At 45.7% G+C, this 121,896-nt stretch overlaps 7 protein-coding genes and 1 long non-coding RNA gene across 21 annotated transcripts in view; 1 reads left to right on the forward strand and 7 right to left on the reverse strand.

Moving 5' to 3' along the window:
* The window catches only part of LOC135243477 (uncharacterized), a 116,825-nt gene extending 116,677 nt beyond the window's left edge, over positions 1-148 (reverse strand). The window contains exon 1 of the long non-coding RNA XR_010326648.1: positions 1-148. This exon is cut by the window's left edge and continues 489 nt beyond it. This is a non-coding gene — a long non-coding RNA (uncharacterized LOC135243477).
* Positions 149-1,068: 920 nt separating this feature from the next.
* LOC135243209 (transmembrane protein 98-like) lies at positions 1,069-9,310 on the forward strand. Of its 3 annotated transcripts, none has more exons than XM_064314858.1 (8): positions 1,069-1,303; positions 4,172-4,373; positions 5,021-5,266; positions 5,570-5,701; positions 5,988-6,021; positions 6,118-6,233; positions 6,402-6,461; positions 6,837-9,310. In XM_064314858.1, exons 3-8 carry the CDS (start codon positions 5,139-5,141, stop codon positions 7,039-7,041), a joined length of 675 nt encoding a protein of 224 aa, XP_064170928.1. In that variant the 5' UTR covers positions 1,069-1,303; positions 4,172-4,373; positions 5,021-5,138; the 3' UTR covers positions 7,042-9,310. The 3 variants fall into 3 exon arrangements, with proteins under 3 accessions (XP_064170928.1, XP_064170926.1, XP_064170927.1); XM_064314856.1 differs by having other exon boundaries at positions 1,071-1,303; positions 5,046-5,266; XM_064314857.1 differs by lacking the exon at positions 1,069-1,303 and adding an exon at positions 1,336-1,821 and having other exon boundaries at positions 5,046-5,266.
* A 113-nt stretch (positions 9,311-9,423) lies between these two features.
* Positions 9,424-37,287, reverse strand: LOC135244071 (supervillin-like). Its single transcript, XM_064316270.1, has 32 exons — positions 36,891-37,287; positions 35,474-35,629; positions 33,565-33,735; positions 33,005-33,039; positions 31,615-31,676; positions 28,484-28,623; positions 26,524-26,824; positions 25,776-26,215; positions 24,931-25,060; positions 23,892-23,939; positions 23,147-23,215; positions 21,894-21,968; positions 21,601-21,748; positions 21,074-21,139; positions 20,715-20,889; positions 20,212-20,366; positions 19,905-20,033; positions 19,183-19,319; positions 18,804-18,951; positions 18,068-18,213; positions 17,554-17,729; positions 17,289-17,427; positions 16,572-16,878; positions 15,714-15,862; positions 15,371-15,470; positions 14,103-14,313; positions 13,740-13,873; positions 13,023-13,178; positions 12,152-12,295; positions 11,301-11,413; positions 10,986-11,144; positions 9,424-10,569 (listed from the first exon to the last, which is right to left on the reverse strand). Exons 1-32 carry the CDS (start codon positions 37,241-37,243, stop codon positions 10,483-10,485), a joined length of 4,959 nt encoding a protein of 1,652 aa, XP_064172340.1. The 5' UTR covers positions 37,244-37,287; the 3' UTR covers positions 9,424-10,482.
* Positions 37,288-53,473: 16,186 nt separating this feature from the next.
* cdk21 (cyclin-dependent kinase 21) lies at positions 53,474-59,273 on the reverse strand. 5 transcript variants are annotated; one of them, XM_064314278.1, is made up of 8 exons: positions 56,988-59,273; positions 56,553-56,795; positions 56,217-56,349; positions 55,776-55,943; positions 55,365-55,474; positions 54,848-54,898; positions 54,630-54,762; positions 53,474-54,433 (listed from the first exon to the last, which is right to left on the reverse strand). In XM_064314278.1, exons 2-8 carry the CDS (start codon positions 56,783-56,785, stop codon positions 54,359-54,361), a joined length of 903 nt encoding a protein of 300 aa, XP_064170348.1. In that variant the 5' UTR covers positions 56,786-56,795; positions 56,988-59,273; the 3' UTR covers positions 53,474-54,358. The 5 variants fall into 5 exon arrangements, with proteins under 5 accessions (XP_064170348.1, XP_064170349.1, XP_064170351.1 ...); XM_064314277.1 differs by having other exon boundaries at positions 53,475-54,436; XM_064314279.1 differs by lacking the exon at positions 54,848-54,898 and having other exon boundaries at positions 53,474-54,436.
* A 134-nt stretch (positions 59,274-59,407) lies between these two features.
* Positions 59,408-70,618, reverse strand: LOC135242935 (all-trans-retinol 13,14-reductase-like). 2 transcript variants are annotated; one of them, XM_064314275.1, is made up of 11 exons: positions 70,267-70,618; positions 69,421-69,603; positions 68,584-68,825; positions 65,735-65,936; positions 65,043-65,240; positions 64,321-64,440; positions 63,660-63,798; positions 60,900-61,009; positions 60,369-60,535; positions 59,877-60,036; positions 59,408-59,608 (listed from the first exon to the last, which is right to left on the reverse strand). In XM_064314275.1, exons 1-11 carry the CDS (start codon positions 70,424-70,426, stop codon positions 59,463-59,465), a joined length of 1,827 nt encoding a protein of 608 aa, XP_064170345.1. In that variant the 5' UTR covers positions 70,427-70,618; the 3' UTR covers positions 59,408-59,462. The 2 variants fall into 2 exon arrangements, with proteins under 2 accessions (XP_064170345.1, XP_064170346.1); XM_064314276.1 differs by lacking the exon at positions 70,267-70,618 and adding an exon at positions 69,790-69,960.
* A 469-nt stretch (positions 70,619-71,087) lies between these two features.
* On the reverse strand, positions 71,088-80,575 carry LOC135242934 (uncharacterized). 3 transcript variants are annotated; one of them, XM_064314274.1, is made up of 9 exons: positions 80,369-80,575; positions 78,827-79,473; positions 78,073-78,272; positions 76,769-76,968; positions 76,092-76,191; positions 74,994-75,347; positions 73,773-73,929; positions 73,181-73,308; positions 71,088-72,784 (listed from the first exon to the last, which is right to left on the reverse strand). In XM_064314274.1, the coding sequence occupies exons 2-9, from the start codon at positions 79,377-79,379 to the stop codon at positions 72,425-72,427; spliced, it is 2,052 nt and encodes a 683-aa protein (XP_064170344.1). In that variant the 5' UTR covers positions 79,380-79,473; positions 80,369-80,575; the 3' UTR covers positions 71,088-72,424. The 3 variants fall into 3 exon arrangements, with proteins under 3 accessions (XP_064170344.1, XP_064170342.1, XP_064170343.1); XM_064314272.1 differs by having other exon boundaries at positions 80,357-80,574; XM_064314273.1 differs by lacking the exon at positions 80,369-80,575 and adding an exon at positions 80,023-80,268.
* Positions 80,576-81,765: 1,190 nt separating this feature from the next.
* Positions 81,766-101,039, reverse strand: LOC135244189 (glycylpeptide N-tetradecanoyltransferase 1-like). The gene is made up of 12 exons (XM_064316459.1): positions 100,842-101,039; positions 97,382-97,490; positions 96,980-97,124; positions 96,439-96,557; positions 96,252-96,343; positions 90,468-90,584; positions 89,264-89,434; positions 88,569-88,677; positions 87,246-87,416; positions 86,655-86,822; positions 84,077-84,214; positions 81,766-83,242 (listed from the first exon to the last, which is right to left on the reverse strand). Exons 1-12 carry the CDS (start codon positions 100,991-100,993, stop codon positions 83,222-83,224), a joined length of 1,512 nt encoding a protein of 503 aa, XP_064172529.1. The 5' UTR covers positions 100,994-101,039; the 3' UTR covers positions 81,766-83,221.
* Positions 101,040-101,673: 634 nt separating this feature from the next.
* On the reverse strand, positions 101,674-121,194 carry LOC135244188 (band 3 anion exchange protein-like). 5 transcript variants are annotated; one of them, XM_064316454.1, is made up of 23 exons: positions 121,040-121,129; positions 120,000-120,131; positions 118,893-118,979; positions 118,628-118,686; positions 117,945-118,004; positions 117,698-117,810; positions 115,947-115,993; positions 115,163-115,343; positions 113,668-113,803; positions 113,082-113,154; positions 112,540-112,582; positions 112,219-112,403; positions 111,448-111,655; positions 110,594-110,788; positions 109,744-109,892; positions 108,562-108,756; positions 107,026-107,271; positions 106,506-106,595; positions 106,037-106,203; positions 104,625-104,866; positions 103,803-103,972; positions 103,107-103,280; positions 101,674-102,699 (listed from the first exon to the last, which is right to left on the reverse strand). In XM_064316454.1, exons 3-23 carry the CDS (start codon positions 118,917-118,919, stop codon positions 102,622-102,624), a joined length of 2,838 nt encoding a protein of 945 aa, XP_064172524.1. In that variant the 5' UTR covers positions 118,920-118,979; positions 120,000-120,131; positions 121,040-121,129; the 3' UTR covers positions 101,674-102,621. The 5 variants fall into 5 exon arrangements, with proteins under 5 accessions (XP_064172524.1, XP_064172525.1, XP_064172523.1 ...); XM_064316455.1 differs by lacking the exon at positions 120,000-120,131 and having other exon boundaries at positions 117,710-117,810; positions 121,040-121,194; XM_064316453.1 differs by lacking the exon at positions 120,000-120,131 and having other exon boundaries at positions 121,040-121,194.
* Between the last annotated feature and the right edge of the window lie 702 nt (positions 121,195-121,896).

Here is a 121,896-nt window from a genome sequence, read left to right on the forward strand (position 1 = left end):
GAGGCAGATTATATTTCTCTCTTTTTCAATAGCACAGTTGTGTTCACAGTTCCATTAGACTGGAGTGGGATTGCTAATTGTGGCCTGCAGGCTAGTACTGGCTGACTAATTTCGGCAAACTTCACTTGTTCAAACCATGCCTTTTGCCACGCCATTGTGGGTGTGGCTTAATAAAACACCAGTTTCACTGAATTTCTGCCTCTGCAGTTAGGATAATAATAATAATAAGAATAATAATAATAATAATAATAATAATAATAATAATAATAATAATAATAATCCTCCACATGAGTCCAGTATTGCAAATCCCTTCAATGCAATCTGAAAGCTGCACTTCACTTGATTCTTTTCAGAATTATTTAAGTATTAACTAATATAGCCTACTTAGTTTCCTGTTGGGTTACCATAAACATAGCCTATTTTATTCAGGCATGCTGTTGATCAAGCCCACCACCTAGCGGACAAGGTGAACCGTATCACGCTCGAGAAATCAACAGAGTAGCGACATTCTACAGTAATCAGGGCTGCCAGTTTTAAGCAAGTTCCCTCGCAATGAGTAAAAACAAAAATATCGTGTGTGTGAGCTGATGATAGATGTTTGACTTTAAAAGTAGGCTAGGTCCGGGGGATCTTGTGTCTGAAAGTCAACTAAATTAAATATGGCTTCCAGAATAACTTTAGGCAACAATGGTTTGATCTCATAACAGGTGGAGGCAGCAATAACAGCAAAAAGGTCAGCTATTACATTCAGAGCAAGTCATCCTGTATTTATAAGGCGTTTTTTTAAAAGTCGGGGTTAGTCAACCAAAAAAACTAAGGATTTGGCAAACCCGGGCCCCAGAAATTATACGTCGAATAATATGAATATGTAGCATTAATAAATCTTATTGTTTCTTTGATCAGAATTTGTGGTGGTCAAGGTGTTCAGTAGCTCATGTTGTTTTGGACTTCTGGCGTGGAAGTCAAATCGTTGATAGTTTCAACGGCAATTGGATAATTCAACTTTGGTGCGTGCGAAAGTGAAAATACATTATTCATGTAGGCTAGCCTATGATAGCCTATTCCTCCGGTGTTTATCCACGCCTTCAGGAACTTCGCGGAGAAACACTGTGCACAGCCGAGTGCATAATCTGTAAGCAAACTCCCCCAGACTGAGGCCAACGAATTGTATCCACTTCCATAACTGCCAGTATGCGCCATACAGCAATACAGCTCCGTGCCGTTCTGGGTCCGTGAACTCCCGGGGATATATTATGAACTTTCTGGGCTAAGGCAAGAGAGCGATGTGAATAATCGTCAACAGGTGAGATAGTTTCAGTTTCTTCATGGATTTATTGAAACTTCTATGGAGTAGCTGAATTCATCATTGCAACCATGGAATATCTACAATAGGCTATGCGTAAATTAACAATTGGCTTATATTCAGCGGAACAAAACTGGCATACATTCTATATTAAACTTAAGTCAATATCAGCCTAATCTTGTCAATGCTTATGAAAGACAATCCATTCCCATGCCACACATGCGGTTTTTTTAAATTCTTATTTAAAACTCAATGCACTCCACCCTTTCGGCTGTATTTTGACACAATTGCGCAATTGAGAAAATGGGGTGATTTGTAGCCTAGGCCTACTTTCTAAAGCGCAGGTGGGTCAAATGTGGCCGTGAGGACGTTGTTTGCCCACAATCTATGTGAGTTCATTTTACGCTGGAAATTATACTGATTGTGGTGCAGACTATTGGTCCAGGCAATTTTTGTCCCAGCATGTTTCCATTTGTAAAATAATTTTGCTGAATGTTGGTGGAAGTTTTCTTGGCCATGTAAGCAAGCATTTCTGCTTTTCCTATTTATTGAATGCAGGTCTGTCCTTAGGATATATTTATTATTATAGCCACTATTCTCTGTCTCACCCTAGGGAAGTCATACAGAATTTACTTGCAATGTGAAGAGTAGTGCTAATTTGACTGACGTTAGAAAATTAAGGAAGATATAAAATGTGTTTGGAAATTTAGAAACCCTAGCATTTAGAATAGCATTGATTGTACATGTGCCACAAAAGATTAATGTTTCTGTATAAAGGCTTCTGTCGTGCATGATAAACAGTTGAATGCATGTTGAACACTTGTGTGCATCTTTCCTTTTTTGGTGCAAAGCTGTGAAAAGTGAAGGCCTGTGTTAGGTAAAGAGCTAGACTGGGCACCACTCCAATGTAGTCACTTGATTCAGTGAGTTCGGGAACTTTGGAGGAGAGTTGCTCACTTGTGAAATGGGCTTTAATTCTTAAAGCAGCTTTCACAAGATGGTATTTATTAAGGTTGTATATTAAGGTTTCCTTTTTCTTTGCTGAACACAATATCTCAAATGGACCTTTAATGTTTTCGGTCATGAGCGGTCTATTTTCAATTTTAGGCAAGACTGGAGTTTCCAGATTATCATAGCGGTCGTAAGAAGATGAAATGTGAAGAGCTTATGGATCAAGTAATGTGCATATGTCCGATTATATATGCATAGGCCAGTTTTTGGTTTTTTTTTGCAAAGTTGTTCATATTATAACTTCAGTATAAAGGTTTGTTTAAACTTTTGCTAACTAGACAAAGCTGTGACCGTCTAAATATTGTGAATTTCGCGATCTCTCTCGCTAATCCTGCCATTCTGTAATTGCTAGCTGAAAAGAGTGCTCTTGTTGGGGATACACCCAATTTTTATTTATTTTTATTTTTAAACATAACCTTAGTGGCCTTATCATCAGAATGGAGTTGGCCACCTGTTCTATTACAGGACAAGCTGCTTGTCATCCACACCGTTTCACTGTAGATAGCCTATTACACTGATGCTAAATCTAACACTGCAGCGGATGGCGCCGAGTGGACCCTCACAACATTCAGACCCGCAGATTCTCATTGCAGCAGCCGGAATCGAAACCGTTAACTTTCCAGAGAACATTATGCTACGATTAGTGGGCCGCGGATTAATCCTATTAAAGAATTATGACATTCCAGACTTTTCAGATGACGGCTGCTCAAGGCTAACGTGCACAGCTGAAATTTTTAGACAGTGTCCTTTTCGTCAGATGGTGGCTATCTGTCTGGCACCTGCCGTAGTGGCCAGCATTCTGAATAGTTTCATAGTCCATTGTCTGATGAAGGGCTTTTAATATGACACAGCTCCTGGCTTACTGAAAGGTTAGCTACTTCACATCACAGTCTATGCTTCACATCTCCCAAGTTGGCAGTAAATTTAGAGCCTGAATAGACCAAGGCCAAAATCACAATTATAATACTGAAATAAGAAAATACTGTATGGAGAAGTTAATGTACCAGACATGCATATTTAAAATGACAATTTCAAACTAATAATATAATAATGCTGTATGGAGAGATGTGGGTTGGACTTCACAATGCTGGATAAATGTGTAAAGGCTGTGTTGTAGTTGCAATAATGGGAACTGCCCCCATCACCCAGAAACAGGACAAAATAAAAATAAGACTGAAATAAAGCTCTCAATTGTTCTTTCAATATGTCTTACTTTGCAAAAATTGAGTTCTATAGCCACAAGAATGGATATCTGCTTTGCACATGATGCTTTCATTTTGTCAAACAGTGGATAAGCTTATACCTATTTTGTGTCAATTCTTTTGTCATTCTGTACCCTTTGTAACATTACTCTCAATACAAATACAAAGCTCTCTTTTAATTACACTGTTTCATTTTTTCTTTTTTGGGGGAAAGGTGAACTTTTCTCTCAATTCTTAAGGTCACCGTTGCTTAAATTAATTTGATGTCTTTTCCAGACCTCTTGGTTGAAGAGATGCAAAAATGTTTTTGGCTTTCAAAAGGTATGAAGGTATTGAGCATTGTATTTACTCTGATCAGATTTGGGTTGAATACAGTTGATTTTATGGGGTTTAAAAAAAAAAAAAAATTCCAATGTTAATGTATGCTTTATAGTTTGGGCTGTATAGACCCGTCCCAGCCTTTAGACTTTGATGAAGGGCTTTTAAATATTCATCTAAAATATCCAATGACCTGCTGGCTTTACATTGGCTGGAAGAAGAGGGGCGTATTCTCATTTTCACCTGTGCCGCGTCGTTCAGCTGGCCAAACCCATGCCAGTTACTCTGTGCCCGGCAGAAGGGGGGATTTCTCACAGGAAGTTGTTTGATTTAACAGGCTTGGCGGAGTGACAGCGGCTCTATTGCAGGCCTCTCTGGGGCGCCGCGCTGGGCTTGGCTAAACAGTAACTCGGCGGCGCAGAGGTCGGGTGGGCGCGGCCCTGTTTGTTTTCAGCGAAACTTCACCGCGAGGAGGCCGCGCGACCAGGGGCTCCGACTCAAACGCCGAACCCGCTCGGAACCCCGCGCTCCGAAAAACGGTAAGGGGCTGTTTTGGTTCTCGCCGAGCGTCTGATTCGTCTGTATTTTTTTATGCCAAATGGATGCGGGCCCCACAGCTGTTCAAGCTGCCCTGCATAGAATGGGTTGAAAAGGTTGGGCCTTTTCCTGTAATACACACTGTGTGATAGTTTATGGTACTGTTTTTCAGAGTACAGCAGGAAGCGATTTTTGGTAATATGGGAACCAGTCATGTCCCACCGTGGAGTCCAAATGATCTGCTGTTTATTTCTTTGTGCTAAATCACTCACACATTGGAGTAAACTTCTAAGTTTAAATTTTAAAGAAGACAACAACAACAGAAGAGATTTTTTTTACGACTCTCAGTCTGATAAGTACAGAACGTGTCCAGGAAACAGAGGTGGCATTGTTCCAGAAACGTTTTGGGGTTTTAACTTTACCGACATCCAGCCAGGCTGTGTACGCTGTACAGGTGTGCCTCGGCAAACATGTCCATGTGCCAGAGATTAATTGCAGCACTCATTCTCGCGCTGAAACCTTTGATCGATAGCATTGAAAATGGCTTTTTTTGTTCCCTGTTTGCTGTGACCGTAGTTAGCCTAGTCTACTCATAAGGCAGACTGGGCCATGATGTGGCAGCACTCTTTCTCACAAAACTCACTTACAGGAAGAGACGGAACTACTTTTTTCAGATGAGTGCAGGCCCGTAGGTGTACAGATCCCCACTCGCTGTTCCGTGCCCTGGGCTTCCGAAAGCGCCTGTCGCCGTGGGAGCAGGCGTCGGCATGGAGACCGTGGTGATCGTGGCGATCGGGGTGCTGGCCACCATCTTCCTGGCGTCCTTCATCGCCCTGGTGGTGGTCTGCTGCCACCGATACTGCCATCCTGCACACCTGCTGCAGTCTGAAAGCAAGTCAGTATCCAATCGCGGGAGGGGAGCGGAGCTGGGGAAAAGGGGGGAGGGGGGTGAAAGTAGCAGAACAGCATCACCTGGATTTAGTCAGCATTCTTCCCAAAAATCTGATTTACAGTTAAATGCTTTCTTTTAACTCTGTGGTGGCATGTGTGTGTGTGTGTGAGAGAGAGAGAGATGCATATGAGACAGGGTGTGGTCAGAGCTTTGTGGAAGTAGAGAGGGTTTGGTCGGTTCTGAATTCAAATCTAGAGCGTACGTTCAGACTGCGGTCTCGTTCTGCGATGTCCCATCCCTCCTCAGACCCAATGTCGATCTGATCGGCGCCATGGAAACGCAGAGCGAGGCCTCGGAGGTGGAGCTGGACAACGTGGTCATCACCAACCCCCACATCGAGGCCATCCTGGAGAACGAGGAGTGGATCGAGGACGCCTCGTATGTTTCTTACTGTCATAGTCATCTTCTTCATCCTAATCTTCACTATATGATCAGTGTCATCATCGTATTCATAATCATCCGTACCCTCATAACCTTAATCACTATATAATGAGCAGCATCAAAGCTGCTACCAAAAACTCACATTAATGTTATTACTTAAGGATTTATTGGCCTTCTTCACTTAGTCAAATCTACATTAACAAGCGTGCAGTTATACTTGTTTTGGTTGTTGTAAAACGTTTGCATTCATAAATGTTCTTATCATTTCTTCCTCTTCTTACAGTGGTTTAGTGTCACATTGCATCTCCATCTTAAAGGTAACAGTTGCCCCCCCTGCTTAACACAGGCTTAAGAACTTTGAAGAGTGGAACTTTATCCTCTTAGATTGGCCCATATCTGTACCTCTCCCGCAGATTTGCCATACCCTGACCGAGAAGCTCGTAGCCATGACGATGGGTTCGGGGGCAAAGGTCAAGGCCCCCGCCAGCCTCAGTGACATCATCACCGTGGCCAAACGCATCAGCCCCAGGTGTGTCTGCAATTAGTAAGATTAATAATAAACGGAAACACACGAGCTCATTGCCAGCTGGATCAGTTCTGCACTGTTTAGTTCTTTAAATACGATGCTGTGCTGTGGGTCTGCCTCTCTGAACTGTTTAGGCCTTTAATTCAGACTCTGTGTCCCGTGTCTCTGCAGGGTGGACGATGTTGTGAGATCGATGTACCCGCCTCTGGACCCAGTACTCCTCGATGCCAGGCAAGACGGTTATTTTAAGCTATCAGAGGACTCTAGCTCTGCTTGCAGGATAGCCGTACCCTGCTGATGTGTGAACATGCACAATTGCACAGTGATACATTTATCACTAAGACAGCATGCTGAAGAGGGTGGCAACATGATTTTACCAACAGTTGAGAATTCTCTATTTTCTTATTTGTAAAATAATACAAATGAAATTCTTACTATTATTAGTAGCAGTAGTATGATGAGTATTGTTGTTGTTGTTATTATTATTATTTTGAGAAATTAATAATATAGAATACATTTTATGTTATACATTAGGAATGAATATGCATAACAAAAGATTATATTGTCTGTTATTCATGGGCATGTGATTGAATTTTGTCCCTGCAGGGCCACCGCCCTCCTGCTGTCAGTCAGCCACCTGGTCCTGGTGACCCGTAATGCCTGTCACATGGCCGGCAGCACCGACTGGATCGACATGTCGCTGCACGCCGCCCAGGACCACATGGTGGCGCTGCGGGAGGCGGCGCTGGCGTCCGAGCCCGACCACGCCCCTCCTGCGCCTGAGGTCGTCCAGAGGGAGCAGGCCATCTAGGCCTCCTCTGAACAGGGCCTAGACCTGCTGCGAACGTCTCCTGGATCTCCTCTGAACAGTATCTGTATCTGCTCCGGAGAGGGTATAGATCCGCCAACGGCACCTAGATCTGCTCTGAAAAAACAGTCCTGCAAGGCTTCAGGAGCACTCACACACACACTGTACATACACACTCCAGCTATACCCAGGGATGGCCAATAACACAGCAAAATACACCATGTCTTTCAGTTAAAAAATAAATACCTCCCAAGTAATGAATCTATAAACAACTATTAAAATGGTGGAGGCAATGGCTGCTTCATAGGTGGCTCAGAGGAGTAAACCAAAACAAAGAGGCAAACAACTTGTGTTACATACATGTAAATGCATATTATTTTAACACGCGTATCACGTACTGTCCATCCCTGGCTACAGCCTTAATTCTGACAGACGAAAAACGATGAAAACTCTAAAACTTCAACCATAGAAATACTACTTTAAAACCCCCAGAATGCACCTCGGAAGGGGGGGGCGGGATTCTTGACCCCTCCAATTGCATGAGAAAGGAACCTTGCTCCTCTGGAAGATTTGAAATCCTACATTTCATGCCTTGAACCGCCTGAGCAGTCAGGAAACACAGGTGTGTCCAATTAACAGGGGAAATCGCACCAAACGCCAAATCGGTTCCTGCTAATGCTTAGTCAGCCCTTATGCAACTGCCAAAATAACTGCTCTTTCTCAGCTCTTACTGTTGCCAGTGGAACTGCAAACCTGGATGCCAGACCGATATTTTCACACTGCAGGAATCCATCCCACAGGGACTTAAGTATCTTTTTGAGCCAAAAATTGTACCGATAGATTAAAGCACAAAAACGCCACTGTGTTAAAGGAAGTCTGCGCATTGATGGGTTCCAGTTTGACTAAACCTCTCTGACATCAAACAGTGGGGCATTTACACACTCGGTGGGAACTTTCAGGCATTTCACTGAAATCCTTTATGAAGGATCAGTCCTTAATCCATACACAGTGCCTTTTCTGATCATGGGAATGGACTACATTCACAGGGGTCCTGCCTCTTAAAACAATGACATATATGTGCAAACTGCCCTCATGGAAATTATATATACTGCAGTATATTGTTACTATTCTAGCTTCTTGAGAAAATAATATTGTATTTAACAGCAGTTTCCTAATACAGCAACAATGATTTTTATATTTGCCGATATATTGTCATGTGGTGCAATGTATTGATAATATACTGTACTTGTTCCACTGTTTCCGTAAAGGTCACCCATGTGCAGAAGTGCAGTAAACAGGTTGTTGTCTCATATCAAAAAGAAAGAGGAAAAACAATGCGGGGATCTGAGAGAGCTCTTATGTAGATACTATTGGTGTGGGAACGTGCTTCTCTTAGCACTGTGGGCTAGGAGTGACCCGTAGGCTAATCTCGCCGTAATCCCCAGTCAACACACTGTTGAGGAATGCACCCGCCCCCCCCGGTTCAGACCAGGGCGGGACCGTGACCGCACGGTCGGCAGAAAGCAGGAAGGATTTGCGCCTGGTTTTCGGGAGAGGGGTGGGGGCCGGTTTAAGTCACCCCAGCATAGGACCAGTGTCTCTGGGCCTGTTTATCAGTTTACAGCATCTCAAGGCATCGGACATGTGATAAAAAGAACACAGTGCATCCTGCCGATTAGCTTAGCAAGTGAACAGCAGCGACTATGTACAGTAAACCACGCTTCAGTGATAAATGTATGTGCTGTAGGATTTACGTGTCATAAAATTCAGACATAGAGCAACACTGGAGTTCTAAAATTTTGAATGTCGGTGACACTGGGTGTTCAAGGGCACCAGCTGATTCTGTGTCATTTTGGTTGTTTTTTCCAGCTGTGATTTAAACAGAATTCCACAGCAGAAAAGAGATTGTGTTTCCACAGACATACAGAGCTCTACTCAAGCAATAGTCATGACACACATCCAGAAAAATGGTTTTAATTTTCCTAGTGCTTACAACCAATGTGTCGAGCCTTTGTACTCTTTACTGTTTACCATGTGACTGGTGTTCTGTTTTGTGTTCTTTCACTCAGTTGATATGAAATCACTAAATTAGTTTCTGTAAAATACACTTACTGTATGGGTTTGTTACTTTTTTAAAGTTTTTTTTCCCTCAGATTCTTTTTTATAATATAGCCATACATTTCACTTTCAGTCTTTTCAAATGAAAAGCACAAATTAATGTAAAAAAAAAAAGAACCAATTTAAAGTCATAAACAAATGTTAAAAGCTTGAACACGCATGTACTGTGCTTTTTTATGACGGTCTGGGTCTACGGCTATACGGTTTACCTTTTTTTAAATGGTAAAGTTATTCCTTAGACAGCTGTGCCGACATATCATAAAAGAGTTCATATCGCACCATGTTACTTATTTATTTAAAAACAGAACTGAATCAAATTTTTTTTACAGAGTTTTTTTTTTTTGCACAGGAGCAATATTTGTTTTACAAATTCATAGCTTTGAAGGTAGTTCAACATCCAGGTGCTAATCCAGCACAGAGCCATGAACAGCGTGAGAAGTAAGTACTCTCTCGGTTAAAGGAGTACCCTGTATGCATAGACTAGTGTGGAGTAACCGCTCCCTCCGAGTACACACAGACCAGAGTGAAGTAGAGTCTTTTAACACTCTGAGTATGTCCTAACTAGTGAAGAGTAAGTACTCTCTCTGTTAGAGGAGTACCCTGTATGCATAGACTAGTGTGGAGTAACTGCTCTCTCTGAGTATGGTCTTTTAACACTCCTGAGTATGTACTAACCAGTGAGGAGTAACTACTCTCTTTGAGTATGGTGTTTTAACACTCTTGAGTATGTTCCAACCAGTGAGGAGTGAGTACTCTCGATACTTAGTATGTACAGACTGGTATACAGACCAGTTGGTCTGAGTATGTAAAACCAAAATTTGGAATAACTATTGTGCGCACTTAAGAGTACAGGAGTATCTACTCTTCATACTCAGAGTCGAGTAACTGCTCTGAACACTCTTGAGTATGCATAGACCAGTTTGTGCACTTAACCATAAGCACCATGTTAGTGAATAATAGGTTTTTTTTTACCCTATTGTCATATCTTGCATGATTTTAGATACAGGAAAACATTACATTTACAATATACAACATGTATATTTTTAGATTTGTCTTCAATGTCTATAGCTTAATTGAGCGTCATTTAGAAAATATTTTTTTCTGAAGTTAAAGGCATCTTTTCTCCCAGAAAGAAGTCACTGAGAGAAGACTGTTTAAAATGAGATAAGAGAAAAACATGGCTAATCCAGAATGTACAGTCTGAGCATTGTCACTTTACAAGAAAAAAAATGCTTTTCTTAAAAATTCAACATACAAAAAAGTGCAGAGTGTTTCTCCCATTATTTGCAGACAGAAAAGAGTCAAATATAATTTCTTCTTTTTGTTTCAAATCAGTCCTTTGCTTTTTTTCAAGCTGAGTTGTTTGCAGTCTGGAAGGGAGTTGAACTCTTCCCTCTTCATCTCCAAAACCCTCTGAAAGATTCAGACAGGAAATGACTCAACTGAGCAAAAAGAAACCTAGCTGGCTTGAAGATCCTAGAGAAATATCGGTGGATCTTGCTTTAGTTTAATTAGCACAGCAGCCTCCCTTAAATTTTCTAAATCCATTCTCTGCAATGGGGGAAGGGGGAGACATATACTTTGGTGACATCATTTGGGGTGGGGGTCTGCACATTTTCTTCATATTGGTTTGCAGGCTGAAGTAATATATATGTCACACAAATAAATTAGATATGTAAAATATTTTTAATGTGAAGACCAACGTATTAAATCAAAGGAGGTTATGGCCAGAAATAGAATTTTTGGGAGATTGTGGGGGTGTGGCCTAAAATGGGTAGATGAGTGTGTGGGGGCTTGGCCTAAAATGGAGATTAAGGGGCGTGTCTTACTTGGAAATCCAGGTCAGAGAGGTAGGTCTCCAGCCGCAGGGGGTCCACCCCCTCGGGCAGCGGCCTGCCCAGCAGCTCCTCCACCGAGTACTGGGCTTTAGTGAGACGAGCCAGGGCATCCCGCACCAGCGTCACCTTGCTCCGCACCGGCTCCCCCTGCTGGCACATACAGTCATTACCGCGCAGCACACAGTACGCTCAGCTGTGGATAGGCTCTACTACTGGAAGCCTGGTTCTGGGGCCCCTTTCTTACATACAACCTGGTTTTGGGGTCCCTTTCTTACATATAGCCTGGTTTTGGGGTCCCTTTCTTACATGCAGCCTGGTTTTGGGGTCCCTCTCCCAGCGGGGGAAGACGTTGGTGAAGGTGAGGGGCTCCGTGCCGGCGTGTATCAGGTAGGCCTGGGGAGGCCGTCTCGAGTTCTTCTCTGGAAGACCAGGAAAGAGCTCTCAGCAGGTCCACAGACAGACACTTCGCATTACTGCTCTTACCGTACATACAGACAGTCACCTAAAAGAACTAGAAACCCACCAGCGAATGGTTCTGATGCTTCCAAAATATTGTGGATGCATCTTCTTGGCTTAGTTTGGGTGTATTCATCCCCTTAGAAGGCAAGGTCAATGTAAAACCCTACTTAATGCTTCTGAGTGGCCCTTTTCACTCCACAAAAAAGCATTTATTTCCTACAGAGGGGTGTCCTTCAAGATGACAATGTCACTGTCCACAAAGCACAAGTGGTTTAAGGAGCATGGCACTGACGTTATGCTTGCGTTAAGGCCTTCTCAGTCACCAGGTCTGAATACAAACGAGAATTTATGGAATGTTCTGGAATGACAGCTGAGACGACGGTTTTCATTCACTAAGAGCGAGGTGTTTCACCATAGAAGAATGCCATGATATTCCTCCTGCAGAATTCCAGATGCTGGTGGACTCAGTGCCACAGTGCGTACACAAATGGTGTCCCATGACCCTGTCAACTGACTACATTGGTGTGCCCTTTTTTGTTCACTCTGTAAAACCGAAATCCTCAGTCTGCCTGGACCACTGCTGGGCCTGATCTCTCTCCACTGCTGGACTGACCCTGCAGCTGCACACTTTCAGTACTGACCCTGCAGCCCCACCTCTGCAGTACTGACACACAGACAGTAGCCCCCCCGAGCCCCACCTTTGCAGTACTGAAGCACGGTCTCCATGGCGCACTTCCTCTCGCTGTCCCAGCGAGACCGAGCCGCGCCCAGGGACTCTGAGTCACCAGGAACCTCTCCCTGCCACAGGTACACCTCCAGGTGGTTATCCAACAGGAACTGGGCTACAGACACACAGACAGGCAGACACAATACAGTATTAGAGTATCTGCATTGCTATTTATGGCAAATGGGCATGGATTCATGATGCAGCGTTCATATCATGGTAATTCTTTTTTATTTTTTATTAAATGACATCCTGTCATTAACACATGAATCTTTACAGATATGATTTTTCTTCTGGTGATTTTGATTTTCATCACAGGGAATTATATGAGTGTTCATTCAACAAGAGAGGCAATGGAGACACAACCTGTCTTTGAACTAAACTGTAGGCTACAAAATCCTACTGGAAGTGCAGAGCCTTACTGACATAAAGCAAAGAGACATTATCCACAGGTCAAAGCCAAATCGTGAAACTGAGTCTGAATCCTGAGACTGAATCACCCCTATCCAATCAGCTAAGCAGCTCAGTTACCTGGCTTACTCTAAATCCATGGTGCTACAGTATGTACAGCAGACCTGGGTCAAATACGTATTTGTTACGGATTCAAATACTTTTCTGTGCTCTATTGATCTTGCCTGGTGTAACTGAGCCTGCCAATATGACCAGAAGGCAGGCTTTGCACTTTTTGAGAGTATGTCATTGGTTCTAATACACCAGACAAGATCAGTAAACCGTAGAGAGGTATCTGAATCCAAAACAAATACGTATTTGACCCAGGTCTGATGTACAGCATTTAGTGCTGTGGTGTCTCAACCTGGCTGTGTGGGCGTGGCTTTGGTGCCCACCTGGCTGTGGGACAGAGTACAGGTTCTCCTGTAGGAAGGGCATAGGCGTAACCGTGCCAACCACCCGAGCGGGGCCCACAATCTCCTCCCCCTCGAAGACTCCGGCACTGGCACTGAGGCGGAACAGGCGCGGGGTGAAGTTGTACTTCCCAGGGTCTGTGGAGAGACGACAAACCGGCCAATCAAAACAGCCGCGGTAGCCACCTGACAGTATTCAATACTTTCATCATCCTGTTTGCGCAACGCTTCTATGCTTCAACCCAGGAATGGGCCGTGTATACCTGCGTAAATTAAATTAACTTGTCTTGATTCAGATGCACAACAAGTAATGTTAACTTAACAGCCATGGTGAAGTAAATGTGTTTTACGAAAATCTATGATTGAGCACGATTCAAACACGTTTCCTTCAAGGATACACACATTTGAAATATGCGTTCAAGTGTACGTATTTTATATGTAATACACATTCGTCATACTTTTCTTGTACGGTTTATACCTCTGTGGTGGCAGCATAACAACTTACGCCTCCACCGTTTTATAGAAGTTTACATATTTATTTGGGAGGTATGCAAATTTTTCACATCCCTACTTGTGTAGCCCTTTAGCCCTTACAGTCTGTGTGGTTCATTGCCCTTTGGAGCTCTCTCACACAGACTGTGAGAGAGGTATAGGCAGTTCCACGTAATTTCAGGTGCAGGTGTGGTTAGTGGCCAGTACCTTGCAGCATGCAGTCATAGGCCTTCCTGTCCAGTTTCCCCACGGCGTTCCAAAACTCAACAGGCTCCGCCCCTTCCTCCACCTCCTGCACCTTCAAATTGCTGCTACTGCTCAGCCCCAGCTCTGGAGGACACCTAACACACACACACAAGCATGTGCAGACACATACACATACACACATACACACACGACACAACCAACACACACACGTGACCACACGTAGACATGCACACACACACACAAACGTGCACACACACACACACACACACACACATGGACACACACATGTTAATATCCTATTTTACACATATTTATATTGTGCATATCTGTATGTGGCATGGGTTTTGCACGCAGCTCACGTACGTCTGTGTCATTCTCTCAGCAGCCCTCCTGCCCACGTCGCGGGTGCTGGAGTGGGCCTTGCAGCCGAACCACAGGAAGAGCGCCCCCTGCTGGGCGTGGAGCAGGACGAGGGAGCCGCGGGATCGCAGGCTGGCACAGCTGCAGTCCACCTCCAGCAGGGACCCCTCATCCGCCAACTCCCCCCGCACGCAGAACAACCGCCAGCCTCCTGCTGAAAACACACAGCACAGGCATAGGAAAATCACCCTCAGTGCAGACACAGGGGAATCGCCCTCAGTACAAACACAGGGGAATCACCCTCAGAACAGACACAGGAGCTTCACCCTCACATAAAAAATGGTGGAATGACCTCGCAAGTTACACAAACACTTCCTGTAGGAATGGACTAAGATGTCAACGTTCTAGCCAGGCTGCACATCACCATGCACATTAAGTGCCAGTCAGAGAGTCTTCAGATCTCTAGTGATCTGACTGTGTTCCCTAACTACAAAGGAAAGGATCTGGCAATGGCATTCATATCAGTGCCGTTTCAAACATACAGCATAGAGGACGTGACAGTCAGTACAGTATCATGTAAAGCACACAGAACAAGCAGCACAGTGAAGCACATCGCTAGGAAACGAGACTGTGAGCCAGCTACCAGCATGATTCTGAATACTTCTTTTCAACCAGAGGCTGAGGCCAGACCATAGACCGTATAAAGGGCCAGACACACACCGTCTGTGCTAGGGCTGTCAAAAAATATTCAGATATATATATATATATATATATATATGTATGTGTGTGTGTGCGTGTAAGTTTCAAATGCCAAATCAGATTCATGAATGCAACGCGACTTTCAATGCTGCCGTGGGTACCTAGCGTAATGTCCCCTGTCACATCACAGTGAAGCATTTTCTTCTGCTGAGAACACTGTGAACCAAAAGCGTTCCGCCCTTGAACCACAACAAGCTGCATGTCCAGCACAATGGACAGCTATCATATCTCTCAACCAGCAAGAATGTTGCTAATTTTTCCATGAAAAATGTTTCTTTTGTCAGTGTCAGTTCTGTCTGTACCCGTGTCGGTGCTGTTTCTACCGGCGATGGTGCTGTTTATAATGGTGTCAGTGCTGTCTGTTGCAGTGTCAGTGTTGTTTGTACCTGTGTTGGTGTTGTTTGTATCAGCACTGGTGCTGTTTATAATGGTGTCAGTGCTGTCTGTACCGGTGGTGGTGCCGTCTGTACCTGTGTCAGCTCTGTCTGTACAGGTGTCAGTGCTGTCTGTACCTGCATGGTTGGTGTCTTCTCGGCTGCCCTTGTGGATGACCAGGCCTCCCTGGAACAGCTGCAGGAAACAGGGAGGTTCTCTCCCCTGAGGCACCAGCACCTGAACACCGTGCACATACACACACACACACACACACACACACACACATACACACATATACACACACATACACACACACATACACACAGATACACACAAAGTATTTTCAGTTTTAATAGCCATACAATCCTGACAGACAGTTTATGATACTGATTTTTAAACACTATTGTAAACATATTTTGAATGAGAGCAGACTTGAGGCCATGTTGTAGGTACGTGCTGACTACACATTTAAGTGCTCACCTGTGCCCCCGTGTGGTCGCCTGGCTCCATGAGCGTGGACGTGTCCTTCCTGCTGACGCTGGAGCTGCGGCCCTGCCAGAGGAAGCAGGCGCAGTGCTCCTGCCCTGGAGCTGCGCTGACCCCCTGACCCTGAGACTGCTCCGCCCCCACTGCGCAGAGAGACAGGCAGACAGGGGGACAGACAGACAGAGAGACAGAGAGACAGACAGGCAGAAAGACAGACAGACAGAGAGACAGACAGACATGCAGGCAGACAGACAGACAGACAGAGAGACAGACAGGCAGAAAGACGGATAGACACACATGCACATAAACACACGCACACACGCGCAGGAACATACAAATGCACACATACACACACACATGCACACACATACGCACACACACACACAGGTGGCTATTTAGATGCAGATATTCAGGTGAAGTAACTGTACTAAAGCATGAAATGCACCCCACCTAGGAAAAAAACCAGCAACCAAGATGCAACCACTGACCCTCACCCACTACGCACGTTATCAGCACTGACACAAATGCTACAGTACCACTCTGATACTATGGAGTATACTTACGATGAGATGCATATATAAGCCCTGCCTATGCTACATCTAACCCCCTCTTGCACCTACTTTAGCACTTAATGGAAATTAATCGTTTCTTTGAAAAATGTGAATGTAATGCTTTAGGTTTAGGTTTAATGAAAACCACTGGCTGTAACAATGATGGCTTAATGAGCTCTGCTCATTTCCCAAAGCCTCATGTGTGTTTTTAAAGTAAATAATGTGACTAAGAGAGACACACCCAAACTGGTCGCCGTGGCAACAGATAAGCACGCAGCGGTAACCGTGGTGACAGACTCACCGGCGCCGGTGACGGAGTACTTCCAGCGGACGGCGTAGGTGTTCCCCTCGTGAAGCTGAGCGGTGCTCTCCCGCGGGAGTGGACGCTCGTCGAGCTCCCCGACGTCCCAGACGTCCATGGCGACGGTGCTCAGCTCCGCCTGCCGCCCGTCCTCCCCCCGCACCGGGCCCCGCCCCCTCTGCACGTCCATGCCGTCCAGGATGGTGCCCACCGGCCCGGTCGCCCCCCCGGCCAGCAGGGCCCTGGCGTCGCACGGGCGCAGCTCCGACTGGGCGGGGGCGGGGGCGGGGTCGGGGGTCGCGGGACCCTGCGGAGAACGAGACGCACAGAACGACATCACGCAACGCACTCGCGCTGACTCAGAATCCGGTCATCACTGACTTTAGGGCTGCGCAATATCAATGTCAAATATCAAATTGTGGTTTTTTAAAGTGTAATAACAATATCTACCTCCAGAGGGCGTATAGGTGATCTTTCGTCTTTTTTATTCTTTAATTATACCTGATGCGGTAGTAAACAATCAAACATCTGAGGCCATGTGAAATGCTTCTGGGGAAAAAAAACAGGACTTATATCTACTGGGTCCTGATAAGACAGCCAATCGGGCGCTGACAACATCACCTGTACATTCCATGGCGGCAGTTATTGTTATATTGCTTTAAAAAACCACAATTTCATATACCGTATGACCGTACTCGACAACACTCTCCTCCTCACCTTCAGTTCCTCCGCAGGCGCCTCCTCCTTGGCTCCGCCCCTCCCGGCCCAGTCCAGAAACTTCTCTCTGAAGAGAGCGGTCTCGCTGCGCTCTGACAGACAGCCGAACAGCGCCCAGCTGGGCCGCCCCTCCCCCATCCTGTAGAGACACGCCCCAGTCACCAATTTTACCCAACGCAGGGGTGCAGCTCACAATCTGACTGAGCAGCCACAAGTACAGTACTGTTTGGGACATTGTGTGTGTGTGTGTATGTGTGGGACTCACCTCTGTATCTCTGTGCTAGTGGCTGATGGGTTGAGAGGGTTCACTCTGCAGTTGCTGTAGTCGTAGGGCCCGCCCCACACCTGTCTGCCCAGCTGCAGCGCCACCTGTCTGTGGCCCAGAGGAACACCCTCCCCCTGCCACACATACACCTCACTGCCAAAGTCAAAGACCAGCACCTGGAGATGGACACAGAACACACACACACTTTACTGCCAAAGTCAAAGACCAGCACCAGCAGATCAACACAGAACACACACACACCTCACTGCCAAAGTCAAAGACCAGCACCTGGAGATCAACACATAACACACATGACAAACATAGACCAGACCACACATGCATGCACACACACAAGCGTGCAGGCACTAACAGACACAGACACACACACACACACAGACAGTTCTGATTCAGTGTTATAACCAGGTAAAGGGGCATCCAGGCACATTCGTACATGGGAAAGACATGGACAGACACAGCGAGCTCTGTCCCTGGGTGCAGTGGTGGGGATTCTGACCTCGGAGGACTTGAGCAGGGCGACGCTGGGGATGGCGGCCCAGGCGTCGTCATGGGGAACCAGCCTGTCGTCCGCCAGCCGGTACACGCAGTTAGACTCCACCACCCCACTCTCAAACTGCTCGTCCTCCTCTGGACCTCCAGCTCCTGCAAACACATACACAGACATGCACATGAGCACACACATGTACACACACAAAGGGCCTGTGACTTTTACACACTGACAAATTAACACCTGACAGGCCACATACCATTACAGGAGACTGCAGAGCTGGTATTAGCAAGCAAGCAAACATTAAAGATTTAGAAAAACTGTCATTAGCTACTTCTAGCTAGCTCCCCCAGCCTCACTTGCAGTTGTCCGGTTGTGAAAAATTCTAGACCTGGCAAACCTAGTAACAAGCTACAGTAGAGGAACTTGTATTGCAGGTAACAACAACGTGGAAAATCTCACAGCCTGGTAGACCGTGTTCTGGAAAGACTTTTTCCAACCAGAGAGTAATTTTCAAAAGAATATAACACATGCAAGTTATTATTGGCAAATGATTCTCAGCGCAAAAAAAATATTTTCCCTAAGTGTGCATCATGGGATAGAGCTTGAAACACTGCATCCTCTACACTAGCGAGCAGAAAGAAAATATACTTGCAGTACACACTTCAAGTAAGCAGTATGTAGCAACCCGTTTCGGACGTGGCCTGTGTCTAGTGTGTCCGTGTGTCTGTCTCTGCTCACGCACCTCTGTACTCAGCCTTCCCCCCCAGCAGGTCCCAGAACTCCTGGACCAGGGTGCTCTCGCTCTCTCTGCCCTCCTCCAGGACGCTCACCTGAGGAGCAGTGCATCCCAAATCCCCCTGAGCCTGCACCGAGGAAGCCAGCTGCCAGGCCTGGGGGGTAAAGGGGGGGGATAGAACAAGCAGAAACACAATAACATGCATTGGTTATAAAATACTATTAATTCCTCCCAAATACATGTGTATAAATCATACAAGGAGGTTAGGTACCTGGATTACATATAAAAGTACAAACGCGCAAATGCATATTTCAGACATGTATGTGAAACACTGCCATTAGCAGAGACAGAGAGCGCACTGCGCTCTACCCAAACGGTGTGGTACCTTGGCTTTCTCCATGGCGTTGGCAAACTCGCCGTTCCACAGGAAGCAGCGAGCGGGCGTGACCAGCAGGAAGCAGTCACCGCTGTTTAAGGAGTGGGCCGTCGGCTCCACCAGACGCACCTGGACATGCCTCCGACCTGCCAAATAGAACCATGAATAAGCTCAGCGATGTCGTCCGAACACAGATAATCACCTCACCTACATGCGGTCAATAACCCCACCTGAACGCAGTCAATCACCTTATCTGTACACGGCCAATAAATTTACCCGCAAACAGTCAATAAACTCACCTGCACACAGTCAATCACCGGACCTGTACACCAGTCCGTCACCTCAAATGCCACCGGTCTTTAACCTCACTTACAAGCAGTAACTGACTTTGCCTATACAGAATACTGTCCTTAAAGTAATGACAAGAATGATGTGAAACATGTGGACCAACAGTTAGCTGAAATTGTGTTATAAGACTCACTTAGCTAAAGTAGGGCTTTTATGTAAGTAAACGAGATCAGTGATTAGAACAAATTTATTTGGAGCAACATGCTGGGTGAGTGCATTTCGGCAATACATCTGGCATCTGACGCCTCGACTGAAGTTCAATGATCAATTCATTAATTGCTTGCAATGAGAAAAAGAAATCCATTGAGAAACTACATATTCCAGCATCCTCAGTTATCAGGCTTCTCACCACTTCCTGAAAGAGAGGAAGCCAGAAAACTGACCTTTGACGTGGAGAAGCATGAGCGTGCTGTATGGCAGGTAGCTGTTTTTAATCTTATCTCCGTTGGGCTTGGTGTCGCACAGGTTGGCATCACAGTTCTCCTTATTGGCCAGGCCTGTCGGGGACTCATCTGATGGAGGGACATAACGCATTAACAGTACAGAAGTGCAAGAGATTAACATTGCTTCAGTGTAACTCAACAAGGGCTTTTAAAAGTACTCAAATGTAAGAAACGCCCCAGAAACACATGCTGTTTTTACCGCGGCCATTTTCTCTCAGAATGACGCGAGCATGTCACATGACTCAACTGTTCTCCGTGGGTGAGGTCACGCTGGAGCGCTGTTCCGTGTACTCCTGGCGGATGTCCGCGCGGGCAGCCAGAACACGCAGGGGGTTCCGCGAGCCCTGGGTCTTACGGGCCGGACGCACAGCCCGCTTGTGATCCGCTACAGAGGAGGTCAACCTGTAAACACACACATACACATTACATGCATTAATTATATATACACAATCACATATGTAGACACACAAGCACAAACATACATACGCACACGCATGCACGCCACACACATAAACACATATAAATGGGCATGGTGGACTGGACCATGTAGCTGAAAGTGGGCGTGGCCTACTTGGGTGTGGTGTATTTGAGGATGCAGCTCAAAGGGTAGTGCCTTGGCTGAAAGGAGCGGTGCCTGACTATGACATGATGGATTGGTGGATAAAAATGAAAGGTGCTGCTTACGTGAGTGTCGGATCGGAGGAATCAAGTGAAAGGGGGTGCGGCTTAGCCGAAAGGGGTGTGGCTTACTTGGGTGAGGCAGATTCGAGGATGCAGCCGAAGTCTTGCTCCACGTGGGTGGGGCTGCTGGAGTCGAGGATGGAGGCGGGAGAGCTGTGGGAGGGGCCCCGGGCATCCACACCATCCACCGTCGTCACCTCCATCACCGCCTCGGCTGCCACCTCGATCGAGGTCTCGCCCTGGCCTGGGGAGGGAAGTCCCATTAGACCACACAGGACCATTTTAATGGACCATTTTACTGGGGCATTCAAGACAAGCCAAAGGAAAATGCGATTGGCTCCATAATGGCCAGTTGCTTTGGTGTTTACTGAAGCCCAGCTCCGTTGAAGGCTAAGACCTATGGAGTGTTCTAGAAAGTGTGTGCTCACCTTTGCTCTGAGGCTTGTCCAACCTCTTATCCTCTTCAGGTTCTAGTTGGGCGTGAGCGCAAGTCTCTGTTAAAGTCAGAGGACTCTGTCAGAGATAGGACAGGACACCCCAACCAGAAACTCAAACGACAGAGCTTAGCTGTCATCTTACACTTTTTCCCCATGAACACGGAACAGCAGCGTTTTAGGAGAGGATGTGACCTCCCAAAAACCAGAGAGGGTCCTCTCGGGGAGTCTTGCCTGTCAGATGCAGGAGACTGCAGGCCTACCAGGGGACATAATTTGGGGTCTCCTTACCTCAACCACCCGCTAACCATACTGCTGTTCAGCCATTTTAAGCTGCTTAACTTTGAAGCACCACCAGGCACTGACTGTGGAAGTCGTGTTCTTGCAGATTCATAAACTATATCCTTTTAGTGTATCCTACTTGAATGTGTTTTTCTGACTGACTGTTACTCGATATTATGTGACATATGCTGTCAGATGTCCTCCACATGGATTAGACAGGATAATGGAGGCGCGCTAACCTCTGCTGGCCGTAGGTGCAGCAACAGTGAGCTGGGTGGAGTCTTTGGAGGCGCCTTCACCCTGGACCTTCCGCTGCTCCTCCTCCCCCGGCTGAAGGCACGCGTGTTCCGCCAAAGGCACACTGGTCTCCAAATCAGCTGAGGCACTCTGTACAGACACATAGGGTTTGTGTGAATATTGCAGTTCTGTGCAGACACACAGAGTTTGTGTGACTACCACAGCTCTCCTGTGTGTGTGTGTGTGTGTGTACAGTATGCGTGTATAAGTGTATGTGTGTGTGATTGTGCGTTACCTTCTGTGTCCAGGGGGATGGAGAGCTCCCCTCAGTGGCAGATGAGAGCTCTTGGGCCTCATAGGCCTGAGTGGTCTGGATAAGAGAGAGGGGGAGAGGACACTGAGAGAGTGAGTGAGTGAGAGAGAGAGAGAGAGAGAGAGAGAGAGAGCCAGAGAGAGAGAGGAAACACTCCACACACAAAGCACACAGCCCTCCAGTACCAAACATTTACATTACTGACATATTACTAACATCGTCATATATTAATGGCATAGGCATGGGTCATAAACCATGTATTAGATAAATTAAACACTATTGCATACAGCCTTGATGTGTCTTTATTCGAAGCAGAATTTGTGTACCTTGATAGCACGAAACATTATCCGACTTCAGCAGGTAAGTCTGCCCCAAAAAGTTAGCGTATGCGCCACATCACGCCATCCTAGTTAAACTGAAACTACTTTGAAAATTCTCTGAGATGTCTATTATATAGCAAGCAAACCAAGCAGCCAAACAGGGAAAGACCTTAGTGATCTCCCAGAACAGTGACTAGCCACACTCTGCCCCCAGGGGGCGCCAAAGATCAGGCACAAGGAATGCTCCACACAGGTTGACATCTGGCATTTACAGCTCCCACAGGTGCTGCTGCCGGCTCGTATGTTCCCGGCTCGACAGTCTGACAGGCTGCAGAGCCTCGGGCCTCATTGGAGACCAGGGTCGCTATAGTTACGTAAAACACGATGAAGGCTCACACAGTTCACACAGGCCTACTGACTCTGATAACCAAGCCCTGAATCCAAAAGAAAGCACAGCAGCCAGGGGAAGGAGAATTAGTGTGCAATAAGCGGACACGATCGGAACCCAGAAACACCAAACGGGCACACACACGTGCACTCACAGACACACGCATGCACACGCCAATCCACACGATGCACAAGCACTGCACACAAACACAACTACACAAGCACACACAGACACAGAAATGTACAAATTCACATGCACCTGCACCCATACACATGACACACACACAACAAACATATACTCACACATGCATGCAAACACACAGACACGCATGTACACAAACACAAATAGACATGCACAAAACACAATACACGGACACACACAAAACACACACAGACAGCACACTAACACACACCCGTATGCGCACGTGCACGCATCCACATACACGCGCACCCACGTGACATACATGCACGTGCATACACACGCGCTTATGCACGCACACGCAAGCACGTGCACGTGTGCACACTCACCTGGTTGTAACACAGTACGTACTGGGAGGTGGGGCTAGCGGGTACAAAGAGGGAGGAGAACACGGGCTCCTGGGACAGGAAGGCGGGGCAGAGCAGGGTGAAACTGAGCAGCCTGAACACACTGCCAAGAGCATCACAGCTCTACAGCTCACTGCACATTACCGCTCTCTATGGATCACACAGCGGCCAATGGAATTAAGTATTACTGCTCTATGGATCACACAGCAGCCAACGGGATTAGGTATTACTGCTCTCTATGGATCACACGGCAGCCAATGGAATTAGGTATTACTGCCCTCTATGGATCACACAGCAGCCAATGGAATTATGTATTACTGCTCCATAGATCACACAGCACACAATGGAATTATGTATTACTGCTCCATGGATCACACAGCAGCCAATGAAATAGCACATCTCCGCTCACTATGGATTACACAGCAGCCAATGGAATTATATGTGATGACAGATGAATAATGGAAGGAAATTATATAACCCTGGGGGGAACAAAAGTTTTCTATTCCTGTAAAGATTTCTAGCTATCGCTATCTAGTTATAGCTGTAGCTAACTTAGCCAACCAGTCAACACTCTTGACCTAAACTGCATCTGTACTGCTGCATTTATGTACCAAGAGCAAGAATGGGAACCCCGGACTCCCTGGTAGGTTCGTTTTAAATCTATTCACTTCTGATTGGCTCACTTTGATAACAAATTTAACAGGACAGCATGGAGACCTAAGCTTACCCAGCACACAGTGTGGTCAGCAGCATCATGGGAAATCTTATTCTCAACCTAAAGGGGGAAGCGATGAGGAGAGAGGGAAGGAGGAACAGGAATAAGGATGCGAAAGCAGAGGAGGAAGGGAAAGAAATTCCCAAATAAAGGAATAGAAGAGGACAATAAAAATAAACGGCCATCAAACTGTGAAGCGGAGCAAACAAAGTCACACACAGCCAGCTCAGAAAAAGCACACTGGCCCTTCAGAGCTGCTGCTGCAGATTCCCAAAGACACTTCCACACACAGCTCTATTACCAGGACAATGACAAGCTTATACGTTTCTCATATTGCATCTGGCCCACAACCTCTCCTGACTGTGGCCTTGAGCAGGGCACTGACTCTCTCACTCCTAAAGCAAGCTGAGCCCTGCCAGCGCTGTCCTCCGTGTTAACGCAGACAAATTCACTCACGAGTGTGTGAACGTTCTGCCTCATCCAATCCACTCTTTGGGATGAGAAAAAGAACGTGAGATGAAATCTCATGCAGTTAGCGGCGCTAAGATGCAGTGCAGGGGCTGCGTATAAGCTTATGCAGAGCACAGTGTGTGACAGCTGGGGAGATGCAGTATAGTATGTGTAATACTGTATTAGTTGCACTGAGGACATGTAGTGTGTGTAGTACTGTATTAGTGGTACTGGGGACATGTAATTTGTGTAAAACTGTATTTGTTCTACTGGGAATATGTATAGTAGTGTGTGTAATACTGTATTAGTGGTACTGGGGACATGTAGTGTGTATAATACGGTATTAGTGTGCACTGGGTACATGTCGTTTGTGTAATACTGTATTAGTGGTACTGCGGACATGTAGTCTGTAAAATACTGTATTAGTGGTACTAGGGACATGTAGTCTGTATAATCCTGTATTAATGGTACCGGGGGCATGCATTGCAGTATGTGTAATAGCAGATTAATGGTACTGGGGACATGTAGTGTGTATAATACTGTATTAGTGCTACAGGGAACATGTATAGTAGTGTGTGTAATAGTGTATTAGGGATCTTACCTTCTCCCTGCAAGAGTCCTGCAGTTGAGTACTGTGTTCAGGGAAGGACACCTGGGCCAGGTGACTGCCCTCACTGTGTTTAACACTACTCAGCTGCTCTGTGTCAGCACTGCAGGGCTCAGCCAACCTGCTAAAGAACAAAAACCACAGTCACACACATACAGTACACACATATACACATACAGGCACACATGCACATGTACACACACACGCACACGCACACACACATACGCACACTCCTTTTAGTTGGGAAGTGTTAGCACTGGTTGTTCACGACTTGTGTCTCAGACTGCAGCATGGGCTGTATTAGCTCTGGGTGTTTGTTCAGTACCTGGCTCTCAGAGCATTAGACTACGTGCTAGTGCTGGGTTTTCAGTGCAGCATGGCTGTAGCGTTACTGCTAGGTTTTCTGAGTGTAGCATGGGTGTAGTGTCAGGGCTGGGTTTTTAGAGTGTGGTATGGGTGTAGCATTAGTGCTGGGTGTTCAGAGTGTAGCATGGATGTAGCGTTAGTGCTAGGTTATCAGAGTGCAGCATGGGTGTGGCGTCAGTGCTGGGTTTTTAGAGTGTGGTATGGGTGTAGCATTAGTGCTGGGTGTTCAGAGTGTAGCATGGATGTAGCGTTAGCGCTGGGTGTTTAGCGTGTAGCATGGATGTAGCGTTAGTGCTGGGTGTTCAGAGTGTAGCATGGATGTAGCGTTAGCGCTGGGTGTTTAGCGTGTAGCATGGATGTAGCGTTAGTGCTGGGTGTTCAGAGTGTAGCATGGATGTAGCGTTAGCGCTGGGTGTTTAGAGTGTAGCATGGATGTAGCGTTAGCGCCGGGTGTCGGGGAGTCATTTTAGTACCCGTGCGGCTCCTGGCCGTGTTCGGCTGGGGCGCTGGGGGCAGGCGGCTTCCCGCGGGACCTGCGGGGCGGAGGGCGGGGCGTTTCGCCGAAGACGGGAGTGGTGGTCCTGCTTCTGGCCCTCCTCCTCCAGGGGGCCACAGGGGAGACGCCCTCGTAGCCGACCAAGCCCTCGCCGTTCCGATCCTGGCCCGTCAGCGCCTCCTGCAGGCTCATGGGGCGGGCGGGCCTCTCCCCGCCCTCGGTCCGGCCCTTCTTCAGGATGCCCCTGATCTCCCGCGGCTCGGAGCCGGGCGGGGCCGGGCGGGCCGGCGCCGGCTGGGCCTCGGGCGGCGGGCGGCAAAACTCGCTGGGCTTCAGGTTGGCGGAGTCGGTCTGCGACCGGTCACACAGGTGGGCGGGGAGGCAGAGGACGGGCAGCTGCACAGCTCCCTGCTGTAGCTGAGGGGGTGGTGGGGGTGGTGGGGGTAGAGGGGGTTAAGGTGTAGTTAGCGAACTCTAAGCATCAGAAGCCACGACTGTATCTCTGCTACAAGCCTGGCAGAATCTGTAAAGCTCAGAGCAATAATGGCCAACTTCTCAGGACACAGCCAGCATTTTCTAACCGGTTACATCAACTCAGTGAACGTGTGTCTAATTGAAACATAAGCTAAATATACAATACCTAAAAATACACAATACCTCCCAAAAGATGCATGTATACTATACAAATAGAAGGAGGAGGTGTGAGTGGGTGTGGCCAGGCTCACCAGTTTGACCTCGTCCATGGTGATTGGCTGGGTGCGGTAGCGCGCCCCCTTCTGCCGGCGCCTCTCTGAGGCCTCCGTGGAGATGGGCGGGGCCTTACTCTCGGGCTCCGGCCGCTTGTTGAAGAGGGCCAGTTTCTCGCTCATGCTCAGTTTGGAGCTCTCATCCTCCATCTCCGGCTTCTCTCCCTCCAGCCCGTTCCCATCGGCCTGGGCCCCGCTCTGGTTCACACCCTGGGCCCCGCCCTGGTTCACGCCCAGGTTCACGCCCTGATCCCCGGCAGGTCCAGCTGGCGTGGGGAGTCTGCAGAGACAGAAAAGGAGCAAAGCAGAGGGAGACAATGAGCATAACGGATTACTTCTGCCACGTCTGCAAGTGCTTGGCAAAGACTATTAATGCTTATTGAACTTTCAAGATGCTTCCATGACGTGCATGTTATCATACTCCAGGACAACAGGTGGCAGTATACGCTATTTGTCAAATATCTCTGAGTTCTACCAACTCAGTTCAGAGCAGAGAAAGACACAGAATGAAGACTGTTTACCAGCTGTCTAGTTTCAGTAGCGAGGTCATCAACAGTGAACCTCCCATTTATTTTCAGCTAGCCAATCATATCTCACAAAAATCTGTGCCTTTTGTGGAGTTTCAAAAATCTGAAAGCTCATGACACAGATTATGACCTTGGAGAGTGGGAACCACTCTTTTTTCACCCCATTTACCGCAATATTGTCTTGTGGCCCTTCGCACTTGGGTTGGTGCGGAAAGCATTACAGCACATTTAATGGTAAACGGTTCAGGAAACTCATGCTGGGTCCGCTGCTGCTCGAAATACAGCACTGGGCATTCCGACGCACAGGAGTGAACCGACGCTCAGCGGAACAGCCCAAATTCCGCGCAGGTCAGCCGGGGCGGGGGGGGGCGGGAGGGGCCGGAGGCTGATATAGCGCCGCTGGGCACGCAGATCTGTGAACGGGAACGCCGCACGCAAGCGTGGCCCGCCGCTGATTTACAGCGTTCCCGCGAGTCGCTGCTCCGCTCCCTGTCCTTCACAGCCAGGCCAGAGCCCAAGGAAGGGCACAGCCGGGGACACGCTGTATAAAGTCCAAGTCTGTATAAAGCGCACTGTCCCTGCAGTTTAAAGCACTCTGTCCCTGCAGTTTAAAGCACTCTGTCCCTGCAGTTTAAAGCACTCTGTCCCTGCAGTTAAAAGCACTCTGTCCCTGTAGTTAAAAGAACTCTGTCCCTGCAGTTTAAATCACTGTCCCTGTAGTTTAAAGCACTCTGTCCCTGCAGTTAAAAGCACTCTGTCCCTGCAGTTAAAAGCACTCTGTCCCTGCAGTTAAAAGCACTCTATCCCTGCAGTTTAAAGCACTCTGTCCCTGCAGTTTAAAGCACTCTGTCCCTGCAGTTAAAACACACACTGAGGCTGTCCAAAAAAACACACTTGTCACAGTTGCATACTTGGGCACTGGTCGTTTTCATGTGCTTAGCAGTTTAAAGCACACTGTCCCTCTTCCCTGTAGCACAGTGGAAGTGCAGTTTGGGGGGGGGGTGCAGCATACACGTCTCCAACAAATAAAATTTCATTATGACAGCAAGTCACCCTAACAGGAATTGAATATATTGAAAATATACTGGAATAACATGTCTAACTTGTGTTTCTTGCTGCTGAAAAAGAGGTCTGTCATTCAGTCACCTGCCTTCTCTGGCCCTGTAATCTAAGCTGTGAGGTAAAAGAAGAAGAAGAAAGTTTCAACACGCCGCTATTATGCTCCCAAGTGATTTATCAGACGTAACCTTTGACCCCGCAAAGGCCAAACGGCGAAAACTCTGTAACGTTTCACGGGTTACTTTCAATATCACTTTACAGGGATGAGGAGCAGTGTGCTGGTGCTTAATTTCCGCCGAAATGATGGACGTGCACACGGCTGATTGGTTCACGGCTCTGAGGCCGACGCCCACCTGATGGCCTCCACAACCTCCTCGGTGGTCACCGGCTGCGTGAGCGCCCTGTGATCGTTGGCATGGCGACTCCGCCAATCGGACGTGCAGCTCCGAGGGCGGGGCCTCAGGAGGGAGGGGCCAGAAGTCTTCTCCAGCTCCTGGAGACAGAACAAGCCATTCTCACTGCAAAGATCCCGGTAAAATCACAGCGCTAACATATCAGCACAAGCCATTCTCACTGCAAAAATGCCAGCAAAATGACAGAACTGAGATACCAGCACTCCCCTGGGTCTCCTGGTTTACGTTCACAGGGGAATTCCACAGTAAAATGAACTGCGTCTTCAATAAGTCGACTCTGTCAGAGGTATCTCAAAATTCAAATTACCTGCCTGTTGTAGTTCTTCAAAAATGATGAAGGGTAAATCTGTACATCAATTTGACATATACCCCTACCAGAATTTGCACATTTAACTGCCGATAGTCCAGAGTGACTGTAAAAAGTTGTGTAAGTCGCTCTGGATAAAAGCGTCTGCTAAATGCCTGTAATGTAATGTAATGATACCTCTGTACAGAAATAGCTTTGGCCACACAGAGAGAATTAATCATAAGTTATGCCTTGATTAGTTAAATGAGCTGAATGTTGTTTTGCTTTGAAATTCCTCTTTAAATTGACCTATAACTTATAGCAGAGAGGTATAGGCCTGTGCTTGGGTAGGGCTAAAGTTTACGTCTGCGCCAACAAGCAGCAATAAATGCCTGAAGATAAACAGTGAAAGCCTGAGGGGGCACTCTAAATTTGGGAACGAGGGGCGGAAGAGGGGCAGCCTGAGTCAGGGGTGGGGGGCACCCGAGGGGCAGCCTGAGGCTGGGGTGAGGGGCATCCGAGGGTCACTCTAAATCTGGGAGTCAGGGGCACCAGAAGGGCAGTTCCTCCTCCGGCTCCAGAGTTCCAGAGGAGGGGGGCAGAACCACTGGCCGTGCCTGGAGCCGTTCCTTCTCTCGACAGGGAGGGCCAGCAGGGGAGAAACGGGCTGGAGTCTGCTGAAGCAAGCCCCGCCCACCCGGAGGGCCCAGAGCAGCGGCGTGACGAATGGAAACCTTGTTGCCGTGCGGGTCACACGGTAACCGGACTCCCCAGTGTTCCGTTACTCTCCGCCTCCAAAGGGGAATCTAATAATAGGCTCTTAATTACTCCTAACGGTAACACCTCCCCCTCCCAGGGCATTTTCACCTGGCCTCTACGAGCCATTCAATCATGTCTGGGGTACAGAGGCTCGTGTTTTTCGACCGCAACCCCGAGGCAACCCCGCGTTTCGAGCGAGACGCGCGGAAATGTGATCTCAACCCAGACGTGTTTTAGCTTAGCATGAGCAGAAACTGGAGTGGGTCTACATGGTTTCTACATGCACATAAACACTGTGCCACACATTTACTGATGTACACAGCTTTACAGCAGTCAGGGAGACCATTAATCAAATCTGTAATCACTACAGACAAGCAGGAACTACAATGAGACTTTAAATGCATCATGAAAAATTCTATTTTGCCAAATCACTGCTAATTTTGTGATAAACTGCATATAATATGTATTTAAAACTATAAGGCCAACATATCTAATGCATTACTACCCCTTAACTTCAGCTGTCGATGAAATATAAGTTGAGATGCTACAAAGCCACTTTTAAAATATTAATTTTGGTACATAATATGCTTTCTCATGAATATACTTTTTTGCTGTGACAGCACTCATTGCATGAACAAAACCAGCCTGCTGACTCCTAACCTTGCTTCGCTCTGTAGTTCTCTTTCACCCTCACTGGCTTAAGGACTGTCAGTGTGTCTACAGTATTGTACCTCCAACTCAGAGAAAAGGGTGTTGAGTACATACTAAAACATACTTACGGAATACTATGTTTCTATACCGCGAGGTCAGCATTATGCACCTGGTAAACACCCATTAGAGACGTTGTGTTTTTTTACACGACGGTTTCGTGCACAACAACGGGGTTTTTTTTCGACCGATCCGGTAATCGTACCCGGATCTGTTACAGTGTTCAATTTTTATTTCTGATGACTCGACAGCAGGGGGATTACTGACTCTGGCTCTGCGCCAGGGCAGTTCTGGCATTCTTCCAGGTCCCAGCGCACGAACAGCATTCCTGTTTACCCTCCACAATTAAAACTGCAGCAGAGGTAACTAGGCATGGGGATATACGTGGGGGCGACATAGCTCAGGAGGTAAGAGCGGTTGTCTGGCAGTTGGAGGGTTGCCGGTTCGATCCCCCGCCACCAATTAGGGGTCAGGTGTCGAGCAAGACACCTAACCCCTAATTGCTCCCAACGAGCTGACTGGTACCTTGCATGGCAGCCTTGTGCGGGAGTGTGTGTGTGAGAGGCATCAATTGTAAAGCGCTTTGGATAAAAGCGCTATATAAATGCAGTCCATTTACCATATACTCACAGGAACGCTCTGCAGTACCAGGGGGAGTCAGCAGGGGGCGCTGAAGGAGACAGCAGCCCGGGTATGGGAGAAAACAGTGCTGTCCTTCAGATGAGAGCTTAAACTGTACGCGCCGTGGTCGTTAAAGACCCAACAGCACTTTTTTAAAGAGGGAGGCCGTTAACCTCATACGCTGGTCAGATTACCACAAAGGGTGGGTCTCTACATCTGGCCACCGTACAATATCTACCCCGCAGTCCAGCCGGCTACACAAGCCCTCGCATGGTCATCCCTCCACCGCTGAGTTAGCCACTGGGCAGCGTTAGCCATGAGAACTGTTGGGCTGCCCTTTCAGCGAACATCACCTTGCTCTGGATTCCGCATTCCTCCGGTTTCAGTGTTCACAACAAGCCTGAGGAAAACTGATCAAGACGCTTCGACATTTACGATCAAGGGGGGGAGCAAACGGCATCAGCCGGTGAGCCAGTGACATCGACGCACAAACCACGAGTCTGCCTTTAGCCTCCTACCGTCCTCCTGAGAGAAACGAAAGGCCTGCGGGTTTATCAGGGTCACCCACGCTCAGGGCCACGTCCCTGCGTCGTCAGAGGAAGCGACCTTTCCGTACAATGCTAAGGTCGTGCGGCGCAGGCCCCCAGGGAACGGCCGGGGATCGGGTTTCAGAGGCAGCGGGGAAGGCGGTACTCACTTTAAAGAGAGTCATCTTGGCAGCGACGCTCATGTTGGCCCTCTCGTCCGTTTTCACGTCAGCTGGAAAGGAACGCGGACACAAGGTGAACACCGTCAGACTCGCAACCAGGTCAGGGCCCAGTGAAGGTAGAAGACTGTGAGAAATGCACATGCCAATTTTTGAAACGCAGCTCATGATGATCACGAGTCTGGATTGTTTTTTTTTTGGTGCCCAACGTTGGGCCGTACATATATGGAGTTGGAGAAAGACCTTTCATATGCGGCTTTAGCATGCAGCCCACGGGCGCCCGACTGACCAGCAGGGGTTGCCAGACAGAGATAAAATGCTGACCCCTGGGTGAAACAATCACTAAACGACAAGTCACCTTATGAAGCTACTGGCCACGGTCGGCACTGACACGGTCTGAATTCTATCCAAGACTACGAAGCTCATCCATGCACCACAGCATGGTCGTTTAGCCGAATGAGCCACCCAGCAACCCCCATTATTGTATCTCATTAGGTCAGATTTCCGCAAAGACACTGTTGGGAAATGTCTGGTGGAAGTGTTTCACTGCTCAGCCAGGGAACCCTGCAGCCCAGAACCATCAGATCTCTGACTAATCTTCTCAAATTAGGGTAACGGCAGCCGTCTGACAGGATGCACAGGAAACTAATCCTCCGCTCGCTGAGCACAGAGCAGGAGACATGTGGAAAGCAGGAGATGCCCATCTCCATGGCGATACCACACCAGCGTTGCATTTTATAGGATCCCGGCTGCAAGACCTTTTAGTAATGTATGAGAAACACCATATGAATAAATGACCAAGAGTGCGTGTGTGTCTTATGCCAATGCATGCGCACCATATTGTTGCAATGTGATATGTTATGAGATGCTATTTATGCCACAGTGTTGATGTCACACAGTGACGTCGTCGCAGCAATGGTAGGATACAATGCTCAGGCTTGCGGAGAACGTGTGAACCGTGGGCCAAACAAAACCAAATGAGGCAAAATACAGGCAAGCAAAGCTTAAATTATCAAATGAATCAACAAAATAAAATCAATGACTTAATTTAATGAGTCATGCTGAAAGACACAGACACTAGAAGATACTGCAGCTTTTCAGTTTGACACCCTGGGTGTCAACATCTGATAATCGGCCAGAATAAGCAAGCTTGACACTGAGTACAAAATGGGTACGTAAAAAGCCAGGTGGTTATATCAGCACTCCTCAAACACATTGCCTATCATCTGCTTCCATTTGTAATTCTGTTGTGCTATTTTTAAGCTTAGCCTCCTATTAAAATAATCTGTGCACCAATAATTTTAAGGATATAAATCCTTGACATAACTAAGAGGGGAAAATGTTCTACGGAAAGCTTTAGAAAGAAAGAGGGTTACTTTACCTTTCTGTGTGTCCCCTTCTTCAGGTTCAACGAAGCTGTGAGAAAAATCAGAAGACAAATGAGGTCAAACACTGAAAAACAGACAAGAGATGAGATCACTCCTTGCTTCTTGCCCTACGGCAGGAAAAGGGTTATGCCCCGTAGAACAGTGGTTCCCAAACTGAGAACTGAGACCCCCTGCGGGTCTTGAAATTGACCAAGGAGATCAAATGAAGAACCGTGCAAGTTATGCATAAGCGCTACGCCTGTTACAGTGTGCATGCGGTTGTTCCGCAAAAACATTCAAATTTGTTATGCCAGTTGTATTTCTTAAATGCTTTCCCCCCTTTTTCTCAAAAATTCCTCATACAGTATCAAAAATGAATGAATACCGTATGAGGAATAATCATAAATATATAATATTAAAGTTCATTTTTGTGTAATCCACCCTAAATGGATGATACATTCTTGTGTGCACGGTTCCATGTTAAACCATGCCCGTCCCCAGCTGGGCCAGCTGTACTCAGGCGAGCTCCAGGCTTCACGGCGCACACCAGGCCCGAGCGCGCTGCGGCCCCTACCCGCCGCTCTCCTGCACCTCCGTGGCGGTTATCGGCTGGGTCCGGAAGCGCTCGCTGGTCTTGCGGCTCTCGGCCGCCCCCCCGGGCAGGTAGCGGCGAGTTCGGCGCCGCCCCTCGGGCGCAGGGCTTCCCGCCAAGTCCAGAGACGAGGTCACAGACCCGCCGTCGCTGCTGATGTGACGTCGGGGAAGGAGAGACAGAAACGGGGAAGCCGTGAGGAAACCGTAGCAGAAGAGGATGAGCCAGACAAACCCACTCCTGCACTCACACAAACACACATTCACATAAGCATATTGCATATTCCATATTGCACATGATAGGCAGCCTGCAGCATTCACTATCTAAGCAAAGGCATGAGTGCCTTTCAAGAGGGCTGGAAAAGCATGGGTTACAGAGAGTGCCAATCAGAGATCCCAGTCTCTGTATCGGAGTGCCATGTGCTGTGTCCAGAATGCTGGAGCCATGCAAAAGCAGCCGAGCTATCCTGCTAACTGCTGAAAAGTCTGGAATTCTCCTGACTTCCCCGTAACTATGGAAAAGCCTGGAATTCTCCTGACTTCCCCGTAACTATGGAAAAGCCTGGAATTCTCCTGACTTCCCCGTAACTATGGAAAAGCCTGGAATTCTCCTGATTTCCCCGTAACTACGGAAAAGCCTGGAATTCTCCTGATTTCCCCCGAACAGTGGAAATGCATGGCACACGCAGACAGACAGACAGACACACACATACTGGAGGCTCTACCACTGGAAAACTGGGGATTCCACATCCAGTGGCCAGTCCTCCTCATAGTGGTGCGAAAGCAATTTCCAGTGTTAAGAGCTCAACAGGGCAGTGTCAATACTGTAAGCTGATGACCATGTTAACGTCTAAAAGCACAACGAGTCCGCGTGGAGGTGAAGATGTCCACCCTCATTTTTAAAGGCTCTGTGATAACCTCCTGCGTAAATCCCGCATTTTCGCATTTTTGAACAAGAGCGCCACCTGTGCCACGGGAGGTATCAATCAAAACAAAGAGCGCATTCCGATATTTAGCAAAGCCCTCCCTTGAAATTCTGGACAAGGTTAAAGAGCAACGACGCTACATGAGTACACTGCTTGCACGGTGAAGAAAAGAGCGGAGGAAGGCAGAAAGGCAGAGAGGACAGGAGAACAGCACAGCAGAGACGAATCTCCTGGCCTTGATTCAGGTCCCCTTTGAATCCCCCATTGATAAATGAACGAGTCTCACACCAGAGCCCTTGACACAGGCCCAGCCGGGAGGAAACGGCGGTGGCTGATAAAGGTCGAGTGCTTTCGACAGGCCTGCGCTCGACCCAGACAAAGAGGACAGCGCTCAAGGCCTTAGCTTCCATTCACCAACGCGGCCCGAGTGTCTCTGCGTGCTGTCAAACGTACCCTGGGGCACTGCCTGGTAAACGTACCGTTCCCAGAGAACTGAGTCGAACGCTTAAGGACACGCTCACAGACAGGCGAGCAGAGCAGGAGTGTAGGTGGGAGGCTTCTTAGAGCAGCGTTACACAACGGGCCCCTACAGGAAGAGGACTGATGACAAACCGACCTCTGTAAAGCGCTAGCGGTTAGTAGCTTTACAGCAGGGATGGCCAATCCAGGTCCTTCAGACGCATATAAACCAATGCGTTAGCGTCGGCTAGACTGAAATTACACGAGCCGACATGAGAACAACTTCAGTTATGACCTTAAGAAAGGGCGTTCAAGTTATGTTGTTTCAATTGGTCTTTAACCAAAGGAACCATTACTAAGCCAAACAGAAGAAAACATCAGGGGTGGCTCCTGATGCAGGGTTGACTGTGAGTGACTTTGCTGACGCGCCTGGTTGGTGGACCTCGGTCTGGCGCCCCCTGGAGTAGGCCGGGGGTAATGCCACGCATGCCCGCGCATGGGACCTACGCTCTTTCGGGCTGCGGCCCGCTCGCGCTCTGCTGCAGCAGGGCGCTCCTCAGCTGGCCCACCGACACCCGCGTGCGCAGCTGCAAGGCATCGTGGGAGGGGGCGTCCGCGTCTCCGCCCCCGTCGCACGGCCCCGCAGCGGCCTGGGACCACTGCCTGGAGGGGGCGGGGCGAGGGCAGGAGAGAGGATAGGGTGAGGGAGGGATGGAAGGACAAGGGGTCAGGGAGAAAACACTACAAAAAACTTCTACAAGACCTCTATTTCCCTCTATTTCCGCAGTCTGTAAGTATTTATAGAGTTTTGGGTCTATACTCCAGAAAATTGGATTTTAAACTATTAATATGAGGATAAAGTGCAGACGGTCAGCTTTAATTTGTGGGAATGTCCATCCATATTGGGTAAACTCTATAGGAACTGCAGCCTAAACACCAGAAATTGTGTCACTGTCCAAATACTTGTGGACTGGCAGACTGCACTGAGTATGTACTAATATCACAATGCAAGAGATCTAAAACCTGTTCCTGAGTGTCGAAGGTAAAGTCACAAAGCAGAAAGACAGGGATCAATGGATTATTACCAATAACTTGACACTGGACTTCACCTTAACCCGGCATCACCTGAGGTAAACCTGACCATCGCCAAAACATAACCTCATGTGAGGTAACCCTGACCATCACCAAAACAACCTCATCTGAGGTAAACCTGACTGACACCACAACAAAACCTTGCTTGCAGTGAATCTGACATGGAGTGTGAAGTGATTTTATTTTATTAGTCAGAGCTCAGTCACACTCAACCCTGCGGTCTTACAGCTTCAGACACAACGACACCAAATCACCAAACTGGAAAGAGAACATTAATTTATTTCTATCAAACAGAGCAATATTCAATCAAGCGTTTCCTTCTGTTATTTCCTCTTTCTTCTTTAAAAAAAAAGGTGTGACTGTAGGGGAGAGTTCATAAAGAGGTAACAGTAAAAACAGAAGTGCAGACACGATATTACCAGAAACGCCAACTTAAGTATGGAGCTAGAGAGGCTAAAATACTGTGGAGAGAGGGGCGAAAATCCTTGCTGTGTTTTTGGGAGTGACATCACAAGCACTGGGGCAGTTTTGGTTTTGGACCAACCTAACTGCCCTGAAGCTAAAAAAAAATCAGATGAGGGCCTGTTTTACTAAGACCATTAGCATGTGCAAAACCTTTTAGCACATGTAAAACCAATGACATGAAAAATGATTGGCCCAATAAATGATTGCACCAATCGTTGGTTGTATTATTACTTCTGTGTACGCTAAAGGTTTTTCAGGGGGAATAAATGTCTTAGTAAATCAGGCTCTAGGATCTCCAAAAGTCTGCTGAGGGGCCTGGACATGTCCCTCCCCATTCCCCTCACCAGCAGGAGAGGAGCAGGCTCACCTGTTTGTGTGGGGGTCGGGTTCCGTGCCGTTGGAGATTTTCGGAGGGGGGGGCTGGCTCGCCGTATCCGAGGCGGTTCTCCACCGAGGCCGCCGGAACTCCGACGCCTGCCCGTTAGCGTTAGCGTTAGCATCCCCGTCTGCAGTGGCGCTCGCCCTGGTGGGGGCGCCCTCGTTCTCCGGGCAGCCGAGGGGCGGGGTGCTGCGGACCTCCCTCCGCTCCCTCCGCACGTATTTGGACGGGAGCTCCTCCACGCTCCCGAAGCGCTCCGCCAGCTCCCTCCTCCTCTCCGCCTTGTAGCGGGCGATCCGCTCCGCCTTCGACTCCAGAACCGGGTTTTCCATGGTGTCCATGCCAACCTCTCTCTCTCTTTCCCTTAGTTCAGCAGCCTGTAATGTCTACTCCTCTTGCGGTGGTTTAGCATTTAAAAATGGCCGCCTGACTGCCCCTTCCCTTTCGGTGCTACACCAGAGTGGCTCTGCAGAAGAGGGGATCCCGAAGCTCGGACTGCAGAAGGCTGGATTCCTGTGTCTCTCCCCCAGTAGGCTGGCTGTTCACTCCACTGAGCTCATCCCCCTGCTGGAAGAGGACAAAGAGAAGGAGAGAGGCATTAATGGAGTGAAGCAAGGTCGAGCGGCTCTCTGTATGACTGCACAGGCCCACATCCCCACTCTGCCTCCACACGCCAAGGCCGTTCTACAGGGCTCTCATCTGTGGGTTAACAACACACAAAGAATGAGACGCACATGCACACTCTCACTCAAACGCACCCACACACACAACATGCACATACACCTATACATATGCTCATACACAAACACACACATCTATACATACACACACACACCTATACATACACTCAAACACACACACACACACACACAACCAACACACACCTACACATACACTCAAACACACACACACACACAGTGTGTTTAGTGAGATAGGCTGGGAGAATGCTGCTGTAGCATTTATTCCTTTGTTCAGGTTCAGCCTAGATTCCCCCCGTGCTAACCCCAGAGCTCAGAATGCAGCTCAGAGCCACTGTACTGAGTAACTCAATCCAGCTTCACTGCACTCATACATGACCCCATGACCCCAGGCTCTAATCCATCACCTCCTCACTCCATACTCACTCTCACTCATACTCACACACACGCTCACACGCACGCACACACAACACACACGCGCACACACGCACACACACACTCATACTCACACACACGCACGCACACACGCACGCACACACACACACGCACACACGCACACACGCACGCACGCACACACACACACGCACACACGCACACACGCACACACGCACACACACACTCACACACGCACGCACACACGCACACACGCACACACGCACACACACACTCATACTCACACACACGCACGCACACACGCACGCACACACACACACGCACACACGCACACACGCACACACGCACACACACACTCATACTACACACACACGCACGCACACACGCACACACACGCACACACGCACACACGCACACACGCACACACGCACACACACACTCATACTCACACACACGCACACACGCACGCACACACACACACACACACACACCTCACACACACACACACACGCACGCACACACACACACACACACACACACGCACGCACGCACGCACACACACACACACTCACGCACACACACACACACACACACACGCACGCACACACACACACACACACACGCACGCACACACGCACGCACACACACACACACTCACACACGCACGCACACACACACACACGCACACACGCACGCACACACACACACACACACACACATATTGTGGACACATAGGATTACTTGATACAATTATTTAATCATTTAATAATTCAATGTGAGCTTCCAAGCACCAGGAAGTGTCACAGTCAACAACATGTAATGTTTTTTATATGTCTTAAGACAATAGAAAAAGCAGAATTACAAGTTCTGTTATGTGCATATGCTTCTTGTAATGTTTGGAGTAAGTATGTACTTTATGGAGTGTGTATTTCATGTATGTATTGTGTGTTTAATGTACGGACTGTGTACGTAATGTATAAAGTACAGCATGAGCATGTAATGTTCACACTTTAATGTAGCAAAGCCACAGGACCAGCGGACATGCACGAAAGTAAACTATATATTACTGTTAATGTTTCGAAAATGGGCCAGATAGCATTACAATGCTAAAGCAGCTAAAGCTTTGAACCCCTGCAGCGCCGCACAGGTTAACAGGCCCAATTAACCAGAGACAGTTCCGGAAGCCTCCTAAAGCAGCGGTTCCCACATCTGGGCTCATCCCGCCACCCGCCGAGGCGCTAACGACGCCCGCCATGTTGGATTCTTCTTCCTCCTTCTCCCACCCTCCTGTTCCTCACCGCTAAAAAAAGCGCGACAGGGCGAGGATCCCTTACGCCGCGGGGGAGGCTGCCGCCACGCGCCCGGCCAGCCCGGTCCTCCGAAACGGCGAACCGGGGGAAGCCGCGAAAATAACTCGCCCTTTCTACGGAGGTGTGCGAAACGAGAGAGCGGGAGGAGAATGCGCACACGCCGCGAGGGAAACGCTTCTCCAGATTAGACAACGCGCGAAATACACCAAGGCTGCACATCCTCTCTACTGATGCTCACATTTAGAAAATACACGTTGTGGAGACTAACCTGTGCTTATAGGGAGAAGCGAAGGTCTTGCTTTGCTTGAGAATGTGGCAGAAAAATAGCCACTGGGATATCTGGGATATCTGGACACCAGTGTACTGGGACTGCTAAATATACAAGTGTTCTGGGATCTCAGCTAAATCCCCAGCAAGGACCGCTTTTACATTTCCCTTTGGTTCATTCCAGAAATTATACCACCGCCACATGCTACTATGGGAGTAAACTACACATTTGCACTTATTTATTTCACAGACACTCTAACCTAGGGTGGATTATGGAATGGTACATACCGTACCAGGAAAGCTCCACAAAACAACTACATTAACCAGGGTCAAATAAATATTTGAAATACATTAACCCTTAATTGGCACCAGACCGATTTCTACAGATTGCTGAAACAATAAAAAGAAACATTTTCACCAACATCCTGGACAAAATTCTTCTTCTGTAGCATTTTATTTGATGGCACCAGGCTGTTAAAACAGACATGCATATATTGTTCAGCGATGATTTGTTTAATTCTGTGAGCACAGAAAAAGTCACAGCATCTCCAGTTAGATTTCTCACATTCACACAGTCAGCCGGAGCTCACGTTTGACACACTGAGAATGCAGGGAGGGGACTGAAACTTGCTCTGGGGTGGGGCGTTTGCTGTGGTCGGATTTGGCTCTTTTGTGCTGCCGGTTTCAAGCTGTGAAACTGGCCACATCAGCAGAGCCAGTGCAAGACCAGTCCTGTGGCGCTAATGCTCTCTATATTCATACGCACTGCCTGAGCCTGTTAGCATCGCTAACCTACACCTACGTTACCATTTCAGTGAGCGTGGTTCCTCAAAGCAAATCATGTGCTGTATTCCAGCAGTTGTAGAAGCCACAGACAGGCTCCAGAATGGTGTCACCGGTACCTTATTTCCCCTGGAGAAAGGATATCAGGCTGGCTCAGGCCATTTTCAAGTTCCAGATGATTTTGCATTAACTTGAACAGAGTCACCTTAGCCCACTGCTATTACTGTAAGCCAACCCGCAGGAGAGGCGTAGGGAGGAGGTCACAAGTTGTGTGACAGCTCCAGGTGACACCTGTTACTGCGTGACAGTGTGACATAACAGAACACACCGTACCACCAAGACAGAGCGCAGAACCTGAGGCACACACGTGTACTGCAATATGGAGGGTATTTTCCTGGTAAATGTGCTGCTGTGGAGAGCAAAATCACGGCTGACTAAGTCCAGCTAATCATGTCAGTTTGGACATACGCTAGCATTAGCTGTTCTGTGGCCCCGGCTACAGCTACAGGAAGAAGAGTGGGAAGGCCTGCTCTCACTGTGTTGGCTGCAGCTTCTGCTTCCTTACTTCCTGCCTCTACAGTAGAAAAGCGATACAGACGTCAATAACTGAGTGATAGATACAGTGATACCCATCAGTGCTAGCCAACTGTGTAAACAAAAACGGCCTGTAGCTAAATCTACCGGCGGTGTTTATATTAGAGTCATCCCTGCCCTTGGAGGGCGAGCCATTTCATGGAAATTTCTAAGAAAATCTCTAATTAGAGTAAAGGGGATGCGCACTCCAAATAAACTGGGGCAGCAGAAAAACGTTTGGTTTGGTAAACGATGTCCGTAAAATGGGATGTGCCATATTTTAAAACCTTAGAATAGGGCATCTGTCATTACATTACAGGCATTTAGCAGACGCTCTTATCCAGAGCGTCTTGCTCAACTTTTTGCATAGCATTTACATTGCATTCATTTGTACAGCTGGGTATACTGTATACTGAAGCAATGCAGGTTACGTACTTTGCTCAAGGGTACAACGGCTGTACCCTGCCTGGGAATCAAACCTGTATCAACTTTGTGCTCTTTCGCCCAAGCTGGCAGGTTCTGAAGAGGGGACCACCAACAGAACCGGGCCAACTAGCAGCCAAACCACCAACAGAACCAGGCCAACTAGCAGCCAAACCACCAAAAGAAACAGGCCAACTAGCAGCCAAACCACCAGCAGAACTAGGCCAACTTGCAGCCAAACCACCAAAAGAAACAGGCCAACTAGCAGCCAAACCATCAGCAGAACTGGGTCAACTAGCAGCCAAACCACCAACAGAACTGGGCCAACCAGCAGCCAAACCACCAGCAGAACTGGGCCAACCAGCAGCCAAACCACCAACAGAACTGGGCCAACCAGCAGCCAAACCACCAGCAGAACTGGGCCAACCAGCAGCCAAACCACCAACAGAACTGGGCCAACCAGCAGCCAAACCACCAACAGAACTGGGCCAACCAGCAGCCAAACCACCAACAGAACTGGGCCAACCAGCAGCCAAACCACCAACAGAACTGGGCCAACCAGCAGCCAAACCACCACGAACCCTTCCTTGATTTTAATAACCTGATAAAAATACTTCACCACATCATATGTTGTCACCGCGTCACTCAACAAGTGCCCGGGCAGAGGACAGACGTGGCTGGTGTTAGGGTTTTTCTCTGCTGGTTTAATTACCTATTAATAGGTAATGTTGTCATAACTACAGGCGGTACCACATTCCAGAGCCTAGCTCACACTGGAGAAGGTGCTGTTAAAATCTATTTCTAAATTGACACTTTCACGCATGCGTTATATTGAAAGTCTATTTTCTATACCGCAAAGTCTGAACACATGAGAATAGGTCCAGGTCCACAACACAAATACAGCATCTGTTCCATCGACTATAAATAAAGAAACCATATCTGTGGATCAGCACATTGACCAGAAATGGACCACAAATAGACCAGGGCACTGGGACAGCCTGAGGAAAGTACCAGCGCAACTGAGCCAACACAGCCAACACAGCCAAAACCAACTAAACTACAACAAAACCAATACTGTCCAAATCAACAGACCCAACACTGTTAACACTGTTCAAATTAGTTGACCCACAATAGGGCAAATGCTGTCTAAATCAATTCATCCAATACCACCAACACTGCCCAAATCAACTGACCAAACACACAGCCAAAATAAAATGACTGCAAACAGACAATACTGCACAAATTGACAGACCCCAAACAGCCAACATTGCCAAAATCAACAGACCTCAACACTACCCCACACTGGTGTACATATGTTCTGGAAAGCCCTGTAATGTGTATTCCTGATTACTGTGTGTGGTATTCCAGTGTGCAAAATGCTGCCCCTTTCACCATTCACCATTCATTAAGCAGATGCTCTTATCCATACTTAAAAATGAGCTCCTACCATGGTAAGATCACAGGTTTAGTGACAACAAATCCTGACACAGCATATAGGCTAGATTAGGACATCACCAACTGCACACAGGAAGCAGGGGGTGACAGCTAGCACACACACACTGCAGACCAGCTGTCTCCTCCAATAGTGAGAACAGGAGCTGACAGCCTCATTGTTGGACTCCACCCAAAAATCATCATTTGGTACATTCTGCCTTACCCTCAGAATAATGGTGTGACTAATAATGGTGTGACTAATAACACCAATTCTATCATCTGTATCAATTTGAAACAATGATGTCATTGGGTTAAAAGTCCACTTCTCTCTATAATTAACATGAACAGAGGTGTCTTTACAATGAGACAACATTGCGTAATGGTGGCAAATCTTCAATTTTCTTGACATTTCTGAACTTAAGCCTGAATTTCCTGAATCTTTTCTCTACAGCGAGGGAAAGGGAAGACCTTGTTCCCGGGTGATGTCATCGTTTGAGGCATGGTTTTGTAAATTCTTTGTTGTGGGCTAAGCATTACGTGACACATTAGATGTGACACAGATAAATTATTCTTAAGGTAAGGACCAGCATGGTAAATAATGAATGCAGACTGGAGCTCTACTTTAATTCAGGATCTGCGGTGGCCAGACCTTCTACACTCTTTTCCTCTCAGTGATCCAGGATCAGAGGTCACCGGGCAACACAAAAGGGACTTAGCAAGAGCCAATACATCGGCTTCTCAGCCCTCCAGCATCAGTCCTTCTCGGGGCCCAGGATGCATTAGCCACGGAGCTACCACCAGTCTGCAAACAGGACATTACATTACATTACATTACAGGCATTTAGCAGACGCTCTTATCCAGAGCGACGTACAACAAACCCATTAAACCCATTAAGGACCAAGCCCATTAAAACAGAGAACACAAATGGTCTCTGACACATTGTGTACATAGCCCTCAGGTTAACTAGCTATGCAAAGAGATGAAGCAGCAGCTCCGTTGTCTAGCGATGGAAGACTGGGGCTTGACGATCAACAAAACACATAGGCTAGTTTTCAGACATTGCTAGTGGCTTACTGATGTGAACCTGTTATGCTTAGGGTTGGGAGAACCAAGCTTTAAACTGATGTAAACGTGTCAGTGATTGATAGCTCCACCCATCATGGGGCTAAAGAAGCCTCACTCTGCCGTTGCTATCGCTGTCTATAGTAAGCTGGTGCCCCTCATCATGCCAATTATATCAATTACAGAGAGAACGGCACGCCCTCAGTAACAATGTGCATACCGTCCATAGGAAGGGATACACACTAAGAGTAGAAATGTTTGAACGTGCTTATTAACTCTAAGAATACAGTTGTTAGTTAATGTTTTGGCATTCTCAGCGCCTGTGTCAGTCAGCCACATCTCGTCAGCACAAAAACACGGAGCAGCCAGGAAGGCAGAGGCAAAAGAATGTTTCTTAGAAAGCCATTATAAACCGTTTTAAACTGGAACGAAATGCAAAAAAAGCATTACGGCATCACTTCACAAACATCCACCCTAATGTCAAATTATAACATTGACACAAGCAGAAAATATTACCGGCGGGTCACCCTCAACAAAAACAGGGCTCGGCCAATGATGTCATTATAGGCTTTGCTAACACCGAGGACACTCAACACCGCCATCGCTAACGTCACACCCCAACGCCTACGACACCTTGAGGCGGTGAGGTGTGTTCGGACCTATACCTCGATCAACGTTTGAGGCCTGTCAGGTCGGGAGAACGAGTTCACCAAAACTGCCCCAAGCCGCGTTCCTGTTTACTGCACAGCGGTGCTCAGCACTGCAGAGTAGGGCTGGGCGATGTGGACAAAATCAAATATCAGGATATTGTTGACCAAATACCTCGATATCGATATTGTGATGACAATGTGGGGATGACTATTGGTACCTTCACAAAATGACACAAAGAGATTTTTGATAAATAATAATCAGTAATGGCTATGTAATAACTAAGTGGGTAAAGGCAAGTAATAGAACAGCTAGGTCAGGTAAGTTCAGAAAATGACATCACTTTACTGTAATGCTGCCTTTAAAACCAGGAAAAGACAGCACTTATGCCATATCACGATGTTACGATATACAAAAAATCCCAGGCGATATGTAGTCTCATATCACGATATGGATATAGTATTGATGTATTGCCCAGCCCTGCTGCAGTGCTAAGGACTGCGGTGCTCAGGGTGTTCTGCACACGGGCGGCCAAAAGGAGACGTGTCAGCCAGCGCGGGTGAAATTACACACCCAGCGTCACGCAGGACCCATACACCCCCATCAGGGAAAAGCATGTCTGCCAGTCACAGATCCTGTTCAACTGTGCCTGACTTTCATCGGACACAAAAGCATACGGACGTAACACTACAAATCTGACCTGGTACCTTCTCAAAACATCACATCAGCCCTAAATGCTTCACATAAACACAGAAAAGGACGAAGAACAAAAATAAAGTAGCACACTGCAATAATAATCAAAAGATTTTGCTAAACTCAGGGCCCATAATAAACATCAAAAGCAGGGCTTTTAAAAGTCAAGACATAATGCATGGATAATATAAGCATGGACATTAAAAACAGAATGGGTTAAAATACATAAATAAATAAAAACAGAATAATAATAAAAGATTACAGTACAAAGCCAACCAAAAAATGCGTTTCCAGCTTGCTTTTAAAATATTTGACTGTTCCCACCACCCTAACATCCAATGACAGGGTGTTCCAAAGTAGTTCATAGATAAAAATCTAAAAGCTGTCTCCCTAGTTTGCCCCCGTGTGTAGCCATAACAGATGATAAACACACATGAACGTGTCTCTTAAATGGCACAGCTGAAGCTCAGAAAGCAAGCAAAGCTCATAGACCCGCTGACCTCCACATGCCCATTCATGGGTAAGCTGGAGTCTGGTTCAGCATGGCAAAACAGGGTTTATCTTTTCAATAATGCAGCATCATTCATCCATTCAATATCTATACCCGCTTTTCCTGGGCGGGGTCGCAAGCATGCATTGGGCGAGAGGCAGGAAAACACCCTGGACATGCTGCACCATTGAAAAGCTTTAAAGCGCATTCAACATAAATCATAGAAATCATTCTGTCTCATAGCAAACAAAAGTTCTGATACCAGCAAGTCTCCAACATGAGACTAAGTGGCATTTTACAGCATCACATTCATTCAGCAGGCATGGTACTCAGAGAGCAAAGCTCCCAGTAGTCACGAGGGGTCCGTCCCCCAGGCAGTTTTGACAAGCTGGCTGACCACACACCTCAGACCTCAGTTTCGCCCAACACGGAGTTGGGCGAAACGGGGTGGGGCAAACAAGAGGCGATTTTCTGACTAATTTCCGTCCTACCTCCTCTCAACGAAGAGTGTGAGGGAAAGACGGCCCCGAGGCGTCCCGGCCGGGCTCGTTAGAAGATGGGAAAGAACCGCCGGCGCGCTGCAGCGCGTATCCCGGGGCGACGGCGAGAGAGGCCGGCTCGGTGATCCCTGGAGGTCATGTGACGGGCCCGGGGGGAGCGGGGGGTGGGGGGGGGGAATCATCGCGCATCGTCGCCTCGTAAGCCAATAATGCTATCTGTCACATACGCCCGCTGGCGGACACGCTGAACAGGAGTGATTAATTTGCTACTAACGCGGGCAAACCCACAGCTCCGCGACCCGCATTACCGACCGCGACGTGCCAGTAAAGGCTCGGGCGGGGGGTGGGGGGCTTGGGGGGAACGCGGTTTTGCCGTTAAGAGCCGCGTCTCGCCAGGCGAAGTTCCCTCCGCGGCCGCGAGCAGAGCAAACACCCGACTGAAAACACACAGGGGCTTTGCGGTGGGGCCCCGTGGCTGATTCGCCGTCCTCACACAGGTATTAGGGGCTTAGGGGGGTGGGGGGGGGGGGGGGGATCTGGCAGAGCCGCCGGGACCGCCGACGGAACAGGGCGTTAAAAATCGCTGGAAGTTTAGCGGGGGCTGACGCCCGGTCTTTTTGCTGCGATTTACGGGGCTTTGGCGTCGGGACACGCCGGCCCCATTTTTTTCAGGCTTCTGTCACTGGGGCAAAGGGAACACCCTTCCGCCCCTCGCCCCCCACTTACCCACCCACCCTACTGTCAAAACAGCCGTGGGTTGGGGGTTTTTTTGGCCCCGATGGCTCACTGGTGTAAAAAAACACGATATCCCCCTGCCACAAACCAAAAGCAAGCAAACACATGGGACACGTGAAGGCTATATGAAGGCCTCGAACAGACCTGGGTCAAATACTTTAAACCTTAAGACACCAGAAATATTCCTGTAAATCACTGGCAGTTCTTAGAAGAAAATCCTAATTTCTCTGAAAGATCTGAATGAATCTCTTCTTTTATACGTGTTTGCTCTTTTTTTTTTACTTTCATCTGTAGGAGTGTTTTCAAATTTTACCTACTTCTAAAAGTTTAACGAATTCAAATCTGAATTCCAGGTTTCCCAGGTTTGACCTCAAAACAGGACTCCAACCAAATCCCCTGCAAACAAGCCAATTCACACCTTAACACAGCACCAATCAACAGAACATCCCCACACCCAAAACGGCAGAACACAAATCCAGCTCAACCCAATGCGGCACCACCTACAGTGACCCAAAACGAGCCAAGCCAATATAAACAAACACAAACTCAAAACAACCTAAACCATCACCATCCAAGTGAAAATAGCCAAAAGCAACCCAACACCTCCAGCAACTCAGCACACCCTGACTTGGACAAAATCCAACAAGAGCCATCACAACCCAAAACAATGCCATCATAAAACTACGGGACCGACTGAAAACAAACATTACTGTGAAGTGAATCCAGCTGGCTGTTAGGCATGATGCCATGTCTTATCTTTACTTTGGTGTTCGGCAGGGTATACAGTAATGAAAATCTAACCACAGGAAACTGCAGGCCCAGACTCCAGGCCAGCTGTTCTGGCCACAGACCAGAGATTCTGAGAGATAATTGGTCCAAAGAATGTCAAACGCACAAATGAAAAGTCTTGGCCAAAAATAGAGCCCAATTTGAGTCACATGGCACCGATGGGAAAGTGGTTGAGGAGTGATTGAAAAGCAGAGGAACCTGAACATAACTGTGGAAAATATGCAACTATTCCCACCACCAGTCACTGCAGTGCTTGTGTTTGCCGTTTTTCTGTAGAATCTTTTTGAACCTTCCTTTCTCACAAAAACCAAAGCATTTCACAAGCAGATACACTGTGAGAAATGGCCAGTTCCAATTCTGTGGTATAAACTCCATACCAATTCATGATCCATATTTTGGTATAAACAGCACTGCCAGTTAGTGATCCACACTGTGGTATCACAGCACTGCCAGTTAGTGATCCACACTGTGGTTTAACATGTAAAGCAGATGAGACTTCTACAAACCCAGGAACCAGGCAGCTGTGGAGTGTAACCTTTTACAGGTCATTAAAAGCTAACACCTGTTCAAGAAATCACTTCACACACTGTTTTTGGGTAACTTGCCGAGCGTCAAAAATAAAAAAAAAAATTTAAAAACAGGTTAAGATCTCCTCTCTCCTCTTACTGTGGGCCAGGATTAATGATTATTTAGGATTTTTTCTGCATTTCTGCTAAAATCCCATATTAGCACTTATTAAGCATCATCTTATTGATCATCAGAAAACCCTCATGTAGTATTCTCACCAAGCCACCTGTTCATGACGCACCCCACAGTGAGTCTCTGCTTTCAGCTGCCCCGTCAGTGCTCACACACCCACCACAGGGCCCCCACAGGCCCCCTACAGACCCCCCAATAGACCCCCCACAGACCAGTGTCCTGCGCTCCCATGAGACGGCCAGTCACCGCAGAGTGACATCACAGCTATCCCCCTCCTCTCCTAAACAAACAGAATGGCCTTCTCTTCCTCTCCGGCAGGAATGCAATTTCAGCAGCCAATAAGCCTTTGTGATGCCGAAGACCAGGGCAAAGAGGGCGGAGCCAATACGCCACTGGGAAAATATTTGCAGGGGCGGAGTCTGTCCCACGGATTACCAGCCGGTCGCCTCTCTGACAGGGTTTGGCTGCATTAACCCAAATCCACTGTCTCCACCGCTGCATCATGGGAGGACCAAACAGTCCCGGAATAACATGCCGTAATCCCTGCTACGGCACTGTGATCCCGGAGCGATGTGCACCAGACGGGGGGCTCTCCCAACTCCCCACCCTGCCAAAGCCCACCAATTAGCCCTTTGAAGAGCAGAGTTGTTGGGATGTTTTTTCTGAATTCCGAGTCAGTGCTCTAGAACTCCACTGCATTCTCATTGTTACACCAGCATTAGAATGCTCAGTGAAGAACATGCCAATCTCATAATTGTGACCTTACACCTTAAAGGGGTTGATGACAGATTAATGTGTGTATGTGAGGGGGGGGGGGTTGTAGAGGCTAGGGGTAGGGGTTGGGATTAGAGGATAGGGACAGGGGCTGGTTTTGCGAGTAGGGTCTTTGGTTAAGGGTACTGGTATGGAGTAAGGGGTCGGGGCTGGGGTAGAAGATGAGATTCTTGTGGTTGTTTATCAGCTCAATGTACAAGCAAAGCCCCCTGGGCAGAACACAAGGCTATCACAGGGGAATTATGACAATATATCATTTTTAAATATCATATGCCAAGCAGGGAGACAGTGGGCACTATTTATATCATCGTTGGAAATGCCAGACTGAGGAGGAAATCCAAACCCTTCGGCTGTCATGGTACTTGAAACCCCAAACGCACCTATCTGGTGTTTCTAAACAGGAATATCTTGCCTGCAACCAAAAATGACATCCTTTCCCCTTGCTTAAAGCCAAGAAGTTCAGTATAAGCATTGTCCCAAGTCTCCAAATGGTAGCTCTGTGCTGGACACTCAAATGTCTCAGGATGTCTTCAGGTGTCCTGTTGCCTAGCAACCGACTGTAAACACATGCGAACTGGAACTGCACAGGCCACAGGGCCTGAAAGTTGATAACAGACCAGGTCACCTGCGCTCAGATACCGGAGGTACACCTGGAGCACCTTCATTTGGATTAAAACATGATATCCTCCCTGAAGACCATGCAAAGAACAGAAACCCATTTGTGTATGCCAAAGCTATGCAAGACTGACACTGTTGAACAAGGCCGTGGATAAAAACAGAAACTGTGAGCTTATGCAAATTGGGTTCAATTCACTTGCACTATCAGCCCCTAACTGCTTTCCAGGTAAATGGGTATTCAGTATTTCTCTCTGTGCTGTGCATTTTACTATGCAAATTAATCACCGAGGAAGGACAATTGGACTCGTCACGTGCTACATGCGGTCTTGCTGAAGTGAAAGTGACCAATGTTGAGCTGCATGCCAGAAGAGTGTACAAACACTAACTGACACGGGAAGGGAGTTTTATTGGTCCAGACAGCGAAAAATTTTCAGCAATGTTAAATCTGGTAATCGGAGCTCGCCTGCTCTCAACACTAACCGCCTGCTCTCCAAAGCTGCCAAGCTACCTGGCGCTCAAAGCACCTCAATCTCCCACACGAAGAAGCCCTAACACACTTCAACCAACACTTTTCTAGGGCTGACAACAAACTGAAAGAATCAGAACCGACTGATAGAGTGACTGTTTGGAAGCGTGCAGGAGATGGTGCATTCTCAAACTTAACTACAGTTGGTACCTGTCAGTCCCTGTTTACAGTGGCTTGTATACAGTATGTCAAAATCCGTTATGCTGTATTCAGTGCAATTTAGATAATTGGGATAAAACCTTAAAACATTCAGTAAACCAAAATACCAGCCACTATGCAACAACAACACCATATTAGGCCTCTTTAATTTTTGCTATTATGTAGACAGCTGAATACTTATTTTAGCAGGTGAGTTTATATTACTTGGTATATTACAGAAAGAAGGAGAAGGAAGAGGCTGTAGTTACACATCCAATATGCCCACCACCACATCTTGCAGCTGCTTATCGCTTGTCAAAACTATAAGTTAGGAAATATATAACCTGTCTCATTTAGGCTATTCTGCAGGAAATTTTTTATAATCTATGACTGTGTTTTTAAGGCAGATGTATGAGGTTTCTTTTTTTTTTTTAAACTCCTACTCAAACCACGTTCGATAATCATCTAAACGCAAGTAATTCAATAGTGCGTCATTAAGTTAGTAAACAGACCTATAAGGGTGACAGGCAACAACCCACCAGTGAAAACACAAACAACATTGCGTTCAGAAGTGTTTTGTTTTCCCTTCTGAATTGGTTAGTCGCATTCATGCAAATATTCAACAGTGCCACAAAGGCAGTGTGATTAACAAAAACGTTTCTGCCTTGCTGTACAGTCTAAGGTGTTGTAGCACAAGGTGATGAAGAATATTAATTTACTTGACAACACCTGGAAAAGGTGAACTATCCTTGGTCAATACTTCACAGTCAAACCAGCCAAGGGAAAAATGCGCAATTGCACATTCGTCGAGTATAAAGAATGTGTAGGTTATCAGAGGAACATATACCACTCCCATCGTTAACCTGGCCTAGTAGCGGCGTCAGCGCCTTCGAACAGGCTAAGGCTTTTCTTGGAAACCTAAGACAGTTTATAAGGCTACTCGGAACTACACTTCAAATGCTGGAGCAAAATTTGGCTACTCACAGAATCCGTCGCAAACGCCGGAGCCTCATGCAACCAGTAACAGGCTATATTAGCGGTTCAGAGAGACGGTCGGTTCAACAAGAGAGAATCCCATTTCCATTACAGCGTAATTATCCTCTCAGGAAAGCAGTCATTACTTATTCTTGGATAGTTAGTCTACTGTTCCCATTTAAAAGTCGCTGCACGCGGCAACACGTCACCTAGACATGAGCTCTTCAGTAGACTGAGTATCCGCCCCTATTTGCTCATGCATAAATTGATCGCTTTCTCAAAGTTTTAAATCGTTATTTTTAAACAAAACCTGATTTACTTTATGTATTCTATTTACAGATCTCTCACACTTTCTATTGATGAAAATAAATGAAAAATAAAAGCACACATAGGCTAATATAAACCAGATTTAAGACAAATTGTAGGCTTAGTATGGCCTTATTATTATTATTATTGTTATTATTAATGATAGCATCAAGAACAACATCAATAATAACAATAATAATAATAATATTTACAGACCATCTTTCACAGTTAATGGAATATCGAAGGCAATATCCTAATAGTTATTGTAAAACTCGCATACCTGAATAAACATGAATGTTATAAATTAATGTTCAGGGGGTCCTGTTGCATTTTAAACTATTCAATTTATCATTAGCACTTGATGACAGGGGTGCTGTGGCATCAATATTAGGCTACATCCCCTTATTTGACAGTCATGTTACAAATCATATTGGGCAGTATCAATACAGTATCTATTAAGTGACATAAATGTAAAAAATAGTCTTGCTTTTCACAAGACCTGAAAACAACTAAATATATCGCCTACGACAACAAAAAATAAATAAACAAATAAATAGCCTAAATGGAGGGCAGTTCCACATGAAACATTGATTCTCATTCTATGTCTACCGGAATAGAAAAGGCAACGGGTGTATAATGGCTAAAATCCCGCGTGAGGCCTGACAGAAAAAAGTTTGCAGAGGTACTTACACGAGTTGCTTCAGCTGTGGGATTGGGATCGATAGGCGATTGGTGGCGGTGGGACCTGGGCAGGCCATCTGTGCGCCTGCATGTGAGTGCAGGACAGTCCATATAGGGAATGCGAGCCTCACCCCGATAAAAATACCCCCTGCGCCTCAGCATTCCTCCATCCGGGCCGCAGCCAAGGGCGCAAGGCACGCCAATCACTCATACACGCGCACACACGCGCGCGCAGGGACTTAAACACGTTCACCATTAATCACACCTATCGGCGGCTGTACATTTACAACCCATTCTTTCCCAAAAGGATAATTATATTCTGGGCGTTGAGAATTTCAACTATAAAATAAGATTTATTGACTCGGGTACCTTGGGCTTATAGAGGCGAAGGAAAGGCACATTAGAACCGAGCGAGTGCCATTTCCCTGTGTCCTTAATGCGCTGTTGAGAGCAACCTTCTGAAATGCCAACTATTACCCAAGATTACCTCTAAATGATTGACCAGCTTATATTTTATTCCTGGTAATTATCTTACCAGGAATAAAATATAATAATATATAAATATATAATTATTTTTTCATTTACCTAAAATTATAGGCTTATAATTACAGGCTTAGGCATACAACCTACATAAACACGAGAATATTCAACTTGGCAACGTGGTATTAACAGAGGAATTATTCCATCCACACTAACACGAATTAGCACGCAACAGCGCCACTTGTTGCTTATAGCGCGTATAATAGCGCAGCAAATGACTGCGTTTCCTTCGGTTCACAGAGGCCGACCTTAATAACGTGCCAAACGCTCTGAGTTTTTGTTTTGATTTGCAAATATGTTTAGTTCACGGGACGTCTCTGTACTTCCTTTTCGGTATCCTACCTCATGCGAAAACCAAGAGAATCGTAACAGATGGAAATCCAACACTCCAATGGCTTGCTCTGTGCATCCTTGCGTGAACTGCATAGGTCACGGTGCAAGCCAATCAAACCATCCAGGTACACAAACAGAACACGAAGCGATACGTGAACAAACATGCAAAACGCATCCTTTATTTTATTCAAAAACACTGTTGAGTGCCCCGTGCAACAGCCTTTAAAACCAACTCTCCAACAAACCAGAGCTGCTCGCGCAATTGTGTAAAATGTAAATAAAAAAGGTATTTCAAAATATTTTCACACATACGCGTTTACATAACCGTATATGAAAATAGGTATAAAGACGATTTATATTAGTAGCCGAATTACACAACAAAAAGTGCTTCATTGTAAAAACGCATTTTTTGTTTTGTTTCTTTTATTAAAAGCCCATCCAACAACAATACAAGACAGATATGAACAGTACAAACCCCTTAGCAGTCACCACAAACACACACCATGCACTCAAAACACAATGTGCTGGTGAATAAAAAACATTAATTTCATGAATATTTTGTAATGGTCACAACCTGCAGCAGCGTGGAATTTGATGTCATTATTACAATGTCCGTCGTCTGGTTAATAATACCTGAGGTGATATCTTAAAGCAGCGCATCGTTACTGTATGAATATCTGCAAGTGGGGGTGGGGGGAGCTTGGTGCAATTTGAATAATTTTCTTTCAGATGTCAAGAACTACAAAGAACTACAAATTCTACAAATGAGAAGGAAATGAACACTGAGCATTTGTTATGCATGATGGCTCAGACTCAGTCAGCTGTTCCTCTCCCAGGATACCGCTATTTTCGCTGTGCAGTTCCGGGCTCTCTCATTTCACATTATAAGATGCACCTTACGACACAAGGAATCCAAAGGAACTGGGAAAATCAGCACCTGCTCAATAATGGGTATTCAGTCAGCTGGGAAATCAAAGTTCAATTTCAGCAGAAAAACTTATTCTGTAGAGCTTGGCCCAGACCGGGGCACCGCACCCCCAGATTTCCGCCTCAGGCTCCGCCCCCCTTCAGGGTCCAGTCAGGAAAGAGTGGGCCAGCGCCCTGGAGGCCGAGATCCGCTTGGCGGGGTTGAACGCCAGACACTGCTGCGGGAAACACAAAAGGAGAACGTCAACTCGCCCTTCCTCCCAGACCGGTCGAAACCGGTCAAAACGCAAGCCGACAAGAAAAAGCGAAATTTACAAAAGTACACTTCGCTGCAAACCGCGATATATATGGATCACACATACGTACATGCGGCGAGTCAGAAATGTTTAAAGTGTAACTATCTCAGCCTACGGTCAGTAGGTCGTTCTCCTGCAGGCTCAGGTTTGGGAGCAGCTGGGTGGACCGCGCGCCTGTTCCCCAGGATGAGGAGTACGGCAGGGGGCTCTCTGCTGGCCAGTCCTCCTCCTCGGGCAGGCCGATGACCCTGAAAGACACGAGATAAGGAGATTACGGGGACCTGCAGCGGCCGAGCGTCGCGGGGTGGGGGGCGGGCACGGGCCGATACTCACTCAAAGATATTCTGCAGCAGCCGCGCCTCGGAGAACTCGCGGAACAAGGGCCTGCGTGGGAGCGGGAGAAAACGCTATCTCACAAAAACACAGCTATTATCTCTCATGTTAGTCTTTAACAAGGGCATGTTGGACTCATGCCGCTTACAGGTGCTACTGTATAATCAACAGATGTGTCCATGTATGTTATTATTTTACCATGCAAGCCAGTCTCATGACACTTTCCATTTCATGTAAATTTAATTCACAACAAAGTTTTTCTATTTCTATTCTATTCTATTCAGCTACTAAACACATGGCAGGGGCCAGTTCAGGTACCACAATGTCCTGATACCGTTCCTGTATTGTTGTGAACCACACAAGGCCATGGTAAGGAATGCTAGTCTGCTAAAGAGCTTTTAACAGTTGTCTGACTGCAGTTCCTGGTGCTTTCACTAGATGGCGCCCTTTGCCCTACAGTGATCATGGGCCAGCGTGCCTCAGCAGTGCTGGTGTGTGTGCGGTGGCCCGTCCCTACCTGAGGAGGAAGAGCTCAGCGAAGACGCAGCCTGCGCTCCACATGTCCACAGAGGGCATGTACACAGAGTGCAGGAGCACCTCTGGGGCCCTGTACCACAGCGTCGCCACCTGCGTGCACGCACACACACACACGCACGCATGCACACATGCACACGCACACACATACAGCATTTAGACCCACCTGGGTATACATGCAATGCACACACAAACACCCACTAAACTTAAGCTCCACTAATTTTTGTTGTAAGCAAGACCATACCAAACTAAAAACAAGCAAGCCCTTCCCTTAGCTTTGTAACTGTTAATAAAATAAGCACTTACATGGTGAAAGTGAACAGAATGCATGGGATTACTAATGACACGTGAAAGCTTGGTATAATACTACAGTTAGAAACAGTTGTGAACTTACACAGGGCGTGAGAGCTATCTGATGGCTGTAGATTCGGGCCAGCCCAAAATCGGCGATCTTCACCTCCCCTCGGCTGCTGACCAGCACGTTGTCCGGCTTCAGGTCGCGGTGCACCAGCATGTTGGTGTGGAGAAAATCCAGCCCGGTCAACAGCTGACGCATCATATCCTGCAGGAAGCAGCACACGGTCACTGATTGAATATCTATACAGGTAATATATAATTAGATGATTCAAAGCAACATCCACTGGCCCACAAAGCATAGGAAACCCTGGTCAAGTTAAAATTTTGTCAAAATACAGGTTATATACTGTACTGTAGGGTCTAAAATGTTCTAAATGGGGACTGCCAGCTCATGAATTAGTAAGGTTCTATTCAGCGTTGAGTAGACAGCTGCAGTACATTCGAGCCAAGCTGGGTTTAGATTAGAGGGAAGACTCACTTTAATTTTTTCCAGACTCAATCCGCTCGGTGGGGCTGACGCAAGGAACGTTGTCAAGTCTTGATCGATGTACTCAAAAACCAACGTTAAGTCCAAGGTTCGATTCCGTAGTCCGGCCGATACGTTTAGTAACCTACCGAAAGCGAACAACAGAGTTCTTGCATGATATATTTGCATGGCCTATTAGCACAGTTAGCGTTTGCATATAAATAGCGTTACACCTCACTGAATACTTCATGGGGTCATGAAAGCATAATCAATTAACTTAGTAGTGAGTATCAGATCAGCAGATGCTGTAGTCTACACAGGACTAGACAGGGGTAGACAGCGGCTTACTTCACAATATTTGGGTGGTTGAAGCACTCAGTTTTTCGCAACAGCGCCACCTCCCGGATCATGAACGCAGGTATGCCGCTCTCCGGGTCGTTTGGTATATTCAGCTTCTTCAGTGCGACGAGGCGTTGCTTGTCCTTCGTCTCTCTGGCTTTGTACACTTTGCCATAGGCGCCCTCTCCGATTTCAACCAATATTTCATAATCACCGATACCAGTGCAGCTGTGGACGTCCATATTTTCCCAACTGCATCGAAAAATGGCACAAGGCATGGAACAGGGCTCAGTGCTTGTCTAGGTACCCGCCAAAGCGATTTTCCATTTCAACCACAATTTGCACAGGACACTTTAACAATGTATGGCAACTAGGAATCTGGCAGCTGTTAAACAGCACCGATCTATCAAAATACGGCATTTCAGTCTCAAAATTAAAACTTACATTTCTTGCTTGCTTCAGAAAAACTGTTTCAGGACGGAGAAGTTAACGTTATCATGGGTAGCTGGCCAACGCCCAGTCTCTATGCAGTCATCAAGCTTATTTTTGGTAGGCCAACTACTTAATGGAACACAAGATAGGCTTTTGTTAGCTGAACAAGCTAAATAATATTTGCAGGCAGTATGCTACTAGCTAGTTAATGCCGTACTAAAATTGTGTGGTAAACAAGTCTATATTTTGACTGAACAAGTTTTAGGTTTAACATTGTCAGTAATGTAAAGTACATTATCTGAAACATATTACAGTTACTATTGTTCTAATTGCAGACCAAGATCCACTTAAACTAGATAACTTCGCCTATCCATACATTTCCGAATCATAATTAGCTATATTTCAGCAACAGTAGCTAAACTGGCCTGCAGGGACCAGATTTGCTACTGTAGGCAAAACCTATTGTAACAAGGCACTTATTTATAGCCTACTAATATGCGGAATTGTGTAACAAGATCATATTGTGTATATTCACATTGCCAATAATTGAAATGAAATGAAAATTAATCCCTGGGTAGAAAGCGCTGTCATTAATCTCAAGCTGGGTCTTGCTCGCCATTTACATGTGAAATGTGAAGCTCAAACTTCTTATTTTAAGCAAGATGAGAGTTCCTCAAGATGGTTGTACCGTTGCCATACCGTTGCAAAGGGCTCAGCTAATCAAATTTATCTGACAGGGGGGTTGCATGAGTCAGGACGTCACTTTCACGTGCTATATGCGTGCAAACCGTTCTGTTCCCACGCTCTTTTTTTTCTTTCTTGAGTCACCTCATTAAAAATGTGACACTTCAATTGCTTGATATTGTTTTGATACCTATCTAACTGTAGGCTCAAGCTGGGAAAATATAATGCAATGGTAAATTTAAAATTGAGAATCCATTTTAGCCATCACTGTATTTAACAGTCTCTGTATTTAACACCCAACTATGCACGGGAAAACCATTCTCTAAACAGAAGTCTGATTTAAATGGGGATGAGATGGTGGAGTAGCTATGGTATTGCACACTTACAGAAAACATTCTTATCTAGCCAATAACAATAAAGAAAATAATTTTTAAAAATAGAAAGTTATATAGGTCTACACCACACCGCATTACTATCCAAAATTACACATAATGCAGCCATTTACACAAACCTCTTTCTTGCGATTCATGAAACACACCATTTTGACTGCATGAATGAATAAAAACAGAATGCTAGTGGCACATTTACCAGGAAATCTAAGGAAGAGGAGAGGCATTGAAAGGACTATCCAGTGTTGCACCAGTGTAAAATGGACTGCATTTATATAGCGCTTTTATCCAAAGCGCTTTACAATTGATGCCTCTCATTCACCCATTCACACACACACACTCACACACCAACAGTGGAAGGCTGCCATGCAAGGTACCAATCAGCTGGTTTGGAGCAGTTAGGGGTTAGGTGTCTTGCTCAGGGACACTTCGACATGCCCAGGCGGGGGATCGAAACAGCAACCCTCCGACTGCCAGACAAACGCTCTTACCTCCTGAGCTATGTCGCCCCACCAAAACCTCCACTAAAGTTTTTACATTGATTAAAAAACCCACAGCCTACTTTTTATTTTTCCAGTTGTATCTGTTCTAATAGCTTGCATGTTGTTGGAATATATACAGCAATGCTCAGAATGACTCTGCCCATTGAACAGGAAATGAGGTGGTCCGAGGTAAAATATTTATATTTAAGATACAAATGAACCATCTAATTTGTCTAATTTGTAATGCCTTTATCCATTATAGACTGGACATCCTCCTGACTTTAATAGAGCGTTGTTTGATGTATATAGTGACCATTACCAAACAGAATTTATAAAAATTGCAAAAACAATTTTAGGCTGTATTTCCAGGCCCTATGCATAAGGGAAACACAAAAAGTATCCACATGCATTACCTGTGCCATTACCTACAAATAACATTTATGGTTCTTTTTAAAAAATGTATACAAAATATATAGATATAAATTTGAATCCAATTTATAACTTGTTTGCTCTCTTGTTATAGATTAAAAAATAAGTGCTGAATGTAACTGCCATTAGTGCAGACCTGCCAACCTTAGGAAAATATTTTGAGTACCACAATAGTCAGTGTAACGCTTAGTTCACATGCTTTCGCAGCACTTCGCTTTGCACGCACACACAAGCCTTTCTTCATAATTCTAGTTTTGACTGTTAAAGTGATCAGGCAAAATTGTATAATTTGACCTGATTCTAAAATATCACTTACACTGCACTGGGCTATATTATGATATACTTTCAAGTCAAAAGTTTGAGCACACCTGCTTAAAACAATTTTTTTCATGATTAATATTTCATTATATGGTATGTGTGCTTATACAAACCGATAACCATAAGTGAATTGCATTCACTTATTTAATAAAAATGGAAATAATTAATTTTTAAATTATTTCAGACTACAGCTTCTTCTTGTCATGAATGCTGTGGAGGCTCTTGGCCAGGGCGATGGCGTCGAGGTGCAGGTTCCGATGGAGGAGAACCGAGCCGCAGGTGAGGGCTCCAGCCAGCGCCCCCGCGAAACCGCACGCGAAGACGTCCTGACCTGCGCCAGGCACACGCACATGTGCACACACACACCCAGGAACACGCACAACACACACACACAAGGATGGGAGCATGTGTGACTAATTGCTCACGCGAAGGTGAGCTTTCAAACAATTCAAACGCACATCGGAAGGGACAACCTGGTATTTTCAATAACTGTCTTCCGAAATTAACCTTGCTGCTAAGAAGCTGACTGTTAGTTCTAGTGATCACTAGCTAGGAGACACACCTCACACTCACCTGACAGTTAGAGAACGCACACTCACCTGTAAGGTAGAGGTTCTTCAGCGGAGTCTGGGGCCGGATGGTGGCGCTGACAGCGGGGCTGAAGCGAACCGTGCTGTGGTCGCAGCCGTAGATTTCCCCGCGCGGAGCGCCGATGTAGTGCTGGTTCGTTATGGGAGTCCCGGCGTCGATGTACTCAATCTGGAAAAGAGCAGGAGGGGCATGGCATCGAGACTGGCTGGATTCATAGTGTCATTGAGTTACATTCAGTCTGGTCATATTCATAGTGCTATAAGGTTATATACAGTCCAGTCATATTCATAGTGCCATAAGGTTATATTCAGTCTGGTCAGATTCAGTGTCATATGGTTAGATTCAGTCTGGTCAGATTCATAGTGCCATTAGGTTATATTCAGTCTGGTCATATTCATAGTGCCATAAAGTTATATTCAGTCTGGTAGGATTCATAGTGTCATTAGGTTATATTCAGTCTGGTCAGACTCAGTACTGTAAGGTATTGGGGAATTTCTAACCCTGTCCTTTATGCAGGGGAAGATTTGGACCACCATGTCGACGACAGTGTTGATGAAGGCCTCCTTCAGCTGTTTGTAGTCCATGCCCCGGTTGGTCACCTTCCCGTCCTTCCACTCCTCAAACCACTCATAACTGGCGAAGGTGACCAGGCTCAGAGTGGACTTCCCTAGAGAAGAGAACAGCTTGTCACACTGTGGCTCATTCTACCCACCGTATCTCCGGTCTCGAACCGAAGGGTGAAAACACTGGCAGGGTCCGCAGCTTGCTTCTAAAATACTATTGGCACAGCTCAGGAAACACAAGAGAAAAAAATTGGGCCAAGTCTTGCAGGGCCACAGTGTCTGCTGGTTTCAGCCCATCTGTTCTGTTTAGGTGTCTGATTGGGTAAAGGACACGCCTTGTATCCAAGACCTAATTGCTTTTCGAATTGAAAGTCTATTGCAGAGAACCGGCACACTGACCGTCCAGGACTTGTGTTTCACAGCCCTGTATTGGATGTAGTCATGGAGACATGGGTCTCATAGGTTCACCTGGCTGTCTTTCCTCCCACGTCGGGTCTTTGGCTGAGGCCGAAGCGACGAATAGCAAGGGTATCTTCTTGGCCGACTCCTCCCTGTTTCCATTCATATAGGCCTCTACCCTGTAATGGAGGAAGGCCTTAATGCTGTCAGCTCTGTGGGCGGGGCAGCCTCGCTGCTCAGGCCTGAAAATGCTTTTTTATATGAGCGCTCTGACATTATAGGGTTAAACAGCCTGCCAATCTGCAGGCCTGACTCCGCCCACCGGCTAGGCTGCCCGCTTGCTTTCCGATTACAATACTCTAATATTATACCGCCAGTCAGAAACCAAGGGCTGGTTGGCAGGTAGCAGGATTGGCATTACAATGAATGTAAAAAAAGAAGCATAAATATTAATGGTGCACAAGTTATAAAAATAAAACTTAGCTCATAAAACTGCAGTGCATCATACTGTATCTTAACAATATACTATAATAGTCCTACCTATATATTTTTCTAACGAATGTGTCTATACAATTTTACAGCTCAACTAAACAGTAAAAAGTACTTCCTGCCAGTTCACAAGGCCTTTTGAAGGTAAGCAACTGAAACTTTTCTTTGGCGAATAGCATACAACCACATAATCAATACTTTCTCCAGGTTGGACTGCTTTGGGAGATATTTATTATCTTAAGAACCATAAAAATTAAGCCACTCTGTCATATATAGAATCACTAGGAAACCTTGTTAGATATTGTTAGACGCAACAACGCATATTTGTTTTCTGCAGGTGATGGGTTGTGCATGTTTGCGATTCGCCACTTTCCCTAGATTTATTTTTGTGGCAGACTGAGGAGGTTTTAAATCAGGGGTGGGCAATTCCGGTGTGCATGCAGGTTTTTGTTTCCGCCAATTGCCCTTGGTAAATGAGCTGATTGACTGTGTAGACCAACATTGGTTCACTTGTAAATTAGATCACAGAAAAATGTTCCAGATAGGGACACAAGAACAGTCTTCGGCTGTCATTCACGTGCTTATCGAGGAATGAAGCAAAAATTTCAGATGGCATAAATGTTAGGGCATAATTGCATAATTAAGGCCAGAAGCTGGCATTGTAGGTTATTCAAGATATTACCAAAAACAGGTAAAATGACCGTTATCCCAGGAAGAAGCAGATCAGAAGTTCGTAGTAAAAACAGGAAGATTTATTACGCAGCCAGCTACGGGAACAACTCAGCGAGAAAGTTCAAAAAGGTATTGGTGGGTAATTCGTTTTATACAGTTTTCAGTACATTGATATTTGAATATAGTGGAATTCTATTGTTGAAAGGGAGCACTGCCTCTGATTGGTGATAAGGGGCCGTGCTTCCTTCTGATTGGACCATTCAAATCCATAATGGTCATGGGGGTGGAATACACAAAACTGTCTGTTTCCCAGCAGCATGAAAACCAGAAACAGGTACGGCCCTGGTTGCCCACCTCTGTTTTAAATGATGCGTTTGTGTACGTTACAGAAAGCTGGCTGATGGCCGACCTCGGGGGCTGACTCTAAGGGTGCGCACCATACGTAACAGCAGGCATTACGAGGTGAATGGCATATTATCACTGACGGTAACGATAGGATGGGTACACTGCTTACGTCATGTAGCTGATAAAACAGTTTGACACAGCATGCGATTAGGTACTGAGTAACGCTTCACGTGTATTCTTTTTCCACGTGGAACATTACTCAATACCAGGGAACTGGAACTGGAATGGATACGTGCTGTCTGTGCAGCACTAACGCTGCATAAGGCTCTAGTAGGCCTGCACACCTTCCAGACTGCTGTTTCAGCAAGGTTTCGGACAACGATTGGACCCATCTCCTTATATCTGAATTGCTTTAATAAAATGCAACATGGTAAATGGCTTTCAGAATATACACTCACCGGCCACTTTTTTAGGTATACGTATGCTCTTTGAGGTACCGTTGCCTTTCTATCAGCTCAAACCAGTCTGGCCATTCTCCTCTGACCTCTGCCATCAACAAGGCATTTTTGCCCAGAGAACTGCCGCTCACTGGATATTTTCTCTTTTTCTTTGTAAACCCTAGATATGTTTGTGCGTGAAAATCCCAGTAGATGAGCAGTTTCTGAAATACTCAAACCAGCCCGTCTGGCACCAACAACCATGCCACATTCAAAGTCACTTAAATCACCTTTCTTCCCCTCTCTGATGCTTGGTTTGAACTTCAGCAGATTGTCCTGACCATTTCTACATGCCCAAATGCATTGAGTTGCTACCACGTGATTGGCTGATTAGAAATTTGCGTTAACAAGCAGTTGAACCAGTGTACCTAATACAAGCATTGTAAGTTGCGTTCTCCCATGCCTTCATTCTGTTTGTCTAATAGAAGGGAAGGCATTACTAATCCTGGAGTGTCAGAGATGTTTTTGTTCCATCTGAGCTTGATTTCAGAGAACGATGGATCATTAAGGGTGTGATTCTTGATATTCAGAGCCTGAATGGTGTGAGTTCCTCCAGAACATGGTCATCTGCATTCATTAAGCCTGATAATGAACAGTTATGTGGTTATAGTTTTGGATGGAGCACAAATAAAGAATCTCTCTTCAGCTCCAAAACCAGGGTTGCCTACCCCTGTTTTAATGAATGAGTGTAAGGACAGGATTAATTCAAATAGACAAGGTAAATCACAAGATTTATGGGCTTTTCCAGATCAGGCCTGCAGTATTACAGAGCTGTGATGTAATGAGGGTGCGTTTCTGCTTTGGAGAGCTGAGAGGGTGTGCTTACGGTTCGTCCAGGTTGTTCTCGGAGAAGATCCAGTAGTTGTCAGCTTTCAGGTCCAGCTCCTCCTTGGTGCCATTCAGCCCGAGGAACATGCTCAGCCCCCCCAGTCCATTCTTCATCATACTCAACTGCGTCTGCACGGCTGCAAGGCCACAACAAGGCATAGCGTTACGCACTGCAGCTTTACACAGCACAGCATTACACAGCACAGCGTTACACAGCTTAGTGTTACACACCACAGTGTTACACATTGCAGTGTTACACACCATAGGCTTACACAGCACAGCATTACACATGGCAATGTTGCACACCTTAGTGTTACACACCACAGCGTTACACACCGCAACGTTACACAGCACAGTGTTACACACTACAGCGCTACACACGGCAGTGTTACACACCATAACATTACACACCACAGCGTTACACACTGCAGTGTTACTCATTGCAGCATTACACACCGCAGCATTATTCACTGCAGTGTTACACACCATAGCGTTACACACTGCAGTGTTACTCATTGCAGCATTACACACCGCAGCATTATTCACTGCAGTGTTACACACCATGGCGTTACACACCCCATAGACATGGCAAGGCCATAACTGCTGTCCGTGGGCGTGGCGCTAGCTGCTGCCAGTTAGAATGCCGGGGGCGCACTTACCAGGAAGAGCCTGTAGCTCCTTAGGTAGCAGCTGCTGGTACGTGTTGAAGAACCCAGCGTTGGAGATGACCTTGGGGGCATGTACGTGCACTTCCTCCTGACCCTTCATCACACTTACGCCTGAAACCCAAGAGGAAAAAACAAAGTAAAACGTCATCTCCACAGCTACTTCCCCCATTTTAAGGGCTGAAGTCGCACCCTTTGTCCCATTTTTAAGGGAAAGTGCTCGCATATTGCATTATGGTATACACAACACTTACCCAAAGAACACAAAAAGTGTGTGTGTTTATACGCACGGTGTATGTGTGTGTGTGAGAGAGAGAGGGAGAGAGAGTGAGCCTGATATGTGGCATGGCAGACACCTAGAACTACCTCACCAGGCACCGAGGCTACAAGGCTAATTAATATATCCTCTCTGTCCCTCTGTGTGTGTGTGAGTGAGTGAGTGAGTGAAAGAGAGAGAAATTAGACTGCTCTAACCGTCACAGAGGGTAGAGCAGTCTTAGCATCTATTGTGCTGAGAAATGTCAAAATAAATCATCCCACATAATTACTCTGTAATGTTTTTAACAGAAAACAGCAAGACGCTGTCCTCTGGTATGACATACAGTAGCAAACGTTACTACGCCTGCGTAGGGAGTTTACGACCCCGGGACACTGTGGGGGACGGAGTGTCACGTCGTGGACAAACGAGCCCGTCGTGAACGATGCCGTCGCTTTACCGTACGCTTCTCCGGCCTCGTTGAACAGGATGCGGTTCACCGGAGCGCGGACCAGCACCGCCCCCCCAGCCTTCTCAATGGTGGGGATCATGTGGTAGGCGATCTCGCTGGCGCCCCCCTTGGGGTACCAGGCACCGTTCAGGTAGTGGCACACCAGGAGACTGTGCATGGAGAAGCTGGCATACTTCGGGATGTTTCCTGGAAAACACGCAACAATCGTCAGCATGAGACTGGAAACGGCAAATACTGTTACACACAGAGGGAGGCACAGAGGAGGACATGAGATATGGTGACTGGTATGGCTATTGCTATTTTTCTGAACTATTACTACTACTACTATTCCTATTTCAATTACTACCACTATTACTATTAATATCATTATTACTATTACTACTAATATAATTACTATGTGTTTGCCAAGGAGATGGCTTTATCCAAAGTGACTTTTTTATTGCTAAAACTGGATTTCATTTTAGTTTTAGGCCTTGCTCAAGACCATAATGACAGCTGCACACCTGGGAATAGAACCAGCAACCTCTGTGTCAGTCCAATTCCCTAACCATCATAATACATGAGATTTAAATTTCTCATGACTTGCTTCTCAGCGTAATAACAAAACTTTAACATTACATTCTATTAGTGTCGCGTAGAGCAACACATAATGAGTGTGACTGAAACATGTGACATCATACCATAAGTGCCGAAGATGTAACAGAAGACTGCCCTCAGGTCCTGGTTGTCCGTCAGCTCGTTCACCACTTCAGTCAGACTGCGCGAGGCGTATCTGAAGAATGGAGAGAGCCGACTGGCCAGGCCAGTGTATACCAGGAAATTGGCCAGGGGAAGTGGGAGGAGCTTCAGCAGTACCAGAAACCAAACACCACGGCCGGCTTTCTGCAAAACACGCCCACCACAGACCCACCTGAGTCAGAGCTGCCATCACTACTAACCATGCCATGCTGGCAATTAATATTAATTATGAATAAAAAGGAAGCAGGAGTTTTAGCAACAGCAATTTCCATTCAGATGTAACTTGTATCCTCACACTATGCAAGGAATGACACTCGAGCTTGTGATCTTGATAATTCACCAGGCACCTCTTTACTGGCTTAAAGTGAGTGTAACCAATGTGATTTTATTAGCATTTCGGTTTATAATCTATTTACACAAGAGGCATGAAGAACACACAATGAGTAAAGTGATTAAATAGTGTCCGTTTTTATTTTTGGATGAGAATAATGCGTTTTAAAAATTATCGTCCAATTTTCAACCGTTGACGAAAGTTGTCTTTTGTGCGTTCGAACACAGTATCATCCTCACGCCCGTAACCCAGGATAACTCTGAGACATATGTTTGCGCATGGCTTTAGGCAAGACAATGCAAATATTTGACTAACGTTAGGTTCACTTAAATTAGAGTGCCTTTTAAGGACTATTAGATTATTTCTGGTTATATTCATTTAGCTAGCTAACGTTAGGTAGTTTGCTTTCATAAGGAAATGTTATCGATAACGTTAGCTAGCTAGTTTGCTTTTGTGAGGGCGTTATAGTTGTGCTTTTATCTTAACTTGGCTAGCTAGATAGCAAAAATTATAATTGGATATAAGTCAACATCCTAACCTTAGCTATCTATGGATACTTGATATACTACTAAGCTAGCTAGCTTGTGAAAAGTCTCCCAAAAATAGCACCTAACATGGGGGTGGCTATGGTAACGGGGCACGGTCTGTCAATCATAGCTAACTGACAGTTCTCATTACCACGCCCAGACAGTTCGGGTGAACTTTTGTTGTGGGAAATTTAGGCTTAGAAAAATACGTTTTAAAGTACATTGAAATGACTGAATAATAAAAAAATTATGCACATTTGTTTTGTTGTTGCCTAAAGACAACTGGGAAGTGTCACGTTCAACCACCATGTTACTCCTTTAAAACGTGATCTGTGTAAACAAACATATTTTTATTGTAGCAATTAAATGTGAAATCAATCTTTATTAACAAACAACATCCATAACCAAATCACATCAAACATTTGTAAGAAACTGTGTTTGTATAGGCTGTATAACGTAAAAGCTGATGGCATTTGTTTTCATCTGTGCAATTTCGATAAATGAGCCACCAAGTAACCAAACAATCAAAGCAATAAATTTGCACAACTTGATAAGAAATGAATACGACTCTGCCCAATAGCCTCTTGTGTTGATGACATCACAGTGTCAGCCCACACACACGACTGAAGCAAAGGCCAACAGTCCAGTGCACATGACTCAGTGAAAACGGTGTTCTCTGGCACTACGGTAAGGGGAGCGAACTGCGACCCACAGTCTGACTGTTGCACAGACTGACCGAGCCAGCACACGAGCCGGAGCTGAACATGGCTGGCCCGGCTCCAGCATGAATGTTTTTCTACCGTATCACCCGAAAACCAGGTCTGTTGCCAACGATGCAGCGCTGGCGGATCAAAATGGCCGGCGACACATTCCCTGTAAATTTAATGCGGTCCAATAAAAACGCTGCACAGATTGCGTTACCATCCTGGTCAGATGTGATCACTACTGAGTGATGGTAGCGTGTGTATCTGGATTTGCCTTCTCAGTCTTCACGACCAGCACAGACAGACGTCAGTTCCTTCCACTGTTCTTTTTAGTAGGGCAGAAGCAGACTACAATCGGTTGCATTGTGTTGGGGGCACAACATGAGCGAAAAGCTAATGGAAAACAACCCGGAACATAGGCTTCCATTGTGGCAGTATAGCAACTGCCAGGGGCACATCACTGCCTCACACACCGGTCCTCTGCCTTCAAGCCATTCAGACTCCCTCAGTAATGCAACACAGTCACCCACGCTGGCCGTCAACTTAGCCTGAATGGCAGTGGTCAGTGAAAGAGAGGACTCAGAGAGGACAGAAACATCAAAAGCAGCATGAAGTCAGCAACCCATTCAGACTAATATAAGCTGTGGATAAAGAAAGGCAATTTCCAGGAAGCTGAAGATGAGCTGACCAGAACAACCTAGAAGCTTCAGAACCTACATCTCCCACTAAAATGACTGTTTTTCAAGATTGTACATTTTCTCAAAAAGATTTCACATAGTTCTTGTAATGTTAAAAAATGCTTCTTAAAACCAATTTAACAGGTTTTCTGTCTGACAAAGTAGTCTTTTTTTAGAGCAGCTGTTCTGATCAGTGCTATCATTAAGCACAGCAGCTCTGGTCAGCATGTTTTTGAGAGTAGCTGTTCTGGGCAGTGAGGTTTTTAGAAGCGGCTGGTCTGGTCAATGGTATTTAATAGAGCCGCTGTTCTGGTCAGTGGTATTTCTGAGATCAGCTGTACCGGTCAGCGGTATTTAATACAGCAGCTGTTCTGGACAGTGGTATTTCTGAGAGCAGCTGTACCGTTCAGCGGTATTTAATAGAGCCGCTGTTCTGGTCAGTGGTATTTCTGACAGCAGCTGTGATGACAAGGAGTGCTTAAAGAGCGGCTATTTTGATCGGCAGTGTTTAGAGGACAGCTGATCTGATCTGTGGCGTTTTGCAAGCAGTACCATGATGAGCTCCATGTACTTGTCGATGGCCTTCTCCTCCCCGGGAAAGCACCTCTTCAGCTCCTTCAGGAAGCGGTCCTGGCCGCTGTAGATGGGGTATACCCGTCTGTTCTCGGGGGGGCCCAGCACCACCTTGTCGAAGGGGTTTTCCAGGGGCACCCACTGCAGCTGCCCGTTGGTCAGCTGGTCAATCATGCAGCGAAAAGGCTTGTGATTAAGCAAGTCCCCGATGTAGTGGATACCTGTAGACCAACAGGGGCCTCTGTCAGCACAGTGCACATACGAGTAAAGCAGAATCATAAAACAAGTGGGGGTTCCAATGTAGTGGGAAAGTTTAAAAAGATTATTATTGGTCAGACAGGTGCAAAAAGAGTCCTAGAAATAAAGGGTCTTCAGTTTGCAAAGTGACTGCATCAACCGCTCCCCCTGTAGGTCTAGCCCTTTGTTCTAAGGTATATGATTGCGTTAGTAATTAAATGCAATCCTTGGCTGTCAGTGTGATGAGAGTTTTATCAACATATAACACAGGTTCTGGTGCCAAGGCGATTCATTTTCGCCGTAATTTTTCATAGCACATTCAATCGAACTTAGTATTCAAGAATCCTGTCTGTAAATTATATGTGTATGCATGAAATAAACAATTCTAATAATAATGTTAAAATTAATTGAAATACAAGTTAAATCCCTGCAGGCCACATGGTGGAGACAAACTGGTGGCCCTAGCTATAGGCTACTGATTTTAAAAAAAGTAGGCAGATGAATTGAAGATGTTAAAACAAGGGAAAGGGGATGGGAGGTGTTAAGTCAGTGTGGAAAGCACGGCCACAGCGGGCTCACCAACGTCAAACTCGAAGCCTTTCTCCGTGAAGGTGTGGCAGCAGCCACCGGCGCGGTCATGTTGCTCCAGGACCAGAACTCGTTTCCCAACCTTGGCGAGAAGCACCGCAAGCCCCAACCCACCGATCCCACTACCGATCACAATGGCATCCAGGTTCTCCGGCACCTTGCTGGCTAGAAATCCTGGAAATTAAGAGCGAGACTTCTTATTAGAGACCAGGGTATGCCGATTTTGCAGAACAGTGAGCATGGTGACAGTAAGCAAACAAACAGCAAACAAATAACAAACATCCGCGACCGCACACGCGCATGCTTCCGTGTGTGTGCATCCACACGCACACACCCTGACCTCTTCTTTTGGTTACTCACCTCTACCTTCGGTCATGACCTACGTCCATGCCAAATTTCAGCCTCTTGGGGCAAAAACTATGGCAGCTACGGGGTGGGACACTTTTTGTGGACCAACCGATCGACAGACAGAGCTAGAGCCGCGGTCGTAGCAAAAAACGCAACCTGAAATCGTTCGCTTCACCCAGTAGGAGCATACGCAGTTTCCTATCTCAGTTTGGTATTTGACATGATAGCTGCTGCACTTGAAAAAACCATAAATTGTAGTCGGCTGGGGAATATGCTGCAGAAAATCGGGTGCTAATTAACGTAGCTATAGAACCATCGATTCACAACAGTGCCCTTTAAAATAGACCCTGTGTTAGAGCATAACTTAAAATTCAAAATCTAAGATTAGATATTTTCTGCAATATATTCACTCTGCAGTAATGCTGTAAAATATTTTGCAAGCTACACTCGGGGCAACCGCGTTGATAGCCACTAGATTCAGAAACTCACCTTGCTTGAGAACTTTATTTTTTTCTTTCTTATCCGTGACCAGCGGTTTCACCGGCTCTCGAGTATCAACACCAAACGGATTAGGTCCTTTCTTTCTTGTGACATATTTGAACAGAAAAACAACTAAACCCACAGAAATGATCACCACGGAGATCCACATTGTTGCAGCAGTAGCTGACAGCTCGTAGTGCTGATAGAAATCACTTCCGCGGTCTGCCGTAAACCCCACGTACCCCACCCCCTAGATGCAAGCTTCAGCCTTTGTGCCTGTACACTAGCTCGGTGGTTATGTAATGGTTATGCAAAGTCAGACCACCTTGAACCCACAACTGCCCTGAGATGTCTACACTCAGTCCAGTGGCAAGCAGGCAGACCTTTCAACCAACCACATCTCCACCGAACGAGAAAATGTATTAAAAGAAGAATGTAACTCACAGAGGAAAGCAGACGATTATATTCCCAAGGTTACCAGAAGCAGGGAAGCTCAAAAGACTTAAGCTTGCTTAAACCGAAAAATATCAGGCTTTTATGAAATGAAGTTTAGCAGCAACATCTGTTAATTTGCTAGACGTCATTAAGCCCTCCACCCTACTAAATAGCCTTTATCTACAGCCTTAAGAAGGTATTCAGTTTTTCAACAATTTTTTATACAAACAAATTGTCCACGAAACTGCATTTGACACAGCATTTTCACTGAATCGTTTGAAATTATTCTCAAACCACATACAATATGCAAGGGATTAACACATTAAAATATGGCAACACAGATAGGGGGAAAACTATGTTCTTGAAAGTCAATTACTAAAGTTACTAGTCTCAGCTGAACAGTATGTCCCCATTTTATTGAGTTTTTTCCATTTATAAAAACAAAACCATCCATAGATAAATACAATGGGATTCATATCTAGAAATCCAAATCCACAAAAGGTTCCTCTAGACAATAGTTAAACTCTAGTACCTGTTCATACACAGAACTTTATAAATGTGTATTCATGGGTTCCCATCAGAATTTAGTCACTTATGACCAAAAATGAAAACTAAATATGACTAATATAATTTGAACAAACAGTAATTTATCATAGCTACACAACTAAATGCGCATTTAGCAGTTTTTTTCATTTATGTTTAACATGTTGACAGCAACAGTATTATACTTTGCCAATGATTAATAAACAAATAAAATATTGCATTATAAAACTGCAGGTAGAACAACTGGAGTAGACATTCACAAAACCGACTAACAATGCTAGTTCAATAAATATGTAACTGTACCAAAAACAGTAAACCAAAATGTAATGGCTACAGTTGCAAGTAATATTTAACTACTGATTGTTATATTTAAAAAGAATAATAATTTAATGTACTTAAACAGTAACACTTTAGTTTTCATGGCTACGTTGCCAAATTAATAAATACATGTGGCAGTATATTTTGCTCGATGTCGTCAGTAATGTCGTTAGTAAGAAAACGTTGTAAGTTTAAGTCAAATAAAACCAAAATAAAATAAAATGTCCATTCAAGTTCAATGTAATTGGCACATTTTGATTCTTTAAAAAAACAACAAAATAAACCGCACATTGTTTGTATATGGATTCCATATAGTGCTATTGTTTGGTTTTGCTATTTTGTGCATAGTGTCCCTGCTGTTCCACAGAAGTTCAATAAATAAATGCCTCTGAGACATTACATGAAGTATCTGTAATACCACTGCTCAGTGACATCTTACTTTAACATACAGGATCAAATAATGAACCAAGGCGAGGCCTAACACTCCAGAGCATCACAGAACTGACTTTCAGTTACTAAATGACCAAACCCAATCATTTCTGTACCAGTTAAAATTACCAGGCTTATTTAAAAAACAAAAAACAAAAAGAAAAACAAACAAACCAGGGTTTCACTTCAAGGTATCCTAAAGGCCTATCTAGACTAGCAAACAGTGGAAAACTCTGCAGCTTACTGCATTACACTGACAGAAAACCTTGCAGAATATATTAAGTCATTATTCTCAAGTGCCTACAATACACTCAATGTTACAAAACATCCTCCAGCAACATGATTCGGAAGGAAGAGGCAAAGAAAGGCGACAAGAGGTGGGGGGGGGGTGAGGACTGGTAAGTCACGAGGGGCGGGGTCAAGTCGCGCTGGCGGCTTTCTGTCAGGAAAGAGCGTGCAGCCTAGACACCAGTTCCAGCACTTTGGACCTCTTGCCACCGGGGACACTGTGGGGCTTCTCCAGACCGTACAGGTGCTCCAGGAAGCCGTAGAGCGAGCCGAGCTGCATGGGGTAGCCCAGGCCGAAGACCCGCAGGAACTTGAAGAGCTTGTCCACGGCGGCGACCAGGCTGCCCTCCAGCAGGGGCAGGGCCACGCGCTCGGCGGGGGCCAGGATGTACAGCTGCCGGCCGGGCGTGTCCAGGGGCCCCATGCTCAGGATGTAGGGCTTGGCCTGGTCCCTCGGGGCGGGGCCCGCCGGGGGCCCCGGGTCGCAGAACAGCGACGACACCTTGGTGTCCATCTTTTTGGGGTGAAGTGACAGATCAACGAGGAGAGCAAAGGCAACCTTCCATTTTAACATTCCTGCTGATGATCCTGTATGTTTCTTACTCAGTTTACTAGCAGACAGCAATCATTTACCATACATCAGCAAGAGTGTGAACTTTAACTTATTCATCTGGAAATACTGTTTTTCCACACATTTGATACTCTGGAGCCACTAGTATTTTGATTCATTGCTGAATATTCCCTATTCCCAACTATCAGCTAATAAAAAGTTGAAAAGCTCTTGATGCACATGCTTAAATCCAGTCTCTGGTTCAGCTCTATGTAGTGGTTCGATACTGGAAACAGTGAATACTTAAAAACCCCATCCCAGCAGATGATAAAATGATTAGCGGGAGCCATGCGAACTTACTGGGACGATATCCACCAGGTAGCGGATAGCGTGTTTGATGCTGCACTTGGTGGGAAGGGACGCCCGGCCAGTGTTGGTGGGAGGCAGTAAGTGGATCAGCACCTTCAGCATGGTCAGGGTACACGCGTCTGCGGAGGCAGCACAGACATGCTAATGCTAACACTATCAGATTACATAGCATAAGCATGTCAGTGTTGTCTCTAACACAATCAGGCCACAGAGAGTCCACACAGTCATGCTAATGCTAACACAATCAGGCCACAGAGAGTCCACACAGTCATGCTAATGCTAACACAATCAGGCCACAGAGAGTCCACACAGTCATGCTAATGCTAACACAATCAGGCCACAGAGAGTCCACACAGTCATGCTAATGTAACACAATCCACCACAAGCAGAGTCACACATGCATGCGAATGCTCATCCCCGAGGCTGACAGCGATCTCACCCACGCGTCTTGCTATACGTACCACACTGTAAGCATGAGATGACGTAATGGCATGCGGGAAAAAAAAAAAACGGCAATCATTTCCTCCCGAGGTTTTTTTTTTTGATCAGCGATCTCATTCTCCCCCAAACGTTTCGCCCTCACCTTCCTGCTGAGAGGCGGCCTGCTGCAGCAGAGCCGCGATCTCCGGGTGCTTCTCCCGCTCGGCGATCTGGCGCACCTTGGGGAGCACGCACGCCGACCACTGCGTCAGGAAGGTGTCCCCCTTCCCCGGGAACATCTTCTCGAACTCCAGGTCGATCTGGACGCAGAAACAGAATGCCACTTCTCCAAACATGCGCTGAAGCAAACACAGCCGTCAGGATTTCACCCCTCAAAACCGTTTTCCCCATATATGGGAGATCAGCCTCAGGGGCTCCAGGTTTAAAAATAGCGGGGTGGAGACGTGAGGAATTCAACAAATACATTCCAGAAATATCCGTGCTCAAAGTTTTCTTTGTTAAAACAATGCTGAAAGATCCAAGCATTTTGGCACATCGTCTTCTTCAGTGCAATGCTGTTGTACACTGCCAGCAGTCTTAGATACTCAACTCTACAGGTACACCACAGGTGTACAAAAAAAATGAGACGGAAACTACCAATCAAAGCCTCGGTCAAAAAAGCGGAAAAAAAAACGTGCATTTTAAATAGAGTGGATAGGGCAACATGCCTAAATATTTCTTTCAGCCTCACCTTAACTAAAAATGTTGAGTGTGGATTTTTTATTAATGTATTTACTAAATACTTTCAACTTAAATATGCAATTAAATACTATTTCCTTAAAAAGGTAAACATTCAAATGAATTTGAAAATATTCTATTTCCATACAATTACATCAACACCTCAATCAGTATGCAGACATTAAGCAAGATGTCCACAAGAGGGCCACCACTGACGGTAAATAAGTCAAGGTAAGCCTGTATCATTAACACAAGCGCTCTCCAAACATTACTTGGTTGACACTCAGGAGAGATAGATCTCCCGACTGATGGCTGGTACAGCGGTATTGGCCAGGATGTCGCAGTTTTAGCATTGGTTGGCTGTTTGTAAACAATCAGCTACTACAGAGGATGAGGAAAAAACATTTTGGAAGGTGAGGGATGTGTTCAGCAAAAAAAAAAAACGTTTGAAAGAGCACAACCTTCAGTATTGTGCCTTTTTATACTTTCAATCCCTAATTATTCCATCTGAATGAAAACTGGTTTGTGGTTAAATTGTAAAATGTGTCCCTAATCTTGACCAACGGAATATAAGAATTTCTTTTTTTTTTTTTTTTATTAATTTTTGCACACCCCTGGCCCCGGTGTCCATGGAGACGGCTCTCACCGTGGAGGGCACGTCCAGGAAGCGCGGGTACTCGGCGAGCACGGCGTTGACGCTGGGCCGCTTGCTGCTCATCCACTTCCTGCGGGCGGCGAAGGTGCGCTCCATGCCGCTGCGGATGGTGGGCAGGTTCTTGCTGAGGGGGCGCGTCTTCTTCAGGAGCGACACCCACTTGCGCGTCTCCTCCGCCCCCTGCCCCTCCCCCGGCCCCGCCCGGGCCTTGGGCTCGGCCAGGCCCAGCTCCGCCCGCCTCCGCTTCAGCACGTACTTCTTCTTGTCGGCCTCCAGCGTCCGCCGGAAGTTCCTCAGCCGCGTCTCGATGTAGCCCGTCCGCGACATGGGGTCATACAGGTGCTCCTGCAGAGGGTCAAGGGTCAAAGGTCAAAGGCTGCAGCGCCCGAGAGCTCAGGACTCTGTCGGATCAGCGGATAACTCCTTTGCTGTGTTCTGCTTGGTCTTAAGTGCTCGTCGGGTCTATAACTAAGACGAAAAGACTGCATCATCTGTGGCCACATCAACGTCTGCCCTCTCATTGCACTTCTTGAATCAGCCAGGACCGCTGGTTTGAATTACCGGTTGAAACCTGGGACACAGTACCTCGCAACTAGGATTGGCCGCAGCTTGCGTATGCTTTTTTGTTTTGACTAAAGTAATGGAAACGACATCGCGTTTGACCCGCCTTCGGAAAGCCGTGCCCGTTCGGTTTGGTAAGGGGCACTCCCGATCTGGGATCATTTTTATCACTTAAATCCCCCTCTTTCATGCCAAACATGTATATCTTGTGCCACTTTCATGTTACATGTACCTCCTGTGCCACTTACATGTTACATGCTCCTCCATCCAGCATTTATATTGTACTTTGTATCTTTGTATCTTGATGTTTTAGCTTGTCATGACTCCTAGTTTGGTCAGAGAGTAATGTTTACTGTGTGAACTGGACTTAATGTGTTCATGGCTATGGATAACTGTTACACACTGAGTATATTATCTTATCGGACCTGTTCTTTATAGTTGCTCCAATGACCTTCGGTGTGCACTTATCAGGCAGACTTGATAAAAGCGTCTGCCTGATAAATGTGACGTAACGTAAGGGTCACTCACGATGCCGTCGATCCCAGCCGAAGGCACGCACAGCCGGAGGGCGGGGAACAGCTTGACGATGTGCTCGGCCAGCATGGTCTTCTGGGCGGACGTGGGATAGCTGGCGGGACGGGGAGAGTTTCGTCTGACCAAACCGTTTTACCGCAAGGCCGTTTTGCAGTGCCGAGAAGCCCGCCCCGTGGCTTCTGGGTCCAGCGATTCTTTTTTCATTTACAGATAGTCCACGAGTGTTTTTACGTTAAGACTGCATTTTTACCAAGCAAAGCGAGGCCAGCACTGGCAAAACAGCCTCTTGAAAGAGGTCCAATATTTTTGAATCGCAAAATGGTCAACTGCGCTGTGCGCAATGAAATTTTGTCTGCAATTACCATAAATGGATTCGACTGACAACAAGGTACCGGGTGACCATTTTAAAATGGCGGCTTCACCTGAGATTTGAGCTTTACGCTTTTAATACTTGTGCGTGGAATATGGAGATTGGTTCCTCCGGTAAACAAGAATCAATCTCCTCACTGGCTCTTCCTTAAAAAGCACAAACGTTTAAAAAGAACGAAACGTTTCGCGAATGTTGGCCTTTCTGTATTCGCTTTGGGGACGCGCAGTTGACCGGCATGGCGTACGGGGTGTGACATGCGGACGGACGGGTGGGGGGTCTGGGGAAGGGGGTGGGCTCTTACAATCCGAACTCCTCCATGATGAAGGACACGGCGAACTTGATGAGCTTGCGGCGGGACAGCTCGCAGAGGCAGCCGTCGCGCTCGTATTCGCGGATCACCTCGGGGCACAGGCGCTCCAGCCACAGCCTCAGCTCCTCCACGTAGTCCTTGGGCCCGAACTCCACCTGGGGGCCCGCCTCGCCCGAGTCCCCGCCCGGGGGCTGCAGAGAGGAGGGGGGGGGGGAGAGGGACACCGTCAGGATCGCCATGCCCCTCGCTCATGCTCACGCTTCCGCGGCTAATGGCTAGGGCCGGACGATGTACCGCGAGAGATAATTACCGAACGCAATACCGATCATTCGCCACCGTGTAGCGCACTGCCTCTTCTCGCCTTTAATTATACGGTGGCACGGTAGTGAACATCCAGACTTCGGAGGCCAAACTTCAGAGGACTCGTGAAATGCATCTGGGAAGATTACCATCCATCCAACCATTATCTATACCCGCTTATTCCTGGCAAGAGGCAGGAATACACCCTGGGAAGGTCGCCAGTCTATCGCAGGGCACAAAATTACTGCTGATATCCATTGTTGGGGTGTTGATAAGACAGTCAATCAGCAGCAAGTCCTTGTGGCTTGCGTGTGATTGGCAAAAAACAGCACATGATCACATAGAAGTTGTACGACTTTGCTGCTGATTGGCTGCCTTATCAAATCCCAATAGATATCAGTGGTGGCGTTTTTTTTCCCAGAAGCATTTCATATGGCTTGTGAAGTCTGGGTGCTTACTACTGCATCAGGTATAATTAAAGAGAAAAACAAGATGAAAAAGAAAACAATACACCACATGCTGGTGATGATCATTATTGAATTTGATAATTATTGTTGAGGTATTTCATGCAGCCTTACTAATTACACTGAGCAACTCTATCCACCTCACACCTCATTTCTGTTTCCATGACTACCCGCACTGTATGACATCCAAACCTTTCTAAGCACATCCTGCAAAAACAGGGTGGAGAGATGAAACAGGGGTGGGTCTGTTTCAGGTTTCAAACCACGCCCCTGGCGGACTCCTCCAAACAACAGGACATGCGATTGGCCCATTCAGCTAAAGACCAAGGTCTCCAGCCAATAGAACTGATGCTACCGCTTCACAAGAGGTGACTTCACAGCTTCCCCCAGGCGTTTGCGCGCCAACTCGTGATCTCCTCTTCAGAGGCACTAGGTCTGGTGGAGGCATTTGCATGACCACAACTACAAAAAAAAACTACAAACATGGCAGCCCCTACGTGATGTCACCTCCAGCCGCCGCGCCCGACCCACCTCGTAGGAGAGGGGGACGGCCGAGGCGTCCTCGGCCGCGGAGGAGGCCTGCGCCTCGGGCAGCTCCTTCTTCACCTCGGCGGGGCTGAAGCGGGGCAGCTGGTCCTCGGGCTCGGCGGCGTCCAGCTCGGACATCTCCTCCTCCAGCGGCACGGTGATGATGCGCAGGTCCCGCCCGTGCAGCAGGTACTCGTCCGCATCTGCCCGCGGGGAGAGAGACCAGAGGTTGCAGGTTCCATTCCCGTGTAGGACACTGCCCTCGTACCCCCCAGCTAGGTACATAACCCGCATTGCTTCAGTATGTATCCAGCTGTATAGACGGATGCTATGTGAAAAATGCTAAAAAGTAGCGCAAGCAGGATGAGAGTGTCTGCTAAATGCCTGTTATGTAATGTAGCACACTGAGACACGTGGCGTATAATGTGTTAGCAAATGACTGCGCTTACGCACTATAAATACTCCTATCAGGGATGTCACCATCCTGATTTTCCCTGAATAATCAGGGGAAAATTGATTTCTGATGATAATTTCTCAGGCCCTGATTATCTCAACCCAAGTCAAAGGACTTGGGTATGCTAGAAGCACACATATCAAGAGCCTCTGCATTCTTTGACAGCTGACAGTAGGACTGGATCTATAGCGATAAATCCAAGCAGGACAAATCGTATCGCTGCCTGTATTATAACTCCCCCATTATACAGTATCACTGCTCCTCCCATTCACAAACACGGAACCCAAAAGGGGCGGGGCTTACAGTGCGCGGTCCCGCCCTCGTCTATGAGGGATATGCCCTCGCTGTGCTCCGCTTTGTACACCCTGTTCATCAGCTCCCAGTCCGTGGGCAGCCCCATGTCGTGGCCCTCCTCAAAGTCCTCCACGCCGGGCCCCCCGGAGACCATGTCGAAGGGGTCGGGAAAGCCCGCGCAGTCGCCCTGCTCCACCAGCACGGGGGGCTCGGGCACGTCGCCGTTGTTCAGGAGCTTCTGAGAGCCGCCGCCATTCCGGCTCAGCGGGCCCTTGACGGTCCTCTTGCTGAGCCCCGCGTCCATCTCGCCAATCCCGGCCCCGCCCCCGGCCCCACCCCCGCCCGGCTGCACCCTCCAGTCGCCCCCGCTGGCCTCCAGACGCAGCTTCAGGCTCGGGACGTCCTGGGCCTTCTCGGGCCCGGCCCCCTGGAGCTCGCCGAGCTGACCCCCCAGCAGGCGGACCGTCTCGCACAGGACCGTCTCCACCGCGGTGCGTACGGCCTCCTCGATGGCCCCGCCCAGCTGCGCCCGCAGGAAGCTCACGGACAGGTGGATGTCCATCTCAAGCTCGCCTGATCCTCCGCTTGCCAGCGTGACCCCTGGTCCTGCTCTTGTTGTGACCCCCAACCCCACAGACTCAAGACAGTGGAGAGTCCTGTAACACAACACAGCACAGAACAACACTACTTATTCCTTTAGCACCCTTCAAACAATGACCTTTTCACACAGCATACATCAGTCACAGGAGTTTCTGAAGAGTATTCCCAAACGATCTAATTTTACATGCTTGCATCAAAATGCAAGTTTGCAATACAGTTGCAATTAATTAATTTCCATGACACGGGATTAACTGTGCAAATATGATTTCCAATGATGCAGTAATACTTTTCAATGGTCACGCCAATAACCAAACTGACAGAGCAGCATCTGAGATTCGAATACAAAGAAACAGTACATTCGACTTAGATCAAACAACATGGGCCATCTGCCAACACAATTAAGCGGAAATGAAACCGCTAGTGATCTAGTTAGCTGAACAGACATTTTAATACCTGGCTAAAATTTCATTTAAAAAATGTAACATCTGGCTAACGTTATCAATGAAGTATCAAAGAATTTGGCAATTAGCACGACAAAGCCACACTTAACGTTAATGAACGCAAGTCAACGTTAGCTAGCCAACCAAATCTAGCAAGCCCCTTACTTCTCAAACAGAACCGTTTTACGTCTGTGGTTTGTTTGTTGACAAATGAAGTTAGCTCAGACTGGACAAATTTTTTTCAAGAATGGCAGTGCTTGGTTCTGAAAGACTCCAACAGTCAACAAAAGCCTGAGTGAGTTGTTTAGCTGGCTATGTAAGCTAACGCTAGAGAAACGACTGACAACTACTAGACAGGCAGCTAGCAGGCTGGCAAACAGCCGACAAGACGCCAGGCTTAGCTAAGTTAACAAGCAATATCAGCTAGGCGGCAGTATGCTAGCCACAAGCTACTTTGTTTACATATGAACACACAATAAATTTAGTACATTTTCCGTACCTGGTAATCTACCTTGAAACGGAGCAACGCCGAATGTCCAGAATAATGTTAGCATTAATAGATTTATGGAAAATAACGGAGGGGTTTCAATGTATAAAATCGCTGTTTCTTTACACAAACGTCCCATGAATATGGCGTCACATTGAGTCATCACCAAACGCGGAAAGAAGCTCCAACCGCAAAAATAAAAAATAAAAAACCAACTTTAGAAGTTTCGACAATATAGAACGAACAAGAGTTAGAATTTTTTGGAGAAAACGAACATGAACGTCTGAATCGCATTGGTATCCTTCCCAATAAATACTGTGTGGACTAAAATGAAGCAAATTACCCCCATAATTTAACCAATTTAGAACCATTACAGAACCAAATTAGGTGCATAACGTCATTTGTATGCAAATGTATTTTAAAGCATGTTTGTTCTTTATCTTTAGTCTTTCTTGATATTGACAAGTTTAACAGATCCTGTGAATTGGGCACAAGCTATTATTATTATTATGATTATGATTATTATTAATAATAATAATAATAATAAATTATATTCTATCATATTCACACACCTATCATATCCAGTCATAATAGTATTTTCATTTCTGAGTCTCAAATAGGCTTACATACCTGCATATATACGTTGGCGACCTCCACTGCAGACAATTAATTTTTCTTTTATAAAACTTTGTATAATTTACAATTTATTGAGTACCTTTTAACCTTTTACAGTATACAAATGACATTTTACATCTGCTGAATCATTGAAGTCTAGGCTGACATATGGGTACAACACAACTTTGAAACTAGGGAAGGTAGGGTATCTCCAGACCCAGGTATATTCAGAATTTCCATGTGGTGTCACCTCAAAAACAATGGATCAAATAAAGACACCTGCTCTGCCAATGCTCAGTGCAATCCTTGGCTTCTTATTCTGTCCAGCGTGCTTTTGCTTTGGAGCTTGTATCTCGTTGAAACAGTGTTCATTAAATTTAATACATTTCATTCATTAAGTTAGTTAATTTATTCCCAGCGTCACAGTCTCTTCTAGTGGTCCGCATCCAATAGAACAAGCGGGATCACAATTATGTGTAACAATACTACATTTTTTTCTTCTCAATCATCAAAGGGTCAAAAGTTTAACTTCAAAGGGCAGTAGGGGCATGCAGAACAATATTTGCATATAAACACTGTTTGTAACCAACATTACACATCTGACAAATTGCTGAGCAGGGAACAACTATTCGTCATTCACTACTATTTAACAAATTAATGTGCCAAAGTGTCAAGAAACTGATTTAACATCTCAGAAAATTTGGGAGTGAAATTCCCTGGTGAAGCTGAACACAATTGCAGGAGACTTGAAAAACAAGTCCCTTTACAAACGATCGTGAAGAAATGATCATTCACAGATACCAATCCCAACCTCAAACCACTTCTAAATTTTTATTTAGCATAAAAACAAAAAACCCACACATCACATCTCCCCCTTCCCTGTAAACCCACACTAGCACTTTTCCACATTAGCACTTGTCCTCAGTGTTTCCGAGGATACACAAAGACATATTCAGAGCAACGACTCGTACTTCTGCCAAATGCCAACCACCAATACATAAACGTTTTCCCCATACTCAATTTAATAAGTAGTATTAAATCTCATCAACCATCTCTCCACACAAACCATCCCCTCCAAACCCACGACAACCCCCCTCGCCCCCCCCCCCTTCCCACCCCCGCACTCCTCTCTCCAGGCAATTAGCTAGCCCGCTCAGCTCCAGGGCCCTTCACTGGACAAACGACCCTCAAAAGGAGGTCTTTGTCAGCTTGATTATCTGCGAGATTACAGACGCCATGACTGCGACAAAATCAGTGAAGACGGCGTGGAAAACAAAAAAAAAAAAAGAAAAAATAAAGAAGCTCAAACATTTCATAGTTCAGTGAAGAGAGCTTGGCTCCTCTGACATTCACTAGCGTTGGCGCTACAGGAAGAGGACTGGCGAACGCGGAGAGAGAGAGAGAATAGTTTAAATCCGTTTAGGACAAGAAAGCAATACAATTAAATAAATTAAAAAACAAACATCTTACAGAAGCCCTTGTATTGTGTCCACTTTGGGTGTTTATTTAATTTCTCTTTTACTTGTTTAGATTTTTTTTTTCTTCTAAAACTTTCGCTGAAGAGGACAGTAAGACTGTTGCAAAAGCGATCCAAACTTTGCAGGAAAAAAGCGATTTGCATGTGTGTGTATGGTGTGCGTATGCATGTGGACGTGCGTGCGTGTGTGTGTGTGGTGGATTACTGAATGAATGTATGGTGTGTGTGGTTCAGTAGTTATAATCTTCAGTTTCTGATGTTATGACATGGTGTATGTGTGTATCGCAGTAGTGACAAGGTCCATTTGCTGATGTCCAGGATGGAACATATAATACCTTCATTTGATGCTTGTGTGTGTGTGGAACAGTAATGAATGGGTTCACATGCTGATGTACAGTATAGAAGATATAATGGCATCATTGTGTGTGTGTGTGTGTGTGTGTGTGGGTATTTGGTGTGTGTGGTACAGTAGTAATAGCGTTCAGTTGCTAATATATGGCATGATGAATGTCAGTACGGTGTGTATAATACAAGAGTGACTCGGTTCACTTGCTGATGTACAGGATGGAAGATACAATGGCTTTAGCTCCATGCGAGGAAGGGGAAGGGGGCAGCCCTCCCCCCACCCTGCCAACAGCAGCAGTGCAGGTCAAAGGTCAAAGTCAAAGGTCAAAATTAAAAATGGGCGGTGGGGTTCTCTTCCCTGAAGAGGAAAGTCCATCATTCCATTATCCAGGTGCTAAGTGCACGGCGTGGCCTCCCGATTTGGCTGTGGCAAGAGGACATCACTGCAGCACCAGGCCGACCTGAGGGCGACATCAGCAGCAAGCAGGCGCTCGGTTAGCCTGGCTCAACACTTCCATTAATTTGCATGCAAACGCCTCAGTCACCCTTCTGCAAGGGGCTCGATGTTCAGCACAGAAACAGGTCTTTACTGCCCAGCAGAGAGTTGGCCATACATTCACCATGCAATTTTCCTGAAATAATGTATTTATTACACACTACGTAACACAATGCTTAAACTAAGTGTGTTCTATATATTCCGTTTTCTGTCACTAAAGTGAGGTGTGTTGACAGTGCAGATTCAGGCTTGGATACATTGAAATGCATCAATTACTAGTACATTTTTTTCATTTCGAACCATCAAAGGGTTTTGTGATTAAGGCTGCGCTGGCTGCATTTGCCCCTCAGGGCACCAGTTGATCGGCGCTGGTTTAAAGTATCTCCCCAAATGAATGTTTTAACTGAAAGCTAGAACACTAAGTTCTAGACCACAGCTGCCGACCACAACAAGTGTACATTTTCCAGAGGGTGTTGAGACTATATATGTGATCCTTGCCAGGCCTTACGTATAAAGGAGGGGATTTTTGTGTACATGGTAGTATTCAAAACTACAATTTCTGCATGGTGAAACCAAAATGTATGAAAAAACCCTAATTAAAGCTGATAATCTGCATTTGAACCACAGGTAAATTGCTTGATTACAAATCTAAAATAGTGGAGTACAGAGCTAATTCAAGGAAAAATATGACCGCATATCCAAACAATATGTTAGGCACTGAATATTTCTGCACATATTCACAAAAAATTTTTGGGGATGTGATGGTGGGGGGGGGGGCAAAGGCCCTCATATACTGCACCTTCTCCGGGTTCATGCTGGGGCACTTCCAATTGTACAGGTAATACTGCAGATTCCCGTCCCCAATGCCAAACTTCAGCTTCTCCAGGAACGTCTTGTTCTCCATCAGGTCTAGTGCATTGAAGACGTCGAACCCTTTCTGAACGCATAAAACAAGAGAGAAAGAGAGAAAGGGGTGAGGAGAAGCAAGCCTAACTGAGTTCTTGCCAAAACCGTGGACCTGCTCTGGACAACATACCCAACGAGCCACAGAAAACGTGTTCACCAAAACCAACTCAAGCCCCTTTTTCCACTGCACAAAACCATCCGGAACCATCCGCACCCAGGATCTGAAACCTCAGTAGTTCCTGGAACACGTTCCAGTTTCTTTTTCCACTGAACTTAGTGAACCGTGATTAGTATTGGGGAAGAAATGATGAAAAAAAGAAAACCCTTGTTTTACACGGTTTAACCATCCCTTGCATGGTATTTTGAGAAATTCTCTCTGGACTGTAAATCACTTCGTATATCACGCTCCGCTACTGTTTTCGAACACGAGGGTGAAACGGAGAGTGCAGGGAGCCTCACAGGCAGGTTCGGCAACATTCCACACACGAAGCGCGGATAACGAGCTTAGCAGCGTTTTCGGAATAATTACGCAGCAACCTTGAATCGGAAGCACCAATATCGCAGATTTTACATAAGCTAACACCCATGGGTTTACTTCTTATTTCTTACAGTTCTACAGCTGTTGTTATTACTGACATATCTAATGCAGCACAGTATGTGTCAAATGTGTCAAACGTTATGCTAGCTATGAATAAGTCCCTGCGCACCGCATTCATTCTTGTACTAGCCTACCTGCCAAAACACCGTCCGACTTACAGAATGATTACAAATAATAGCCGAGTTTTCTCTCTCCACTATCGTTTCGTGATTTAGTGGCCATTGGAACAAAATGTAACAAAAATGCTGGTATGCCCATGTTATACAATCATGTTTTACCTTCGCTGGAATAATATTTTAAGCAGCCATAGCATGTCTAAATAAATTATTTCAGTGTATTCTGTGTATAGCTTGTTGTCACGAGTCATAGTTTGACCTAACATCACTCTGTGACCCAGCCTATGCTTACCGAGTGAACTGGACGTAATGAGTTCATGGCTATGAACAACTGTCACATAATGTGTATTGTACCTTCTCGGACCTGTGTTTTGTAGTTGTTCCAATGAACTTCCGTACGCACTTATCGTACGTCGCTTCAGATAAAAGCGCCCGCCAAATGAATGCAATGTAATGCAATACACGTGAAAACGCACTGTATCCGCTACGAACGAGCCTGTCGTTTTCCCATCAAAGCTCCTTTCGCCTTTAGCACCACGTAGCCCATGCTAATTCTGCAGAAGTTTAGTCATTCACGGCGTGCCGACAGCCAGCTCTCGAGCACAAGACAGCTCTTTGTCTCAATTACTGGACTCGGCTCACGACCTTGCCACTGGTCGCATTTATTTTCTTGTCCGTAAAAGCGACAGATGACTCAGTTTATTGTGTCAAACGTTTAGTATAAGGCGGATGACTGCTGGGAAACAGAAACTGTCGCTGCTTTCGTTTTCCATAAAATGGAAGAAAATGAGCAAAGCAAAGCAGCCTACAGATACCCTGCTAAATACAAAAGCAAAGAACGGATGGTCCATGCAACCATGCAAATTATGCTTCACAGCAAATAGCCTTTTGATATTTTTTTTCGCTGGATGACAGTTAGCTTGCGCAGAAGGACATAGTAGGATAGCATGTGTGAATTCTACAGCATTCACAGTCAGCTATATCTACAGTCAGTCAGCTATTTAGTCGTTACATCCATTTTATGCTCCCTTACCAATCTGTGAAACAGAACATCTGGTAGACATAAACTTTTTTCTTTCTTCCCACCAAAAATGGAACCCATTTCTACATATTTGCTAAAATACTATGAGTATATCCAAAACATAAGGGCTGTAGATGTCTTAACATGAAAAGATTATTCTACGGGCAATTTTGAGTAAGTGTAGCTGACAGTCCGGAGATAATCTACTCGATCAATTTCTTGTCAGTCCACTTAGAGCTAATTCTCGTCAGTGCCTTGTTACAATGTAAGATTAGCCTGATCTAATTTATACCATCTCCTGTGATTAGCTTATTATCGATTGTTCAGTCTTGTTACATTGAGGATGTTCTGCTTAACAATGGCCTACTGGTTTGGTTTAATATTAGCCTGTCAGCTAAATGAGTACAGGCAACGTAATTTTCCTCTGCACCAACAAAGATCAAATGCAATGACAGAACCTGCTCAACGTGCAAATCAAAGAGAAAAATCATTTGCATTGCTGTTCATTTGAGTGTAACCTAACCTCCCTCAAACTGCAAATTCACCCCCCCCCCCTCCCCACCCCCACCCCCTTTTTTCCCCCAGGACACACGGTGTTGTGGGTAACGGTTAATATTTGGGTGACGCGACGTGGCGGCTTTTTGTTCTTTGGCATACGCCCCGTATCGCGTTTGGTCCGGGAGCTTGAAACGTCCGGGTGTTATCGCTTTGGGATTCTGGAACGTTCCGGTCTCACCGATTTGGCCAGGATGAGGGCGTCGCCCATCAGGTCCAGCAGGGGCGTGGTCGTGTGCACGTTGTAGAAGGAGTACGCTGCCTTCAGGCTGCGGTGCACCGGGTGGTTCATGATGGTGGAGGGCAGGGTGTAGAAGCTCAGGACGTCCGTCACCACGCCCTCCTGGTTCTGTAGCAGAAACAGCACGGTTACTGTGATAAGCATGATAACAGCACACTGGATAACCAGCACAGTTACTCTGATTGACACACTATGATATCAGCACACTAGATAACCAGTACAGTTACTCTGATTAACACACTATGACATCAGAACTCTGGGTATCAAATAACAAAACTTATCAGTATCGGATTGGTATCAGCAGATACTGAATGTACAGTACTCGGATCGGATCGGGAGACAAAAAACTTGGAGTGAGCACCCCTAATCAACACAACGTGACATCAGCACTGTCTACCATCACAGTTGCACTGATGAACACACTAATCCATGCATGAGCCTCCAGTGGTGTAGACATCAAAAGACAGCCCAGTTGTGTGAGACTGTGGTGCAGTGTTGCTAGGCGCCGCTGTTGACGGACAGCTGACCCACCTCCACCAGGAAGGTGTCGATGATGTTTTCCCTGGGCAGCAGCCAGTGCTCCACCTCCTCCGGACTCAGCACGGGCGTCAGGTGGAACAGCCGCAGGTACTCCCCCAGGAGCCTGTGCACCGCCCCCACGTCCTTCTGGGTCATCGGCCGCAGGCCTGCCGTTTTGGGGGCCTGGGTGGGGGGGCGGACACCGTCAGAGTGGCAGAAAGAGAGAAATTATTAGAACAGAAATCTAGCACAGCACAAAAACACAGCCAGAGCACAGCTATGGCCCTTCGCAGCTTCCTGCGTGTATGAGCGCATTTACCCTACAGTCCCCACACCCACTGTCACCACAACAGGCTTGATTTCCGCAGGCTCCGGTCCTGTTATTCACCACGGTTGGGTAATTATAATAAAGGAAAATTTGAGCGGTTTGGGGAGATCTGTCGGTATGTAAGAAGCTCTTTGCTATATTTCGCTAAATCTCGCTAAATCAGTTGTGTCATTCCGTGTGTTGATGCAGTACCGTATTTGCAATTCAGAACAGAACCGTGCCACTTTCTGTCCTGTTCATCAAAAAAAACAATGCTTCCCAATATTATTTTATTAATTCAGAATAAAAGTTTTCGTCTGAACTCGGTCGCACGCTGCGGATTAGAGATCACCGTTGACCGCGTACGCGTGCTGATTTTTTAAATAGACGCACTCGGCAGTCGCGTGCGCAAAACGCGCAATCAAATTCTCTGTAAACCAAGCACAGCCAAAATAACGGTCATGTCTCCCATACCGACCGTGACTCCTACATAGTAACAGCACAGAAAAAAATAAGAGGCCACGGATCCTGCTTTGCACGCGAAGAAATCTATGCTTAACCGATAACAGAGAAGAGTCCAAACAGTTCATGTTAACTGGATTAATATAGACTGAAGTTAGATAATATTTGCTTAGTCCCGTTTATGAGTCACAGAGGTAAGGCTACGTGCCATCTGTCACTGCTAGGACACTCCTGCCTTTCGTTGCGTTAAAGCAAAGTCCATGCGTAAAAAAAGTTTCATTTTTTGTGTAAATACTGCAAATTTTCAAGTAAATACTCTCATCAGCGTATTTGAAAACATTTGAAGGCAGAACACACGTGGCACGCCCTTAAGTCATTTTTCTTTTTTTATGGGGTTTTTGTCCATGTGGTCTAACCGAGCAGAAGGATTTCACAAGTTAACACAGGTGTCTCATAACTCTAAAGACAGCTTTAGTAGGTTCCATGGTGTTTGAAAGGGCACTCACTAAAACACAAGACAGCAGACTACAATGTTACACGCCACCAGGGGGCGCCAGTGCACTGACCTCGGGCAGCCGGTACAGTTTCATGGTCCGTTGCATAGTCATGTTCCTGCTTAGGTGCGAAAACTTCACCTCGATTAACTTGCGCGGGTTCAGAGATCGGTGCCAGTACCTGTCGACACAGACAACGCCAGTTTCCACTCAGCGAAATCAAAGTGTGCCAGTCCAAACTTGTGTGTGCGCGTGGGCGCAATGCGCTTACAGGTGAAGTGTGTGTCATTGCACAACTGCGTGTGTAAGGAGGATCAGTGTGCGCGAGGGTCTGTGTGAGTGACTAACAACACACCTGCAGGTGCAGCTGTGTGTGTGTGTGAGCTTGGGTGCGTGTGAGAATGCCTGTGTGAGAATGTGTAGTGTAGCATAGTGGGCAAGGAACTGGGCTTGTAACCCGAAAGGTCACAGGTTTGATTCCTGGGTAGGATGCTGTCGTTGTACTCTTGAGCAGGGTACTTAACCTGCATTGCTTCAATGTAAATATATATATATATATATATATATATATATATATATATATATATAAATACATATATATCCAGCTGTATAAATGGATGCAATGTAAATGCTGTGTAAAAAGTTGTGTAAGTCGCTCTGGATAAGAGCGTCTGCCTAATGCCTGTAATGTAATGCGTAAGAATTAGAAAGAGAGACAGAGAGAGATTACACACTGCTGTGTACCTGAGGGGCAGCGTGACACACACCTGCAAGTGCCGACGGGTTTGGGCAGGACCACGCCCGCGGTGTAAACCGCCTGGAAGATGCCCTCCAGGTTGACCCGCCGGGTGATTTCCCGGATCAGGACTGGGGCCACGCGCTTGGAGCGCAGCTTCTTGTGCACGCACAGGAAGTTTATCTCCACCATCTTCTTCTCTCTGTACGGGAGAGCAGGGCAACAGCGTTAGACACGACTGACTCTGTATGGGAGAGCAGGGCAACAGCGTTAGATACGACTGACTCTGTATGGGAGAGCAGGGGCACAGCGTTAGACACGACTGACTCTGTATGGGAGAGCAGGGGCACAGCGTTAGATACGACTGACTCTGTATGGGAGAGCAGGGCAACAGCGTTGGATAAGACTGACTCTGTGTGGGAGAGCAGGGCAACAGCGTTAGACACGACTGACTCTGTATGGGAGAGCAGGGCAACAGCGTTGGATAAGACTGACTCTGTGTGGGAGAGCAGGGCAACAGTGTTGGATACGGGGACATTAAATAGTGTTTGGCATCTAGAATAAAACTCTGAATTATCCTTTTGCTGAAATTGAACATAAATTTTGTGTTTATTCTCATGTTCATCACAGTCAACAGTCCATTTTTACAGCAAGTCGTCCTTGAACTGCGCAGACAGGGGAAGATTACAGTAAAATCCGAGTCATGACCGAGGCGACCACACGGCTCAAGAGTTTATCGCCAAACTGTAAACCCGAAGCTGAAAAAATGAATTACTCTCCCGTGAGACAACACACACAAGCTGGCCGCTAAAACGCTATCACTCAGTTTTAGTACTGGCACGCAACACAAACCAACAAAGGGCTCCAGCAGCAGACAGACAAGGCATTCCCCAAGTGTAAGAGTATGTAAGACACGCAGAGCCATACTGACATGTCATACATGCAAGAGTGTGTAAGAGAGGTAAGGAAGTGTCATAGATGTAAGTGTGTGTAAGAGCGGTACTGACGTGTCATAAATGTAAGAGTGTGTAAGAGAGGTAAAGACGTGTCATAAATGTAAGAGTGTGTAAGAGAGGTAAGGACGTGTCATAGATGTAAGAGTGTGTAAGAGAGGTAAGGACGTGTCATAGATGTAAGAGCGTGTAAGGGCGGTACTGACGTGTCATAGATGTAAGAGTGTGTAAGAGCGGTACTGACGTGTCATAGATGTAAGAGTGTGTAAGAGCGGTACTGACGTGTCATAGATGCGGATGTTGGCAGGGATGGCGCTGATGAAGCCCACCAGTTTCTTGTTGGAGTTCACACGCACACCACAGTGCCACTGCGGCAGCCAGCCTGGGGGGCGCAGAGCCCTGGGGGGGGGGGGGGGGGGGGAGAGGGGACATACATATCACATATACTAATAATAATAATAATAATGATGTATAGCACCTATTGTACACAGAGTACATTCAAACGACCATAAGAATACCACATTACAGTAGTCTAGTCTGCTTGTAATAAATACATGTGCAACCTTTTCTGCTTTGGGAGCAGATAATAGTAGTCGCACTTTCTCGCTGTTTCTCAGAAGGTAAGAGACACCCTTAAAAAAAGTGTTATAACAATTACCCATGTGCAAATCTTTTTGAGATTTGCTTTTCAGATTTAACACGGTCAACTTATTGTCCATGTCCAGTCTGGGCTTTGGAGCCAATAATAAGGATCCCAGTCTTATCCTCATTTAATGTTAAAAGGATGTAGGATTTAACACCTAACAGATAGTTCACAAGAGTGTTCAGACCGGGGTCCTCATTACTGTTCACGGAGAGGCAGAGTTGCATGTCATCACTATATAAGTGGAAGGACAGGTTTTGCTTGCGGCAGTCTTGAAGTTGGAATGTAAATTGAGGACAGGTGAGGGCACAAGATGGAGCCTTGGGGAACACCACAGCAAATAGGAACATGACTGGATGAGGACTCCCCAAAAGACACATAAAACTGCCTGTCGGGTAAGTACGACTCTAACCAGGGTAAAATAGCATGCACAACCCCAACCCAGTCTCTTAGGTCAATTAGAATGGCATGATTAACTGTATCAAAGGCTGAACTTCAGTCAAATAATACCAAGATAGAGCACTTTCCAGCATCTGCATTCATTAAGAGGTCGTTGGTCACTTTACGTTCAGCCGTTTTAGTGCTTCTAAAACCTGATTCTTGGGAGCTCATAAAAGTAAAAGTAAATATAGGTTTATATAATCCAAGCACAGCACTGATTGAAGGAGTGATCACTACACCTAGTGTTGAGGATGAGATCCGAGTTCCAACGTTAGCAAATTTGTAATTAAAAATAAGAGAAACTTTGTTCCGGAGAGGAGTGCAAATTCACATTGGAGGGAGGATTAACAACCCGGTAAATTGTTTTGAACCTGATCAATTGTTTGGAACCAAGACATTCTAAAAATAGTACAACTTTAGAGTCAAAGGCTTTTCATGTTTTTGTTTTATCTGAGCTTTCACTAGGAAGCCAACTTTTATTAAAAGGCTCTTTGAAGATGCACTCAGAATACGCTGAGAATATGTAGATCATCAGGAACACTTTTCAAGATGGCAGACATATTCTTGAGAAAGATCGGTCCAGTGAGAACGCCAATTCATATACAATGCCTTGCAAACACATACGGTATAGACCTTGATCAATTCTCACATTTTAGCAAATTACAAATGATACATTGAAGTTCTGTTCTGTGTGATATTTTATTTAAAAACAATAAAACTCAAAAGTCATTATTTTAAGTTGACATTGGTTTTAAAAAGTATTTTAAAAGGAAATATGCCGTTTGCATAAAACAAGTTCTCAGGAAGCTCACATAGAAGTGGAACATGGAAGTTTACATAGATGAAAATTAGCCCTAATGAGGGTACAATTGCCTTACCACTGGCCTCTGCCTGTGAACAAAGTAACTGTCATTTTCAAGATTTGTTTAAGGACCATTGGTCGGGCTGAGAATCGGAAGGACAAGTGAGAAAAAGAAGACTAAACAGCATTCTATGGAAATTAGAGATAAAAAAATAATACAAACACATAAAATTGGAAAACTGGAAAAAGCAGTTTCCAGAGTCCATCCACAAGAAGACTTGTGAGGGATGGCATGGAGAGGCCAACAATCACTTTGAGGGTGTAGAGGGGAGTCAAACTGGGACCCAGAAAAGGCTGGCATTTGAATGAGCCTGGGGGCTGGGACTCATCCTGTACTTCAAAGGACCCGAGAGCCTTGTGATAAAACAATAGGTTACTCGGACTCCCTCTGGATGAGCAGGCCGTTGGCTCTCTGGAATGTTAAGCCGCGTTTCCACCAAAAGTCCCAGGAACTACTTTTCAAGGAACTAAAAGGTTCCTTCAGCCCATGGTTGTCTGCGTTTCCACCGCGGTCTAAAGTCCCGCGAAGATTAGGCAAATTAGCCCACTGACGTATGAAAAAGCGACGTTGTCGTCGGTCCATCTGTCCTATGATTTCTTCTGTAACCCCATACTACCACCAAAGTGGCCTACATTATTTTCTAATAACCGTGACAGCCCAGAGGGGTTTATTCCACTTATATACAACGGGTTACCGACAATGATTATATATGGTTACTTTTGTATTTATTGATTTTTATCGATTTTATCGATCACCTGGAATTGAAATATTTTTCTGCAGCCGTTTGGGCATATTTTACCGTTGTCAAGCAAAACTGTTGTTGGTAGTTGAACTTGGACCGTTGTTATGCAACAAATAGGATATAACAGGCCAATAGTCAGAGTGTAACTGTTTTATATATCCTCTCAAACACATTCATTATGTTTTTATACGAACATTCGCTTTCATGTCTTGACATCCGAAGCGACAGTGCATTCACATTTCCAATATAACTGGCAACAACATCGTCAATCGCAAAATTACAAGAATAGAACGAAAACTCGGACTCGCGTGAAAATTTAAATTAGTAGTGGTACAGCCACCGTTTGCTTTCCTTCCAAGTTACTGCTAGCCGAGCAGCGAAGTGTGCCCTCCAGATTTTTAAACATGGCAGCTGAAAATAAACACAAAAAAATGCTGCGGAGTACTCGATCAATCAGAAATGTTCAGCGCTGCAAGCTCCACCCAAAAGATTCCTGTACTTTCGGAAAGTACTACCCCCCGAGCAGGAACGTTTTTGGGGGTAAAATAAAGCCCCCGGAACTAAATTTAGACTCTAGTTCCTGCGGTGGAAACGTGGCTTTTCCCTCTGGACAAGACTGAGATAAGGGGAACTGGACTATTTGTCTATGGTTGTGTGAGCAGGCCGTTGGCTCTCTGGAATGTTGCCATCTGGACAAGACTAAGATAAGGGGAACTAGTCTCTTTGTCTATGGTTGTGGGTGTGTGTGTTTTGGGGCCATTAAGGGTGAAAAGATCATCAGGCCTCTGGCAAAATGGTGGGGCAACTGCTCTTGACAGTACCACAGTGCCCTTATGTGGGCCCCTCTATCATTACACTTTTTATTTCTTTTCTGGATCAGGACTCTAAACCGTCTGTTTATAATATTGACAAACCCCGTAAAACCTTACAAACCATGCACGTTTTCATTATATTGCTGTATTATGCCTTATGTAGTAATAACATGGATTGCATGTAAAATGGTTCAACAAAAGGGTATTTTCATGACAACTGCACCATAATATTACATCCCCTTGACATGTTTGGAATGGACGTATTCAGGGAAATTCCAAAAATTAAATGAAATATATTTCATACCAAATAAAATTTAATAAAACATAGTTTCAGAAACTCAGGGAAAAACTATCACAATGGAATGTCCTCTCTGGTAATCATCTCCTTTTCCCAATCTCCCCACTAATTGTTTTGACAACAGCCTCCAAACGGTGGGGGTCTAAATTCCAGATTTTATCATTCGTCCAGGTTAATTTATGGCAATGCCGCCTAGATCAAACGCGGGATTTGGCTTAAAAGGAAGGGAGACAATCCTGTCGAGGAAGATCGTAATCGACTTCCCACACTGCGCATACTCTGTGTTCCGTGTGTAGCTGAACAGGCTGGGTAAGAACTTTTTACTCTGTATATATGTTCAAGAAGTTTCGTATTTTAGAATTGATTGTGAATTCTAAGCTAATGACCTACCTGCCTGTTAATAAATTCTTCTTATTTTTAACTTGCGTGGTCTTCATGACTCTAATCCATTTTATACTCTTTTCAGCCGAAATTCTGATTAAATACTTAGGGGGACAATTCTGACTAAGACCTACTGATCAGGGGTCTAGTACAGCGAAAGTCTTTAGTGAGGTCCTCAAGTTAGATAGGCGACCACGATCTGCCCGCTAACGGGATTTGTGTTGTATTGGTTCTGGAGTTTTTGGCCCTTGGGCGTTATACGTCGGTTCTTGTCAAATTTTCCTTAAGGAGCCCGATAAATGCGCACTGTCCTGGGCTCATAACTGTCTATGCAAAAATGAATGCATGTATTATGGTGGTCAGCTTCACCGAACTGAGATTTAGCAATATTGCTAATCCCGTGATCATATATTGAGGAATGATGGCACAAGATAGAGTCGAGTGTAACCACTCCAAGCTCCACGTATAGTTAAAACCAAATTTTAAATTCTAAGTTTATTTGGAGTCAGATAATTACGAGAGTAAACCCTAGTAACCGTTACGCTTACTTGCTGTGGTCATGGATATATTTGATGTGTTGTTCCGCTCATTTGTGAGTATTCTGATGCTCCCAGTCCGGCGACAAGTCAGATATATCTCTGATGACAACATAGCCCCGTTTGTGAACGGAGAGTAATAAGAATGTTACTGGTCCGTTTCAGGCCAGTCTTAAGCGGATATGAAGCGGCGCATTCATATCTGACCCGTGGCGACGGATCCAGTGCATTCTTAAGTATAATTGTGCCCTGTTCTTACGAACAGAGGAAAAATAAATAACATCTCTGGTTTTGACTCACACCAGCCAAGGGAAAATACGCGGTGCCTTCCCCTCCAGCTACAAACCCTCATTGGTCTAGCTGTGAGGTGTTTACAAGGGAGGTCCAGTTCAGTGGCAGAGAGTGGAGTAAACCAGTCAACAATACTAAGGCCTTAGCATTAAACTGGCCTGCAGGTGACAAGAAAGAAACCATCACTGATAAAGAGCCATTACTGATAGTGATCCCAGCTAAGACGTGGGAAAAGGTTTTGTGGTAAAATGAGACCAGGACAGAGCTTTTTGGCCAAAGTTCAAAACGCTACGAGTGGCTCAAACCTGATCACTGCTCAGGAAACCCTACCCTATCAGAAAAGCGTGACAGCGTGATGCTTTTCATCAGCAGGGACTGGGCATCGAGTGAAAACTGAAAGGGAGACTGAATGAAGCAAAACACAGGGCGGCACTGCAGGAGAACCTGCTTCAGCTTGCGAAAGAACTGGAGCTTTGGGAGAAAGCTGAACTCTCAGCAGGACAGTGATCCCAAATACAAGGCCAAAGCAACACTGGAGCAGTTCAAGAACGAAAAGGCGAATATATTCTACAGCTGCCCAGTCCTCAACCAGACTCAACAACTTGGAGAAAATCTGCCAAGAAGAAGGGCAAAATCACTCCCAAACAATGTGCAACTCTGGTAGATACCGATCCTGAAAATGTTAGTGGTTCTTGCAGCAAAGGGGGGCTACCAAATATTAATTACTAATGCAAACAGCATATTTCACTTTTTTATTTCCCTTAAAATATCTGCTGACAAATAACTAATTTTGATTTGGAACATTTCCTGTTAGAGCACAAGAGTTTCCTGTAAAAATACTAATAGAAAAGTATGTGTAGCGCATCATTTATAATTCAACAAAAATTTGCATAAAACCAGACAAAGCTAATCTCAAGAAATGAGTTCACGTTTATCAGGTATTCAAAATGTGCATACATTCATGAGGTTTCACCGGTGTACTGTATGAGCTAATCAAATTCCACTGGCTGACAGGCCACACACTGGCCACGCCCCGACTGCAGCCGGGGCGGCACTCACCACAACAGGAACTCGGGGGAGTAGTCAAAGCGGAACATGTTGTCGTCGTCCTCCACATAGTTTTCATTTAGAAGGGTGTACAGCTCTTTCAACTGCGAGGAAGAGATGGAGAACGTTTAAACGCTCAAGTCCACCTTAAACAATGAGACGGGGGGTGTTTTGAGTGACGGACGGGCGGAGGGCTCACCACGGCAGCGTCGCCCAAATCTAGGGCGTCCCAGGAGAAGCCATGGGGGAGGCTGTAGGGCTCCTCGCGAATGTTGGCTTTGTCCGGCTCTATGCAGCCATGCGACGTCACCATCTCCCCTGGAAAACAAAACCAGCCCAATCAGAGAGCGAAAGAACACGGGTAGGCCCAATCACAGAGCAAGAGAGCACAGATGGGCCAATCACAGAACGAGAGAACACAGTTAGTCCAATTGAAGAGCACAGTCCCTTTCTCATTAAAACTGATAGATTCAAATGTTACACAGAGCAGGTGTCCTCAACCTTACCCAGAAAGGGCCGGTGTGGGTGCCGACTTTCATTCCAACCAGTTACACACCTGATTCTACTAATCAATTACTAGAGTCTTGGCTAAGGACCTTGATTAGTAGAATCGGGTGTGTTTAGGACTTCATTGGGACGAAAGACTGCACCCAGAACGACCCTTTCTGGGAAAGATTGAGGACCCCTGCACAGAGCATCGTTCACTGTGTTCTTTGCTTGACCCATGGTGCGTTCCATACCTAGCTTGGGGACGGGCTGCGTGTCCCAGAACTGGTAGCTACGGCGAGTGGCCTCCTCGATGGTCTTGGCAGGGCCCTGGCCCACGGAGAAGAGCTCGATGGCCTTCTGGATCTCGTGCAGCTTGTCGGCCGGCAGAGAGTTCACCTGCGGAACGAGGACCGCGAGGCAGCCGGTCAGCGAAGGACAGCAGACCCCAAACGCACGCGAGGAGACGGGCAAAAGCACGCGGTGCGGGCGCGATGACACGCTCACACACGCGTGCGCTCCGACGTGCATGGACAGACAGAGAGCACTCGCCGGCGGGCACACACTTTAGCGTGCACGCGCACACACACACACACACACACTCCCTCCCTCCTGCGTACACCGCTATAGTACGGGAGCCCACAAGCGAAGCAGACCTTGGCCACTGAGTTCTGGGAAGAATCTGTGCCTCCGCTTTTATCCTTTTTCTTCTTCTGTCTCTTCTTTTTCTTCTTGGCACCGGAGTCATCGCCTGGGCTCTTGTCCCTTCAGAAAGAGGGCGAGAGACATTCTCAGCAGAGATATAGAAATTGGGGGGGTCAGTATCCATAACTGATATTTCTCCAGCCATACCGGCCAATAACAAAGCCTCCCAGTTTACACTACAGCACAAAAGTGTTCACCACTTGCCACTGGCTGGGGATAATCAAACTGCACTGACAACACAATGGGGTGGGGGGGGGGGGTGTTTCAGGGTGTGCCCCAAGTATTAATAGTGGAGGGGCTAAATTCACGAGCACCTCAACAAAATTATGAGAAAATACAATAAAATCTCAGACTCGGATCCTTTTTCAAGTTGCCGTAACAGCGCAGTTACGCAGCCTATACCGAGCGCACACCGGCTCCGTGCGTTTCCCTTAACTGCCAATCAAATATAGAAGGAAGAGAGAGAGAGAGAGAGAGAGAGAGAGAGAGAGAGAGAGCCAATCACGCCTGGTTCCCGTGGCTACAAAGTGCAGACCCCACCCACCCCGGTGGTGTCCGGGGTGAAAGAGGCCGCGTCCTTACAGAGGGACGCGGGCTAATCCCATTAGCGTCCGCGGATGGAGCGTGGCCACACTGAGCTGCGTTTGTATTGTAAGGTCAGACCAGATGGAGCATCATGTGACCCGCCCTCCCCCCCCCCCCAAAAAGGCAGGGGCACGGGGAAGTCAGCTTCCAGCACAGTGAAGAAGAACAGTAAACAAGGAAGTCATAACACTTCGACTGCTGTTCCGCATCCTTCCAAGCCATGTTCCTCTCTGGTCCCGCCCCATTTGACACCATGAGTGTGTTCCAGAGCACATTAGCACCCCTGTGTACACAGGCATCCATAACACATGGTGCAGGCCATCACAACTGTAGAGTGGACTGTATTTACATTTAGGCATTTAGTCTCTAATCACACCTCGCTCTTTTTTTTTTTTCTTTTACAGACAAGCCATTTATACGGCTCAGTATTTCCTGAAGTAATTCAAGATAAAAATTCAAGATCAAAGGTACAGTGGCTCTGGCCAACATGGGAGTTGAACTTGCAACCCTTAAGATACAAGCCAAGATCCACAACAGCAATGGTAACCTGCTGTCCACTCTGCAGTGACTGGCTGCAAGAAGAGCTCCAGGGTTGGGCCGAGACTTTCAATGAGTCAGGACTCTAGAAGTACAGCCAGCGTGTTGCATCCTGTCATTCACACAAGTCACACTAGGCTAGTAGGCTAGTTTGAACCAGCTTCGCTTAAATATGGGATAGCTGACAGTGTTATGCAGTGGGAGTGTGAATACCATCCCTGAAAACTGAATTGCGAAATGCCCCTGGTATTGTGACAGCCACCACTGACTTTTATGTGACACTTATAAAAGGTGACAATAAAAGAACACAATACTGTAGGAAGTATTTAATATACTTCCTTGCATTTAATTTGTTGTGCTTTTTGCGCAAGTGTAGACTTGCTGACTTGCGCTTGGTTGAGAAGGTTACGATCAAATTGAAGAAAACTAGTTAGGCCTAATCTTCTGAGAAGACCACACATGCCCTTAAACTGGACCCGGGGCAGATTTTACATGAATTCAATTTTTGTTGCCAGTTTTAAAATTACAATCCTGTAAAAAAAAAAAAAATCTAAACAAAGACAAAACTACACTGACAAATTCAGAAAGAAATGGTAGCCCCACGTAAACACTATATTAGACCCACACGTGAAAATGTCATGCTTGTAACTGCACATAAATTGTGGTTAGCTAAAGTTAGAGATGAATACTTTCACGATAAAATGCTAAATCATAAAATTAGGTTAGTGTTGAAAGGAAAAGTTAATAACAGCCCATATATTTATGCTATCAAAGCCAATGTGTTATGGTAAGAACTAAACATGCTAACTTCTGCGAATACACTCTAACTCGTTCTATTTAAGCAGTTTAGCTACTTAGACCAAATTGTCCCCTCGGGTAGTCCCTGTATGACCTTGAGTCGTTGACAGAACGCACTGACGAATAATGATGCTGTCTGAGCAAGGCCTTAGCCGCCCTAGTACATCTTTCTCTCGTCTTGAACACAAAGTCAAACAGCATTACCTGTTGTATGCTGCCGATAATAAAATTGCATGGCATACATTTCACAAACCGTTCAGATGAAAGACGAACCTTTCATGGCACTTATGTCGTTTAATGTTACCTTACAGTATAGGCTACCTATTCAGTATAACGTTAGCTAATGGAACACCAACCTAGTGGTGATAATTATGGTCTTAATTGTGGTCTTTTTATTTAAGACCATAATTTAAGTTAATTAGAGCTAACTTTAACTGCGCTTCGGCTAGTAAGTTAACGTCGTATCTAGCAGTACAAATGTGCAAAGCAACTTAGTCTACTGCAATGGCTAACATTTGAAATTAAACGGTTAGCCAGCAAATAACGGGTTCAACTACACTTCGTCTACATCAACCATCTAGCACTAGCTATAACTGTATGTGACCGCGTAAATAAATAACGGTGCATTGTTGTCTGGTCTCATTAGTTAGCGACATCAGTGAGTCATAGCATAGACCGGTTTTAGTCGTATGATTCATAGCTAACTGAAAGCCTCAGGCCACAGAATGTTATCGATAGCATAGCCTCGAAATCATCAGTGACATATAACGTGTTTGATAACGTAGGTAACATGAGCAGTGCAGATCGCTAGTTAGCTGAACTAGCTAACTTCTGGGGTTGGCCTGAAATAGGGGTTTCTCTGTTGTATTCTGTTGACAAGCTAATGACAAACTCTGTTTTGAAGCGCTCAAAATGAGAGAAATGTATTAATTATGCAACCACAGCTAACGTTAGCTGTGACGTTCCATACAAAGGATTTCGGCATTTAACAGAAGCTAGCGTTGCTATATTTTTCCTAGTTCCATCACCATATGGAAGCTAGCTAGGTTGGCTAACCCAGCCAGCCAGCTGTCATAGATTTTTGTCCTCTCCAAATCATTGTGCAGGATTCAACTCATGCATTAAAACGTTCAATAGCTATGCTACTCATGTCATGTCGCCAACAAGACAGTGCCATTGTACTCTATTTTTTCAGAAGCGTAAATTCCAAATTACACGCCTCGCGCATTTAATTACTTAAATCATGTTAGCCGATATTGAATCATTGAGGCTACAAAGCACCAAGACACACCCATATGAGGAACTGATAATACGATGGCCCAATCAGAAGCAAAAACAGGCTATCTATCAAGGCAACTCCCCAATGCAGTAACGCTAGGGGCGGGATTCCTTGGCATTAGGTTCCCTCAGCCCAGTTGTGCTTAAAAAAATTCCCAGTCAGTCGCGCCTGCGAAGATGAGAAATTTTCTTGAAAGGCGCCTCCGTCTTTACCCATCATCGAAGTGATGCTCCTCGTTTTCACAGTCGCTACAGTGAGCATGGTCCTCGTCTAGCTCTTCTTCTTTCTCCAGCTTCGGTGCTGTCTCATTCTCATCCGCCATCTTTAACCAGGAAGCCAAAAACGTAGAACGTGCTTGAACCATAGAGTTCAGTAGCCTGAACTAGTTCTGATTCTGAACTCTCCTTGCCTTGAAGTGTTTCGCACTGCATGCTAGACCATGTAGTCGTTTATGCGACACGTGGTTCATATCTCATTGGTTCCTTAGACTAATTATTTTCATGAAGCGGTCTTAAATAAGCCTTTTAAGCTAGTTCCCACAGCTTGTTTCATTTTATGAAATTCTGTTTCAATGTTATTTCATTCAACAAAACTTTATATAATATGGTGAAGTTGTCTGAAATGAACATACTCTCTGGGGGAAAATAGTTTGAAAGAAAGAACTAATATTTTTTAAATATTATGTATTTAAAAAAATATTAGTTTATTTAATATATATATATATATATATATCCCAGGCCAGCAGAAAGGCTATAGCCAGACGTTACAGCTATTCCGTTTCCCTTCTGATTGCTGCTGCGGAATATTCTGGAACAAAGCCTGTCAGGATGGCATGGCTCAGCATTTTATCACTTCTGGACATGAAACCAGCAACAAGAACTGCTGCAAGACTACTAAAGATTTATAATGCTGAAGGGGGTCAATCTCTTATGCCAAGCTGGTATCAGTCAAAAATGTTGAATTGTTGTTTTTTTCTTTTTCAGAGTGGATTAGTTAGTGACACCTGGAAACATTTGAATATATACTGAAGCTGTAACCATGAAATCAAAGAAAAATCCACTTTTAATAGATGCACAATTAAGAAGCACAGGCAACTGGTCACAAAAAAACAATGGAAAAAAACATCAGCCAAATATACACCCCCTTCCTCACACATACCTTTCCCTTTACTCTCCCTTCCTTTGAAAATGCCTGGACATTTATGTATATCACCATGATTTCAGCTTTGACATATTTACAGATCATAATTATGACATCCCATTCACACACAAACTAAAGCACTCAATATAATGCACAAAACTCAATTGGCAGAGAGGAGATGGAATGATTTGTTGTCGTAATATCATTATATACTATAGATTCTTTAGTGCAGATAATGCCCATACTCAAGCATTACTAGTGCAAGTTATAAACTTTTAATGCTCTAACATATAAAACTAGAGTGGATTTTAGCTATTAAAATAAATTCTACTGTCAACTCACAACTCCACAAGTGCTATGGCCCCTGGATAAAAGCTAACAACAAAAAGTAAAATACTTTGTGGTAAGCAAACACCATAAAAAGCCAACAAAATAATTAATTAAATTAATAATGATATGTTATGATGATATGATGAATGTTATGATAAAAAAAATTGCTAACATAAAAATCCTAAAATTACGATTGCATTTGTAACATATTTAAAAATCAGTGTGATGAGCATATAGATTTTATGTCCTAATCTAATGGAATTTGTAATGTTTAACAAAAAATTGGGGGCAAGTCTCTTTTCATGTCTGAATGCTAAAGACACCCATTTCAGCATTTACCAGCCACACAAAAAGCACACCCCTTACAACAAAGCAATGCGTCGTCAGTCAGTTTACTATAGGGTGAGGATGTGAGGATTCTGTTGGGTTTTCAGATACTTTTGAAGGACACATTTGCCATAGAGTAAAAACTAAAAGAAAACTCTAGTTGTTTAGGTTGGGGGGGGGGGGGGCCCAGAGTGTCTAAGGTAGTGGAGATTCCATGTACACGTCCACGCCTATCTCTTCCTCCAGGTCCACCGCGGCATCTTCAGCATCCAACTGTGACACACCACAGTAGAACACAAGGTTACAGCAGAACACCAACCGTAACACAGCAACTGACTATGACGCACACACTGAGTAAAGCTCAGTGGAGTTTTTTCGAACTGGACAAAAAATGGTTTTACATGCAATACTGAAAAAAACCGATTCAATAAATATCATTTTTGGAAGTTTTGTTCTTGCGCACCATGTAGTAGAGAGGGAGTAAAGAATGCCTCAAGTTAGGATTGGACCCTTACTTTGTGCGTGGGTTGCTACTACTAATAGCAGCACAATATTTCCTCATATTTCCTGTATGTACAGTAGAAAGATTTCTCTTACACGAGTAGAGTAGAGGAGTCTCATATAATCTGAAAGTCAGTATTACGGGCGCAGTCGTGCGAATGGGGGCTGTCGATACTCACGCATTTCATTTCCATGGCTGTGAAGAGGCGACCGGTCATGAGGATGCGGAGTGGGATGGTGAGGATGATGATGAAGGGCAGGGCCAGGGATGCAGGGCTGGACTTCACAGCCCACAGGACCCCCAGGCATATAACCTGGATCACAGTGAACAGGTGCATTCGCAGGGGCTTCACCTGAAACGGAGGAAGAAGAATGAGGGGACATGGTAAATTCCGTACAGACATTAGGAAGAATTTTTTCACGCAGAGCGTAGTCAATGTGTGGAATAGCCTGTCAGGTTACGTCGTTGAGGCAGAAACTCTGGGGATTTTCATGACTAGGCTCGATACGGTGTTAGATACTATCTAGTCTGTAGGCAATCAGAGGACTAATTTAGTCAGGAAAATGGCGAGCATTGTCTGGCTGAATGGCCTCTTTTCATAATTATGCTATGTTATGCTATGTTATGTAAGAGAAAGCGAGAATCGAATCTGCATGGGACATAGGCACATGTTTTACAAAGGGAGAAAAGAGGGAGGGGGGAAAAAGACTTTTGTTTAACCCTTTCATTGCAGCTGGTGGAAACAGAATGTGGTGAATGCAGTTTTGTTTTGCGCACATTATCCCTGGCGTTTTCTGTGTAATGTTTTCAATGTTTTGTGTGCGAGCTTGCGTTTTAGCGGCAGGGGGGGCGGGAGCTAAACGGCGAGCTGTACCATGGTGGCGTACGCGTCCGCAGGGTAGTACTTCTTGGGGGTGAACAGGAGGAGGATGCGGTCCCACAGCTGGATCCCGTTGAGAGAGGTGATGCCCATGTACAGGAAGATCCCGAAGAGAGCCGTCATCGGAATCATCTTCAGGACGGGCTCCATCAGGATGGAAATGCCTGCAAGCACAAGGCGTGGGTACGGCCCCCAGTTACAGAGAATGGTCCGAAAAAGAGAAAATATCCAGTGAGCGGGAGTTCTCTGGGCGAAAATGCCTTGTTGGTGTCAGGGGAGAATGGCCAGACTGGTTCGAACTGATAGAAAGGCAAAAGTAACTCAAATAACCACTCGTTACAACCGAGGTATGCAGAAGAACATCTCTGAATGCACAACATGTCGAACCTTGAAGCAGATGGGCTACAGCAGCAGAAGACCACATCTGGTACTAGCGAGTACCTAATGAAGTGGCCGGTGAGGGTATATAGATAATATATTTATTTTTCAGTATATTTAACAATATATTCCAGTTCCCTAATGTTTGTCTTGCCAAGATGCAGCTTAAAGAATTAAATACTTTTAATCCTTTTCACACTCGTAAGATGAGAGCAGGTAAATGTAACCAAGAAACATATGCTATTTCAAGTCCGATGTTTTGTTTAAACACGTGCAAATTGTAGTTCACTTGAACTTGGAATTTCAGGTGATTTCGTTTCCGCGTGTGGAAATATCCATTCACGTGTGGGAAAAAAAAAGTCAATCACGTGAAAATCTCCAATTTCACACGTGAAAAGACACATTTAACATGTGATGTTTTCCTGAGGGGGGACTCACCAACCAGCGCTGCCACCAGGATCCCGCTGACCCTCTGCTCCAGCACCTTCTGGATCTCGGGCTTGGGCCCCTTGCTCATGACGGTCAGGGCGTTGGCGTGCGTGACAGAGCGCACCGTGGCGGCGCTCAGCCAGGGCACCCCGAAAATGGAGCCGATGCCCCCCATGCTCACCAGGATCAGCAGGTCGAGGTGAAACCCCGACCCCTTCACCATCTTTCTCTCCGGCTTGCTCACGATCAGCCTGCCAGGAACAGCGTACAGACAGGGAGCAGCGTCACCATTCGGGCTGCTCTTCGCACACCCTTATTGGTCAGTCTTTCGCTTCTACAACTCAGCAACAGTCTGTAAGTGGCTCTGGATAAGTTTGTCTGGTAAATGCCTGTATTGTAATGTACTTCTACAGTTCAAACCATACATTCAAAAACCATCAGGACTGAACTTTTGGTGCAAAAGTTTTAAAACTTTTTTTTTTTTTTTTCATTTTTCCAAGAGTTATCCAATCTTATCCGAAACAGGTCAATGTGGGTGCAGGTTTTTGTCTTAGCCCAGCACTACCACACCTGATTTAACCAATTCACAAATCATGGTCTTCAATCAGGACCTTGATAAGTAGAATCAGGAGTCTTATTGCTCAGCTGTAACTAAAACCTGCACACACACTTCCCCTTTTAACAGAAGTTTGGATACCTCTTGTTCACATGTTTCCTTTTGTAATCACTTCATTCATCAATCTTGGTAGCTCACCAGTCCTAAAAAAAAGGAATCCTAGCTAAAAACGAATCAGTAAGATGTGAGGAGCAACTGAAATGCGAAAGGTTCAATTTGCCTTGGCCCAAAACCACCCCACATTTGTAAGTAATATCAGCATCATACATTGCAACAGTGGCTGTGGTCTTAAATGATAGAATTAGTCCACGTGTTTCAATTACTGTATGTATTTGCATTTATGCTTTTCATAACTAAAACAGGTTGCTCTCCTCCATTTTTGAATGTTTTATAGCTCTGTACTGCTTGCAAAGCAACCTATAAGTCCACCATTTTGGTTTTAGTTTATAGATACATTTCTGGTTGGTATTTAGAAAAATATATTTTGTGCCCATTTTTGTGTCACATACTTTTGCTCCTCAATAGGGTGTAGTGCTGAAGATCTGAGGTTTTGTGGCTTTGAAAGACAGCTTTCAGTGTTTAATCATTGGTGATGAATTAATGAATTAGGTCAACGTGTATTACTGGTAAAAAAAGATAGCAAATTTCACAGAAAATTCTCCAAGGATTTGAAAACATGTTATACTGTGGTTCCTTAGTAGTTTGTCGAACAGAACACACGGTAAGCTGGTTGTGTTCACAGAAATGTGTCCACCGAGGACGTGATCACATTATGTGGCTCCAAGAAGACGAGGATATGACTTACGTGGTGATCTGCGACTCGAGGAAGATGAGGATGAAGACCAACAGGGCTGGGACGAAGCAGGCGAACATCATCCAGATGGGGAAGTCTTTCTTCTCTCCCAGGGGGTTGATCAGCCAGCCCCTAGCTGATTCGTTGGATACCTTTAGGCCTTTGGGCACGACCAGTTTCTGCCCAGGAAATGCGGGAGAGACAAACCTTTACTCTCCTCACTATTTATCAGTTCGGACTGGCTGTGTATGTCTGGAGGGCAGCCTCCCTTATACTACCTCCTTATACTACTGCTGCTAAAATTATTCTATACATACTATGCTGTTGTTTTTTTGCCATTTGCTTTAAATCGGGTTTAATATTCTTCTGTGGAAAGGGGGAAGTCAGTGACCGGGCCTCCAGGCTGTCCCACAAAAATGCTGACGTGAACACTGGAACTAGTCGTCTTACCATAGCACGGAATGAATAAAGCACCACAAACCTGTGTGTAGGCGTCCTCAATGATGATATCTATGAATACCATGATGAAAATGGCGATGGGGACCCCGAAATCTCCAATCATTCGACGTATCTGAAGAGGGCGAAGTCACATGAGGCTTGTTACTCAGATACTGGTACCGGCAGATTAGCCAGTCATCTTCTCCAGGCTATGCTTCAATAGAACTCAGTGGTGATCGTTAAAACACGTGAGCACACGCTGGTAATTATCTTGCTCGTCCATGTCCTGCTGACAGTGATCGAGAATGCAATTTGTTGTGATTTTTTTGTTTTTTTTTCTGATTTATCAGGGAAAACGGATCTTTCAGGCCCTAACCGTCTCAAGCACAACACTTTTACATTCTCAGACGGTTGATGGCACGATAAAATGTTCAGCAATAAAACGGAACACTAGTGACCCCAATGGCATTCAGGGTATGGACATAAGGATCGCTGAAACAAATCAGTGAGAAATCTGCAAGAGGGATCATTTCTGGAGTGATTCAAAAGGATCAGTGACCTACCGGACCGGGCAGGAAACGGCTGTTCTTGAAATGGCGGAGGAAGAAGGCGATGAAGAAACAGCCGAACATGAGGCACATGGAGAGCAGGGCAGTGTTGGGGTAAGACCCCTCTTGAAAGTAGTGGTGGGTAGTCGTGTTGCCATGACTGTCATTACTGACGCGCTTTTTTATGATGGGGTGGAAGGGGTCATCCAAGGTATCGTTCAGATGGTCATAGTTCAGGATCAGGGGATGTTTTTGGAAGATCTGGACGCAAGAGGGGAAAACAGTGGAAAAACAAAGAGAAAGTGTCACTGACTTGAGTACTGTGAGGACTGTAGGGTGTAAAATAGTCATAGACCTTCTTGTAGTACTGTGTGGCCTATAGGACGTAAAATAAAAATGTTTGTACAATTAATAACTTTATCTGTGAGGCAATTTTCTTAAAATTGTTCAAATTACTTTAAGCAAAATCCATACAAAACAAAAAATGTGAAATAAGGATAAAAAATAACTGCATTGATATTATAAAAGGGCACCTGTAAGATAAAAGAAATACAACGATAAATCAGCAAACTAGAATCAACAAAGTAAAGCATTAACTGAAAGCAAATGGGGTTTTAAAAGAGATGTACAGGAGGACACAGACTTTGTCAACCTCACATCTTTGGGCAAGCAATTCCAGATCCTAGACACTCAAACAGAAAAGGCCCTGCCCCATTCCTTTTAGCCTAGAATTATCATAATCAGAACAACGTTGTTCTAAAACGATGTTGTTTTAACAGAGTTGACATGGTGCCTCAGAATACTGACATGCTTTGGTTGAGACTTTACATGGATATACGCAGCTAGCGTACTAAGGTAGAAAGTAGTTCTCAATGAAACATGCACAACAAAGTCTGTGAATGTAGATTTTTGGCACATTGAGGTCCGTTATATCTGAACAAGCTGCAGCATGTAGATATCTGGAAAACTTGTCAAATGTCTGCCAAACTATCTGGATGGATAGATAGCACTCTGGGTGAGAGGAAACATAGCCTTATTTCATTTTTAGGTGAACTGCCATTTTAAAGTAAGCAATAACATCTAAACATCCATTCTAAAATTGGCTAGAAACCAGTGCAGGGATGCCAAAACTCCTATGCTTTTTTTTCGTAGTTGTAGCTAATAGCCTGGCTATAGTAGTCTGTGTGAATTTTAGGTACTATCTAGCCTTTTGACCTATAATAAAGTGAATTGAAGTCGTTCAGTCAAAAAAAAAAAAAAAAAAGGAAACTACGACGCTATGAGCTCTGCTGTAGTACTGTGTGGCCTGTAGGATGTAAAGTAATCATTGGCTTTCTTATTGTACTGCATGGCTTGTCTGGGGTAAAATAGTCACTGGCTTTTGGGCATGTCCAGTGAAGCATACTTCAGCTGCAGTGCTCTTCAGTGACTCAAGAAAGATAGCTAGAATGTTGGAAAGTAGATGAAAGAATCTGCCACGGACATAGAGAAGCGATGGAGGAGAGATGAACGGAGAGAGTGATGGAGCGTGGGATGGGGGAGGAAATCTACCCTGAAGAGCTTGGCAAAGGTCTCGTAGATGAAGATGAGGGAGATGAGGATGGAGAAGATCTCTTGCGTGAAGCGGGAGATGAACCTGACCAGGAAACTCCCCTCTGCGGCCACCACCACAAACACGATGACCACCAGCCAGACCCCCACCCACACCCGGCCCACGATGTACTCAATGTCCCGGGACTTGCAGAACTGCCAGAGCAAGTGAGAGGGAAAAAAATCAATATGAGGGGTTTACATGATTAGCATAAACATGCACATTCTCAACCTACATATCACAACAGTGGAACCCATTCAGTCTTAAAGTACTTATAGGAATAAAAAACTGGCAGTGCATTATCATAATGGGTAGGGAACTGGGCTTGTAACCTAAAGGCTTCAGGTTCAATTCCTGGATAGGGCACTGCCACTGTACCCCTGAGCAAGGTTCTTAACCTGAGTATATATACTGAGTATCTTCAGTATATATCAAGCAGTATAAATGAATACTATGTAAAAATTCTGAAGTTGTTTAAGTCGCTTTGGATAAGAACATCAGCAAATACCAGCAAGGTAATGTTAAAGGTGATGGAGGTCAAAGAAGAGATTGAGTTCTTTCATGTCCAAGGGACAGATGTTCCTATACTGTACCTGCTAATGTATAGCTGGTCATCAAGAACTTCTGTAATTATCTAAAATGTCCTTCATCGCCTCATATAAACACTGTCTAACCAAATCAAAAGCATCCACTAAAATGAACTATATAATAAAACATTTCATAATTCCCTTTCAGATGCGATGACTAACTATTTAACTTCGAGCCCTCTGAGCCCTGTTAAAAACTAAAGAAATGAATGATGTAGAATGAGCCTTCCACAGGTACGTGATGCTAACAGAACACAAGGAGACAGACTGTCCTGTTCGCTTTTAATGGAAAAACAGCTGCATGGAAACACTAAAATAGGTTAGTGCGGAACGGAATCACGCAGGCCTGATCTAGAGGCCTGCTATTTCTTTTTTTGTTCCTATTGGGGAGTGTTGATATTGATATTTTTGGGGGTTGAGACCCCGTCTTTCCAAATTTTCCAATTTTGTTACGTTTTACTACTTTCCTGTAAAGCGCCTTTGTCATGGCGGTTCTGTTAAAAGCGCTACGGAAATTAGCCGAATCAAATTGACTGGAACAGGAGAGACACGTACTAGGAAGAAGGCGTCCTCAAAGACCAGCAGGGGCCCGGAGAAGCCGATGACCAGGACCGGCTGTGCGGCGAGGAAGCAGAAGACGATTCCCTGGATGCAGGTGGAGATCATCAGCTCGGAGACGCCCATCATTCCGTCCGTCTTATCAGCTGTTTTGGGGGGGGGGGGGGGGGTCACAGAGCGTCAGCAGTCAGGAGAAATGGCTCTACCGTCTCTAAACTAGCCGCCAATCAGACGCGCACACGGTTCTGCCTTTGGCGGGTTCCTCTTTCGACCAGCAGCCAAACCTCGGAAACAAGGTGTGTGGATACTTCAGCCAATCGGTGGCTTAATTTCATCAAATAAAGGCTGAAACACATCAAACACCAGCAAACGTTGCACCCTTCCAGAAGTGGTCTTTTTTCCTTCCATTGGTCTTTTTTGCTGCTGAAATCTTTGCCTACAAAAATGCGCAAGGCCCTAGATGAGCTGAGCTTAGCTATGGAAAGCCCTTCATCAGAGGTGCCCCATTCTTGGAGGCCCATACCCTTTCTGGATTTCATACAAACGCCTGATCCCAGATATAATCGACCCCATCCTTTACAGTTTGCGACCCGACATTTTATCAGCATGTGCCGACGAGCGCACGAATGGCAGCTAAACGCTGTTCCCGCGTCCCTGGCGTGAATGTTCTCCCGCGGTCTAACCTGTAAGCCAATCGCCGCTGGCGTATACAGCTCATTGACTAATCGAGACAAGGTGACTGGTGGAAAGGGGAGCCAGCGCATACTCTAGCTCCCCCCCCTACTATAGCGGTAGCCCTGGCCTGTGCAAATACCCCCCCCCCCCCAGGGGCGACGCCTGCGCTTACCCAGGAGTCCTCCGAAAGTGATGGCCGGCGACAGGGCGGCGAAGTAAATGAAGATGACGGCGGACAGGACCTGGATGTTGAGGCCGTCGACGAAGTCGCTGAGGTAGTGCGGGTAGCGCCTCTTGATGTCTTTGACCATCCCGCCGAACGGCCGCCCCGTCCGGGCCAGGGGGTCCTCCCTGGGCTCCTCCGCGCCTTCGAACGAAGAGAAGAGCGCCGCGGTCGGTTTCTTTTTACCAAAAACGCACTCGAAGCCGCTCCCAACGCGTGATTTATTTCCCCCACTGTTTGCCCGATGGGGAGAAAATGTGCCCTAAAAATCTCAAAAGTTGTTTTGCTTTGATTTCTGGGTGAGGCATTGACATGAGTTAAACAAAGTGAAAACGTATACATAAATACGTTTTTACTTTTATGGTGTTAATGTATTCCAGACGTTGTAATATCCTCCTATGACCCGCCAATTAATTTTTGTCCCCTGTAGGGGACATGGGTCTGTGGTCTTTATATTCAAGAACCATAGATTCTACTATGCTGAAAACCACAGAGCAAGGGAATTTCGATAAAACAAATTAAAACAAAAAAAAATAAAACAATATTTTTAAAAATACTGTATTTTTACTGCAAATTTTTTAGTTTTTGTCATCCATGACATTTGTATTATCTCCAAAAAATAATCAAACTACTTAAACTTTTTTCTGCTGGGTATCAGAAAAAAATCATGTAGGGAACTCAAGTGCAACATTATCTCATGAACCACCCCAAGTTGTCTCTTGTTGACTTGCCAACGGGCACGATTCGGGAAGGTGCTGGTTCGGCGCCCTTCGGTTCAGGGCGGGGGGGGGGGGGGGCCTCACCTTTGGCCTTTTCGTCGAAAAAGAGGCGGGTGTCGGTCGGGCGCAGGCGGTCTCTGAGCAGCTTCTTCTGGAAGCTGATCATTGACTGGAGCATGGCCTCGTTCTGGATCTCCGTGGGCGGGACCACGATGCTGCAGTCCATGAAGTCCGCCACGGCCTCCGTCAGCTCCCTATCGCTGTCCGCCAGGAACGCTGCCGTGTTGAACACCTGAGGGTGGGGGCGGTGGGGTGGGGTGCGGGTGGAGGGGAATCAGCATTCTGACCAGGGCTGCCAAAAAATACTGGTGCTAGAAATAACACACAGTGTGTGAAACAAACCCCTTTGATGTGTCTCTGTGTGGCTGCATCCCCTTTGTGGAACGCTCTTCCGAAAAAAAAAAAACAGGCAAGCAAAGTGTCGCAGTTTTTAAAGACCGACCTTTTCATAATAACTTAGCCTGAGCTTCTTTTTTAAAACTTCCTAACTTTTGGCTCTGCAAAGGTTCTATATAAATATATATAAATATTTAATTAATTAATTAATAAATAAATAAATTAATTAATTAATTAATTGTATTATTATTATTATTCCCGGACCAGGGAAACTGGGCATTAAGTTTATGGCCTATAGTCAAGCCATAAATCTCAGATTCTGGCTTCTCTTTCCTCTCTCATTCTTCATTCCCTCCGTCTTCTCTTCCCTCTCCTGTCTTTCCTGGACCAGGATCCCCCTCTCCTCCTCCGCTTCCCATGCCCTCTCTCCTCGCCTCAGCTCACCCCCCCCTCTCTCACCCTGTCGGTCATCAGCGCCCCCATGGACCGGCCCGACTCGTGGTAGTCCATGCTGTCCTGGCTCGGCCCCACCATCGCGAAGACGAAGCGGACCGCCACCGGGGCCTCCAGGGCCGTCTCCATGACGACGGCCTCGCTCAGGCGCACGAAGGCCACCACGGGCTTCTGCAGGAAGTCCAGAGCCCCTGCGACACAGCCGTGGCGCATAATCAGTTATAAGGTGCTTTGTTAGTGTCGATGTTTGTCGTTCCTAAGCCTTGTGTCAGTGGAGAGCAGGAAGGGGTGTCTATTTCTTGACCATTTTTTTTATCGCACACTCACCTGAGAGGACCAATGAGGCCTCCAGACTGCCTGCCGCATCTCTCTGTCAGAGGGGGTTAGGGGTCAGAGGTGAAAGGTCAAACAACTGTAGAATTCCTGAGCACAACAGATAGCTTGGGAGGGTACAGAAATGAATTCTGGGAACTACTTGTAATACCTAGTCTAAGATAGGTCACACTTGAGGATACGCAACAATCCACGAATATTTACCCCTGAATAATTACAAACTACTACAGACTCATCTCACTGTCCATTTATAAAGCCTTTAACACAGTATTAGCATTAATTATTAATTCAACTTTACAAGAGCCTTATATGAGTCCAGATTGGATCAAATGCTTTCTATCAGTGTAAATATGATTGTGAGAGTAGATTTAAAACTGAGCGTTTTCCCGGACTGAATATTGCATATCATATTAAAATTCAGTGATTTCTGAGCTAGTTAATTGTTCTAACATCACTGTGTGTTTGTTCTTTTTTGGCCACTCTAGTTGAGCTGCCTTGGCGATAGGCAGGTTGACAGGGTTGTTAGAGCTGGTTACCTTCTTGGTGACAGAGAAGGTTTGCATTTCTATACCGGATGACTGCTCGGTGGCCTCTTCCTGGTCAGACTGACTGCAGAGAGGGAGATGCATTGGACCACAAGCCAAGAAAAAACAAGCATCAGTATGTCACAGCCTGATTCCTCAGGGCTGACAAAGCTGGTTTTCTGTAAGCAGCAGATGTGATGGACAACTATGGATTTTACCATCCACAGGAAACAGTATGAGGGCTTCTGTGGCATTTGTTTAGCAGTGATTGATTATAACATTGAGAAGCTTCCGGATAAACAGAGACACAGTAATGGAGAATGCTGGAAGAGTCCAGCAGTCCAACAGATGAACATGTGAGTACAAGTGTGTGTGTGTGTGTGTGTGTGTGTAACTGCAGCACATGTGAACATGTGTGCGCAGGTGTGTGTGTGTGTGTGTGTGTGTGTGTGTAACTGCAGCACATGTGAACATGTATGCGCAGGTGTGTGTGTGTGTGTGTGTGTGTGTGTGTGTGTGTGTGTGCGTGTGTGTAACTGCAGCACATGTGAACATGTATGTGCAGGTGTGTGTGTGTGTGCGCAGGTGCGTGTGTTACCTGCGCTTCTGCAGCAGAGACCTCAGCAGGGCCTCACGGTCGCCCTGCCGGATCTCCTTCTTGGACACCAGCTCCTCCACCACCCTCTCAGCCACGCCCGCCAGGCTGCGCTCGGCCAGGTCCAGCAGCACCACACCTGAGACAAGTACCAACCCGAGCAAGGGAGGACACCAAGGTAGAGGGAGGGAGAGAGAGAGAGAGAGAGAGAAAGAGACAGAATGAGACAGAAAGAGAGAGAGAGAGAGAGAGAGAGAGTGTGTGTGTGAGGGAGCAGAGAGACATACAGACAAACAGACAAACAGGACCCTGTGTAGACTCTGCATTTACATGCACAAACCTTTGCCCTTGTTTCTGTACTGGATAATAAATAAATTTAATAAATTTTTGTACGTCGCTTTGGATAAAAGCGTCTGCCAAATGAATGTAATGTAATGTAAAGCCAGTCTTGGCTTTAAAGGAATTTGCATATTGACCAACACTTTGGGGAACACAAATATATATCCCAGACACATTCTAACTCAGCAGTACGGTGTCGAACTAGCAGAGTCTGCATCCAGTGCAGTGTGTACTGAAAGCATTTTATACCCAGCACAGTCTATACCCAGCACAGTCTATACCCAGTGCAGTCTATACCAATGACATCATGTACCTAGCACAGTCTATACTCAGTGTAGTCTGTACCCAAAACAGTCTGTATGTACTTAATTCCTGACGAAAGGGAAAAGTATTTTGTGTTTCAAGAAAAGAGAAAACTTGACTATTATCACCACCTTGTGGCTAATTTATTAATAACATGTCTCCAGCCTGAAAAACTGATAAAAATATACACAGTAACTGGGCAGCTTCAGGTGAAAAGAAAAACCTTGGTATGAATTAATTTTATTTTCAAATTATTTATTTGCCTTAACACAGAATTAAATTTTATTTTGCAGTGACAACCTGGGGAATCAAATTAGGTAGGAAGGCAAGGGATGGTGTAGCCAATCAGATGTAGTGGAGGGATCTGGAGTCCGGATGTAGAAAATCAGTTTTGTGGGAACTTGGCCAGGACACTGGGGTTGACAATCCTACTATTTAGAAATTTTCGTGGGATATTTAAAGACCACACTGAGGCAGGACCTCAGTTAAATGTCTCACCCAGAGGATGTCACCCGTTGCCCCTAATGCTCTGCTAGGACCTCACCTCCTTTACATATATATCACCTGTGTCCATTACATGTATTTCACCGGTGTCCTTTACATATATCTCACCTATGTCCTTTGCCTAAATCTCACCTGTGTCCTTTGCCTATATCTCACCTGTGTCCTTTGCCTATATCTCACCTGTGTCCTTTGCCTAAATCTCACCTGTGTCCTTTGCCTATATCTCACCAGGATCCTTTCCATATATCTCACCAGTATCCTTTCCATATATCTCACCTGTGTACTTTTCCAATGGCTCACCTGTGCCCCCCCCCCATTCCATATCTTTCCCGTGTTGCTCCCCCCCTCTCACCTGAGGTCATGGCTCGGCGCAGCTGGAGGAGGCTCTTGAAGGTGAGGTAGGAGATGTGGGAGGGGCCCCAGGCGCCCCCCTCGGGGTCGTAGCTCTCTTCGTACCCCACCCATCGGGCCGTCTCCTGCCAGTACCCCTCCTGGTTCTGGTCCCTCATGTATTCATTCAGCTCCACATAGGCCTGGAGTATAAAGGAAAATTCAGTACCGTAGATATCCAGAACACGCATACCTGCAGCCACAATTGACTGTCAGCAGCAGAAAATCCAGGTTCAGAAAATAAAAGTCCTCCCCAGGATTTTGTTCCAATCACCAGGGTTTTCTAATTAGCACAATTCTTCATCCAGAAGGTAGAATTAAGTAAATTAGTGAAATGAACTGGCTGAGCTTGTGGGTGGAAGAAACACACATCAGGACTTTTACTTTCTGACACCAGAACTTTCCACCTCTCTTCACTGTAGGGACTTGATGGCTTTTGAAAACAAACAGGTCTATGGCAGGTGTGCCAAATTGCCCTAAAACTGACAGTTTCTCATTGGCTTATCAAACAAAACACACAAGGACTGCGGTCGATTCATGCTTCATTCATTAATGTATACATTCTTTACTTCATGTGTATTGATGCTTCATTCATTAATGTATACATTCTTTACTTCATGTGTATTGATGCTTCATTCATTAATGTATACATTCTTAACTTCATGTGTATTGATGCTACATTCATTCTTCATTTCATGTGTATTCATGCTTCAGAAACCCAAGGTGGCTCCGGCCCAGGTACTCACCAGGCAGTCTCCCCTGGAGTTGGCATTGGTGTTGAGGTTCAGAGGCGCTGAAACACAGAGAGAACGTGTTGAGCTGAGGGCCGACCCGACCGTCTGCTCTCCGGCCCACCCGTTTAAAATCCTTAGGCTGTGTTCAGTCCTAACGCCGATTCACCGCCCAAGACAAATGTCTAAATTCCCTGAACAAGCCATGCTGTGTGTACTCATCCCTACTATCAGCGTCACATATCTGTGCCTTTAGCGAGGATAGCATACATGGCTAACAATTTACACATTCACCGATACGTAGGAAATATAGAAGCTCTGGAAATAGTTCAAGGAAGGGTAACTGAGTGTGTGTTCCGACTTATGAAATGTAAAAGTTATTAGGAAGGACTTAAGGTAGTTAATCTTTTCATTCGTAGTAAAAGAGGAGGATTTGAGTGAGGTTTCTAAATCCATAAAAGGGATTAACAAAGTAAACACAGATTGAGTCGAGTTGACAGTAGAGCTTAGGTGGAAATCTGCAAAAGATTAATTCTGTACGAAAATCAGGAAGTATTTCTTTCTTAACACAGGGAGTTGTCTGTGTGTGGAATAGCTTTCTAGGACATGTAGTGGTGCCAGGAGGAGCTGGGGCTGCAGGCTTCATGCAGCCTAAGACACTCTCTAGCTTGGAGACACGTGTGTGTGTATATATATACTCTATCAGAGCAACCAAGGTTAGGTGTCTCATTCAAGGGTACAAGAGTAGCATTCTATCTGGGAACAGAATCGATATTTAGGATATTTATAAGCTCACTTTCCTAACCACTTCCCCTCTCTGCTCCCTGTCTGTTGTCATCTAAAATGTAACACATTCCAAACACATCTTACAATACAGTTGTGCACTGGACTGTACACAAAATCAATGTAACCAGTATCTCCTCCGAGATGCAAACTCACGATGAATGCAGGCTGTTCAGAACACTGAAAGGGTCAGTCCTTGATGCCGAGGTTTTAAATACGCTTCTGACTGTGTACCACGCGATCCGTATTTTACATATTAAAATGAAAGACTGTTTTGCATTTTTCATTTTGCATTTTTAAATGAACTTTCCTCATTCGACTCACATCACTGACAGAAAAACGTGAAGCTGACGTTCATAACGAAAGAAGTGGTAGGACACCTCTGGTCCAAAAACAAACCTGCTCAGTGTTAAAATTGCATAATAAAATAGCAAAATTGCATAACTGTTTTGGTGCCAATCCCTTCTTTGAGCCAGTATAAATAATTTGGTCTCCGAAACAAGCACACTATTTAGGTCAAATGGATGATTGACAGCACCTTTGAATGACAATTCATCTCTTGTGGTTTACAAAGACTCATATCCCACCCTTTTTACTAGCACAAACACAGTTCTGAGAAGCAGGATGGCAGCAAGGGGACAAAAAAGGTTGTTTAATATCAGACCATAGTAAAACTTTTACACTAAGGTTATGTGTCCTGTCTGCCGCAGTAACGTGTGACTTCATCAAAAAATATCAGGTCAAATAAATGATCTAATGAAATACTTAAGAGCGGAAGTTGAAACAGAACCCAAAATAAACTGCCCTCACGGTGCACCCCTCCTGTCAGGGGGTGAGCATCCACGGTCAACACCCCAGAAGTCGGCTGAGCAGCAGTTCCCGATTTCACTCATGAAATGAACAGCCAATAAGCTTCGCCCAATGTGCCCTTGTGACCTGCGTGGGCCAATGGGGTAAAACCAAAGCAGAGAGGAGACGCCCACCCCACCGCTCACCGTCCGGGTCCGGGCGGAAGGTGAAGCTCTGGGGACGGAAGTCTCCCTCCTCCTGCCGCCGCTGGTCCAGGTCATAGCTCCCACTGCGGCTGGGCGAGGTCCTGAAAGAGAGAGAGAGAGAGAGAGAGAGAGAGAGAGATGGGGGTGGGGTAGTAAGGGGTTAATTGAAAAAGGGGGGCGGGGTCACAGGGTAGGGCCTACCACTCCACCGCTGTGCGCTACAAACCACTCTCACCAGATCTTAGGGGAAGTGGGCCACGGCAAGGACAATCCCTTAGTGAGGCGACTCCAATCCCTGAAAAGGAATTCGGTCTCTTAAAAAAACACAAAGCCCCCCCTACTGGGCAGACTTTTGTATTGCAATTTTACAGAAACAAATTAGCTTGAAGTGGAATTTTACGTGAAATTTTATTTTATTTCATGGATGAAAGCGTGTGCCAGTGGAGGCACCAGGTTTAATGGGCTGTGAGGAATTGTTTAAGGTGTGAGGACATAAGTGCTTGATACAAGGGGAAACTACTGCCACCTGTGGTTTTGGAGGACCATATGCTTAGCGTAATTTTATTTTTAACCAGAAGAGGGCAATATAGGCCATGAAGTAAATGATGGCCCTAGTAATCTGAAATTGCATGTTTCTAAGCCATAGCCACCCTGGAATGGCTACCTCAGAAACGTTTGTAGAGACTTAAATGTAAACTCTGCGCTATGAACAGGCGTTTGACGAGAGTGCAACAAGGGTGATGTGGTAGCTGTTCTGACACAAAATGGCTGCTGTACATCAAACATTAGATGCTACGCTTTGCTAGTGGCTGAGGTGAGTTTCACCCATTCACAGTGATGCACTTTAAGATCATGGGATGAAAGGCGCTATACAAATTTAATCCAAAATCACTGTAGGTGAGAGAACGGGACACTCACATATTGAAGGGAGAGGAAAGAATTGGCGGGTCATTTTCTTCGTAGGACATGTCATTGTCCTGGAGAGAGAGAGAGAGAGAGAGAGAGAGAGAGAGAGAGAGAAATTGAGTTACAATGTAGCTTGTGACATCAGGGGGTCTGAGAGTAAGGATGAAACCATATAAAGTGGGTCAGAACCATCTCTGGATTCTGTGGGTTGCTCTCATCAGTCATGATGGCTATTTTAAGGTTGTGTCAAACTCTTTTTGAAGAAGCTGTAACGCACCCCTCCAAATGACAAATCTGTGTCCATCGGTGTGTCTTGCTGTGCTGGTTTTGGTCCTCAGTGTCTTTTGAAGTGTCTTCACATAACCTAAAAACACTCACATTTTCAGTAATTTAAATCACATCTTAAAATAAGCTCATGTGACCCATTCAAGGCCAAAATTTTGTTGAACTATGTTATGATAATTTTTATTCTGTTGAACAATTATGCCAGATTCCTGAGAAAACATTGCCATCTAAAACGTACATTCATATAAAAAGATAATTTTGCTATAAATATTGGCCAGTTTCTGTGGAAATTTCAGTAGTCCGCACATATTTGGTTTGTGTCAGAAGGATTAAATTATTTGGAGGTTGTACAAAGACACTCCCTTAATGGTGAGTTTATCAGACAGTCTGGAGTAAAGGTCTTTTACAATAAATAATAATAATAATAATAATAATAATAATAATAATAATAATAATAATAAGACTGTGTAAGGGCTTCTGAAGTTGACTTCCACCATCTTTTACACCGTTGCTGACAGACAAACCTAATTTTTTATCTCTGTGCCACACCCTAATTGCAGGCACTCAGCTCTCTTCAGCAATAGTCTGACTTCACTCTACAGTATCCCACCGCTAATAGTCTATTGAAGACACTGGTCAACTCTCACTCTTGATTAATTAGCTTACAGTCTGACTTCATTATGATAACACACTTATTAGCACACACTGCTAACCTCTCATTATTAGTTCTTCTATTATGTACATTTACTGTATCTCCCACTAAGTAATTAATTACAACTAATGGTATTCTGTGTGTAGTTATGTGGTAATGTGCAAGTATATTCACTGTTGGGGAAAATACACTGCAAGCATCGCTGTACAAATTTCCAGGTAATTTACATTGAAAGCAGGTGAACTAAAGCTACCCTAAAGAGAAATGTAGCTCGCAAAGCTAACATCTACTTTTACAACTACTTTGTAAAAAAAATGATCAAAAAATGATCATTATTATGTTCCCGAGACATGATGCACGTGTGAGCAATGCCTTTTTCGCTCATGAGGAGAACCACTATACAGCTCAGTGGGATTAACCAGCAATGTGTGGCAGTTGGTAGTTTACCGTCAGCAACTGTAGTGGAGTGTTTCTCACTTATCAGGATCAGAGAGAAAAGAGAGAGGAGGCCGTATTTGATGAAAGGGGTTCGGAAAAAAATATTTTCGGGCAAAAGCAGTTGGCAGTACTTGTAGTTGACTACACCTCAAAATAAGAAAAAAAGTAATTAACTGCTAGAACTGCCGCACAAATCTGAATGTAGTTCAACTACCAGCAATCTGCCGCAGAATGTAATTAAACTACTAGTTTAGCTACATGTAGTAAAACTACTCCCCAGCATTGAGTATATTACTACTTTACTTAATTATTGCAGCCAAACTAATGACAGAGAGGTCACTGTTCTTCTATAATAAATTCTAATATATTTTGTGCTGAATATTTCCTTTTTTTGGTACTGGCAGAAGTTGCAAAAAAACTTTTTTGCAACTATTTTATGTTGCAAATGTATTTCAAATTGGTTGTCTATCAATGCATAACACTTAAAATTTGGAAAACCTTGTAAAGGCATTGTAAAAATCTCAAGTTGACTGCTTTCATGCGACAATATAAGAAAGCATGATGTTTCCTCTTAAAATGAACTGCAGAACACATAGAGCACATGATGTCAGATATTAACATTACATTACAAGATGAACACAGCAAAGGAGTGGTCCCTTACAGACGACCACTGATGCAACATCACTGCCCATTACATAAACAAGAACTTCAACAACTGACAAGAACTTTCCTTCAAAAATTTGTTCCTCCCATTTTGGCAAATGGAGGACAACCAAGGGCTAAGACCAGTCGATTTGACAGATTTCAATATTATTTTAGAAATGCTCCTAAAACTCATTAGCTTAATGCCATTTATTTGGGCTATCAAAGGACACCAAAATTGCAAAATTCGCTACAGCAATATTCCTCATGACAGTCCCTCAATAAGTTATTGAGGGCCACAGCTTTCTAGATGGCCGTCCTCCCTCCCCCCTTTCCTGTCCATTGTGAGCTGACCTCCCTCTCATCTGCAGTGTTGACCCCTGACCTGATGGGCGGTAGTCCCTTACCTGTGGGGAACGTTTCCAGGTGAGTGTGTCCCTCCGGTGCGTGTGTGGACAGACGTCGGGGCAAAAAGTGGTGCGCGGGGGAAGGTAGACAGACGTGCACAGAGTTGGGAACACCCAGCCACCCCCCCACCCTCCACCACCCTGCCACCGTGAGCTGCCCCGTGCGGGACAGGGGAGATAAGGCACGCTTCAGGGGCTATCGGGCTGGGACATCTTGCGGCAGGGCTATCCCAGCCCAGCTCCCCCACCCCCCCCACCCTCCCGCCCTGTCAGTGTGGGGCCAGCTGAGATCTCCGCCTGCCTGGGTGGGACAGGGTAGGACAGCCCCCCCCCCCCCCGAGTCTGTGCAGCCAGGACAGGCTTAACTGTTCAACTGCATATTTAGCTGCATATTTAGTTATGAGCCTTCCTTCAGTACAGGGCAACTGCGTCTGCGCATTCAGGGCAGTACGGTCCCGTGGCTGCGCATACGGGACAGGGCAACTACGTCTGCACATCCTGACGCCACGGATTCCCGCCAGGTTCGTGGTGCGCACGTCGATCAGCCGACAGGGCGAGCTTATCAGGAGAGCAGCATCTTGAGCGCTAACGTCATCTTGTTTACGCACTTGGGATTCCCTTCAGTGTGGGGGGGGGGGGGGGGTCCCCCTTTGAGGTCCCCCTGTTCGATATTTTGACTCACCAAAGTGAGTCAAAATTTTTGTTTTTTTCCTTTTTTTTCCCCGAGCGACCACAGTGGCTTTTCGCTGCAGAGAGAACAGAAAAGTGTAGTAGAATTGACACAATCTTTATTTATACAGCACTTAGCCTAACAAAAGTTACCTCAAAAGTGATTCAGAGAAAAAAACAGCAATAAT

This window comes from Anguilla rostrata, chromosome 17, assembly GCF_018555375.3.
Source record: "Anguilla rostrata isolate EN2019 chromosome 17, ASM1855537v3, whole genome shotgun sequence".
Classification (NCBI taxonomy): domain Eukaryota; kingdom Metazoa; phylum Chordata; class Actinopteri; order Anguilliformes; family Anguillidae; genus Anguilla; species Anguilla rostrata.

Excerpts from the sequence above, each read along its gene's own strand:
- LOC135243209 (XM_064314858.1), top strand. The coding sequence starts at position 5,139 with ATGGAGACCGTGGTGATCGTGGCGATCGGGGTGCTGGCCACCATCTTC. Across the intron at positions 5,267-5,569 it reads CTGCTGCAGTCTGAAAGCAA|ACCCAATGTCGATCTGATCG; the intron begins GTCAGTATCCAA and ends ATCCCTCCTCAG. Across the intron at positions 6,022-6,117 it reads ATTGCATCTCCATCTTAAAG|ATTTGCCATACCCTGACCGA; the intron begins GTAACAGTTGCC and ends CCTCTCCCGCAG.
- LOC135244071 (XM_064316270.1), bottom strand. The coding sequence starts at position 37,243 with ATGGACACCATGGAAAACCCGGTTCTGGAGTCGAAGGCGGAGCGGATC. Across the intron at positions 31,677-33,004 it reads AGAAGGGGACACACAGAAAG|CTGACGTGAAAACGGACGAG; the intron begins GTAAAGTAACCC and ends GTTCCTTTCCAG. Across the intron at positions 26,216-26,523 it reads CCATGGACGAGGTCAAACTG|CTACAGCAGGGAGCTGTGCA; the intron begins GTGAGCCTGGCC and ends CCACCCCCTCAG.
- cdk21 (XM_064314277.1), bottom strand. The coding sequence starts at position 56,785 with ATGGACGTCCACAGCTGCACTGGTATCGGTGATTATGAAATATTGGTT. Across the intron at positions 56,350-56,552 it reads AACCACCCAAATATTGTGAA|GTTACTAAACGTATCGGCCG; the intron begins GTAAGCCGCTGT and ends CGCTTTCGGTAG. Across the intron at positions 54,763-54,847 it reads CTGCTGCAGAATATCTTTGA|GGTCATCGGCCTGCCCGAGG; the intron begins GTGAGTATCGGC and ends CGTGTCTTTCAG.
- LOC135242935 (XM_064314275.1), bottom strand. The coding sequence starts at position 70,426 with ATGTGGATCTCCGTGGTGATCATTTCTGTGGGTTTAGTTGTTTTTCTG. Across the intron at positions 69,604-70,266 it reads AAATAAAGTTCTCAAGCAAG|GATTTCTAGCCAGCAAGGTG; the intron begins GTGAGTTTCTGA and ends CTTAATTTCCAG. Across the intron at positions 65,937-68,583 it reads AGTACATGGAGCTCATCATG|AAAGCCGGCCGTGGTGTTTG; the intron begins GTACTGCTTGCA and ends CGTGTTTTGCAG.
- LOC135242934 (XM_064314274.1), bottom strand. The coding sequence starts at position 79,379 with ATGGACATCCACCTGTCCGTGAGCTTCCTGCGGGCGCAGCTGGGCGGG. Across the intron at positions 78,273-78,826 it reads CGAGGGCGGGACCGCGCACT|ATGCGGACGAGTACCTGCTG; the intron begins GTAAGCCCCGCC and ends CCCCGCGGGCAG. Across the intron at positions 76,969-78,072 it reads CCGTCCCCCTCTCCTACGAG|CCCCCGGGCGGGGACTCGGG; the intron begins GTGGGTCGGGCG and ends TCCTCTCTGCAG.
- LOC135244189 (XM_064316459.1), bottom strand. The coding sequence starts at position 100,993 with ATGGTTCAAGCACGTTCTACGTTTTTGGCTTCCTGGTTAAAGATGGCG. Across the intron at positions 97,491-100,841 it reads GAGCATCACTTCGATGATGG|GGACAAGAGCCCAGGCGATG; the intron begins GTAAAGACGGAG and ends CTCTTTCTGAAG. Across the intron at positions 97,125-97,381 it reads CCCAGAACTCAGTGGCCAAG|GTGAACTCTCTGCCGGCCGA; the intron begins GTCTGCTTCGCT and ends CTCGTTCCGCAG.
- LOC135244188 (XM_064316453.1), bottom strand. The coding sequence starts at position 118,919 with ATGGACACAGATTTGTCATTTGGAGGG. Across the intron at positions 115,344-115,946 it reads ACTCCAGGGGAGACTGCCTG|GCCTATGTGGAGCTGAATGA; the intron begins GTGAGTACCTGG and ends TTTATACTCCAG. Across the intron at positions 106,596-107,025 it reads GCCGTTTCCTGCCCGGTCCG|ATACGTCGAATGATTGGAGA; the intron begins GTAGGTCACTGA and ends CGCCCTCTTCAG.